The 144,179-nt window shown below is 43.9% G+C and overlaps 1 long non-coding RNA gene across 1 annotated transcript; it reads left to right on the forward strand.

The window, feature by feature from the left end:
- Positions 1 to 24,452: 24,452 nt before the first annotated feature.
- Positions 24,453 to 91,331, forward strand: LOC143976088 (uncharacterized). Its single transcript, XR_013272503.1, has 3 exons — positions 24,453 to 24,741; positions 49,317 to 49,428; positions 91,024 to 91,331. It is a non-coding gene; the product is annotated as an uncharacterized LOC143976088 (long non-coding RNA).
- The last annotated feature ends 52,848 nt before the right edge of the window (positions 91,332 to 144,179 follow it).

Below are 144,179 nucleotides of genomic sequence, written 5' to 3' on the forward strand. Positions count from 1 at the left end.
TAACCCTACCAATAAAGGTTTATCCCCGTGATCACCCACCGTCGCCAGTGTCACTAAGGCTGGGTTCACATTGCAGCGGTTTATGAGAACGAATGTGATTCGCACCGCACTGCAGTGCAAATCACATCCGATCTCTGTGCGATTCGAGTTCAGCCATACAGATAGTATGGCTGAATTCGTGTCGCACCCGCCGCACCCGCCGCAAATTCGCACGGGACCCTTTTTTTGGCCCGCAGCAGAATCGGATCGCATGGGTGTTCACACCATGCGATCCGAGTTTGCAGATCGCACTGCGATATGCGAACTGATCTGGGGGTGTCATTAACATTTCACTGACACTCCCAGCAGTTCGCATAGGGCAGTGTGAACTGCCGCCGGGAGGCATGCGATGCGGGAACCCGCTGCGGATTCATGGCGTTCACGCATCGCTCCAGTGTGAACCCAGCCTAATAAGCGATAGTTTTTCTGATCGCTGTATTAGTGTCACAGGTGACGCTAGTTAGGCAGGTAGGTATTTAGGTTCGCCGCAGCTTTTTATAGCGCCAGGGACCCCCATATACTACCGCATAAAGCCCCCTGATTGCCCCCTAGTTAACCCTTTCACCAGTGATCACCATATAACTGTTACAGGTGACGCTGGTTGGTTAGTTATTTTTTTATAGTTTCAGGGCACCCGCCATTTATTACCTAATAAAGGTTTAACCCCCTGATCACCCGGCGGGTGTCATTTGTGACTGTAATAACTGTTAGGGCAGTTAGGGTTAGCCCCCTTTAGTTCTAAGGTACCCCCCTAACCCCCCCAATAAAGGTTTAACCCCGTGATCACCCCCCATCGCCAGTGTCACTAAGGCTGGGTTCACATTGCAGCGGTTTATGAGAACGGATGTGATTCGCACCGCACTGCAGTGCAAATCACATCCGATCTCTGTGCGATTCGAGTTCAGCCATACAGATAGTATGGCTGAATTCGTGTCGCACCCGCCGCACCCGCCGCAAACTCGCACGGGACCCTTTTTTTGGTCCGCAGCAGAATCGGATCGCATGGGTGTTCACACCATGCAATCCGAGTTTGCAGATCGCACTGTGATATGCGAACTGATCTGGGGGTGTCATTAACATTTCACTGACACTCCCAGCAGTTCGCATAGGGCAGTGTGAACTGCCGCCGGGAGGCATGTGATGCGGGAACCCGCCGCGGATTCGTGGCGTTCCCGCATCGCTCCAGTGTGAACCCAGCCTAATAAGCGATCGTTTTTTTTTCAGGGCACCCGCCATTTATTACCTAGTCTCACTAGTGTACCCCTAAATTTAGGGGTGCCTACTTTCCAAAATGGGGTCATTTGGGGGGGGGGTTTGTGCCATCTTGGCATTTTATGGCCTTCAAAACTGTAACGCCCTTAGAAAGCCTGAAGGCGGTGCTTGGTTTTCGGGGCCCCGTACGCGGCTAGGCTCCCAAAAAGTCCCACATATGTGGTATCCCCGTACTCAGGAGAAGCAGCAGAATTTATTATGCCCATGGCATGCGTGAGCAATATATCATTTAGTGACAACTTTGTGAAAAAAATAAATAAAAAAAAGTTTGTAATTTTCCCGCAACTTGTGGCAAAATATAAAATATTCCATGGACTCAACATGCCTCTCAGCAAATAGCTTGGGGTGTCTACTTTCTAAAATGGGGTCATTTGTGGGGGTTTTGTGCCATCTTGGCATTTTATGGCCTTCAAAACTGTAATAGGTAGTGAGGAGTGAAGTCAAATATTTACGCCCTTAGAAAACCTGAAGGTGGTTCTTGGTTTTCTGGGCCCCGTACGCGGCTAGGCTCCCAAAAAGTCCCACATATGTGGTATACCCGTACTCAGGAGAAGCAGCAGAATTTATTTTGGGGTGTCATTTCACATATGCCCATAGCATGTGTGAGCAATATATCATTTAGTGACAACTTTGTGTAAAAAAAATAAAAATAATTTTTTTTGTCATTATTCAATCGCTTGAGGCAAAAAAATAAAATATTCAATGGGCTCAACATGCCACTTATCAATTTCCTTAGGGTGTCTACTTTCCAAAATGGGGTCATTTGGGGGGGTTTTGTACTGCCCTGCCATTTTAGCACCTCAAGAAATGAGATAGGCAGTCGTAAACTAAAAGCTGCGTAAATTCCAGAAAACGTACCTTAGTTTGTAGATGTGACAACTTTTGCGCAAACCAATAAATATACAATTATTGCCTTTTTTTTTACCAAAGACATGTGGCTGAATACATTTTGGCCTAAATGTATGACTAAAATTGAGTTTATTGGATTTTTCTAATAACAAAAAGTAGAAAATATCATTTTTTTTCAAAATTTGCGGTCTTTTTACGTTTATATCGCAAAAAATTAAAATCGCAGAGGCAATCAAATACCATCAAAAGAAAGCTCTATTTGTGGGAAGAAAAGGACGCAAATTTTGTTTGGGTACAACATTGCATGACCGCGCAATTACCAGTTAAAGCAGCGCAGTGCCAAATTGTAAAAAGACCTCTGGTCATTTACCAGCAAAATGGTCCGGTCTGAAGGTGGTTAAACAGACAGATCTTTGTTCTGTCAGGGGTGAGGAGACACATCTGTTGTTCATACTAATTATGGACAGCGATATGTCTCCTCCTTCAGGCAGTCCCATTCCCCCCATTAGAATTACTCCCTAGGACACACATTTAACCCCTTGATTGCCCCCAAGTGTTAACCCCTTCCCTGCCAGTGACATTTACACAGTAAATGTAAATCAGTGGCTATTTTTAGCTCTATAAATGTCAATGGTCCCAAAACAGTGTCAAAAGTGTCCGTTCTGTCCAACGCAATGTTGCAGTCCCAATAAAAATCGCAGATTGCCACCATTACTATTATAAAAAAAAAATAACAATAAAAATGCCATAAATCTATACTCTATTTTGTAGAGCTATAACTTTTGCACAAAAATCAATATACGCTTATTGCGATTTTTTTTACCAAAAATATGTAGAAGAATACATATTGGTCTAAAATGAGGAAGAATTTAGTTTTTTTATATTTTTGCGTGGATATTTATTATAGCAAAAAGTTAAAAATATTTTTTTTCAAAATTGTTGCTCTTTTTTTGTTTATAGCGCAAAAAATAAAAACCGCAGAGGCGATCAAATACCCCCAAAAGAAAGCTCTACTTGTGGGAAAACAAGGACATCACTTTTGCTTGGGTACAACTTTGCATGACCGGGCAATTGCCAGTTAAAATGACGCAGTGCCGCATTGCAGAAAATAGTCTGGTCATTAAGGGGGCAAATCCTGCCGGGGCTGAAGTGGTTAAAAAGAAACAAAACCCTAAAGTTAGCCCAATTTTTTCGTATAATGTGAAAAATGAGTAAATAGATACCTAACATGTCATGCTTTAAAATTGTGCACACTCGTGGAATGGCGCCAAACTTTGGTACTTAAAAATCTCCATAGACTATGCTTTAAATTTTTTTACACGTTACCAGTTTAGAGTTACAGAGGAGGTGCTAGAATTATTGCTTGCATTGTAATGTTCATGGCGATACCTCACATGTGTGGTTTGAATGGCGTTTACATATGTGGGCGCGGCCTATGTATGCATTTGTTTCTTCGTGCAAGCACAAGGGGACAGGGGTGCTTTAAAATGTATTTTTTTATTGTTCCCTCTACTTTTATTTTTGTGTTTTTACATGTAGCGGATGCCCCGCAATTCCTGCGACCTCGCCAAGCTGGCCCCCCCAATATACACAGGCTCTCCAGCCAGGAGAGGGCACCTGTCAGCCCCACGGGGAGATCCCCCCCTCCTTCCCCTCATCAACACTGACTGTTAATGCAAGCGGCGCTCGCGCAGGCATCTGCTCACTCTCTACTTCCGCCCCTGTGCTCTTATTGGCAGGAGGAGAGGAAATCAGAAGGAGTCAATTACAGCAGCCAATCAGAGGAACTGTACTGAGCTGCAGAAAGCAGCTGCAATGGATTCTGGGGTGTATAGTTCCCTCACCAAATGGCCCTATAGCCTTTTATATAGACAGCAACTACAAAAGACCAGCATGCTCTGAGGGCAGGAAAGGAGATTTTAATTTCCTGAGGAGAATTCACATAACAGGAGGCGGAGAAAGAGATCAGACCTAAGGAAGAGAAGTTGTCTCCCAGGTGATTTCACTGCACAATTTAGGCATCCGCCGCCAGTCGGGACCTCCGGCCTGAGAGAAGGGGATACCATGTGCACATCCAGGTGCACCTGCACCAATGGTGAAGTGTTCCAGTGTGAGGTGACCAGTCAGATCGCCAGGAGAGCCTGCTGTTCCAGGACATTTGTTTGGGCCTTGACTGCAGGATTGGATGAGGAGCCTTTTGCCCATTTGCAGGAAACAGGGACACTGCACCACAGAAGAATTTAAATGGACACTGTATATAGACATCATTGGTGTTAGTCACCTTGCTGACACTTGTAGTGCCACAGGGCTGAAGGATAAGGCCATCCGTTTCCAGGGACACTGTATACAGACACCACTGTCTTTTCACCTTGCTGAGAAAGATCCTGCCTTCTTCACTTGATAATCTGGGCATGTTGTGTTGTTTGGCCCTACTATTCAGGAGTTTAAGTGCACCAACGAAAGTGGCTAGCTGAAGACACAGAGTTTTCTCTGTTCTTAAAAAGGACTGAAGCTACTAGTGCCATAAAGACCCTCACACACATGTTCAGGGCTCTGCATATGCAGTGGGTGTGTGGGGGACAGTTTATATAGGAAGTTAGGAGATTACATGTTGATTTTAATAAAGTGTTTAAAGTTGGGCCTGTGGTATCAGGGGGCAGAAGAGAGAGGCCTGACATAAGAGGGTCATTCCTCTGCTCTACTTCTGCCTGGACTCATAGAGTCAACCTGAGTAAAGGTAACCAATCTGATACAGATTGCATAGTGTTATTTATTTGCCATGTAAATGTTGCTCTGCTTTTTGGGTTATTCTCAGGTTTTGAATGCCCTGAAAGCAGCCTGAATATAGTATTGAACTGTATTGCTCATAACCTCAGTTATTGCTCTCCCATTGCATTTATTGAACTGTTTGTTACTTTTCCACAGAAATATTGCAGTAAAGACAATTTCTGTGTTTTATCATAATGTGTCTGTTGCTCAATGGTTATTGCACTGTTATTGTTACTGGTGTTGAGAGGCAGAGTAACGGACTAATCCAGCTTTAGTGACTCCTCTGGGGGTAGCGCCACATACACTTTTTTTTGTTAAGTTTTATTCCTATTACAAGGATTGTAAACACCCTCTTTATGGAAAGATCTGGGGTCTATAAGTCCCCACATCTCTCCTGTATGCTGGAAAGCCTGAGATAAAAAAAAAACTATCTCAGGCTTCCCAGCAAAACAGCAGTGTTTAAATCTGCTGGTGCAGAAAGTGAAGTCATGACGTTGCTTCCAGCATCCGAGGGCCATGGAGATGGGTGGGGACCATCTGGTTTGCGGCCAGCTCTATGGTAAACCGCCACCGGTAGATTCTTTCTCCAGATCGCTGATCGCACGGGGGAGCTGGGAGAAGCTGTCACCTCCCTCCTCCTGTAAAAGCATCAAGCCGCTAAACAGCCGCTATAATGGATTTTACTTTACAGGGAATCGCCTGCTGAAACAAAGATATCTGAATGATGCCTGCAGCTGCAGGCATCATTCAAATACCTCCACTCAAAGTCCAGGATGTCATATGATGGCTTACGGGTGGGAAGTGGTTAACAGAATGTTTATCAGGAAATAGATGTTGACATTTATTAATCCTGTTGAAAGGAAAGCAATGATAAACAGTGAGAAGCATCATCAGAAAAATTCCTCCTTTGACTGCACTAATGTTGCAGCTGCAACTAAATGAAACCTGCTGGTGATCATTTCCTAATTTTGCATCTGCTTATAGTGGAACTCTGTCTCATCTTCCCTAATAAATCTGTCTTTGAAATTTACAACTAACCGAGTTGTTAATTTGCATGATATTTGCATGTTCCACTGTCCCTTAATTGGTTTTATATCAACTGCCTTATGCATCAACTGCATGTACCAAATGCTACATCATGCTCACTCACAGACTGTTTTTTCTCCATATCTACATACTGTGAAATTGGATGTTGGTGATGTAACTGCCTGTAAACATTTTTCTACTTAGCGTATTTATTTGTGAACGGTATGTGCTCATTTACTCCCTCCCCTTACCCCCATAATGTTGTATCAAGCTCTACCCCCAAAGGAGCTGCTAGGTTATTTGGGTTCTCTGCTCTGCACCTCAAATCCAAGAACAACCTCAGCCCCTCTGACAGCCTGGTTGAGTGAAATTTACTGCAAGCACTTTTAGGAAACCCAAGTGTACATGCCTTTAACTTAGTTGTGAATAAGTACCAGGAAATAGACATGGGGGTTATTTACTAAAGGGAAATCCACTTTGCACTGCACGGGCAGTTATAAGGGATCCAAGGGAGACATGCAAGGAAAATAAAAAACAGCATTTTAGCTTGCACATGATTGGATGAATAAATCAGCAAAGCTTCCACTCGTTTAAGATCTACCCCTTAGATTTAGAGCAACTGCACTTCCAAGTGCACTTGCAGTGCAAAGTGGGTTTGCCTTTTGTAAATAACCCCCATAGACTGGTAAATGAACTCAACGTATTTGCACAGGTTAGAATGAATGTTGACAGTTGGTTGAATTGGGTGCGGGGACACATCCAGCCTTAGCTGCCATTGTGCTGTGGGTGCCATGTTCTGTTGAAATATTTTTCTTGGTAAATTCTGCTACATTTCTTTGATGAAAATAACCCAAAATCAGTGTATATTATTTAGTCTGTAGAAAAGTTTTAGCCCTTGTACACACGGTCGGAAATTCTGACAGAAAATGTCAGATCGGACCGTGTTATCGGATAATCCGACTGTGTGTGGGCTCCATCGGACTGTTTCCGTCTGAATATCCGACCAACAAAGTTTGAGAGCTGGGCTATAAAACTTTCCGACAACATGATCCGATCGGACTTTGTCTGATTGTGTGAAGAGAATTCCGATCGGACAAAGTGCCACGCATGCTCAGATCAAATTCCTAGACCAAAGCTATCGGCTACTAGCCTGAACGTAGTCCCGTCGTAACGAAATAACGTCATCGTGTTACGTAAGATCAGATTTTCCCACAGCTTTGTCCGAAAGTGTGTATGTAACACGAGTTTCGGACAAAATCCGTTGGACAAAATCCGACGGATTTTGTTGTCGGAATACCCGACCATGTGTACAAGGGCATAGAGTCCACATACTATGGTGTATAATTCTACATATCTAAAAATTGATCAATCCTGATGTACAGACAGTCTATCTAATTTTTTTGAGCCCCAAAAATACCAGGACGATACAAATACCCTCCAAATAACCTTTTTTGAAAGTAGACAGTCTGAGGTATTTAGTAAGAGGCATTTTTTGAAAAATTACGAAAATATTTTTTACATACTGTCACCAGTGCAGTACAGCATCATCATATAATGGTGTGGTGATGACCAGGGCCACTTACCGGTGACAGCATGTAAAAAATTTACATTTATGAAAACACGTATGAATTTTTTTTTCATACAATACTTGAATATAGCAGTAAATTTCACTGCTATAAGCAAATAATTTTACTAAATTACAGTGTGTAGATACTGTCTATTGTTGTGATTAGCTGTGATTGGTCACAGCTAATCACGTTACAAACATGCTGTGATTTGCCCTGTCTAAACCATGTGATCACTGTGAGCAGTCACAGCTAGCAACACAATTGTATTCAATGAATGGCACGAAAGGAAGCCATTCATTGTTTACAACTGTCATGTGGTCAGTTGTGATTGGTCACAGCAATCACATCACAGTAGCAGCGGGTTGGTATAGTGATCAGTCATCTGCTGTAGCTGAGGCGCGTTCTTAGGAGGGCGTCATATGTTGTCCTTCCCAGAAAAACAGGGTCCACTACTATATGTACTCCTACTTAGGAGACTCTGAAAATTATAGAATTGGGACTGCAGTTTACAGTGGAGCCCTGGAGTGGACACTGGGGCTTACGCATATATTTGCAAATGTGTGCAAACAAAACCCTCTGTTTTTAATGGAAATTGTGTTAGACGAGGGCAATTTGGTTGTTCAACATCTTTTGTTTATTTGTGATAGAGTAAATGGTGGTTTGAGCATAAATGAAAAACAAAATGTTGGTTCAGCTACAGTCTGCTAGACAGTATTATAACTATGCCAAGGTAACTTAGAAGAGTTCTGTGTCACTAGACTGGGAGCTACCTCTTAGGATAAGTAATAGGTGAAGGTCTATGTGTAGCAGCTGTAAAGGGGCAATCTTTAGTCCTAACTCTTCAGACAGCTAATGTTGGGGTCCAGTAATACCATAGGTGCACACGAGAATAGTCCCAGTCAAGCCTGCAGGCAGTTCCTAAAGGGCTCAGTCTCTCTAGCAACAGATAGTAAATACTCACAGCAGCAGCTCATCAGTCCCAGCAATATAGCAGATTACCATCTGGTCAGACAAATTGATTAGTGCACTCTCTGCTCTACACCCTGGTGGCTCTGGCTGGGGACACATCTTGACTTAGCACTCCAGATCCTGCTAAGGCCGCTGTTGTGCAGCAGTGGTGGTGCACACTGGACAGCAGTGTGCACTCTCTAGCCACCCTCATGGCAAGAGAAAGCTGTGTCCTTTATAGCTTTAAAAAAATATTCTTTTTCCCCTCCTCTTGACAGTTTTCCTCTGGGAAATGCAGTTCAAAAGCTCTTGACTACAGTCTCACTCCTCTGGACTACAGTTCCCAGAGTGCAGTGCTGCCAGACGCAGTCTATTGAACTCTTCCTGCTCAACAACTCTCTCCTCTTGCTGATATAGCTGTTAACCAGTTCAGCACCGCAGGGCAGCAAAAAATAGAAAATAAAATGCCTTACGGCTTCACAATCGATTTCTCACTGCGCATGTGCGTGTCGCGCTGCGCTTTGTGAATGGTCCCATAGTCTTCTGGCATCTGTGACATGTCCTAGAAGACTGCGGGGAAAGGAGGGGGTGCCTAACTTCCGGCTCAGATCACCATGTTATCTGACCGAAAGTGGTCAAAACCCCCCAAAGAAGTGCCAAATGTGGCAGTGGAGCATGAGGGTGTGTGTGTGTGTGTGTACATGTTTGACAGGTCTCTTGTTTGCCGACCCTCCAAAAATATACAGCACCAGCCACCACTGCTCCTATCAGCATGTCCCTTTTCAAGACATTTGCATGCAACAAACTTGATTAGCTTCCAGTCCTGACCCTGAGTGCTACTGTGGGTCCCACTGGCAAAGTATTCTCCCCATGTTAAGGGCATCCAGCTTCTGTTTCATGTATTTTGGGGGGATGTCCCCATGCTGCTTTTCTTTCTTTTGCAAAAAAAAAACAAGTTGGAAATTTAAATGCCATTTTTTTCTTTGAAAATGTCAGTTTTGCTGTGATACATTTTATGTGTCATACAGGTGCACCACTTTACAGGCAGCTTTAATGCATCCTCCAGGCATGCTTGTTTTTTAAAGGAATTGTACATTTTTAATGTTTCACTTTAAACATTATTACATTTTTTCAGATTGCTAAATGTTCCCATTGGCAGTGCCCAGCCCCCATGACCCCATTGTTTGACAATCCCTTGATTATTAACCTTGAAAATACCCAGTATTTATCTTAAAGATTCTGCTCTTATTCACTTCAAAAGGGGTTCAGATTAACATATACAACTTATAGGCTGTTCGGCGAATGTTAGAACCCAAGTATGTTATGCTCATACCTATTTAAAAGGTTTATTATGTTTTTAATGGACTTTGGTGAATCAAAGCATTTATATAATTGTAGCACTAACCCCCGAAGGAACTGTTGGTTTAATTGGGCTTACCGTTACCTTCTTCTCCTCGATTTGCATCTAGGGGTTCCCGTGGTAGATGGCCCAGAAACTTTAGAGACTGACGACAGATCCACCCGCTTAAAGGGATTTTTATTTGCAAAAAACATAGTTAACGAACAGTCTCTTAATATAGGATCAGAGGGTTAGGAGGAAAAGTTCAGGTACTCTTAGTGTCAAAGTAAATAATAAAGAACTCTCTCTCACTTTGACTAAATCCAGAGAATAGCAATTCACAGCTGGATGTTCACTCAAGTTGGATAGTCCCTCTCTCACAAGGCCTAGCAACCAACAAGGTGATTAAATCAGGAACAAGTCTCTGCCACAGACGTTGTTGTAGAACATGTAGAAATAAGTCTCTGCCACAGACGTTGTAGAACATGTAGGAAACTAGAACTTGTAGAACGCTTGTGTGATACCTGGATCTTTCAGCCAGTCTGGCGATACCCACAAGATTGGATTGATTTATGTCCCTCAGCCTTACCAGGCTCTTGCTAAGAAGCCAGCCTGTACGTGGCCTTCTTCTGAAGAGTCCTCGCCTGGATAGCTACGAAGTTGCTGGGCCTCTCCACAACCGGAGATGGCACCGGACCACCTCGGAATCCTTTCTTTAGTTTCCTTGCCTCGGGCTAGCCAACCCCGAGACATAAAGTCGGATGGATCCGCACCCCAGGAAATAGCCTTCCTGGGGGCTGGTCAGGAGGACCAGGACCATTGAGTCAGAGCACCCTTCTGGACCGAAACCCTGAACCACGTGACGTCTGCACCTTAAGTACCTTCTCCCAGAAAGCACAGCAAGAGTGACACTCCCACTGGGTGGGCTCCGAGAGGAAGTAACCTTAAAGCACCCAACCAGACTGTGGTTCCATGCCTGCCAGAAGAGACAGTGTCCCCGGTGGCCAGGCTGAACACCCTATAGTCCAGTCAGACTGATGCTGAGGTCAAAATTTGGAGTAATTATACCCAAACCAAACTGCAGTTCAGGTGTAACCTTAAATTTCAAAAACAAAGCGCATGCTCTTCAGAAGCCGGCGTTACATAACGCAAGAATTTTAGCAGCTATTAGAGCATACATTTTTCTTTATTGTGTTCTGAAGATATACTGTAGATGTCATCCCTCTCAGCACTTTCCTCAAAAAACTAAAACTGGTAAGTTAAAGGATCTGTCCTCATTATAACCACCTGATCAATTTCACTGTTTTAATTACATAAGCTGCAACTCACAATCCCTTTAAGTAAGTAAAAACATTTTAAAATATTTCACCAAAGATAGAGCTCCTAGCAATGCCTGTAGTTTGATTTCAAGCTCATGGTATAAGTATAGTTATTCTAAAATGATGCTTGTGAGTCATAGTGCATTTTCAAGTAATTATGTTATTTGTATTAAAACATACAGAGCAGTTTCGAACAAATATAATAAGTAAAAAAAGTACACATTTTCATTTATTTTACAAGTCCTATGTCCTTAAATGAAATTTCCAAAATTTGAACTATAACTTTCCTTAAAAATATGCATTTCTCTGAATATTTCTTGGTTTAATATTTGAACAGGTGCAGTTCTCCAACCAGCAGCCCTGCACAAGTGGAATATATAAATATTAACATGTGCTACTGTGTCACTAATGCGTATACTGGGTGTGATGTTTCAAGCTGTTTAATAGGTTTTACTAGAATTAGTAAAATGACTGCCAGCTCAACCTGCAATGCTAAAGTAATTTACCCCTAGCTGACTAGTGAATCATTAACTGGGCTTTCCTACTTGTTTTTTATACTTCCTCACACTGTATATTTAGTAGCCTAGTTTTAACTTACTTCTACAATTGGAATGATTGATATCTCAAATGTAGACTAAAATCTATAAAGCAGACCTTGCATTATAATGCCAATAAAACCTTCAAATACATTGAAATATAACACTACATCTAAATATATATATAAATACATACCAATTTTGGAAGTACCTCACTTGTCTACAAATTCTTTACATTTACTGTGTAGGAGTATATTCTTGAGTGGACATCTTTAATGGCCTTAAACTGCATAGATGGAGATTGCTCCTTAAATCCTGTTTCATGGTTTCTTCTCTATGAAACTGCAGGCACGCTCAGGTCTGCTGAAGGTACTATTCTGGGGTATGCTCAGTGTATTGCAGGGTGACCTCTTCATACATGTGACATATTACATGCTGTCTTGTTCTGTACATATTACAAGCCAATCCACTTTGAGTGCTATGCCCTGCTTTACATTTTTTTTATAACACTGATCAACATAATTTAGATATGTTGAAGTGGTTGTACACCAAATCTTTTACATATCTGCTCTGTGTAATGTTTTTTTATAGAATGGCCCCAAACCTCCTCTTCTGGGGTCCCTTCCAAAGAAGGTAGAAAAGTTGCTGCAGACCAGACGGCAGTGGATCGAGAGAAGATTTGGGTAAGTGTTTAGGGGGGGGGGGGGCTGCTGGGGGGAGCTCCTATTGAACGCTTTTTAATGCAGAGAATGCATTAAGGTAAAAAAAAACTTTTGCTTTTAAGAACCCCTTTCAAAATTATTTGTACCACTGGGACTATTGAACAATAAACAGGAAACTTTTGTTAGTAAAAATAATCCCTCATAATTGCATTTTTTTCTTATGCTGCTTAACAATCCGATCATGTGTGGGCTAATCCAATAGTTTTTCACATAAAAAATCAGACGGACCTAGAAATAGAACATGTTTCAAACCTGTCCGATGGACTCAATTCCTATCGGGAAAACCGTTCGTCTGTATGCTGGTCCGACAGGCCAAATGCGACGCAAGGGAAGCTATTGGCTACTGGCAGGGGGTGGAAAGACCATTCTCCAACCCGAGGGCCTGGGCCACTAGGGGGCCCCATCAGGGTTGCCAGCCTCAGTAAAACCAGGGACAGTATGTAAAAAATGTTTTCTTTTTTACATCTGTCTATGAAATGTCCCTTACCAACATCCTTTTAGTCTAAAAATCCAGAGATTATAGCTGCCCCACCTCTCCAGTACCTTCTTAGCCAATAGAAACATGTCTGTGTATACTGTGTGATTATATACTGTGTGGCCCCATAATCTCTGATTGCCTGGGGGCCTCATAACCTCCTATTGCCCGGGGGCTCCATGAGTTGTCAGACTGCCCCTGGCTACTGCCATTTGAATGTCCTTTTTTAATCCCCGTCTTATGTCATCATGTCCAAAACGAATGGACTTTCGATCGGACTTAGTCCGTTCGTGTGTGGCCAAGTCCATTCTTTTGGAAGGTCCGTTGGAACTCTGCCGAAAGTCCGTCGGGAAGACCATCAGACCTAGTCTGCCGGAAAGCCCGGCTGTGTATACGCAGCATCAGGCTGCAGGGACACATATAAAATGTATAATGCTTGATGAAAGTATAGTTGTACTTTAACCCCCCTGGCTGTATTCCCTAGTCTGGCTCGGGGTGAAAATTCAGAACCATTAGCGGTAACCCCGAGCCAGACTCGGGATTGCATCACAGGATCCAGGATCCGCAGAGTGAGCGGCTCGTCCTTTCGCTCGATCTATCACGGAGCCAAGCTCCGTTGCCTGCGAGCGTTGCAACACATAGGGACGGAGAACGGCGCCAAATTCAAAAAGTAAAACACACACATTACATACAGTATAATGTAATCTTACAGATTACATTGCTGTATGTAATAATTTCACATCCCCTTTGTCCCTAGTGGTCTGCCCAGTGCCCTGCATGTAGTTTTATATTATAAAAACTGTTCTTTCTGCCCGGAAACTGGAGATTGTCCATAGCAACCAAAACTGTCCCTTTACATCAAAAGTGGTTTTAGACAGCTAGAAAACAGCGATAATAAATGTGGGGAGATCCGTCATCAAATACTGAAAAGTAATGACAGTGACAATTCTGCAACTGAGCAAATTTCAGTGTTTTTGATTTGATTACATTATTGAATAATTTTTATTACTATTATATTATTATTTGGTATAATTATTTATAGTTATTTATTATATTATAATTTATGATTCTGTTTTTCAAATTTTATCATACCCGGGATGTCTACTAGACTCTTTTAGTGAGTTATTCCTAAAGCCGCGTACACACGATCAAACAATCTGGTGGAAAAGTCAGGCAGACAATCCGCCTGCGTGTGGGCTCCGGCGGACTTTTTTTACCCAAAAGTCCAGCGGACTAAGAAAGTAGTTTTGCACATAAATATGTCCGCTGGACTCGCATTTCGGCGGACAATACGGGCGTGTGTGTGCTAGTCCGGCGGACAATACGGCTGTGTATGTGCTAGTCTGCCGTACTTTTGAAATGAACAGACTTTTCCCGCCAGGAGAAAGTCCGCTCATTTTGAGCGTGGGTCCAGGTAGCCGGGACCAGTGAAGGAGGTATCGCTGGCCCCATCACCTGGTATGGAGTTAAAGGGGAAGCCCTACGCCGAAAAAAAGGCGTGGGGGTCCCCTTCTAGGTCCATATCAGACCCTTATCCGAACACGCTACCCGGCCGGCCAGGAAAGGGGGTGGGGACGAGCGAGCATCCCCCCTCCTGAGCCGTACCAGGCCATGTGCCCTAAACATGGGGGGTACTTTGGGGAAGGGGGGCCGCGCGGCCCCCCACCCCAAAGCACCTTGTCCCCATGTTGATGAGGACAAGGGCCTCTTCCCGACAACCCTGCCCGTTGGTTGTCGGGGTCTGCGGGCAGGGGGCTTATCGGAATCCATGAGCCCCCTTTAATAAGGGGGCCCCCAGATCCCGGCCCCCATCCTATGTGAATGAGTATGGGGTACAACGTACCCCTACCCATTCACCTGTGAATAAAATGTAAAAAAAAAAACACAAAACACAAGGGTCTTCTTCCGTCTTCGGGGGGTCTTCTCGCCAGACTCCTCCGCTGTCTTCTGCTAGCTCTTTTACTAGCGGAGGAGCCCGGCTTTCTTCTTCACCGCTGCCCTCTTCTTCCGACTTCGGGGGTCTTGTCCCCCTCTTCGGTTCATCTTGCTGGGCCACCGGGTGGCCCGCTCCTCTGTCGCCACTGTCGCTGTCGCCGTCTTCTCTTCTTCTGTTCTCTTCTTGAGCTGTTGCCTCGTCACTGTCTCTGGCCACAATGACAGTCACGCGGCGTGCGGCGACTTATATAGGGACATCGCCGGATGATGTCCCCGCCCATTATGATTTCACAGTCCCAGAGAATGCTGCCCTGACATTTACAAAGGGGCATGACATCATTAACCTCATATGGCCACTGACTTACACTGTAAAACAACCCTTTCAGTTTTAGCATAGCAAGAGAACTGACCACGCTGTGCTCTCCTGCTTAGTGTGGTCAGTTTTTAATAGGAAAGCAGAGGAACTAGCAGGAGCACCAGGGATTTCATGAAAGGAAGCAATACAAAGAGAATAGGATACTTTTTTCATACAAGCACAGCATGGTACCGCAACCACATATCAAGAATATGAAAGATTGGGATAACAAATACTTCCCGACCGCCTCACACAGATATCCTGCGCCAGAAGGGCACGTACAGGCAGATTTGTGTACCTGTACGTTGCCCTTTAAGAGACAGCTTGCGCGCGTGCACACGTGCCGGGAGCTCCATGATTGGGGGTCCCGCAGACCCCAATGTCTGTGGTGATACCCGCGATCATCTCACGGTGAGGAAGAATGGGGAGATGCTAATGTAAACAAGCATCTCCCCGTTCTGCCTAATGACACTGTCACTGATCAGTGCTCCCTGTAATAGGGAGAGCTGATCAGTGATGTGTCACACACAGTCCTTCCCCCCCGCAGTTAGAATCACTCCCTAGGACACACTTAACCCCTGCAGCGCCACCTAGTGGTTAACCCTTTGACTGCCAGTGACATTTGCACAGTAATCAATGCAATTTTTTAGCATTGATTGCTGTATTAATGCCAACGGTCTCAAATGTGTGTAAAAATTGCCCGATGTGTCTGCCATAATGTCGCAGTCACGATAAAAAAATGCTGATCTCCGCCATTACTAGTAGAAAAAAAAAACACAAAAAAAGTACATAAAACTATCTCCTGTTTTGTAGACGCTATAACTTTTGGCAAATCAATCAATAGATGCTTATTGCAATTTCTTTTTACCAAAAATAGGTAGAAGAATACGTATCACCCTAAACTGAGGGAAAAAAATGTTATATATTTTTTGGGGATGTTTATTATAGCAAAAAGTAAAAAATAATGCGCTTTTTTCAAAATTGTCGCTTTTTTTGTTTATAGCGCAAAAAATAAAAAACACAGAAGTGATCAAGTACCACCAAAAGAAAGCTCTATTTGTGGGAAAAAAGGACATCAATTTTGTTTGGGAGCCACGTCGCATGAACGCGCAATTGTCAGTTAAAGCAACGCAGTGCCGAATCGCAAATAGTGCTCTGGTCAGAAAGGGGGTAAATTCTTCTGGGGCTGAAGCGGTTAATATCACCATGTAGCCAGATTAAGTCAGATTAAGACAAGCCTCCCCGTCCCTTTTTCTATGGCAGCTATGGGAAGGAATATCCCTTGCCTGCAGCTCATTGGCCCAGTAAGGAAAAAACCCAGATCCGGTTCAGAACAAACACAAGTTCATCTCTACTGGTAATCTTGTCATGAGGGCCCTTGCTCAGGTTTTTCCTATGGTGTGACAGCTGTCTCCCATGAATCCTCCTGCATTGTCACCCTGTAATATGTGCTACAAACAGCTGAGATGGCACACATTATGCAAGCATGATCTGCTGTTATCACTCGCTTTCAGTAAATTGGCTCAGAGTAAAAATTTGCAGCCAGTGCTGGAGCAAGTGAATGTAGACAGGAGGTGGTTGAAAAAAGTCTGAGAAAATCAGTAGCACTGAGCTGCAAACAAGAATGAAAAAATCAGCAGTGTTATGCTGCAAAAAAGAATACAAAAAAAAGATAAATACGGTTAAAAAAAATTATACTTTAGTACTTTAGCAAATGAAATGCTATACATTTTTAGGGTTTAGATGGAACATCTGATTTATTTATAAGATAGTTTTTGCTAACAAGGAAAAATCACTGACATAGCTTTTTGTCCACACGCAGGAGTTCATAATGAAGCAAGTAATAGTAAATAATACCAAGTGTGCTTCTATTATATACATATTTTTTTCACGAAAGGAATTGTTTACTTGAGATTTTATTAATAGCACTTGAGTGTTTTTTTATCTTATTTTCCCATGCCTGACTACGCCCAACATGCTGAATTTCGTTATTTTCAATTAGACCCCCATTCACACATTTTCAGTTCATTAGCCCTTGTACACACGGTCGGACATTCCGACCACAAAATCCAGTCCGAAACTGGTGTTGCATACACACGGTCGGACAAAGTTGTCGGAAAATCCGTTAGTTCGGAACGTGATGACATTTGTTCGTTACGATGGGACTACGTTCAGGCTAGTAGCCAATAGCTTTGGTTTCGTAATTTGATCCGAGCATGCGTGGCACTTTGTCCGATCGTAGTTCTCTACAAACGATTGGACAAAGTCTGATCGGATCATGTTGTGGGAAAATTTTTATCCAGCTCTCAAACTTTGTTAGTCGGACATTCCGACGGAAAAAGTCAGATGGAGCCCACACATGGTCGGATTATCCGACAACACCGTCCGATCAGACATTTTCCGTCGGAATGTCCGACCGTGTGCACAAAGGCTTACTATGCCTGACTGCGCCCAATATGCAGAATCTCATTCTTGCGAATTGTCCCTGTTCACACTCATACACTCAATCGCTCTATACCCTATGCTCAAGAAAGTACATGCGCTTTTTTTTTTTTGCCAACTCAGGTGTTTCTAGACTTTAATGGAAGCGTTGTTAAATGCACAATATGCACACTTTTGTGCTTGAACAATTTCTCTCCTCCTTTAGAACTGCTTTCTTCCCCTGGCCCATCCCAGGAAACAAATGCCTAAAGCTTGATACATGTGCAAAAACACTGTTGTAAAATGCTTGTACAATGCCTGTAAAATGTCTGATAAAAAATGCCTAAAGATCACCAGAAATACACTTTGCTTACGCTCTGTGCAGGTGTGAATGCAAGCTTACAGTATATGACTGATAAAACAATAAATCCTGTTATTGTTCCTTCTGTTTATATTAAACCACCATGCTATCTCCTGACTACCAACATTGTTCTCAAAAATGTGTATTACAAATCCTACAAATGTCTGCTGAAGTGGAATAAAACATTTAATTGAATTTCCCTCCATTCTAGGAATGTATATTATCTCATACATTGAAATTACAAGATAGAAATCCAGAGAAGACATAAATAGAGGCTGTTGTAAGTCAGAATGGATGTGGAAATAATGAAATGTGTCAGGCTTTCCCATTAGCATGATGACATTTGGCCACACGGGAGTGACAGGAAAATCTAGACAAGGATTATTTGAGCTAGGATTGTGATCACCCTTTCCAACTTAGTGTTAGGCGTGCCTGGTGTTCTGCTTCACTTTTCCTCCTACAATATATCCATTATAACCAACTTTGACATCCCAAAAAGAGGGTTTTAAATGCTTTGGAAGGTATTACTGTTTGATTGTGTTATGTTAACCCAATAAAAACGAATGACCTTTTTTTTTTTAATACTATTCCGCTAAAGTTAAATCTATTTTTATGGTTACCAGTCTACAGAATCCCAAAGGGATTGCTCATCGTGCATCTTTGCTTTGATCGGCAAAATAATAAGAGCAGGATTGGTATGGTTGCTGCCTAACCACATAATTTATTAAAATCAAATGTACTCACACATATAAAAACATCTGTACAACTGACATCTTCAGTCCTATCTTTTATCCCCTGAAGACATCCATTGTAAAGATGAAATGTATGTAGGGTGAAGCCAGTGGCTCGTGATGTTACACACCTGCTGATATCCTCTGATGGGATTTCTTTTTTTTTTTTTTGATTAGGACATGCTTTAATATTTGTGAATAAATTTGCTTTTAATAAATTATGTGGTTCTATGTAATACTAGTTTATGGTTATTTTCTTTTTCCTCCATGTATCCAAATTCGGAGGAGTGGTCTTTGGATAACCAGTGGAGGACTCTGAAGATCCTGGAGTCTGCAGTATTTTGTTTTGTGGCCCTTGATTGAACAATTTCTGTACTGTTGATCTCTTATCATTTGGAAATCATTAACATTTGGTAAGGGAACTTGCACACTTTACTTCAAGGTGGTTTGGGACTATTGCACATTGAATATACTGTATGTTTCGTGAAGCTTCCCCTTTTTTATGCTCAATTTTCAACTACTGTATATGTTTTATGATGGCCACTTCACCTTGTATTTTTGATATAGAGTATATTGTACATGAAGTTTTTAATTATGAGTTATGATCATACGTGATTTGTCATTGAATTATTGATATATTGGTTTTGTGCACTTTCTAAGTAGTTATTTTTAGATTTTCTTTGTGTCTGGAACACATAAGTGCAGCATCACCTTTTTGCACTAAGCACAACGGCTTCTTTTATGTTTAATATCACATAAAAGGAGAAAAAGGAATATCTCTTCAGGGACTGATTCAAAGTATTCTTAGCCCTTGTACACACGGTCAGAAATTCCGAAGGAAATTGTCCAATTGGACCGTGTTGTTGGATAATACAACCATGTGTGGGCTCCATCTGACTTTTTCCATCGGAATGTCTGACCAACAAAGTTTGAGAGCTGGATATAAAATTTTCCGACAACATGATCCAATCGGACTTTGTCCGATCGCTTGTAGAGAATTCCGATCGGACAAAGTGCCACGCATGCTCAGATCAAATTATGAGACCAAAGCTATTGGCTACTAGCCTGAACGTAGTTCCGTCGTAACAAACAAACGTCATCACGTTCTGAACAATCGGATTTTCCGACAACTTTGTGTGTATGCAACACCAGTTTCAGACAAAATCCGTTGGAAAAAATCAGATGGATTTTGTGGTCGGAATTTCCGACCGTGTGTACAAAGGCTTAGAGAAGACGTTGTGGAACACACATACAGTGTAGCAGCTGCTGTGGAGTCATTTGCTGCAGTCCCGGGGATGCTGAGGGGCTGAGTAGTGGACATCTCCTAGTTTGTGTGAACATCATTGTCGAGCCTGTGTCACTACCTGATTGTGGAGAGGACGTCACACCATCTGACATTGCTGAGCCCTGGATGTAGTTAAAATAAGATTAAGCAGAAAGGTCATTACCCATGGAGTTGGTAAAAGATGCTGACCATACCCTACCACACCTTACAAAATGCCCATGGTATGCAAATATGCGGCCTCCTGGCGGGTGGGCCTCGGTGCTGTGAGGCTGTATATTTGCATACCAATTAGCAAACACAGTTGTGCTGAGAGCACGCACCTGCACACTTCCGACACAGTTACCGGCGGCTAACAGAAATCTCCCAATTGCTTCTTGCGATCGGGAGCTTTCCGATCATGTGACTGCTGTGACAGCCAATCATGGAAGTCACATGATCATAAACCCTGCCCTGCCTCCCAGCATCTCAAATTCCTTAAAGGGTCGGGTGGCCCTGGCACGAAGTGGTTGAAGGAACAGTATTGCTTACTTTGGACACTGTTCAGACACCTACACCCAGGTTCGGACTTAATGTTGAGCGCTCCAATGCCAGATTTGAGCCCCAAAAGACTGGCCAGTAGTGGGGTTTGCGAAAGACTGCTGGACCATTATCCTAGGATTGTCCCTTAAAGAAGACCTCCCATATTATAGGAATAAGGGGTCAGTCACTGGTCTGCTAGTTTATTACCAAGTGTATATGTTATTTTACTGTTTTACATACTGTACTTTTTTGTGTTTGTTGCTGGTTTTTATTCCTTAATTGTTGAATGTTTCTGCATTGTTGCAATAAATATCCACTCTTTAGCCCCGGTGTGTCAGAGGGCATGGTGCTGCTTGGAAAGTGATGGGTCCTTGGAACAGGGGACCCTGGAAAATAGCAGCTCCATTGGGGGAAAGTGCTATATACTCTTCGGGATGTCATGTTTTGTAACGCTAAGTGACTGCAGGGCGATACAGATAGATAGTGGATAGTAGATAGTACATATTAATGGCAAAATGGTACAGCATACTTCTAAATATGCAGTCAGTGAAAAAATGCTGGAGTTTCTCTTTGAAGAAATGTCAATGTGACAAGGCCCTAAAATACCCCTGGTAGAATGTGTAAATGTTACTATAACCTTTCTGTAAAGACATTTATATTTTTGGGTTTAGTGGTCTAATAAACCATAAAATAAAACAATAAATAAAATTACACTGGGCACATTATTGCTTTAAACAAATTACTGCTTTGAAAATTAATCAAAATGATTCACAAGCAGAACAAAAACCTGAACTGGAATGGAGAAACATGTGTGAAAGTCATTGTTTTAATGAAATAACCTCTTGCTCTATATGACTGGCGCAGAAGAGGATAAATAAGTGCCATAAAGCGTAGGCCCCAGGCACTCAATGTCCTTCTAAGCTTGTAAAGTTCAAGCTCCATTAACTATTTCACATCTGGAATTAGCTACTGTCTAATCTGGAACAACGCAGCATTGATTACTGTGGTCAGTAAAGGGTTACCTAATCCATTGTAATGCATATTGGCTGGCCAACGCTAGAATAATACTGCATAAATAAAATAAATACCTTTGCTAGCATCCATGACAGCATATTAAAAAGTACTTGTTTTTATACTGGTAAATCATTTGCATTAAACCCACTTGTTGGAAATTATGCAGAAATGCTTTTATCAGCCACTTGTCTTCTATTTTTGACATGGTGGAAAATCATCCCACCTTAACCTACTGAAATATAGGTGAAGTTAGGGGTATGGTTATAGCACTAACTATTACTTAAAGTGGTTGTAAACCCTTACAACCAACTTTGACCTACAGATAAGCCTAGGTTAAGGCTTACCTGTAGGTCCAAGAAATATCTCCTAAACCTACACGGTTTAGGAGATATTTGCCAAAAGACATGCACCGTAGACAGCGGCGCGCAGGCGCACTGAGTGCGCCGCGGTCAACAGCGATATGCCGCGAGTGGCGGCTCCCGTGCGCATGCGAGATCCACCGAGAAGATGGATGCGCCAGACTACAGGGGACAACGGTGACTTCGCTGGCTCCTGTGTCAGGTAAGTGACACATAATGGACTACTATGCGATGCATAGTAGTCCGTTATGCTTTACCTTTGCAGGGAATGAAAAAGGAAGTAAACTCATCAGGGTTTACTTCCTCTTTAAAGTGGCCCTGTTACCACAAAGTAATTTATACAAAATGCCCAGGAGGTAAAAGAACAGGCTCTACATTTATATTTGCAAGTATTCAATCCTTTGTGTGTTTAATACCTGTTTCACCGCCACATGTTGTGGGTTCTCCACCTGGCTTGCACATTCTTTAGTGACCTATGAGCCAATGGGAGAAATCATAAAATGTGGCAAAGGAGTACCTATTTCACTTGTGTGGACCATATGCGGTTGCATATAAGTAACCCTGTAGTGACGGGGTCATGTTAAATCTGAACTCCAGGATAAACATTTGGGGTTATTTACGAAAGGCAAATCCACTTTGCACTGAAAATGCACTGAAAGTGCAGTCGCTCTAAATCTAAGGGTTAGATCTGAAATGAGGGGACGCTCTGCTGATTTTATCATCCAATCATGTGCAAGCTAAAATGCTGTTTTTTTATTTTCCTTGCATGTCCCCCTCAGATCTACAGCGACTTTACTTTCAAGTTCACTTGCAGTGCAAAGTGGTTTTTCCTTTAGTAAATAAGCCCCATTATTTAATTACAAGAGGTATGTATATTCTTACTTGAATTGTGGTGTGCTCTGTGTTACTCTTTTAGCTCTGTGTAGCAATCCTTTGTGCAGGAGTTTCCTGTATAAAGAACAGTTTGTGGTCATATGCAGTGTATTCTGGCTGACTATCCCAAGTTGTGGGAGGGGCCACTCACCCTGCATGTAGAGCAGTGTTTCTCAATTCCAGTCCTCATGGCCCACTAACAGGTCATGTTTTCAGGATTTCCCTCAGATGAAACAGCTGGGGTAATTACTAAGGCAGTGAAACTGATCAAATCGCCTGTGCAAAATAATGGAAAGCCTAAAAACATGACCTGTTAGTGGGCCATGAGGACTGGAATTGAGAAACACTGATGTAGAGGTACCTTTCACATGGAGTGCGCTCATCAATGCCTGGGTCCACACGGGGATTGTGGTCATGTGAAAATTAAACATTATGTCGGATCCCTGGCTTAGAGATGAGCATCACACAGTGTGCAGTAGGTAATTACACCTAGTCCTTCTGTAGAATGCTGTCCCACATCACTACACACCTTAGCTTGGTAGATTTTATATTAAGGAGGTACTCTGCTCAGCCTATGCCCTCTCCACTAGTCCAGCATACCTCTGCCACTTCACTCCCAGTGACAGAATGGGGTCCCGCCATTCTCTAAATGTGTACATGAGATGGGTGCACTAAATAACTGGGCACAGCAGTCCCCCTCAGCGCCCCATGGTGGTCACAGCATCTTCTTGCACAGGGAAAACAAGAGCCCCTGAACCTCTCCTTTTATATAAAAAGGCAGATAAGTAGGGTCCAAAAAGCCTGGGAACAAAGGTGAAGAATATTAACCCCCTTCCCCAGCCTGGGTCAGCCACTGTCTAACTCACAAACTGTAGGCAGCCTGTCTACAAGTTACTGCTGATCTTACTCCTTGGGCAAAGCAACTCATCTGGTACTATCCCTCCGCTGTATTTCTGCAAGCAGTTTTAGCAATTGGACCTTTTAGATCTCTCCATAGCTCTGCTTACATCACAGAGATGATGTCACCATTACTGTTACAAGGTAATACCTATGTTTGAAAATACAATTGGTACACACAAAGTTGCTTTATAGCATTTGTGACTATTGGAGAATGTATTTGAATGAAAGTTTTGTGTCCAAAGTTCAGCTTTAAAACCTAATGTCAGCCACGGTATTTTATTTTAGTTAGAGTAGAGAAGTTAGAAGAGTTAATATTTCTCTAAAATTTGTATTTCTGTTTGTAAAACCATTAAGAGGATTTTCCTCCTCTGCTTGCTCTTGTGACACCCATACAAAAAAATAGGGTATGCAGTTCTCATTGGAAGAAGACGGCATAGACAACAATAGAAACATTAACACAAGTTCTAACCCATTCTCAAGCAAAAAAATTTTTTTTATTTATTTGTGTCTCCTTTGCAGATATCTCCCCTCACTTCTTGTCCTCACATGCAAAACCACATAAAAATGTTGGCATCCTATTAGTATTTTAACAGAATCTTTAACAAAACTTCAACCAGAGAGAAAGAGACAATAAAACAGATCCCAATATGCATGATATGGGTTGGGACTTCCCTTGAGGGGAGGAGGAAAATAACCATTGTAGGAGATTGGTTACCTCTGAAGTGTGAAGCAAGAATAAAGCATAACTAAACTCCTATTTAGTTCTGCTTCTATGCTCCCCCTCTCTGCAAGCTGAATTGTGGATAATGTGTTTTTTATATATATATATATTTGTTTTAATTTTTAGCCTCCATTCCAGCCAAAGCCAGAATGACATATACCTGATTATGAAGCCTCCTGGTTACTTATATCACATCTGCCAGGAGGCTGCAGGATCAGCAGACAGAGCAGGCCAGGGGTTGGGTTTGACACATTAACAAAGCTATCTGCCTACACCCAGAAGAAGCAGCCAGCTGAAGAGGACCTAGATGGTAGCATGGGACCTGCTGCTCGACAACTAAATGAGAGAATAGTGGATTCATTGTGCAGATGCGTATGTGCATTGAAGAGCACAAAAGTACTACAGGTAAGTGAGAAAAAACATGGGTGGTAGTCGAGTACAGGTTTCGACAATAAGGAACTGTGTGAGCATAACTGTTTATCACATTGAGAATGGATGATCACTGTTGAAAAAGTTGTGTTCTATTGTTGGAAACTGTTGTACAGTAAAGAGTTTTTATTCACCCAGATGTAGCACTTCTCTCACTGGGGCTGACAATGGGTTAACAATACAGTTGTTTAAACTGCTGGAGAATTATGACATGCCTTTAGAGGGAATGGCCACGATTTGATTGGTTGGCCTTTGGTGCTTCCCAGTGCCAGATGTGTACAGTTTATGGGTGCTGGTTCCCAATTTCACTGAGGCTGTGTGTGACTTGGTCCTTGTGTCTGTGGTATTGACCTGGGAAGATGGTACCCTCCGTCTCTTTGAAACTTGGATTTGGGGAAAGAACTGCAATCCCTGTTTCTGCGAGAGAATGACAACTATGGTTGAGTTAGGAAGGCTTGGGTTCATGTCCTTGTATCTAGAAATGCTGCTGGGATGTCTTCAGCTGCATAGTACTAATAATTAAAGAAACATGCAAGCAGTGGATGGCCCCTTATGCCATATTTATGGGAAATGAGAGAAAAGTTGGAGCTGTTAGGAATGCTCTGTTGCATAGTTAAGCTAATAGTACTGTTTGGATGCGGGAAGTACTGAGCAGTAGTGAAGGCAGTACTTCTCAGATGGAGGCATGAGCAGATGATGTTGCTCATATTGAGGCTTAAACAGATAATATTGTATATATAGAGTGTTCAGGGGATGGAATTGCTCAGCTGATTGTACTACTGTCAGGAAAGGTTCCCTCCGCTGGTAATATCAATCATTTGGCATGCAGTACTGCGATCCACCAGCAGGTGTCTCCTGCTGGAATTATGTAATCTTTGGTCCGCAGTACTGGTGTCCACCAGCGGAGGGATCCTGGCAGTGTGGAGCAGGTATTACCTTCTACAGCCAGGCGTCACATGACTGACAGCAGCCATTATAAATACCTGACAGGTGCACACACACCTCGCCTTGGTATTGTTCCTTGTGCCCTGACCTGCTGCTGGTGATCCTGATTCTGAACCTATTCCTGTGCCCTGAACCTGTGACCCGTGGTTCTGATCCTGTTTCCCTGTCCTGGTCCCTACCCTGTCCCACCTGTTACCATTATCCCTGTCCTGCAGTCTGATCCGTCCATCCTCTCCCTGTCCTGTGTTCCTTACCCCATTTGCTGATCTCCCCGTGTATGACCTTGGCCTGGCTTGTGACTCTGATTCTGGACTGCCCTTGTTTATTTGCTGATCCTCTGTGTATGACCCTGGCCTGCCTACCGTTTACGGTCCTTGCATTTCCCATTTATTGTACATATCTGTCTGTTGTTGTTTGGGGGTCTTTGTTGGTTGGTTTATTGCACTGTGTGGTTGTATTTATATTATTCACTTTCTTTAATAAATCATATTTCACTTATACACATTTGGGTTTCCTCTGTTGCAGTCCACACAGTTCTGGTCTTATCTGATACGTGACAGAATACCAAGGCCATCCCTGACCAGAAGTGGCTACACAGAGGAACCATCTTGGTTCAGATTGCTTACTGAAATGAATTTAGAAGTGATTCGTTATTATGCTTTGTTGGCGTCTGAGAGTAGTGACTATCTCCGCCAGACACTGAAAGGGTGGACCAGTGATCAGCTGTTGGAAACCATTCGTTTAGCTCACTCCTGGGTTGATCAGGGCTGTATGTTGTTTGGGGATGTTCAGCCGTCAATTCAAATCTGCACAGAGCTGGCCCTGCCCTGCATCCCAGGGGGCCAGGATGATTTTTCTCCCCCTTTCAGTATTAATCAAGTCACATCACTGGTATGGCTTCTGGAAGATGATTCCCCTTACTTTTTTGAGCATTACACAGCCTGTTCCCAACAGATGATAATAGAATGTGTTGATTCCGTACAATCCCTTGTTAGACAGGCAGTATGTAACCCGCAGTTTGTACAACCATTACTTTTAGCATGGTCTGGTATTTTGCAATCAGCCACAGCCAGCCCACAGCAAACCATCTCTGCTACCAAACACCTGCCTGCCCAAGAGTCTCTTCCTCCATCACCTATGGCAACCTCAGATTCAGCCCAATATACTCTACTCCCCACCAAATATCAATACCCTGTTTCTTCCTGCTGCACATATCCTGCCTTTAATCCAACTGCCTCTTTCCCGTGGCCCACTATCCCTCAAGATCTTCCCCCAGCCACTGTTACCTCTTCCCTGCCATATTCCAACCCTTCTCTCCAGTCTGCTTCATCCCCTACCTATAGATCTGCAGCTACCTACAGGCCTTCAGTAGCTAAATCTAAAAAGAGACGGAAGTTCTTTCCTACCCATTTGATCCTGCCAGTAACGCAACCTGCCTCCACATCAACCAACCTGCTCCAGTCTGCCTGCATGCCAGCTGAACCTGATCACCCACCTGATTCTGCCAATCATCTGCCTGCTATCCAGCCTGACGCCTTGCAGCCTGATGTCCCGGCCTTCCAGCCTGACGCCTTGCAGCCTGATGTCCCGGCCTTCCAGCCTGACGCCTTGCAGCCTGATGTCCCGGCCTTCCAGCCTGACGCCTTGCAGCCTGATGTCCCGGCCTTCCAGCCTGACGCCTTGCAGCCTGATGTCCCGGCCTTCCAGCCTGACGCCTTGCAGCCTGATGTCCCGGCCTTCCAGCCTGACGCCTTGCAGCCTGATGTCCCGGCCTTCCAGCCTGACGCCTTGCAGCCTGATGTCCCGGCCTTCCAGCCTGACGCCTTGCAGCCTGATGTCCCGGCCTTCCAGCCTGACGCCTTGCAGCCTGATGTCCCGGCCTTCCAGCCTGACGCCTTGCAGCCTGATGTCCCGGCCTTCCAGCCTGACGCCTTGCAGCCTGATGTCCCGGCCTTCCAGCCTGACGCCTTGCAGCCTGATGTCCCGGCCTTCCAGCCTGACGCCTTGCAGCCTGATGTCCCGGCCTTCCATCCTGACGCCTTGCAGCCTGATGTCCCGGCCTTCCAGCCTGACGCCTTGCAGTCTGATGTCCCGGCCTTCCAGCCTGACGCCTTGCAGCCTGATGTCCCGGCCTTCCAGCCTGACGCCTTGCAGCCTGATGTCCCGGCCTTCCAGCCTGACGCCTTGCAGCCTGATGTCCCGGCCTTCGATCCTGACGCCATGCAGCCTGATGTCCCGGCCTTCCATCCTGACGCCTTGCAGCCTGATGTCCCGGCCTTCCAGCCTGACGCCTTGCAGCCTGATGTCCCGGCCTTCCAGCCTGACGCCTTGCAGCCTGATGTCCCGGCCTTCCAGCCTGACGCCTTGCAGCCTGATGTCCCGGCCTTCCAGCCTGACGCCTTGCAGCCTGATGTCCCGGCCTTCCAGCCTGACGCCTTGCAGCCTGATGTCCCGGCCTTCCAGCCTGACGCCTTGCAGCCTGATGTCCCGGCCTTCCAGCCTGACGCCTTGCAGCCTGATGTCCCGGCCTTCCAGCCTGACGCCTTGCAGCCTGATGTCCCGGCCTTCCAGCCAGACGCCTTGCAGCCTGATGTCCCGGCCTTCCAGCCAGACGCCTTGCAGCCTGATGTCCCGGCCTTCCAGCCAGACGCCTTGCAGCCTGATGTCCCGGCCTTCCAGCCAGACGCCTTGCAGCCTGATGTCCCGGCCTTCCAGCCAGACGCCTTGCAGCCTGATGTCCCGGCCTTCCAGCCAGACGCCTTGCAGCCTGATGTCCCGGCCTTCCAGCCAGACGCCTTGCAGCCTGATGTCCCGGCCTTCCAGCCAGACGCCTTGCAGCCTGATGTCCCGGCCTTCCAGCCAGACGCCTTGCAGCCTGATGTCCCGGCCTTCCAGCCAGACGCCTTGTAGCATGATGTCCCGGCCTTCCAGCCAGACGCCTTGCAGTCTGATGTCCCGGCCTCGCGGTCTGATGTCCCGGCCTCGCGGTCTGATGTCCCGGCCTCGCAGTCCGATTCCTTCCAGTCTGATGTTCCGTCCTTGCAGCCTGATTCCTTCCAGTCTGATGTCCCGGCCTTGCAGTCCGACGCCTTCCAGTCTGATGTCCCGGCCTTGCAGTCCGATGCCTTCCAGTCTGATGTGCCTGCTATCCAGCCTGATGTGCCTGACGTCCCAGTGCCTGCCTTCCAGCCTGACGTCCCAGTGCCTGCCTTCCAGCCTGACGTCCCAGTGCCTGCCTTCCAGCCTGACGTCCCAGTGCCTGCCTTCCAGCCTGACGTCCCAGTGCCTGCCTTCCAGCCTGACGTGCCGCTGCCCGCCTTCCAGCCTGACGTGCCGCTGCCTGCCTTCCAGCCCGTTGTGCCAGCTTCCCGGTCCGATATGCTTCTGTCTGCTGCCCTGCTTGAAGTGCCCGTTACCCAACCTGATGTGACTTTGCTCATAGCCCAGCTTGACGCAATGGACTTTCCCCAGCAACTGCTAGTTGGAGCGTCCGGAGGTCGCTCCTTTGAGGGGGGGTACTGTCAGGAAAGGTTCCCTCCGCTGGTAATATCAATCATTTTGCATGCAGTACTGCGATCCACCAGCAGGTGTCTCCTGCTGGAATTATGTAATCTTTGGTCCGCAGTACTGTGTCCACCAGCGGAGGGATCCTGGCAGTGTGGAGCAGGTATTGCCTTCTACAGTCAGGCGTCACATGACTGACAGCAGCCATTATAAATACCCGGCAGGTGCACACACCTCGCCTTGGTATTGTTGTGCTCTGACCTGCTGCTGGTGATCCTGATTCTGAACCTATTCCTGTGCCCTGAACCTGTGACCCGTGGTTCTGATCCTGTTTCCCTGTCCTGGTCCCTACCCTGTCCCACCTGTTACCATTATCCCTGTCCTGCAGTCTGATCCGTCCATCCTCTCCCTGTCCTGTGTTCCTTACCCCATTTGCTGATCTCCCCATGTATGACCTTGGCCTGGCTTGTGACTCTGATTCTGGACTGCCCTTGTTTATTTGCTGATCCTCTGTGTATGACCCTGGCCTGCCTACCGTTTACGGTCCTTGCATTTCCCATTTATTGTACATATCTGTCTGTTGTTGTTTGGGGGTCTTTGTTGGTTGGTTTATTGCACTGTGTGGTTGTATTTATATTATTCACTTTCTTTAATAAATCATATTTCACTTATACACGTTTGGGTTTCCTCTGTTGCAGTCCACACAGTTCTGGTCTTATCTGATACGTGACAACTACTCTGATTTCAGGACTTTTGGATGATTGATTTCCCATACTATAGTGTGTCCTTTATCATTCTAGAGCAGCAGAGCCTCTCTCAGATAAGAAACTATTGACTCCAATAATTTTAGCTGTGCTACCATTGACCACCAATGATATTCCAACACCTCCCCACTGAGCACAAGTGTAAGCCCTTGTACACACGGTCGGAGAATCCGTCGGAATGTGTCCTATCGGACCGTGTCTTCGGATAATCCGACTGTGTGTGTTATGCATCGGACTGATTCCGTCCGAATATCCGTCGGACCCAATTTTCCAACATGTTGGAAATATTTCCCGACCAACTGGTTCGATCGGACATACTCCGATCATGTGTAGCGAATTTTGATCGGACCAAGTGCCATGCATGCTCCGATCAAATTCCTACATCAAAGCTATTGGCTACTAGCCTGAATGTAGTCCCATCGTAACAAAATGACGTCATCACATTCTGAAAGATCAGATTTTTCGACAACTTAGTCCGACCGTGTGTATGCAACAGTTTCGGATACAATCCGTCGGACAAAATCCGACGGATTTGGTTGGCAGAATCTCAGACCGTGTGTACAGGGGCTAAGAGGGCACTACACCCTCAACCACCAATGTAGGGAGGCACTTCACCACTGACCATAAATATAGGAAGGTTCACCGCTGACTACCAAAGTACAAGGGCACTGTACCACTGACCACATATGTAAAAATACTCTACACTACTGACCACCAATGTAAGAGGGCCCTATAGCGATGATCACCAATGTCATTCCTCTCTCCTGAGGACAATAATGATAGCATTTGGGGATATATGGAAAAATAGAAAAGGCACTGGAACACAAACTGGTATTAGGGTAGCTATGGAGCTCAAAATTGTGTTATGGTATAAAGTAAAGTGAATAGGAGATGTAGTACACAGCATTGGAAAGAGATCAAGGTGGAGAATGGTGTGAACAGGTGCAGACATGATCGAGTTCTACGTTAATGCCTATATGGCAGATATACAAATAATTTCTGACTCAACCGAACACCGTAAAATGAAGAAAACCCAATTTGTTTGGCTTTTTTATGAATGTGAGACATACAGATGCCTTCTATTTTGAGAAGGCTCTACTGTGTCCTTTTTCCTACCTTTCTCCTTTTTCCTACCTTCCTACCTTGCTCCTTTTACCATGGTGTTAAATGGAAATGTACATTTTTTATTTAAATACATTTTTTATATATATTTTATTTACATTTTGAGTTTTGTATGTAATTCAAATTTAAAACAGGGCGATACAATGGCACTAGTATCAAAGAATATTTTTGGTTTTCAAAGGAGAAGGTGTAAAAAAACTGCTTCTATGTAATTTAAAAAAGTTATATTTTGAAATAGATAAATAAATAAATCTACATAAACACATGACCTTTACTACTAAATGCTTAGTGTATCTAAACCCAAGTTGAAAAATACAGCAGGAGTAACAGGTAAAAAAAAAAACTAACTTGCGGGGGGAATCAGAAAAGCAACTGCTTTGCTATTGCTAGTGAAAGACCACATTATTATTATTATTATTATTATTATTATTATTATTATTATACACGATTTATATAGTGCCAATGGTTTACGCATCGCTTTACAATGTATGGGGCAACACAACTACAGTACAGTTCAATACAAAAGGTACAGGAGGGCCCTGCTCGTAGAGCTTACATTCTAAAGGGAGGGGGTGACATATTTATGTCATCTTTGATTTTGCCTTTAGTACCACTTTCATCTCTAGGAAAGAAGGATCACCAGTAAGGATAACCATTATCACCTGTTTCCGCCCAGAATGGCTGGTCTTTAGAATTCTGTGTGTAGGGTTGATGCAGTACATGCCTTGTCATATGACTGTCATGACCTCTGTGTGTGCCCCCAAGTTATGTAGAGAATTACAACACAGTGGTTACAGCTTTACATTACATATTGTATACATTTCTTCTACAATACTATTGTTTTTTTTTTTTTTTTAACTGCGTTCTACTTCAGTAAAGATGTAAAAAATATATATATATATATATAAAAAAATATTCAGCTCAAGGGCTCATAAGCATTTCAAAGAACAAAAAAGGATTAACACGTTTTTTATTGCAGAACTTGATGGCTGTAAGTAGTCTTTATAAAGTAAAAATATCATTGCTAGACAATAATTTCAGACATAGGAGTGACTTGTCTGTCTGAATTTACAAAAGAATATTTTTCACGTTTGTTAAGCCAAAAGATACATTTTCCCTCTACATAATTAACATGTAATTTCACATGTGGTTTATAATAACAATGCTTACACATTATTATATTTTCTTTTTATATGTTACAGTGTCCTTTATCAGTTTTTTTTTAATGTGAATTATTTTTATTAAATTATAATTTATACTTACAGTGAGAGTGTATTTTTGCTTCTAATAGCTGAACAGTCTTACCGCCTATGCTTCGCTTCAAAGGACCTCTGAGGACTTCCACAGCATCCAAAATGCTAGCCCAGCACTTACAGCAATATGAAAGCACTTAGACAGTATGATAATACTTGTAGCAACATGACAGAAGTGCTAGCAACGTGGAAACATGGCATTGAGTGTCAGAACATTAAGAACTGATATTGAAAATATAGGGAAGAGCAAAGGTGCCTGAGGGAAGAGTTTGTTGTGATTTATTTTTACGTGTGAAAAGTCAGAAAATAACAAACTTCAATTTTAACCCCATTGATTAGGGAAGTGGAAATGAACCTTGATAATCAATTATGACCATTTTCAAAGATAATAGTAAAGTGATTTTCAAAAAAGGGCATAGGGATTTGGTCACTGCTACGGGGAACATGTAAAAAAAAAAAATGAAAAAGAAATAAATATACAACACAGGGAGGGTTTTCCTTTTAAATCTCTTTCACACAGGTGTTTTTCGTTTGTTTCATCCATTCAGTCACTTTTAGAAAATCAGATGAAAAACAGATTAGAACTTCAGTTTTTACATCCATTTGTGTACATCTGTTTTTACACCCATTTATACATCTGTCAACGGGGAATACCCCACGGGCATGAGAATGTAAACAACAGAGGAAGGCAGTGTTTACAGAGTGTTGGGAGTGTGTAGACAGAGGATCTGTCACTTGCCGGTGTCCTATCATATTGTGTCCCCCATCAGATAGTGTCTGCACACGCAGGTTCCGAAAATAGCCGAAGATGACCGGTGCCTGTTTAGTGAGTCCAGGTTCTAGCCCCACCATCCAAGTGGACATAGAGTTAGAATAAAAATAGCCAAGCGCAGCGAGGCCGTGCCCGAAGCGTGGCGAGCGAAGCGAGCCCGCGAGGGTCCCTCTAATATCGGCAGCCCTATGTCCACTTGGATGGTGGGGCTACCACGTCGACTCACGGCGCAGGCGCTATTCATCTTTGGAGATTTTCCAAAGCTCCTTCTGCTCCGTACTGTGCAAGCACTGCGCAGTACGGGGAGGACACTATCCGATGCCCGGACGGTATATGCCAGAACACCGGCAGCAAATTGCATTGTCAGTTTTCCTGCCATTAAAGGATAAGAGGTGGGGCCATCCCGTCACACCACCTTGAACTGTCATTTACCCGCTCCAAATCAGTGTCGGGAGAAGCAGATCTGTCATTCAGCCCTGCTGCTAAAGTAGACAAAGGGGCAGGGAGAACTGACAATTTAATATGCTGGCAGCAAGTGACAGATCCTCTGTCTACACATTACCCTCAGCCGTAAAGTGATAGATCCTCTGTCTACACTCTCCCCTTAGCTGGAAAGTGACAGATCCTCTGTCTACACTCTCCCCTTAGCTGGAAAGTGACAGATCCTCTGTCTACACTCTCCCCTTAGCTGGACAGTGACAGATCCTCTGTCTACACTCTTCCCTTAGCTGGAAAGTGACAGATCCTCTGTCTTCACTCTCCCCTTAGCTGGAAAGTGACAGATCCTCTGTCTACACTCTCCCCTTAGCTGGAAAGTGACAGATCCTCTGTCTACACTCTCCCCTTAGTTGGAAAGTAACAGATCCTCTGTCTACACTCTCCCCTTAGCTGGAAAGTGACAGATCCTCTGTCTACACTCTCCCCTTAGTTGGAAAGTGACAGATCCTCTGTCTACACTCTCCCCTTAGTTGGAAAGTGACAGATCCTCTGTCTACACTCTTCCCTTAGCTGAAAAGTGACAGATCCTCTGTCTTCACTCTCCCCTTAGCTGGAAAGTGACAGATCCTCTGTCTACACTCTCCCCTTTGCTGGAAAGTGACAGATCCTCTGTCTACACTCTCCCCTTAGCTGGAAAGTGACAGATCCTCAGTCTACACACTCCCCATGCTCTGTAAACACTGCCCCTCCCCTGCTGTACACACTGCCCGCCTCTGCTTGTTACACTCTGCTGTCAGCAGGGAATTCCCTGCTGACAGCAGAGATGAGTCACCGGCTCCTAACAAACAATTCAAAAACCGATGCAAAAACTGACTATTTGTCTGTTGACATTCATTTAGGTCCTCTTCTGTTTTTTTAACAGTAGAAAAATAGGGCTTTCTTTCGTTTTAAAGAAACTGATGTTAACGAAGGCGGATGTGAAGGGATGATCATCCGCTATCATCCGCTTGCCCATAGAAATACATTGGTGTCTATTTTTCCTTTGTCAATCGACGGAAGAAAATGGACATAAGGAACGCTCGTGTGAAAGGGGCCTTGTGGTGACTTCAAGGGCAACACAGGAAAAACATAAATTCTTTAAACTGCATGTGTATAAGATGCCTTTAAATTGCATAGGAACAGTATGATTTTCACAGAGAGAGTCAGTGACACCATTATCTGGCATCACACATTTTAGATGTGTCATTGATTTTTTAACTTTTACATTATTGCTTGGGTTAAATACAGCACCACTGCCTAAATCTGATTTATTATGACAAAAATATAAAGATTTTTTTAAGGTAGTTTTGGTCACAGCACCTGACTGTTTTACTTAGCGGTAAAAGTCCTGATTTAACCAATGAAAATAGCAGTCACAACAGTTCTAAAAGCTATGGAAAGATGTAATTTAATGTAAAAAAAGCCAAAGCCTTCAATTTAGAACAATTTGAAAAGTGGCAAAACAGTTTCAGTTATCTTAAAGTAAACACTAGAATGTATTATTTCAGAAGACAATAGCCACAAATATTGTACAGTGGCTGGACAATATGTAAGGAGCTTGGTTAGGCTGCAGTTTAAGAGGGAGATATGGCTTTAACTTGAAATAAACATTATAGATTATTATTTTAGAAATATTAGCCACACATATCATACAATGGCTGGACAGTATGTCTTGAATTATTATATAACTGTACTGTCTCTATTTATTTTGTGCTGAGTAAACTGTTGGTGCTACATAAATCAATAATAATAATAATAATAATAATAATAATAATAATTTACTCTGCACTGAGCACCAAAATAGTCCACAAAATTGTAGACACAAAGCAGGATTTACTCTGTAGCAAACATTAAAACATTGGCAGCTAAGATCCAGCTGAGCATTGTGTGGCACATTTACAGTGCTAAAGCACTGGAATGGGCTTTAAAACTTGGAGACAAAAATTTGTAATTTTTGCTGCAGTTTAAATCCTGCATTGTGCCTTAATGTTGGCAGCTTATTACGGCGCTCAAGAACCTTAAAGGTGTCACACAATGTTTTTGCAGCTCGACTGTAACATTTCTATATTTGCTGCACGGTAAATCATTTGGCCCCTCAGAGTTTTTGGCCCTTTCTGGTGCTCCAGCATTTTGAAGGTGCCACACAGAGTTGCTGCAGATGGACCACACTTGCCAACTTTCATTTGTTTGCTGCAGGGTAAATTGTGCTTTGTCTCTCAAAATGACACACAATGTTGCTGTGTCCTCACTTTATATAAGTGATGGGCCATCCATATGGGGTGCAGGGGTGCCGCACCACCCCCAAATCCATGCGCCCAGACCCTAACCTACATGCAGGGCACCGGACACATAATTTTTTTTTAAATCCGATCGTGTGTGGGCTCCATCTGACTTTTTCCATCTGAATTTATGACACACAAAGTTTGAGAGCAGGATCTAAAATTTTCCTACAACAAAATCAGAATAAATCATGAGACAAAAGCTATTGGCTACTGGCCCATTTATAGTTCCGTCGTACGTGTTCTACGTCACCGCATTCTGAATGATCGGATTTTCCGCAAACTTTGTGCGACTGTGTGTGTGCAAGACAAGTTTGGGCCAAAATCCGTAGGAAAAAATCAGACCGTGTGTACAGGGCATTATTCCGCGGGAATCTTTTGCTAAGTATTAGTATAACTAGCGGTAATCCCGTCTGGCTCGGGTTGGGATTTTACTAGCAGGAGCGGTAACCCCGAGCCAGACTCGGGATTGCTTCACTGGATGCAGGGGAGGACACAGTGAGAGTTACTTACCTTGTCCCCTGGATCCAGCGATGTCCTCCGCATTGTGTGATCGAGCTGTCCTCCGCTCGATTCACAGTGCCGAATGCCGCCGAGCTCCGTTCCCTGCGGCGTTACGGCGCACAGGAGCGGAGAACTGCAGCAAATTCAAAAAAGTAAAAAGACACAAAACACACACAGCACTGTAATCTTACAGATTACAGTACTGTATTAAAAAATTACACACCCCCTTTGTCCCTAGTGGTCTGTGCAGTGCCCTGCATGCAATTTTATATTATAAATACAGTTTTTTCTGCCTGGAATTTGGAGATTGTCCATAGCAACCAAAACGTGTCCCTTTTTCAGTGTTTTAGGATTTGATTACATTATTGAATAATTTTTATTATTCTTTATTATATTATAAACTTTATCATACCCGGGATGTCTGCTAGACTCTGATTTGAACAGATTTAAGAGAGTTATTCCTAAGAATTACAGGACTACAAAATAAAACGCCAGATTTCCATGCAAAATAATTGTACCGCTTTCAGCACCTAACTCCAGACTGAATCATACCGCCAGGGAGGTTAAAGAAAAAACTATAACGGCTTTGGGTTGATTTTATTTTTGTAACCTTTTGTTAAGTTTTTGTTTTGTTTACCATAAGTGCATAGCTACATAGGGAAAGATTTTATTTCAGTTTTTTCTAAGTTTATATGTTTTTGAACTGTTATTTTAAATCTTTTTACTACAGATACACAATCCTTGATTTACAAAAAAATATTTAGTACACTGCAAAGGATTTTCAGAGCCAAAGAGACAGATTAGGACCTGTTACCTGTCTTAAGGAACTTTTTTTAAATATGTGCTGCTAAAAGAATGTTGATAGCAGAATTATAAATATTATATTTCTTTGGCTTTTCATATATATATATATAGAGCCAAAGCATTTTTTCTATCTTGGATAAAGTATGGAAGGTTTAAAAACTCTTTTTTGTTGCCATCTGTGTTACATTGGGAAGAAACTTCGGAACTGAGACAACATTTTTGCAAAGAGAGGGAACAATTGTTACAAGTGTCCCCATCTAATGATTTCCCGTGTATTTCTTTTTAGGAAACAGTTCAAAATGATGGAACTCTTCTCACTAGAAAATTCAGAGAACATAAATCTACCAAGTGGAGACACATACAGTAAAAAAATCTGAAAGGGCTGTTAACCTTTACCCACTCTCTCCAAATTATTTATTTTTTTTAAACGACTTAAATACAATTTAATAAAGGTTTCCAAGGGCTCTCAGATGCTTCAGAAGTTTTCAAGGGGTGTAGACTTTTCAAAAGCTTTGAAGGGAATCACACATTGAGAAGCCAACCTTCTAAATACAGTGGTCAAGGGTTAAATTAAGCTCACCAGGATTGTTATTTCTAATACAATGTTGGCTCAGAACTTAGATTTAGGTACCGTATTTTCAGATGTATAAGACGACCTTTTACAGTAAAAAAAATTGGGCAAAAAGCAGGGTCGTCTTATACGGCGGGTATAAAGTTGGGGTTGTCATATGCCAGCCGCCCACTGGATGTTAAGCTGATCGCTGAGTGTGCGGTAATACTGTATACATACAGTATACATCGCTGAGCCAATCCTGGCAAGCAACGTATTCTATTAATGAATACAGAGCCTGCTCGGATTGGAGTGACAACCTCTGCCAATCCGAGAAGGCTACATACACTATTCAATAATAGAATGCATAGCTTGCCGTGATTGGCTCAGGGCAGTATACTGTATGTATACTGTAAGACAGCATGGCTCCCAGTACCAACGTAGTCATGCCGCATGTCAGTCCCGACTTCGAGGGCAATTTCAGAGACATCGGTGCAGGTTGCTGCACCAACGTCTATGGAAATTGAATCCAGAAGTCACCAAAGTAGTACAGAAGCTACTTTTGGGAATCGATGCAACATTACGATTCAGAAGGTGTCATTGCCGGCAATTGCCACCGAATTGACATGTCAAATTGCATGCCAAATCGCTCAAATGTGAACCTAGGCTAAAGCCTTGTATTAACCAGTGTTACAGTACACCATGTATATAATATTTTCCCTGCATGATTTCAGACAAATGTAAAACACACTTCCTTACTTCCAATAAAAAAAAGAAGAAATTACTATACTACTATCCTGTTACCGCAAGACATTAAATAGCACTATTTTGTTTACTGCTGTACTTTGGTAAGCATATTTCCGTGATAAATTTAAACCTAATCTTCAATGACAAGTATTTAGACTGCACAAAGTAAAGTTTTCTTCTTGCAGAGCTTTAGAAAATGTAAATCAAAAGCAAATTTCTCCATTACTAATTCACCCTGTCCACACACCATTTATTCCCTTGTCTATACTTCCAATAGTGCTGAGACTAACACTATCCTGGATGTGATGTCAGAAGTTCCAGAAGACTCAGAGTAGACACTCAAGTGATACTTTATAGAATTCCTCTTCGCTCCTTCCCCAGCAGCTGCATTAAAAGTTAAGGCGTGAAGGAGTTAAGTGAAGGGGTGGAGGTGGAGCTTGGTCAGCACAGACACTACAATAAGAGGAGGGAACTGTGACATGTAAGGAAGGAGGGGCTAAGCTAGGCAATTAACTCCTGGAGTAGTCAAACTTTCAAGAAAGTTCTAAGATATATTGCAAGCGAATAAAAAATTATTTATGGAAATAAAAAAACACATCTTATGAGCATTTAAAATACTTGATTTTTCTGTGCTTTTACCTGCAATGAGAAGTGTAATTTGTGTATTGTACTGATTTACAGCACAACAGTCCTGAGAGATAATAGGGTAGAACAGAGGTGTGTTCAAAATGGATACACAGTACTTTGGAGCTTAGGGCCTACCACTGCGCTGTTTGGGCTAACTTGACCACCAGATAATAGAACCAAAGGTTAGGGAGACCAAGGCTGCCCGAATGCTGTGGCATGTACAAAAGATGTTCCATGAAAGAAGTTTGAGATTATTCATTAGGTAAAGTTGTGTATAACATGAGGACAAGTATGGGACTCAGAAGGGGGAAGACCTGGGGGGGAGGAACCTGAATACAGAGAGCCACGGTCATCAAGTAACTATAGGTGAATTCCATGTACCATATTGGGCAAGTAAAACATCCCTCTGCACCGGCCTTGTCAGCAGGGTGCAGATGGAGATTTAAAAAAAAAAGGGAAAAAGGAAAAAAAAAACAGTCCAAAAAAGTAACAGTTCAAGAACCCAACACCCTGTTTGCTCCAGGCCAACTGAACCGAAAAACTGCTGGAGAAACTTTGATCTCAGAAACAGAAAAGCATTAGTGGATAGTTCCAAGAGTTCTTCCACTCAAGTGGGGATTTTAAAGATAGACGTGCAGTTCAGTGCATACAAGACAGAACCAGAGCTTCCGCATCTACCGCATTGTTGTACTGGGGTGGCATGGCGCATTCCCCACATCCGATAAGGCAGTCTCTGCAGGAGGGGAAGGTATTGACGGATCGTCTTGACATCAGGTAATATTACTTCCAGTAAAACATCCAGCAGTTATGTAAACAGACCAGTGATACTACATCTCGGGCATTAGTCACATTATATATCCAACACTCTCACCTTTCTATGCAATGGTGTTGAGCCAGTCCACAGGGGAGTCAAAGAATTTGCTGGCCCCTCGATGAATAACTTTCAGGCGACTGGAATATAGCATACTGTACACCAGATTTTTCTCCCTGAGACGCTTGCGGATATTTGTAAAAGATTGCCTCTTGTTTTGCAGCTCCGGAGAAAAGTCAGGATATAAATGTATGATAGCATTATCATGTTTCAGTTCAGGGTGTTTACAAGCCTCTGCCAGGATGAGATCCCTATACCTGAAGTTGAGCAGGCGAACCAGAAAGGCACGTGGCCATGCGCCAGCAGGCATCTGACCAGTGGGCACCCTGTGTGCGTGCTCCACAACATATACAGATGACAATTTCTGCAGGCCCAGGAGTTGTTTGAAAAAGGTTTCAGCAAACACAACAGGGTTCTGTCCCTCTGCACCCTCAGGGAGCCCATATAGTCGTATAGCCTTATAGTGGACCAGTACAGTATGGTTAGCCAGAAAACCAGCAACTGTCCTGCAAAGGCCATCCTCCAGTTACACTAATGTAAATCCTATTACAGAGGGCTATATTGTTACTCTGTTGTTCAGCAGTGTGCCATAATGTTCTTCCATTGTAATTACTATGACTCTGAACCGTTACTATAACATTTCTACAGTTACTATACCCCTGCACGTTTATTTTGCATGCATATGAGGGATTCTGTCATAAATGTCAATTGAGAGAGAGTACTTTCCTTCACATGGTGTAGGAATGTTCCAAAGTTAGACCCTTGTGATCTATGGTAACCGAGTTCATCGCTGATAAGTTTGGTTTCCCCAATGTATGCATCCCCTAGATATGCCTATTTGGAGTTATTAAGGATGAGGAGATGGATGCAGCTATGAAATTATTCCTTAGACTTATTTTTTTTTATGTCCGCAAGCTCATAGCAAGGAGGTAGATATATATATACGGAAAACTTGACTCAGGGGATGTGGTCGAAATTAGTTAATGCAGATATTGAACTTTATCGGATGATATACAAGGACTGGGGGGGGTTGCCAAAAAATTCAGGAAGGTTTGGTCCTGATGGGTGGACACTACTGACATGTTAGAGGTGGTGGTAGATATTATAAGGTTCATGAGTAGGGAGAAGATGGGATACTTATTCTTGTGATCTGGTTGTTATAGATATGGTATCGCACGCTTGAAGGACCTGAGGTGAATGAAATTGTTTCATTTTGTCTGATTTTGTTTCTTGTTCTATGTTTAAATGTTAAGGCTGGTCATGGCTTTTTTTGTAGGGAAGGGATAACAATTTAAAAATGCTACTTAACAGGCTCTGTGGTGCATTGTTGGTCTGTAAAAGGGATTAGGGAGTACAATTGGTGCTTATATATTTTATACAAACTGTGTGTTGGTAAATGTATGCATGGATCTTTTCATGTTCTTCGGGTTACTGTATGTAACCTTAATTGTCTGCTAATAAAAAAACGTAAAAAACAAACAAAACATTTTTACAGTGAAAAGACTCTGCGTGTGTGTGGTCCCTCCTGAGCAGGCACCTTGTTTGAGGCCCCACCTATGGTTGACAACTGGCTCTTAGTTGTACTCCTGAGTTGTAACTCTATCACATAATGTATACCAGAAGCGACCTTGTTTCCCCATTGGTACTATCAGGAAGTTGGTCTAGAATAGAATGTAGAGCTGAAAGAGGCTGGTGAAGATGCAAAAAGGCTGATAAAATGGTAAAAACAGAACTTCGTGGAAAATGGAAATTTTATAACACGTAATATTTTAGCAAAATAAATGTCATCCAGTTGGGGTTAACATTGACTTCAAGTTTCATGCCAAATATGAGATTGATTATGTAGGTGTCTTCTGCAGAGCTCTGTGAGAAGCTCCTTTTTTTCCTACAAAGTAGCTTGTATGTTAAATGTAAGGATTCTTTAAGAAGTTTATATCTGTCATGTATGTGTTTATTTTGCCTCTGTCTGTTTACACCTTGATCCCCACCAGATCTTTTAACAGCCGCAGAATGTGAATTGGAACTTTTCATCTGTAAGTGTGATGATGGATATACTGAAACTGCAATGCATGCACACACATATCATGTACACATGCTTTTGCTATCTCAGGAACCTGGTGGTCACGGCTAGTCCACACCACAGGTCTAGGTTGTACTTCTAAAGATAAATCCACCACTGTGTATTAATATTTTTAAAAAGGTGAAAAGTTAAGCCATTAGACTTTCTGTACATGCGGTTTCTTGGTTGCAAGGGAGCCAAGGTCAACACAAATACAGAAGAGTTCATGTTTCTGTCTCGTCTGTGGTGAACTGTTGAAATGGTACATGGGTGCAACTTTGCAAGCAAGTGAAGTGCAAAGATGTAAAAATCTTACCACAAGGATTAAAGATACATAAAAGATGTGTAGAGTTTCATAAAATTGAACTCTAGGCAGATATAAAAGACACACATCAATGCAGCTCTGTAGTCATGAATTAAACATAAAAATTGCTTTTTAAATGTAATTAGTGTCAGTAACTGAATTTGACTTGGTGTCAGTCACCTGACTTGCAACCCCTTTTTCAATAGCACTCAGACTCGGGGTGGAAGATTTAAGACTGAAAGCCAATCAAGTGTACTGCATGCAAAGGTACTGACAAGTAGTAATGAATCAAACTCCCCTTTATCCACTTCCAGTATGCTGAATTCACATGCAGTTAGCTGGTTATTTCTTGTCTTATCTAATACAATAAATGAGTTCAAGGTTTTGTTCGAACATAAGTTCCGACCAAATTTTGGCTATTTTGCTGTGTAGCCTGTTCGGCAGGAGCGGAACATCATATACAGTATCTCACAAAAGTGAGTACACCCCTACGTTTTTGTAAATATTTTATTCTATCTTTTCATGTGACAACACTGAAGAAATGCCACTTTGCTACAATGTAAAGTAGTGAGTGTACAGCTTGTATAACAGTGTCAATTTGCTGTCCCCTCAAAATAACCCAATACACAGCCATTAATGTCTAAACCGCTGGCAACAAAAGTGAGTACACCCCTAAATTAAAATGTCCAAATTGGACCCAAAGTGTCAATATTTACAGTATATCAGCCGTCTATCTGTCAATTGTTGCTAAGGAAGTCAGACAGGTGATGTCATTGTACACTAGTCAGCGATGGGATATGTAAATCAGTCATCAGGATTTGACCTTTTGCTGGGCATGGGATGTTGTTCATTGTGATTGATGTGGATTTTCATCACTGGACGACATGGTTTATGGATGTACATCTTTAGACATTTTTTAAAAAATAAAGGACTCATCAAAAACTGTGTAAGTTTCTTCATCTACTGTTCGTTTTGTGTAAATGAGAAGGTTTTTTTTTTTGCATGGGGGTTTCCTCTTATCAAACCCTTTAGGTCTGGTGTGGAATTTGGAGGCGGTACACTACATTTTGTGTTTTTTTTTTCTTTCATCTAATTACCCTGCCCCCATGTTTATCTGTGATTTGGCGTGTGACTGGACACTCACCTTAAAATCCATACCAGACCCCAAGGGCCTGGTATGGATTGAGGGAGGACCCCCACACAGTTTTAAAAAAAATAATAATAATTTAAACCGGCATTTTTTTTTTTTTTTGTCCTCCTGACAGCAGATGAGTCATGGTTGTTCAAGTGTTATTAAATCCACAACAGTAAAACAGTCTGTATATGCAGTAGAACATCCTCTGCATTGTGTAAAAAGGCTGCTTGATTCTGTCTTCTCTTAACCTCCCTTTTTTTCATGTTTCATGCTGAACAGAGCCTTAGGGACAAGCTGCACATGCTCAGTTTAGTGTGTACTGCTAGAGAGTTTTTTTTTTCCTTTGGAGAGTGCATGTGATCAGCACAGTGCCAATCAGCACAGACAAAGGGTCAGTGGTCCTGCAGCCTCATAGGACAATCAGGGGAAAATGTAAAGTCCTCCTACAAGCTAGAGATGGGCCGAACACCCCCCTGCTCGGTTCACAGCAGAACTTCCGAATGGGAAAAGTTGTGCCCTGACACCATTGAAGTCTATGGGAGCCGACCATGATATATCAAAAGTGCCCATTTTGAAGGCTTATATACAAGCAATTTTTTATTATTGTTTTTTTCAGAGCAGTGATTTTATTGATGCTTAAAGTGCAACAATAAATATGAAAAATTCCTTTAAATACAGGGCCTGGGAGGGGGGGAGTCTGCCTGTGGCAGATCTGTATCTGTTACTGGTGTAAATATGGTCCGGGGACACACTGGGTACCTTTGCTGCCACTGTGATTCTGCTAGTTGTCCAGTGTGCTCCTGTTCCTTTAAGAGGGATTGGGCTGCCTCCAGGCCCACCTGCCCCTCATCTATCCATTGAATACATGTGCTCCCACTGTGGAGACGCTCATAAATTCAGTAGTAGGGATGAGCCGAACACCCCCCAGTTCGGTAAAACAGGCAAAAAATCCATTTGAACACACAAACACTGTTAAAGTCTATGAGACACGAACATGAATAATCAAAAGTGCTAATTTTAAAGGTGTATATGCATGGTATTGTCATAAAAAGTGTTTGGAGACCTGGGTCCTGCCCCAGGGGACATGTATCAATCCAAAAAAAGTTTTAAAAATTGTTGTTTTTTCAGGAGCAGTGATTTTAATAATGCTTAAAGTGAAACAATAAAAGTGAAATATTCCTTTAAATTTTCATACCTGGGGGTGTCTATAGTATGCCTGTAAAGTGGAGCATGTTTCCCATGTTTAGAACAGTTCCAAAGCAAAATGACAAGGAAAAGGAAAAAAAGTAATTTAAAAGTACTCGTGGCTATAATAAATTGTCAGTCCGGGCAATACACATAAAAGTAATTGAAAAAAATGGCATGGGATTATGGGATTCCCTCACAGTCCATTACCAGGCCCGTTGGGTTTGGTATGCATATTAATGGGAACCCTACACCAAAATTTTTTTTAAAACAGCGTGGGGGTCCCCCTCAAAATCCACACCAGACCCTTCAGGTCTGGTATGGATTTTAAGGGAAACCCTGTGCCAAACTTAAAAAAAAAGGCGTGGGGGTCCCCCCAAAAATCCATACCAGACCCTTATCCAAGCATGCAACCTGGCAGGCCACAGGAAAAGAGGGGGATGGGAGAGCACCCCCCTCCATACCAGGTCACATGCCCTCAACATGGGGAGGATGCTTTGGGGTAGTGGCCCCCCAAAGCACCTTGCCCCCATGTTGATGGGGACAAGGGCCTCATCCCCACAACCCATGCCCGGTGGTTGTGGAGGTCTGTGGGTGGGGGGCTTATTGGAATCTGGAAGCCCCCTTTAACAAGAGGACCCCCAGATCCTGGCATCCCCCCTGTGTGAAATGGTAACGGGGTACAAATGTACCCCTACCATTTCACAAAAAAAGTGTCCTTTATTAAAAAATGTAAAAATAAAAGTGTCCCACAAAGTCCATTCATCTTCTTCTCTCACTCCGACGGACCGAAAAAAAAAGAAAAGCTGCATGCCACCACTGATCTGCCTCCATAGGAGGCACCCGCTGTAATGACCGGTCTCTCAGGTGACAGTTCTTTTATAACTAAGGGCAGGGCCACACGATGATGTCACCGTTGACGCCACCCCCTCTGACACATGGGGACATCTCTATGGCTTACCCATAGCGTCAGAGGAGGGCTGAGCCATCCGGTGATGTAACTGAGTGACCCCGCACCCCTCTGATGTGGCATGGGGTTCCCCTTAAAATCCATATCAGACCTCCCCACCCTCACACTCTTTTATTTTTTTACTACTTTTACCAAAAAAAAATTATTCTGCAGTCAGCGGGGAAGCCCGTTGACAGCTGATGACTCATCGGTTGTTAAGGACACCGTGGCCGACATCCCGGCCCCACTCCTTAACAACCAGATTTTACTGCGCAGTACATTGCAGGGCATTCTGCGGGATGAACACCCACCAAACGTCCTGCAAAATCGGGTGTTTCCCGGATTGGGCGAACAGCCAATGTTCAGCCCAAACTCATGCTCTGGCCCGAACCGTTTACCCAACACTACTACAAGCTTTAACCAGACACTGATATTAGTCACAAGACTGCTATATACTGCTGATGAGAAAAGGTATTTAGCAGTTTATATTTACTAAAATAATTATTTTTCCATGTTCTGTGTACTGTGGGAGACCAGATATAGTGAATGCAGGGTCCTGGGTTTAGTAACACTCTTTAACAGCTCTTCTTAATGAAACAAAATTAAATAATGCATTCCTTAAAGTGGTTGTAAAATCAGAAGGTTTTTTTTTATCTTACTGCATTCTATGCAGTAAGATAAAAAGCCTTCTGTGTGCAGCAGCCCCCCTCAGCTCCCCTAATACCTGAGCCCCATCTAGATTGACTGATGGCTGCACAGGACTCCTCTCCTCATTGGCAGCAGCATGGTTTCATTGGCTCCCGCTGCTGTCAATCAAAGTCAGTCAGCCAATGAGGAGAGAAGGTGGTGGGCTGGTCGCAGCTCCGTGTCTGAATGGAAACAGGGAGCTGCGGTTCAGCTCAGATGTCCCATAGCAAGCTACTGTGGGGGCACTCAACAGAAAGGATGGACCAAGAGAGACGAAAAAGGACCCGAGAAGAGGAGAATCTGGGTTGCTCTGTGCAAATCCATGGCATGTTTGTTTTTTTAAGTATTAGGCCGCGTACACACGGGCGGACTGTCTGCCGAAACTAAGTTCGTCAAACAGTCCGCTCAAACTTTTGGATGAACGAACACGCCCACACACGGCACTTTTTGAGCGGACAAATACGGCAAACTTTGTTCGTCATACTAAGTCCACGCAACTTTTGAAATGAACGGACTCGCCCACACACGAGGCAACAGTCTGCTCATTTCAAGTGCGTGTGCAGGTAGGCGGGGCCCGCGACGGAGACGTCGCGGGCTCCGCCGCCTGGAATGAACTTAAAGGGGAACCCCAACGCCGAAAAAAATCGGCGTGGGGGTCCCCCCAAAGTCCACAACAGACCCTTGTCCGAGCACGCTACCCGGCCGGCCAGGAAAGGGGGGCGAGCGAGCGCGCCCCCCCTCCCGAGCCGTACCAGGCCGCGTGCCCTCAACATGGGGGGTGCCTTGGGGAAGGGGGGGCCGCGCGGCCCCCCCACCCCAAAGCACCTTGTCCCCATGTTGATGAGGACAAGGGCCTCTTCCCGACAACCCTGGCCGTTGGTTGTCGGGGTCTGCGGGCGGGGGGCTTATCGGAATCCGGGAGCCCCCTTTAATAAGGGGGCCCCCGGATACCGGCCCCCCACCCTATGTGAATGAGTATGGGGTACAATGTACCCCTACCCATTCACCTGTAAAATAAAAGTACCCAAAAAAAAACACAACACACGAGATAAAATATTTTATTGCACAGCTCCGGGGGTCTTCCGTCTTCGGGGGTCTTCTCGCCGGACTCCTCCGCTGTCTTCGTGTAGCTCTTTTGCTAGCGGAGGAGTCCGGCTTTCTTCCTCCCCGCCGCCGGCCTCTTCTCCCGACTTCGGGGGTCTTGTCCCCCTCTTCGGTTCTTCTGCCGGGCCACCGCGCCTTCTTATAGCTCTTTTGCAGGCGGTGGCCCGGTCTTCTGTCGCCGCCGCCTTCCGTTCTTCTGCCGGGCCACCGCGCCTTCTTATAGCTCTTTTGCAGGCGGTGGCCCGGTCTTCTGTCGCCGCTGTCGCCTTCCGGTCGCCTTCCGGTCGCCTTCCGTTCTTCTTCTTGTTCTTCTTCTTCTTCTCCAGGAGATGTTGACACGTCGCTCTCTCCGGCCGGAATGCCAGAGCCGCGCTGTGCGGCCACTTATATAGTGACAATGGGGCGGTGTCACATGGTATATGTCACATGGGTTGGTCACATGGGTTGATGTCACATGGGGACTATGACATCGTAAGGGGGCGGGGTCACCATGTGACCAACCCATGTGACATATACCATGTGACACCGCCCCATTGTCACTATATAAGTGGCCGCACAGCGCGGCTCTGGCATTCCGGCCGGAGAGAGTGACGTGTCAACATCTCCTGGAGAAGAAGAAGAAGAACAAGAAGAAGAACGGAAGGCGACCGGAAGGCGACCGGAAGGCGACAGCGGCGACAGAAGACCGGGCCACCGCCTGCAAAAGAGCTATAAGAAGGCGCAGTGGCCCGGCAGAAGAACCGAAGAGGGGGGCAAGACCACCGAAGTCGGGAGAAGAGACAGGCGGCGGGGAGGAAGAAAGCCGGACTCCTCCGCTAGCAAAAGAGCTACATGAAGATAGCGGAGGAGTCCGGCGAGAAGACCCCCGAAGACGGAAGACCCCCGGAGCTGTGCAATAAAATATTTTATCTCGTGTGTTGTGTTTTTTTTTTGGGGTACTTTTATTTTACAGGTGAATGGGTAGGGGTACATTGTACCCCATACTCATTCACATAGGGTGGGGGGCCGGTATCCGGGGGCCCCCTTATTAAAGGGGGCTCCCGGATTCCGATAAGCCCCCCGCCCGCAGACCCCGACAACCAACGGCCAGGGTTGTCGGGAAGAGGCCCTTGTCCTCATCAACATGGGGACAAGGTGCTTTGGGGTGGGGGGGCCGCGCGGCCCCCCTTCCCCAAGGCACCCCCCATGTTGAGGGCACGCGGCCTGGTACGGCTCGGGAGGGGGGGCGCGCTCGCTCGCCTCCATTTCCTGGCCGGCCGGGTAGCGTGCTCGGACAAGGGTCTGTTGTGGACTTTGGGGGGACCCCCACGCCGATTTTTTTCGGCGTTGGGGTTCCCCTTTAAGTCCATACCAGGCGGTGGGGCCAGCGACGTCTCCTTCGCGGGCCCCGCCTACCTGGAGACGCGCTCGTAATGAGCAGACTTTCCTCCGAGCGGGAACAGTTTGCTCATTTCGAAAGTGGCCTACACACGGGCGGACTGTTCGCTCAAACAAAGTTTCAGCGGACAGTTTTTCGGAATTTCCGAAAAACTTTGTTCGTCAAACTGTCCGCTGAAACTGTCCGCTGAAGCCCCACACACGAGCGGACTGTCCGCTGAAACACTGTTCAGCGGACAAAGTTGAGCGAACAGTCCGCCCGTGTGTACGCGGCCTAACTTTAATTTATTTTCAACTTTTTTCAGATTAATTTCCATGCATTACTATGTCCATTTGGAAACATCCAAATCTCCAAAATTGAAATTTGTTGATGAAAACACAAACTCTGACCAAACCTGAAAAATGAATTGCAGTTCAGCTAACTACAGTAGAGCTATATACTAAATTTAGTTAGCCCAGGGCAGAGGCGCTACATTAGCTTTAGTATTTATATGTTGTAAAACCCCAAAATTCTCTATGTTTTTATTTCTAGGTTACAAAAGATGACATTGTGACAAAAGCTAAACACACATAATTTGAAGCACCCCAAAACAGATTCAATGGTTCCCACTTACAGAATGCAACTCTATTTTAGAAGATTTACTGTAAGTATGATCAAATCTGTCCTCTGACAATTACAAACTATTTACCATTATATACAGTAGTATTCATAGCAATGTCTTTCTGATTTTAACAGATATTAGTCATAGCTGCCTTTGATGTCAGCAGTAAATAGGGCTGAGCACAGCTGCTAACACTTCGTTGACATTGTTTTTTTATTAAGAGGAAAATTATTTAGTTAAGAATTAATCACAGCACTTCAAAACAATGACACATTTGTACAGGACGAATGAGTAATATTTGACAATATTTAGCATCGCCTGTGTCAGGAAACTCTGTTAATAAGATAACTTATTAAGATTTGTGATATTTTCACTCCACTTTATCTCTAAGGGCCGGTGCACACAGCGATGCGCGGCGAGGCGTCTCCGACTTGCCTCGCCGCGACTTGCACGGACCTCAGCGGCGACTTGCAGAGGACTTCTGTATAGAAGTCAATGCAAGTCGCCCCCGAAGTCGCCCCAAAGTAGTACAGGAACCTTTTTTCTGAGTCGGAGCGACTCGAGTCGCTCCTCTCAGAACGGTTCCATTGTACAGAATGGGGGCGACTTGCGGGAGCGAGGCGAGGCGAGCCATGTCGCCTCGCCTCGCGCCGCAGTGTGAACCGGCCCTTAATGTTTTACAAAAACCAAACTCATATCAAAAGATTTATCAACATGAGCACGCTTACACCCAAAGCATGCTCATAATTTTTTTTTTCAAATCCAATAAACTTCACCTCCGTAACATCTCTCAAATCTGCCCTTTTTTAACAAATGAAACCATCAAGCTTCTCATTCACTCCCTCGTTATCTCTCGCCTTGACTATTGCAACTGCCTTCTCACTGGCCTACCTCTCCATAGGCTATACCCTCTTCAGTCTATCATGAATGCTGCTGCCAGGCTTATCCATCTTACCAACCGTTCAGTGTCTGCCAACCCTCTCCTCCAATCTCTACACTGGCACTCCCAATCGCCCAGCGAATTAAATTCAAAATACTAACCACAACATACAAAGCCATTCACAACTCTGCCCTGAGCTACATCACCAATCTTAATACTTCATATTCCCATTGCACATGTTCCTGGATAAGCTCTCAAAATGTGAATGCTGCAGCAACAACCAGCTGGATACCGGTTCAAGTCACAAAGTAGATATTTGCCAGCATACTATGGATCGACACAAAGTAGCGTCCAAACAGATAGTTTATTGCATGATCACAACACGAGGAGAGTGTAACGTTTCAGAGTCACACAGGACCCCTTTGTCCTGTGATAAACGTGGGGTAACAGTGAAAAGAATTTAAATAACCATCAACGAATCAGTAAAGAAAGATAACCAAAACTCCTCCCACCCCCAGATAGGTATGAATCCCACCAAAAGACTCAAAAAAATGAGCATGATATCACAGATTTGAGAAAAAACATATGAGAAGAGGGGGCTACCAAATAACATACTGTAGCGCCGGCTCCTGAAGAGCATGCGCTATGTGTTGTAATTTAACCTTACCCTTAAACTGCAGTTTGGTTTTGGGTTCAATTATTCTAAATTTAGACCCCAGCACCAGTCTAGCTGGATTGCCTGGTGTTCTGCCTGACCATAGGTGGCGCTGTCATCATGGCAGGGTGCAGAACGCAGTCTAGTTGGGTGCATTAAGGTTACTCTCTCTCAGAACCAGCCCAGTGGGAGTGTAACTCTTGCTGTACCTTCTGGGAGAGAGTACTTAAGGTGCGGATGTCCCGTGTTTAGGGGTTCTGGTCCAGAAGTGTTTTCTGACTGTTTGGTCCTGGTCCTCCTGACCAGCCCCCAGGAATGCCATGGCCTGGGGTGCAGGTCCACCCGACTTCAAACCTCGGGGCTGGCTAGCCCGAGGTAAGGAAACTGAAGGAAGGATTTGGAGGTGGTCCGGTGCCGTCTCGGTTTGTGGAGAGGCCCAGCAACTGTGAAGGTTTCCAGGGGAGGACTCTTTGGGAGAAGGCCATGCAAGGGTTGGCTTCTCAACAAGAGCCTGGACCAGTTGGAAGACCCCAAGTGAATCCAATCTCGTGCGGTATCGCCGGACCGGCTGCCAGACAATGGTATCATATGAGGGTTCCACAAGTTGTCTACAATCTTTCAGTTTTACCAATGTGTTCTACACCAAGTCTTTGGCAGAAACTTGTATCTGATTTAAAGTGGAGGGCCACCCTGAAATAAAAAATTCCATTAAAAATTAGAAATAAATCAGAACAAAAAAAATGAAAGAAATTTATTTTTTTTTACTTACCAGAAATGCCTGTTGCTAGGCACATCATCCTAATCTGCCTCTTCCTCCTCCGCGGAGATCTTCTTTCTTCTCTACTCCATGCGGCGTCTTCTGGGTAATGGGTCGCGCTGTGTTCTGGGAACTGTGTGTCCCAGAACACAGCGCACCCCATTCACAAAGCGCTGCGCGACTCGTGCATGAGCAGTAGGAAATGGACAGTGAAGCCGCAAGGCTCCACTACCTGTTTCCCTTAGCCAAAATGGCGGCGCCGGGACCCGAGACCGAGGGACGGGTCAGCCTCGGGCGGCCGACATCGCGGGCACCCTGGACAGGTAAGTGTGCTTATTAAAAGTCAGCAGCTACAGTGTTTGCAGCTGCTGACTTTTAATTTTTTTTTTTTTAAACCGCCCCTCCTCTTTAAACACCTTGTTGGCTGCTAGACCTGGTGAGACAGGACTATCCAATAAGGGTGAGGATCCGGCTGTGAGTGGCTATTCTCTGGATTTCCTGATATGAGAGAAGTGCTTTTTTCATACTGACTTAGCACTAAGAGTACCTGGATTTTTCCTACGTAAACCCTCTAACCCTACATTGAGAGATTGTGTTCGTTAATTATTTCTTTTGCAAATAAAAATCCCTTCGAGTGGATCTGGTATCAGTCTCTGCAGCTCTTGGTGGGCCATCTACCTTGGGAAACCCCTAGACAGACACGAGGTGAAGAAGGTAACGGTAAGCCCAATTAAATCAGCCGCTTCTTCGGGAGTCATTGCTACAATACTATCACTACCTGACCATGTCCTGACTAGGGGGGCTATTATCAAACGAACTAATACCTATTTTTTTTCTCTTAGGCCGCGTACACACGGGCGGACTGTTCGCCCAACTTTGTCCGCTGAACAGTGTTTCAGCAGACAGTCCGCTCGTGTGTGGGCTTCAGCGGACAGTTTCAGCGGACAGTCTGACGAACAAAGTTTTTCGGAATTCCCGTAAGACAGTCCGCTGAAACTTGGTTTGAGCGGACAGTCCGCTCGTGTGTAGGCTTGTTCGACAAACTAAGTTTCGCGCATGCTCAGAAAGGATTTACACGGCGAAGGTTGCATTGCAGTGTATTGGACGTCGAATTTCTCGTCCCGTCGTACGTGCCGTTCACGTCATCGCGCACGCTTTTAGCGGACTGTTCGTTCATCGTGTGTGGTCAAGTCCGCTCATGCAAATTTTGAGCGGACTGTTTGTCGGATTGTTTGACAAACTAAGTTGGGCGAACAGTCCGCCCGTGTGTACGCGGCCTTAGTCATATTTTATTTGGGCTCCCTCAAACAAACTGCATTTGGAAGCCCCTCACACACATGTTATTCACCATTCTGCCCCCCAAAAAAAGAAAAAAACAAAAAAACAAAAAAATCCAGCAACCTCTAAGTCCAAAAAAATACAGTATCTCTCCTGCTGATAATAATAATACTAATATCTCTCCTCCTCCCCCTACCCCCTCCCTCCATTCCCTGGGGACCACCCACAGTTACATGCATCACTTCCCATCCCGAGAATTCGACAGCCGCACAGTGCATTTTCCTCCACCCTCTGGGTCCTCAACAATGAGAGTCTCTCTCTCTCCTCTGAATTTATAAAAAGGTTCCAGAGAGACCATATCTCCCTATATTTTTCTCCTTTCTGCCTTCCTGTCCACACCAGGTTCTGTAATCTGTTCAGCTCTTCCACCATCCTCACCCACATACCCACCGAAGGTGGCTGAGTCTTTTTCTATCTAAGCGGGATACATGATCTTGTTGCGTTAAAAAGATGACACAGAATAGAGTTATTATATATCTTGACTGGTATTTTAAGGTCATGTAACAGAAAAAAGGTTGGGTCCTTCAGAACCTCATAGTCACAAACCTTTTGGGTGATTCTTTCGGACTTCTCTCCAGTAGCTCCTAATTTTGCCACATGACCAAAAAAATGTCCAGCTTTCTTTCCGGCATGGCCAGCATCTATCAGAAGTGTCTGGGAAATATCTATGAAGCAGGGCCAGGGTTCGATACCACTGGGACAGAATCTTAAAATTAGTTTCTTGTATTTTTGTACATATTGACAATTAAAAAATAGATTATATTATCCCATTATGCTGCTCCTCGGTGAAGGCTCTATCCAGATCCAGCTCTCATTTTCGAAAAAATGGTTACTGGAAATCCACCCGAGGTGCTGTCAGCAAAGTATACATCCTCGAGATTGTGTGTGGGAGAAATCCTCTCTCCACACAGTAATCTTCGAAAGGGAGTAAATTCAGATTATAGCTATCTGGGATATTTAAAGAGTATAGAAAATGTCTAAGCTGGGCTGCTCGCCAAAAGTCCAATTGGAAACGACCGTTTCCAGCTGTCAATGCCTAATATATAGGCCATTCTCCTGATGTCCTTAGAGTTTCAAAAATTCTCTGGCATAGGTCCGGGAGGAATTGTGGGTTTCCCAAAATGGGGAATAATGGGGATTCTAGTGATGAAAGTATACACCTAGAATAGCCCAGAACATTGGCGTAGTGTGGGTCCAATCAGTGGATGTATTTTAATATAGGGTGGGAGCTCCCTATAACACCAGGGTGCTCTATGTAGCAATACCTTGCTCTGTTCCTTCTCCAGGTTCGGCCAAATTTTTGGGTCTCTGTGTCGGCACGAGTCAATCAAAGGTCCTGAATGTACTGCCTGGTAATACTTATACACATCTGATACCGCCAGTCCACCATATTGTTTGGGGAAGATCAACAGGTATCTATTAATCCTCGGTTTTTTATATGCCCAGATAAATTCAGTGAATAATGTATTTATCTGTTTAAATACTTTGTAGGTATATTGATAATTAATGCCTGGAGCAGGTACAAGAGCTTTGGTAGGATGTTCATTTTTATAACGCGACACCTCCCGAACTAAGAATGGAACCCCCTATGCCATTTCTCCAAACGTATCCACACTTTGCATAAAAGTGGTGGAAAATTGAGCTTAAATGTGCGTGTAAGGTGTACTGGGATCATAGTCCCAAGATATGTCAATGCTTTATCCGTCCACTTAAATTTATAGCTAGATTTTAATGTTTTATCAAAGTATTAGGGATGGCTATTCCCATTGCCTCTGACTTAGAAAAGTTAATCTTAAAATATGATAAAAAAAAACATATTTTTCTATTTCCTGAAAGAGGTTGGGGAGGGATATCAATGGGTTTGTTAGTGAAAAAAGCATGTCGTCTGCATTTGCTGAGATCATATGTTGGACACTGCCTAGTTTCCCTCCCTGTATATCTGAATTTGCCCGAATTGTACATAAAAAAGGTTCTAATGAAAGCGCAAAAAGAATAGGTGACAAGGGGCACCCCTGTCTGGTCCCATTAGTAACCATCAATGGGTGGGATAGAATTCCTAATCCATCTTAACATGTTGCCTCCTAGCCCCACATGTCGTAGCAATGAAAATATAAACTTCCAATTTACTCAAAGGCTTTCTCTGCATCTGTTCCTAAAAACACGCATGGGGTCTTAGCTGTATTAGCTAAATGGATTAAGTTCAAGGCCTTAATGGCATTATCCTTCCTCCCCGGGACAAACCCTACCTGATCCAAATGTACCCGGGAGGGCAGGTGTTCTTGCATGCGTGTCGCAATCTTTTTAGTGAAAATTTTTTAATCTGTGTTTAGGAGAGAGATTGGCCTATAGCTCCCGCATTGCAAGGGGTCCTTACCTTCTTTGGGTATTACGGTAACGTCGGCTCTCAAAGTTTCAGTATGAAAAATAAAGGTCAAATTGCTCAGTCCATTAAACATTTTTATGAGGTAGGACCCCAGAGTAGTCCTTAATTGTTTATAATTAGTGATGGACGAACTTCCGACGGGACGTTTCGCGAACGGGCCCCATTGACTTTAATGGGAGGCGAACTTTGCAAACCTACAGGTCAAATTTGCAGCCACAAAATAATTACTAGTTGTGCAAACATAGTCCCACCACATGGCCAATGACATAACACATGTATGAGGTGAATCTGGCATCGACAACTACAAGCATTCTTTTTTTATATGGGAAATTGTTGTGACAATTCAGGACTGTGGAGCGCATAAAGGCAATAGAGGAGAGGGAAGGTCAGGGTAGGCAAAGAGGGTGCAGGAGATGATCACCAGCAGTGTGACATACAGCAATGACACCTGCACCGTGATAGAGTCATCTGACAACAGCACCATGATAGAGAGCACTGACATCAGCAGCGTGACACAAAGCACTAACACCAGCACCGTGATATACAGCACTGACAGCAGCATCGTGATAGAGAGCACTGACATCAGCAGCGTGACATACAGCAATGACACCTGCACCGTGATAGAGTCATCTGACAACAGCACCGTGATAGAGAGCACTGACATCAGCAGCATGACATAAAGCACTCACACCAGCACCGTGATATACAGCACTGACAGCAGCACCGTGACAGAGAGCACTGACATCAGCAGCGTGACATACAGCAATGACACCTGCACCGTGATAGAGAGCACTGACAACAGCACCGTGATAGAGAGCACTGACATCAGCAGCGTGACATAAAGCACTCACACCAACAGCGTGACATACAGCAATGACACCTGCACCATGATAGAGTGATCTGACACCAGCACCGTGATAGAGGGCACTGACATCAGCAGCGTGACATAAAGCACTGACACCAGCACCGTGATATACAGCACTGACAGCAGCACCGTGATAGAGAGCACTGACATCAGCAGCGTGACATACAGCAATGACACCTGCACCGTGATAGAGTGATCTGACACCAGCACCTTGATAGAGAGCACTGACATCAGCAGCGTGACATAAAGCACTGACACCAGCACCGTGATATACAGCACTGACACCAGCACTGTGATAGAGAGCACTGACATCAGCAGCGTGACATACAGCATTGACACCTGCACCATAATAGAGTGATCTGACACCAGCACCGTGATAGAGAGCACTGACATCAGCAGCGTGACATAAAGCACTGACACCAGCACCGTGATATACCAGTCCTTAAGGATTAGCAGACTGTACCTCACTCAACCCTATATAGTGTAGTACCCTAGACCTTACCAGTTCTTATAAGGACCTTTGTGGAACAAGTAGGTTGTGATTGATTAGCAGACTGTACCTCAGTCCCTATACCGATAAAGGACTACTGCAGCAGTAGGGCAGCAGTCAGCAGTAGTGCACCTCAACCCTATGTATTGTGGACCTATACCAGTCCTTAAGGAATAGCAGACTGTACCTCACTCAACCCTATGTACTGTAGTACCCTAGACCTTACCAGTCCTTATAAGGACCTTTGTGTAACAAGTAGGTTGTGAATGATTAGCAGACTGTACCTCAGTCCCTATACTGATAAAGGACTACTGCAGCAGTAGGGCAGCAGTCAGCAGTAGTGCACCTCAACCCTATATAAATTGTGGACCTATACCAGTCCTTAAGGAATAGCAGACTGTACCTCACCCAACCCTATGTACTGTAGTACCCTAGACCTTACCAGTCCTTATAAGGACCTTTGTGGAACAAGTAGGTTGTGAATGATTAGCAGACTGTACCTCAGTCCCTATACTGATAAAGAACTACTGCAGCAGAAGGGCAGCAGTCAGCAGTAGTGCACCTCAACCCTATGTATTGTGGACCTATACCAGTCCTTAAGGAATAGCAGACTGTACCTCACTCAACCCTATGTACTGTAGTACCCTAGACCTTACCAGTCCTTATAAGGACCTTCGTGGAACAAGTAGGTTGTGAATGATTAGCAGACTGTACCTCAGTCCCTATACTGATAAAGGACTACTGCAGCAGTGGGGCAGCAGTCAGCAGTAGTGCACCTCAACCCTATATAAATTGTGGACCTATACCAGTCCTTAAGGAATAGCAGACTGTACCTCACTCAACCCTATGTACTGTAGTACCCTAGACCTTACCAGTCATTATAAGGACCTTTGTGGAACTAGTAGGTTGTGAATGATTAGCAGACTGTACCTCAGTCCCTATACTGATAAAGGACTACTGCAGCAGAAGGGCAGCAGTCAGCAGTAGTGCACCTCAACCCTATGTATTGTGGACCTATACCAGTCCTTAAGGAATAGCAGACTGTACCTCACTCAACCCTATGTACTGTAGTACCCTAGACCTTACCAGTCCTTATAAGGACCTTTGTGGAACAAGTAGGTTGTGAATGATTAGCAGACTGTACCTCAGTCCCTATACTGATAAAGGACTACTGCAGCAGTAGGGCAGCAGTCAGCAGTAGTGCACCTCAACCCTATATAAATTGTGGACCTATACCAGTCCTTAAGGAATAGCAGACTGTACCTCACCCAACCCTATGTACTGTAGTACCCTAGACCTTACCAGTCCTTATAAGGACCTTTGTGGAACTAGTAGGTTGTGAATGATTAGCAGACTGTACCTCAGTCCCTATACTGATAAAGGACTACTGCAGCAGAAGGGCAGCAGTCAGCAGTAGTGCACCTCAACCCTATGTATTGTGGACCTATACCAGTCCTTATGGAATAGCAGACTGTACCTCACTCAACCCTATGTACTGTAGTACCCTAGACCTTACCAGTCCTTACAAGGACCTTTGTGGAACAAGTAGGTTGTGAATGATTAGCAGACTGTACCTCAGTCCCTATACTGATAAAGGACTACTGCAGCAGTGGGGCAGCAGTCAGCAGTAGTGCACCTCAACCCTATGTATTGTGGACCTATACCAGTCCTTAAGGAATAGCAGACTGTACCTCACCCAACCCTATGTACTGTAGTACCATAGACCTTACCAGTCCTTATAAGGACCTTTGTGGAACTAGTAGGTTGTGAATGATTAGCAGACTGTACCTCAGTCCCTATACTGATAAAGGACTACTGCAGCAGAAGGGCAGCAGTCAGCAGTAGTGCACTTCAACCCTATATAAATTGTGGACCTATACCAGTCCTTAAGGAATAGCAGACTGTACCTCACCCAACCCTATGTACTGTAGTACCCTAGACCTTACCAGTCCTTATAAGGACCTTTGTGGAACTAGTAGGTTGTGAATGATTAGCTGACTGTCCCTGCAGTACACACCGTCCTGTCCCTCTCTCTACACTGACAAAAGACAGGCTGCTGCAAAAATCAGTAGCACAGCAGTGCCTCAAACCTATATCCTGAACTACACCTAACACCTATACCAGTCCTGAAAATAACTTTTGTGGACCAAATAGCTAGCGATTTGGGTCACTGCAGTCTCTCCCTGCTCCACACAGAAACCTCTCCCTATAGTGACAGTAGAAAGAATGTAAAATGGCCGCCGGATCGGGTCTATTTATAAGTTAGGGGGAATGTCCAAGTGTCCATGTGCTGTAATGTCTCAATTGGCTGTCCTGTACCCCATGATGGATGTGTCATCATAGGTCAAAGTTCTTTTACACAGTAAAAACATGGAAGTCCGCCGGGCGAACGACAGCAATAGTCCGCCGATTGGGCGGACCGCGAACAGCCGAAATACGCCCCGAAACGCCCGCTGGGCGAACCGTTCGGCCATCCCTATTTATAATAATACACAGTGAAGCCATCTGGGCCTGGTGCTTTACTAGGCTTTGATGAGTTCACTGCTTTCTGTAATTCCTCTAAAGTAATTGGTAAATCCAGTTCTTTCTCTGTCATGTTTGTTAAACCAGGCATAACAGATGATATTAGATATTCATCTATTGTTAACTGATCAGGCGTGTACTGTTGCAGATTATAAAGTGAGGAATAAAATTCTGCAAATTTCTGAGTTATTTATTTAGGTAGGGTGGATTTTCTTCCCTCCACTCACATAATTACTGGGACATAGGTCATTGATTGTTGCTCCCGTAGTGTTCGAACCAGTAGTCTAACACATTTGTTACTAGATTTATAAAATCGTTTTCACCCTCTCTGTATAGACTTTTGAGCTTTATAGAGCAACACATCCGTGACCTGTCTACGTGCCTCCATAAGATCTCTTTCTATCTCTGAGGATAGAATTGTTTCTAATCTTTGTATTTCTGCTAAATAGATGTTAGTTTTGCTTCCCTTTCCCATTTAATCCTAGCCCCATGTTTAATCAGGATGCCCCGAATCACTGCTTTATGAGCCTCCCATATCATTCCAGAGTGTCGTTGGTCTGAAAAAAACATGTCACCTCCCTTCTGACGTACTCTATAACCTCCTGGTCCTGTAAAAGGCTTTCATTAAGTTTCCACGTTACAGTTACTGGTTACGGTGACTAGAGTCACAGATATTATATTTCATGAATATTGGCGCCTGGTCAGACCAAGTAATTGACCAGATCGTGGCATCGGTTACTGAGTGCAGTTTACTGTGGGGGATGAAAAAAAGTAAATGCGAGAGTGTGACTTATGTACTGGAGAGAAGAATTAATAATCGCTCTCTCCAGGATGAAAAAAGGCACCATACTTCTACTAATCTTGTTCCATGGAGTCATTGAAGGATTTGTTTTGGTAGGCTCAAAGTCACTGATGATGATCCTATTGATGTATGCTCTCCAGGAACTAGAGAAACATTAAGATCTCCCCCCACAATCAACTGACTTTCTGAGAATTCAACAAGTTTACTTATAGTATTCCCAAAGAATACGTCTTGTTGTATGTTTGGTGCATAGAAGGAGGCCAAGGTCACTTTAATCCCTCCTATTCTGCCTTTAAAAAATAAGTATTGACCCCCTACATCTATAGGGGACTCTATACATGTCCATGGAATTTTACTCTAAATCAAAATACACACCTCTCGAGACTTGGAAGCAGGATTAGTGGCATGGTAAGCTACCAGAAAAAAACTATTTCCAAGCATAGTGAGACTATCCTCTCTGAAATGGATTTCTTGGAGAAATGTAATATCGACCCACTGTTGTTTCAGTCCCTGAAGGAGTATTTGTCTCTTTTTGGGAGTATTTAGTCCCTTAGTGTTAAGGGACATTATGGAGAGATTATCCATTTCCTATACTCCACCCCTGAGACCTCCATGCCCAGCATAAGCTCAGAAACAGAGGGTAGGGGCATGGGCCATGGGTGAGGGGGTAGAGAGAGAGAGATGAAGAGGGAGAAAGAGAGAGAGAACCCCCCCCCCACAAACTAACTGTGGCCCTCTGGGGTGAGCTCTGACCTATAGCCCCCCCAAGGGTCACGTAAGCAATTTGCTTTTAAACACACCTCACCTTCTAAATCTAGGCTGTATAGGTGCTAACCTAGTGAGGGGAAGTAGCTCAAGAATGGATGGGCCGAGGAGTACTCCCGGTGATCCCTGCCAGCTCCGGGTTAAATCAAAGTAACAAAACACAAGCTTAATTCAAGCCCTTTTCAAATTATTATTGTTTACTTGGGTCTACCATAGCTTCCTTGCCCCACATATTCAAGATAATCAAAACATACTGTATTTTTTATCGGGGGGGGGGGGGGGGGGGCGAGAAAGACAGAGAGAAGGGCGGGAAGGGGAGGACTGTCAATTAACGGGGTGGGCTTGCTCCTTCCTACTTTGATTTTCCATTTACAAGTGTGTTATTATATTATTATTATAAATGCTTAATGCCAAATACTAGGGCTTTCCCGATCTGGGTATATATTTTTACCAGGTAGGGAGGGCAACAAGAAGAAAGAGAAAGAAAAAATAAATGATGATCTATGCTCTTATAAATGGTGGGCTATGATCTTATAGGCATTATGCCTTGTGAATATATTCTTCTTCCCATCATCCCCCTTATTCAACCCTCCCTTTTACCTAATTATTGTGAGATGCAGAGATCTTATTATTTATTGCTTGTGTATCGTAGTTGTTCCGTTTCTGTGAAGTGCCCTTCCCAGTGAGGGATAAGTGTTATAGTGTCATATTCCCTCTAATTCCATTTGTGTTTGATTATATTGATTATATCATATATATATCTTCCTTTCCTTCTCTTCCTGCTCCTTCTCCTATTTACTACCCTAAAATCTTTTTTAAAGACACATGTTCCCTATTGGTGAGTTGTGTATCTTCCCATGGTGTCAAAAAAAATAAAAAATGAAAGGAGAAGATATTTAATAGTTCTCTCTATTTTATATATTCTTCCCCATCTTACTCTCTATCTAAAATCCTATATCTCCTACCCCCCGTCCTCCCTTCCCCCCTCAGTTCAATCCATTCCTACCACTCCCCCCCACCCCCATCTCCTCCCTCCACTCCATCTCCTGTTCATCCTCTGTTGGGTATATAAATTGATATTGTTCACTTCCTGTCTATTCCTCTTTGGTAGTGCCTGTATCAATGTCCTCAGCTCCTCCTCCCCCCTACGGAGTGGTACTGCATATTCCTGCTATATAGAGAGCCGCCTCTCCAATACAGGGGCCCGTTGTACCTCTGAATTGAATTCTATTCCGGATTGGATTCTATTCCTGTCACCATGGTGGATGTAACGGGTGTAATAGATGTAGTGTAATAGATGTAGTCTGTGTAGCCTGCAAGGTAAGTATCCCAGCTTCTTGACACTGTGAATTTATCGTCTTACTACCAGATCTCCATCTGTCTGTTGGATCTACTGGATCTCGTTTTGTGACTCTTTGTGGGATGTTTTAGTTTCACGCTGCTTAAGCGACTCACGCTAGAGTGGGGAGTGATGTGATAACTCAAACAGCGAGCATATTACTAGCTTCACCACTACTGAGGTCACGTTGTTACTAGGGCACTACAGGGGTACTACTGGGGTATTACTGGGATGTTCAGGGAAAGGCAAATAGCAACAGGACAAAGTGAATTCCACTCATTCAATTGCCATTAAATTATACTCTTCACTGTTGCTTTAAGAAATCACACAGTCTCTATGTCCTCGGTGGTGAATCAAGGTAAGAACAAAACAGTCTGTTTACCTTGTATCTTGCTGTCCTCTCCTTTCGTGTCCACTGTAGCTGGAGAGAATCCAAAAGTATTGTCTGCAACTAGGGAAGATACGAGCATTTAGCTGCTTTCTGTGTCAGTATGCATGCTTGTGCAGATGGTAGTGTCCACCCTTGATTTTCCTACTTTACTGGTGGGGTAGGGTATCTGGGAATTAGATGGGCCCCCCCGTGTGACTACTGCATTCACCCCCTCCTCTGCCAGCGTTCTGCGGCTATCGGAGTCAGGGAGTCCAGGCTCACCCACTGCCCTGTACTACTCCTCACCGCCTCTGCTACTGCTGCAGAACTCCCGACTCAATGCCAGTGTGCTCTAGTGAGTCTAATGCCACGTACACACGATCAAACAATCGGGTGGAAAAGTCCGGCAAACTCAAGTCCGCCGGACAATCCCCCCGTGTGTAGCCTCCGGCGGACTTTTTTTACCTGAAAGTACGGCGGACTTAGAAAGTATTTTTGCACTCCAATCTTCCCGCCGGACTTGCATTTCGGCGGACAATCCGGCCGTGCGTATGCCAGTCCGCTGTACTTTTGAAAGGAATGGACTTTTCCCGCCAGGAGAAAATTCCGCTCATTTTGAGCACGTCTCCAGGTAGGCGGGGCCCGCGAAGGATGCGTCGCTAGGCCCCACCACCTGGTATGAACTTAAAGGGGAACCCCAACGCCGAAAAAATCGGCGTGGGGGTCCCCCCCAGGTCCACATAAGACCCTTGTCCGAGCACGCTACCCAGCCGGACAGGAAAGGGGGGACGAGCGAGCGCCCCCCCTCCTGAGCCGTACCAGGCCGCGTGCCCTCAATGTGGGGGGTGCCTTGGGGAAGGGGGGCCATTGGTTGTCGGGGTCTGCGGGCGGGGGGCTTATCGGAATCCGGGAGCCCCCTTTAATAAGGGGGCCCCGGATACCGGCCCCCCACCCTATGTGAATGAGTATGGGGTATAATGTACCCCTACCCATTCACCTGTAAAAAAAAGTAAAAAAAACACAACACACAAGGGTTAAATAGTTTATTTTTTTTATATATTCTTTATTTTTCTTTTTGACACTTTATACATATACGTTAATACAATTAATGAAGGGAGCCAATTATACAATTTATTACATAGTCTCCTTGCACCCCTCCTCTTGTAAAGTACAATATAGACCTTAACCCCCCCCCCCCCCGGGGCAAAAAAAAAAAAAAGGGGGAGGAGATGTGCCCCCCTATCTCCCCCCGTATCCCTCGTCCTCCTCTCTGTCCCCCTCGCCTGCTAATCAAACACGACAGTCCCCATTCTCTAAGAATGTCAGCCATTTTTGCCATTTCCCTTGAATTTCTCCTTCTGTCTCCTGAATTTTGTCGATCGCCTCTTCCATCAGCCTGATCTGCTCCACCCTCCTCACCCACTCAAGAATTGTCGGCCCCTGTGGATCTCTCCAATGGTTTGGGATTAAGGCTTTGGCTCCATTTAAAAGGTAGGGGACAAGAGTAGCTTTATATTGCCTTACTCCCATGTCTGTGTCGTGAAACAGGCAAGCCCATGGGCATTTCCTAATCCTCCTTCCAGTTATCAAAAGTATATTTTCAATTATTTTGTCCCAGAAAGGTATTATTTTCGGGCAATCCCACCATATATGTTTGAAAGAGCCTTGTTCCTTGCATTCCCTCCAACAAGTTGGTTCCTCTCCCCCTCTTAACCTCTGCATTCTTATGGGCATCATATACCACCTCACTATTAATTTGTATGCCATTTCATGTGTTCGTGAGTCTTTTGGAAGTGAAAATGTCATATTTAATAGTTTCATTCTGTGCTCATCATTTCTTAGTGTACCCAGTTCCCCTTCCCATTTCCCTAAGTATGCGGGTAACTCCCCCTCGCCTCTTAATATTTTATATAATTTAGAGACCCTTTTCCCTAAACACTGTGCGTCCTTAAGTAGTTTCTCTAATGGCCTTAACGAATTCATTCCTCGTAAGGTCTGTGGGAGCCCTTGTGTGAAGTGTGCTAATTGATTGTGTCTCCATCTATCTAATGGTCTGTGACCCCACCCTTGAGTGATTTCCCTATACGTAAGTATCCTATCCCCTTTAATCACCTCTCCTAGTGTTACTTCTGCTCTCTGTGCCCATCTACTATAGTACAACCGCTCCTCCATTCCTGGCAAAAAATGTTTTGTGTCTAATAGTGACATTAATGGAGAGTTACATGTCCAATTGTGTAACTTATTTATTTTGTCCCATATTCTAAATGTGTGTCTTGTTATTGTGCTGGTGCATGTTCCTAGGTTCCGCGCCTGAGTAGGTATCCATATAATTTTTGCTAATTCCGTCCCACTTAATCTGGTTTCCAGCTCCGCCCAACTCTTCTCCTTTAACCACCTGACCACTGGGCACTTAAACACCCTTAATAACCAGACCAATTTTCAGCTTTCGGTGCTCTCGCATTTTGAATGACAATTACTCAGTCATGCAACACTGGACCTATATGAAATTTTTGTCCTTTTTTTCACACAAATAGAGCTTTCTTTTGGTGGTATTTAATCACCGCTGGGTTTTTTATTTTTTGTGCTATAAAAGAAAAAATACTGAAAATTCTGTAAAAAAATGAATTTTTCTTTGTTTCTGTTAGAAAATTTAGCAGATTAGTAATTTTTTCTTCATAAATTTTGGCCAAAATTTATACCACTACATATCTTTGGTAAAAATAAGTACAAATTGGTGGATATTATTTGGTCTTTGTGAAAGTTATAGAGTCCACAAGCTATGGTGCCAATATCTGAAAATTGATCACACCTGAAGTACTGACGGCCTATTTCAATTCTTGAGACCCTAACATGCCAGAAAAGTACAAATATCCCCCAAATGACCCCTTTTTGGAAAGAAGACATTCCAAGGTATTTAGTAAGAGGCATGATGAGTTTTTTGAAGTTGTCATTTTTTCCCACAATTCTTTCCAAAATCAAGATTCTTTTTACTTTTTTTTTTTTTTTCACAAAATTGTCATATTATCAGGTTATTTCTCACACACAGCATATGCATACCACAAATTACACCCCAAAACACATTCTGCTATTACTCCCGAGTATGGCGATACCACATGTGTGAGACTTTTACACAGTGTGGCCACATACAGAGGCCCAACATGCATGGAGCGCCATCAGGTGTTCTGGAGCACCCAGGACAATTCTGACATTTCTCTCCTACATGTAAAAATCATCATTTATTTGCTAGAAAATTACATAGAACTCCAAAACATTATATATGTTTTTTTAGCAAACACCCTGGAGAATACAATGGTGGTCTTTGCAACTTTTTATCTCGCACGGTATTTGCGCAGTAATTTTTCGAATGCTTTTTTTTGGAAAAAAAACAGTTTTGTGCTTAAAAAAAAAAAAACACAGTAAAGTTAGCCCAATTTTTGCATATTGTGAAAGATGAAGTTACGCTGAGTAAATAGATACCTAATATGTCACTCTTCAAAATTGCACATGCTCGTGGAATGGCGCCAAACGTCGCTACTTAAAAATCCCCATAGGCGACGATTTAATTTTTTGTTTACTGGTTATATGTTTTGAGTTACAGAGGAGGTCTAGGGCTAGAATTATTGCTCTCGCTCTAACGTTCGCAGCGATACCTCACATGTGTGGTTTGAACACCGTTTTCATATGTGGGCGGGACTTACGTATGCGTTCGCTTCTGCATGCGAGCACATGGGGACAGGGGCGCTTTAAAAAAAACATTTTTTTTTATTGTTCATTTTACTTTATTTATTTTAGTTTGACATTTTTTTCCCCAAAAATAATTTTTTTGATCACTTTTATTCCTATTACAAGGAATGTAAACATCCCTTGTAATAGGAATATGGCATGACAGGTCCTCTTTACAGTGAGATGTGGGGTCAATAAGACCCCACATCTCACCTCTAAGCTGGGAAGCCTGAAAAAAAAAAAAGATTCTGGCTTTGATCGTATTAGCGTTTCGGTAGAAGCACCGGAGGGCGGAGGGCGGCGGGAGGGGGGGGGGGTGTCTATGGCTGGGTATTGCAGGGTATCACCGACTATGGCTGGGTATCACCGACTATGGCTGGGTATCTCAGAGTATGGCTGGGTATCTCAGAGTATGGCGTTGCAGAGTACTGCGTTGCAGAGCATTGCAGGGTATTGGCGGGTGTTGCAGAGCATTGCAGAGTGTTGCAGGGTATTGGCGGGTGTTGCAGAGCATTGCAGAGTGTTGCAGGGTATTGGCGGGTGTTGCAGAGCATTGCAGAGTGTTGCAGGGTATTGGCGGGTGTTGCAGAGTGTTGCAGGGTATTGCAGAGTGTTGCAGAGTGTTGCAGAGTGTTGCAGGGTATTGCGGAGTGTTGCAAGGTGTTGCGGAGTGTTGCAGGGTATTGCAGAGTGTTGCAGGGTGTTGCAGAGTGTTCCAGAGTGTTGCAGAGTGTTGCAGGGTATTGCGGAGTGTTGCAAGGTGTTGCGGAGTGTTGCAAGGTGTTGCGGAGTGTTGCAGGGCATTGCGGAGTGTTGCAGGGCATTGCGGAGTGTTGCAGGGCATTGCAGAGTGTTGCAGGGCACGGATGCTCTCGTGTGCGCGCCCCAGGGGGCGCGCGAGAGCAGAATTCTGGGAGGCCGTTAATTAACGGCCTCTCAGAGTTAAACAACCGCCCTGAAGCCGTTAATCGGCAATGGGCGGTTGTTAAGTGGTTAAATTATGTGTCCAGTCTGCTATCCTAGATAACACTATGGCTTCGTAATATTTTTTGAAGTCTGGGAGTGTGACTCCTCCTCTTTCCTTTTCCTTTAAAAGAACCTTATACACAATGCGCGTTTTTTTTGGGGACCATATAAATGAGAGGACCATAGATTTTAATTTTCTAAAAAAGCTTCCCGGAAGTGAGATGGGGATCATTTGGAATGTGTAGAGTACCGTGGGTAATATAAACATTTTATTACGTTTATTCTACCCATCCAAGATATTGCTTTGTACTTCATACTTTTCATTTGTAATTTAATTTTATTTATTTTTTTATTATTTTTATTATTTTTTTATTTAGCAGGGGCATATAATTAGCTTCGTATAAGTTAACCCTTTGTGCCGTAAGTTTTATCCACAGATACCTCAGTTCCCCTCTACTCCACCTAAAAGGTAGACTAGCGGACAGATCTCTCTGCTCTGATTCGCACGAGTTCAAATTTAATATTTCTGTCTTAGATAAGTTGATTTTGTAATTTGAGAGTCGACCGTACTGTTCCATTTCTTTAAGTGCCGACGGGATCGATATTCTGGGGTTTGTAATATATAACAGCAGATCATCGGCGAATGCAGAAACCTTATACTCTCTGCCTCCCCCCCCGATTCCCCGCAAATCCCGGTTGCCTCGAATCGCTGCGAGCAGCGGCTCCAAGGCGATCACAAAGAGAATCGGGGATAAGGGGCATCCCTGTCTCGTCCCGTTGAACAGTTCAAGGGGGCGAGACAGGGAACCATTCACCTTGATCCTGGCTGTCGGCTTGTTGTACAGCGCTTTTACCCATCTCATCATTCTCTCGCCCAGGTCCATGTGTTATAAGGTCTCATTTATAAACTCCCAGTCTGCTCTATCAAAGGCCTTCTCGGTGTCCACAGACAAGAGCAGAGTGGGAGTCTTTCTTCTAATTGGTTCCTGGATCAGTATGATTGACTTCAAGGAATTATCCCTCCCCTCCTGTCCTCGAACGAATCCCACCTGATCGGTGTGAACCCAATCGGGGAGGAGTGTTTTCAGTCGCTCGGCCAAGATTTTCGCGTAGATCTTGACGTCCGTATTCAATAATGATATCGGCCTATAACTCTCCAGTGCTGCAGAGTCCTTACCCTCCTTTAAAATCAGTGCGATGTGTGCGAGCAGGGCCTCTTCATGAAGGGCCCCCCCGTCACCCACCTCATTGAAATATTCGCAGAGTTTTGGTGCCAAAAAGCTTCGGAATTTTTTATAATATAAGATGGAGTAGCCATCTGGGCCGGGACTTCCCCCAAGAGCTGTATCTTTAATTACTTTTTCTACTTCCATTACTGAGATAGGGGTCTCTAATTCCTTCATCTCGTCGCGCGTTCCTTTTGGAAAGTCGAGCTTCTCTAGGTATTCCCGAATGGCTCCCTTCCTTTTCCCCCCATCCTCCCTTCTTGTACCTATATTGTATAAGGCGCTATAATATGCATGGAAGTTCTCTGCAATATCAGGGGTTGCAAACTTCATCTCCCCCTCTTTGTCCCTGATCTTCGGTATGTAGGTCCTGTTTTTCTGTTCCTTTACTCTTCTTGCCAACCACTTACTTGACTTATTGCCCCACTGATGTCTCTCCCTATTTATTTTGTAAAAAGCTGTTCTCCTCTCTTGCTCTAGGAGTTCTTCCAACTCCCTTTTTTTTTAGTAGTTCCTGGGTCTCCTGGAGCCTTCTGGGTCTGGTCATTTGTTCTAATTCTCCGTATAAAGATGTACCTTCGCCTTCTCCCTTTCTTTGTTTTTCCCTGCTCCGATTCCAATCAGGATCCCTCTAATAACAACCTTGTGTGTCTCCCAGATAGTAGCCTTTGAACATTCTCCTATATCATTCACCTCGTAAAAGTTGCTCAATTCCTGTAAGATTTTTGTGCTTACGTCCTGTTCTTGAATGAGTGAATCATTCAATTTCCAGGCTCTTCCTGTCCCCGTGTAACCCTGTATTTCTAGTTGGATTTTTATAGGGGCGTGATCGGACAGGGTAATGGGTTTAATTTCTGATTTTTTAAGTTGGCCACTAATCTTGTCTAATCTTGTAAAGGTTTTGTGGGCTGGGGAGAAGTGAGTGAAGTCCCGTTCTCTCTCGTGGCTGATCCTCCATGAATCATGTAACTGGGCACTAGTCAATGCTTTGTTTATTTTTCTATATCTCTGTTCCGCCACTCGTGTACCGCCCCCTGAGGAGTCCATCTTTGGGTCTAAACACCAATTTAAATCTCCTGCTAGAATTACCATGCCTGTTCTGAACTCTTCCAGTTTACTTAATACTCTCATTAAAAATTGATCTGGATTTCTGTTTGGTGCGTACACATTAACAATAGTACATTGCATATCTCCCAATTTACCCTTTAAAAATAAATATCTCCCCTCTGGGCCAGCCAATCGTTCCTCGATTTCAAACCTTAGGCCGCGTACACACGGGCGGACTGTCTGACGGACTTGGTCCGCTGAAACGTGTTTCAGCGGACAATCCGCTCGTGTGTGGGCTTCAGCGGACTTTTTCAGCGGACAGTCTGGCGGACTAAGTCTTTTTCGGAATTTCCGTAATATTGTCCGTCCAAACTTGGTTTCAGCGGACAGTCCGCTCGTGAGTAGGCAAGTTGGACGGACTAAGTATGGCGCATGCTCAGAAAGGATTTACACGGCCGAAGGTTGCATTGCAGTGTATTGGACGTCGTATTTCTAGTCCCGTCGTACGTGCTGTACACGTCATCGCGCAAGCTTTCAGCGGACTGTCTGTTCGTCGTGTGTGGTCAAGTCCGTTCATTCAAAAGTAGGACGGACTGTCTGTCGGATTGTCTGACGGACTTAGTTGGACGGACAGTCCGCCCGTGTGTACGCGGCCTTACTGATTTATCAAAACCGATAGCTACTCCTCTAGAATGGGCGGAGGGTGAATCTCCATAGAACCAAACTGGAAATTGGGATGATGTCAGTTTAATCCCTGAGTTATTGGTGATGTATGTTTCTTGAAGGCATATGACGTTTCCCCCCATAAATGGGAGTTCTTTGTTAATTTTATATCTTTTTTCTTTTGTGTTTAAACCTCTCACATTATATGTTATCACGTTAATAAGTACAATTTACTGCTGTTATATTGGTCTGTCGATCAACGAATGCTGACCCAGAGGGGGTTTTCCTTTTCCGGGGACAAGGAGGACGCGAAGGACCATAACAATAGAAAAAAAATAATTAAACCCCACAGATTGCTCCCTAGCCCCCTCCTCCCCCCACCCTCCCTTCTTCCGAACTCTGCATCTGCAACCGTTGGTCGGGGTCTCTCCCCCGTTTCTTTTTTTTCCCTCCCTTTCTCTTTTGTGGGTATATGAACCCGACTTTTATCTCTCTGATAACGTTTGTTCTTCATATTTACCCTGGGGTTCACACCTGGTGGCGCCTACCCAACGGCGACTCCCTCATCCCTGCCCCTTCCCCCCTCTTTCTTCCCCGGACCCATCTAAACCTCAACATTACTACACCCTGTTTCTATTTTCTCTTTCCCTATCATTTATCTCTACACTTCTCCCTCTCTGCCATCTTAACTTCCTTTGGGGGGGACTCGTATCGTTTTCTTCCTGCCAACCTGGTAACGGAGGGGGGGTAATCTCTAAACTCTCACAAAACCCTCTCAAATCTTCAGGAAAGCGAAGCACCGCGGAGCGGCCGTCTCTTCTCCCCCTCAAACACGCTGGGAAGCCCCACTGATAGGGGACTCCCGAGGCGTTCATAACTTCCGTTAAGGGTTTTAATAGTCTCCTTTCCTCAATGTTTCTGAGGCTAAGTCTGAGAACACCCGCAGCTCTGCGCCCTCAAAGGAAATTCTACAATGCCCTTAGTTTCTCCATTATTTGCCCTTTCTCTTCTGCGTAGTGGAACCTGACTATCACGTGACGAATGGCTTCCCGACTTACTGCCCCCCGAGCTGCAATCATATGAACTCTGTCTAACTTTAGGCTTTAAGTGGGCTCCCTTTGTAGTAAAGGATTGAAAACCTGCTGCACTACTTTACCCAGCTCTGCGGCACCATACTTTTCGGGGAGACCTTTAATGCATACGTTCTTCCTCCTGCTCCTATTCTCCTGATCTTCTAATTTGTAAAGGAGGGACCTATTTGCTCTCTGGAGACTCTGTACTTGTTCTGCTATCTCATCTATCCTAAGCTCCTGGTTGTCCATTCTGTCCTCAATCTCCTCTACCCTCTCCAGCACCCGACCAATATCTGCACGTACTCCGGCTATTTCTATCTTTAGGGCCGCCTCCATTTTTGCAAACATTTCCCCCAGCATTTCCTTTATCGGAGAAGATTCCTCCTGGGGAATTGGTCGCAAAGTCTCTTCCTCGGACACTGGTTCTCCTATTACTCTCCCCTCCTCCTTATCCTTTTGACCTTTGGCTGAGCTTTGGGTTGTGGGGCTTATCTCTTTAGTCCCTCCCATTTTTGACCCATTTGCTTTCGCTCCTTTACCTTCCTCTCCTATCTTCTGTCTACTCGGACTTGACCTCCTTCCTACTCCTTGTTTAGGACTTTCCTGCCCCTCCTCTAGCGCACTGGTGTTAGTGATGTTGCTTGCCATATATCTCTGAATCCCTCCTGGACTGGATACAGGTGGGGCATTTTTACCTGATTTTGCCTTTCCCCTCATTCTTTCTCCCTACTATTCCTTCGCAAAATTTCTAAATCTGGCCCACCTATCTGTGTACAAACTGTCGCCACAAAGGCAGACGAATGAACCTCTAGGGCGTAAACACTTCCTGCGATCAGCCAATAAACCCCTTATGAATAAATAATAAGTGATATAAACATAAACATTCAGGATAAAAGATAAAAGATATCTGTAGAAAAAAGGAGAGGGGCGGGAGTGATTAGTTAGTTCTGGGATATGTAAAGACAGCGGGGTCTTCAGGAGCTCTTCTTTTTCCAGCTGTGCACTCTCCTGTCCCCTTCACATTTCCCTCCTCCTTAGGTTGGAAACTGTTTTTTGCCCCTACCCCTTTCACCTCTGCCTTTGGCTAAATGGGCGGTGTAGAGTCCTTCTATAGTATGGGCGAGACTCCTGCCCAGGTCTCCGCTTTATTTCTGCTTCTTCTTGGGAGAGGCACAGCTACTCTTCTGAAGCATATACGGGAGAAAAAACACAAACAAAAACAGAGAATGCGAGGAAGAGAGACCCTGTGTTCCACTAGTCCGGGGAAGGCCAGAGAGAAAGCGGGTATCCAGATTCCTCCACTTTGATGGTCCCGGGGGATTGCTTCCTCAAAGCTGCAACAGTCACTCTTTCCCTCTCCTTTTAAACGTGTACTGTACCCTTACTTTTGGGACCGTGACAAGTCGGGGCAGGATAATAAGACCTCCTAGGTGCATAAACAGAAGCCGGCCCGCGTCAGGGACGGCATATGTGTTAACAAAACTGACCACACTCCCTGGGTTTTCTGCTTTCTGTTTGCTGTGCCTGAACCGCATAGGCTTGAGGAGAATATCAGAGCTAATGCTGCCCTTCCAATGACCTGTGGGGGTGGGTGGCAGCCTTTTCCCTTCTTACTTGCTTACTTAATTCAACAGTTCACAATTATCAATCAGGGTTCCCGCGGCTTAGTCTCTGTGCTAGTCATACATTTATTATAGCAGTATTAAGACAGTTTGTTTGATTGATTTTTCACCAGCCACTCACCCCTCCCCCTTCAGGTACCTTTCCTCCAGCGTCTCGTCCTTTGCAGCCTGGGTCGTCTGATTCCTCTCTCAGCTCCGCCGCTCCTCCACCCACTCAGCGGAGCTCCCTCCAACACCCCGGTCCCGGGAGGTACGTACTGCAGTCCAGGAATGGCGCTCGCACTGTTCTCAAGGCGGCTGGCTCCTAAGTCCTTCGCCCCTCCACCGCTCCTTCCTCCGCCCGCCGGGCCGTTCCGATCGCTCCAACCCCTCCAGCCCCCCTTCACCGGGCAGCGGATCAGGATGTGCTGTTGTCAGCTTCCGCTCGAGCGGGCTTTCCGTCACAGGGTGCGCTGCTGATGGATCCTTCCGAGCGTCTCAGCCTCGGCCTGGGCTTCGGGCACGCTCCCCGCGTTCGCCACCGCTCATCATGAGGCTATGCTGTTGCGAGGGGATTCCTGGAGGCTAGGATGACGGGAGCCGTCCATTGCGCACGCCTACCTCATGGTGCTCCACCCCGTCAGATGGGTTAAATAGTTTATTGCACAGCTCCGGGGGTCTTCCGTCTTCCGGGGTCTTCTCGCCGGACTCCTCTGCTATCTTCTGCTAGCTCTTTTACTAGCAGAGGAGCCCAGCTTTCTTCCTCGCCACCACCCTCTTCTTCCGACTTCGGGGGTCTTGTCCCCCTCTTCGGTTCTTCTCCCGGTCTTCTGTCGCCGATGACATCGCCGCATTCTGTTCTTCTGTTGCATCCTCCACTCACAATGGCACGGACGCGACGGGCGGCGACTTATATAGGGACATCACCGGATGATGTCCCCGCCTATTATGATGTCACAGTCCCAGCATCCTCTGGGACTGTGACACAATAAGGGGCGGGGACATCATCCGTGGAGGATGCGACGAGGCAACATCTGAAGAGAAGAAGAGAAGAAGAGAAGAACAGAAGGCGGCGGCGACAGCGGTGACAGAAGACCGGGCCACCGCCTGTAAAAGAGCTAGAAGAAGGCGCTGTGACCCAGCAAGAAGAACCGAAGAGGGGGACAAGGCCCCCGAAGTCGGAAGAAGAGGGCGGCGGCAAGGAAGAAAGCCGGGCTCCTCCGCTAGTAAAAGAGCTAGCAGAAGATAGCGGAGGAGTCAGGCGAGAAGACCCCCGAAGACGGAAGACCCCCGGAGCTGTGCAATAAACTATTTAACCCTTGTGTGTTGTGTTTTTTTTTTACTTTTTTTTACAGGTGAATGTGTAGGGGTACATTGTACCCCATACTCATTCACATAGGGTCGGGGGCCGGTATCCGGGGGCCCCCTTATTAAAGGGGGCTCCTGGATTCCGATAAGCCCCCCGCCTGCAGACCCCGGCAACCAACGGCCAGGGTTGTCGGGAAGAGGCCCTTGTCCTCATCAACATGGGGACAAGGGGCTTTGGGGTGGGGGGGCAGTGCGACCCCCCTTCCCCAAGGCACCCCCCCATGTTGAGGGCATGCAGCCTGGTACGGCTCAGGAGGGGGGGCGCTCGCTCGTCCCCCCTTTCCTGGCTGGCCGGGTAGCGTGCTCAGACAAGGGTCTGATGTGGACCTGGGGGAACCCCCACGCCGATTTTTTCGGCGTTGGGGTTCCCCTTTAAGTCCATATCAGGTGGGCCCCGGGCCCCGCCTACCTGGAGACATGCTCAAAATGAGCGGACATTCCTCTGCGTGGGTGGGCGAGTCCGTTCATTTCAAAAGTACGGCGGATAGTCCGGCGGACTTAGTACGCTGTATTAGTCTGCTGAAAAAGTGCCGTGTGTGGGCAGGTAGCCCGTTCGGAAAGTCCGGCGGACAGTCCGGCGGGAAGTCCGCCAGACTAAGTCCGCCGGATAGTCCGCTACGTGTGTAGGTGGCATTAGCTGGGGTCCGACTGCCATGTAGCAAATTGAAAGTGGACCAATTGCCTTCTTCCATGCTGGTAAGCCAGGAAACCCCTTGCTATGATTGTATATGAATTCGGGCCTCTCAGAGAGCCTCTCCAACCAAGAGGTATCAGCTGCTGCCGTGGGCTGTTTGGACTGTTTGGGCGTCAGACGTTCATTGAGCCAGCATGGATCAGGAGCTCAACCGCCGTGTGTCCTCATTCGTCCATTGCTAGGCCACTCTCCTCCCCATCAAATAATTGGCAGTGTTAGTTTAATCATAAAAAGTGTTACTGCACATAAGAAGTGTGCATTTTATTCTGTAATTTGTACTGTGTAAAACTACAATAAAATTATGACTTTGGTACAAAACATTGCAAAGTTATTTTACAAATGAAATAAAGTAGATTTTTTTAAATTTTGCGCTATTTTCAGTGTGATACGTTTAAATAGATGTAAAAGGTGGAAAAAAATTAATAAACACAGCAAACAAAAACAGAAAAAAGTTTAACTATTAGTTAATAAAATAGAAAAAAAAAATCACCAGCAATATTACAAGGCTGATTAGAGTAAACTAAGCGGTTAATAATGGGTTAAACAGGAACATTTAAAGAAGTCCAGCCAAAGCTCAAATTCATTTGCACTCCTGTGACCTGTTTTCAACAGAGAGCGGGCTGTAGTCCGCTCTCTGCTGATGTCACACCCGTCTCAGACTCTCAGTGAGCCGCTGAGAGCCTGAGACAGCCCACTCCACCCCCTCCACAGCTCAGCACTCCAGTGAGCGCAGAGAAAGATGAGCAAAGAGATGAGCAAAACAAAAACACAAACCAAGACTTATAAACTCTAAATGTCCATCTGTAATCGACAACGGTCGACCTTCCCATCCCCCTTCCCCGCAGGTCCCTCAAGTGAGGTTCTGCCTGGTTCCCCATAACCTGCCTGGAAGGCTACTTTGAACGTGGGAGATGTGTAGTAAGCGTGAAGTAACAGTTAAACCATAATAACAATTCTTGGACTGTTGTCCTGGAAAACGAAAAAATTCAGCTTATTCATGGCATATAGTTCCCATCAGGAGGTGCTGGAAGCAGGATAACAAAGTATCTGAGTTAAAAAATTCACCTGGTACAAACCAGGGGCATAAAACTTGGCTCCCCACCATTAAGGATGAGCCGAGCACCAGAACCTGCGAACAGACCTAAACTTCGTGTGAACTTTAGAACCCTATTAAAGTCTATGGGACTCGAATGTTCAAAATCTAAAGTGCTAATTTTAAAGGCTAATATGCAAGTTATTGTCCTAAAAAGTGTTTGGGAACCCCAGGGGACATGTATCAATGTAAAAAAAGTTTTAAAAGCGGACGTTTTTTCGGGAGCAGTGATTTTAATAATGCTTAAAGTGAAACAATAAAAGTGTAATATTCCTTTAAATTTCGTACCTGGGGGGTGTCTATAGTATGCCTGTGAAGGGGCGCATGTTTTCTGTGCTTAGAACTGTCCCTGCACAAAGTGTCATTTCTGCAGGAAAAAAAGTAATTTAAAATCACTCGCGGCTATAATGAATTGTCGGCTCCCCATAATACAGAGAACAGTCATTGAAAGTCATTGATAAAAAAAAAAAAAAAGAGGGGTTCCCCCAAATTCAATTACCAGGTCCTTCAGGTCTGGTATGGATATTAAGGGGAACCCCGCGTCAAATAAAAAAAATGATGTGGGGTTCCCCCTAAATATCTATACCAGACCCTTAAGGTCTGGTATGGATTTTAAGGGGAACTCCACACCAAATTAAAAAAAAAATGGCGTGGAGTTCCCCCTAGCAATCCATACCAGACCCTTTATCCGAGCACGCAACCTGGCAGGCCGCAGGAAAAGAGGGGGGACAAGAGAGTGCCCCCCTCCTGAACCGTACCAGGGCACATGCCCTCAACATTGGGAAGATGCTTTGGGGGTCTGTGACCCCTCAAAGCACCTTGTCCCCATGTTGATGAGGGCAAGGGCCTCATCCCCACAACCCTGGCCGGTGGTTGTGGGGGTCTGCGGGCCGGGGGCTTATCAGAATCTGGAAGCCCCCTTTAAAAAGGCACACACACTATTGAAAAAGTCCTTTATTCAAAATAATTTTTTTTTTAAAAAGATTCCAGTGGTGGTAATCCACTCTTGCTATCCAGCGACAGATGATCATCTCTCCGGGGTCCAGCAATGGCTGATCTGATCCAGCGACAGGTAATCTCTCCCTCCAGCACAGCACAGTCCATCCATCCTCTGTCTCCACTGGCGGAGACACTGCAAGGATCCCGGCAGCCTGATATTTCTTATATGAGTAGGGCAGGGCCACCCCTCACCTGACCCCGCCCCCCTCTGACGCAAGTGGGAAAGCCTGGCTTCCCCAATGATGTGTGGGTGACCCTGCCCCCCTCTGATCTAATGGAAACCTGCGGCCAAGGTTGTGGGGATGAGGCCCTTGTCCTCATCAACATGGGGACAAGGTGCTTTGAGGGGTCACAGACCCCCAAAGCATCTTCCCAATGTTGAGGGCATGTGCCCTGGTACGGTTCAGGAGGGGGTGGGCTCTCTTGTCCCCCCTCTTTTCCTGCGGCCTGCCAGGTTGCGTGCTCGGATAAAGGGTCTGGTATGGATTGTTAGGGGGAACTCCACGCCATTTTTTTTTATTTGGTGTGGAGTTCCCCTTAAAATCCATACCAGACCTGAAGGGTCCTTGCGCTTTTTTTTTTATATCAATGACTTTCAATGACTGTTCTCTGTATTATGGGGAGCTGACAATTTATTACAGCCGCAAGTGATTTTAAATTCTTTTTTTTCCTGCAGAAATGACACTTTGTGCAGGGACAGTTCTAAGCACGGGAAACATCCGCCACTTCACAGGCATACTAGAGACACCCCCCAGGTACAAAATTTTAAGGAATATTACACTTTTATTGTTTCACTTTAAGCATTATTAAAATCACTGCTCCCGAAAAAACTGCCATTTTTAAAACTTTTTTTTGCATTGATACATGTCCCCTGGGGCAGGACCCAGGTCCCCAAACACTTTATAGGACAATAACTTGCATATTTGCCTTTCAAATTAGCACTTTATATTTCTCCCATAGACTTATACAGGGTGTTCCGCGGCTTTTCGAATTTGCTGAGAACACCCCAAATTGTTCACTGTTCGCCGAACAGGCGAACAGGCAATGTTCGAGTCGAACATGAGTTTGACTCGAACTCGAAGCTCATCCCTACCCACCATCAATAGTTTGTGGAACTAAATCCTTCTTGAGTAATCATGAGGCACTGCCCCTATGTGTAGGCACAGGTTAGGTGCACGGTCAGGCTCCATAAAGGCAGGGATGTTTTCCCATAACTAACCCCTGCACCCCGTTGGGGGCGCACGGGAAACAAAGGCCCTCTGGCCCAACTTAAACAGTCACACAAAAGGAGCCTGAAATAGAATGTACTCACAGTCTGGGTAGATCATCCATGTGGTGTCAAAGATTCCAGCCAGTGTGTTGCCTCTCAAGGGATGTAAAAAAATCTCACAGTCTCACCATCCATGGCTCTTAGCTTGGCTGGGAAAAGCAGGTTGTATTTAATTCTCCTTTCTCTGAGAGCAGTTTTGACTGCATCAAACGACCTGTGAAGCTTTTACGTCTCCATGGAGTAATCTGGAAACAACGTGAGCCGGTTGTTCTTGTACGGTATGTCCCCTGCCATTCTGGAGGCTCTGAGCAGTTCGTCCTGGTCTCTGAAATTCAGCAGCCGCAGGATAAATGTGTGGGTTGGGACACCTAGAGGTCCAGGCTGTGGCGGTATGCGGTGAGCACTCTTCACCGTAAAGTAGGGGGATAGCTGGGCTGTAGGCGCTAGAGAGCGCAGCAGCTCCTCAGTAAAGACCATGGGGTTCTTCCCCTCAGCCCCCTCCGCTAGGCCTATGATGCGGACGTTGTTGCAGCGGCAGCGATTTTCAGCATCCTCTGCTCTATATTCCAATGTTTTCAGCTTAGACTGCAATGTGCGGAGGGCTCCATCGTGCTCAGCAACCATTTCCTCCACATGGCTCACTCAAAATTAGGAGATTTCCCCAGCAGAGTTCCGGGATATGCATCTGGTCACTCCGCCATCTTGGATACGCCCCCCCCGGCTGTATGTTTAGGGTTGTTGTCCTGCTGGAAGGTGAACCTCCACCCCAGTCTCAAGTCTATTGGAGACTCTAACAGGTTTTCTTCTAAGATTGCCCTGTATTTGGCTCCATCCATCTTCACATCATCTTCCCTGCCCCTACTGAAGAAATGGTGTGTTCAGGGTGATGTGCAGTGTTAGTTTTCTGCCACACATAGGGTTTTGCTTTCAGGCCAAAAAGTTCAATTTTGGTCTCACCTGACCAGAGCACCTTCTTCCACATGTTTGCTGTGTCCCCCACATGGCTTCTCGCAAACTGCAAATGGGACTTCTTATGTCTTTCTTTCAACAATGGCTTTCTTCTTTTCACTGTTCCACAAAGGCCAGATTTGTGCAATGCATGATTAATAGTTATCCATGTGGACAGATTCTCCCACCTAAACTGTGGATATCTGCAGTTCCTCCTGAATTATCATGGGCTTCTTGGCTGCTTCTCTGATCTTCAATCTCTCTACTCATCTTCTAACTAGTGACGAGATTTCATTACTTAGTTGGGGCCTTAATTTTGCACCTTCTGTTCAGCTCAATCCCTTTCTCCTATTCAAGAATTTGAATACGTTTATTTGCTGCCTTATGCTAAAAAGATTTTAAAATATTCAGTCCACCAAACATAATAACAACCGTTAACCTAAGGCTAATTCCCTGCTGATCCCCCATGTGGTGATACAGTGACCCATAATGACTCTGTCTGCCTGGCTCTTCTGGAAGAACTATCTTCCAGTAATCCAGTGATCATTATCCAATGATTACTGGATTACTGTACTGTATCCAGAATCCAGTAATCATTATCCAACCTTTCTTCCCCTCCCTGAGATTTCCGAGGCTGACCAAATATTGTACACTTAGCATCTTTGACCTCTCCACCTATTCAAAATACCAAATTTAGACCTACATCTGTGTTTTATCCCACTCACTCCAAGGGCTCCTGCATTGATGCCTTCTATAGTATCGTATATGCAGAGATACAGCATATGTGTAAATCAGCCAAAAGTAAAAATAAGATAACTCACAATCTCATACTTTGAAAAGAAAGCTCTTGATGCCCTAACCAATAATTTTGAACTCGCCATTAAATCTGCGGATAAAGGATGGGGCATAGTTGTACAAAACTGAGCTGATTATGTCGCAGAGGCTACTACACTCTTGTCTCAGATAGTAACACATATATCAGATTAAAGACTGACCTGCTGCCTCGGTTTACCCTGGAGGCTACCGCCCTTATTAAGGATGCACTTAGCGATCATATTATTACTCAGCAGGAAGCCTCCTTCTTGGTTAAGGCTGTTCATTATACCTCATATTTTTATCACTTGCCTAAGGTGCACAAAAATTTGGTTAACCCCCATGGACAACCAATCGTTGCAGCCATGGGAAGCATAACTAGTGGCTTCTCACAGTATGTTGATCAGTTTCTCCAGCCACTTGCCCAATCCCTTCAGTCATATATTAGAGATGGCACCCACTTGCTGGAACTTCTCTCCCCTTAATCTTGGGAACCCACTTACCTTTGCGTCTCCCTAGATGTTCAATCACTCTATACCTCCATACCGCACGATGTGTGACTATGTGCTATACAATCCTTTTTGTGCAAGGACCCAATGCTTAATCCCAGACAAGCCTCCTTTATCATAGAGGCTACTTCTTTTTGCCTTACACATAATTATTTCAAATTCGATAATGATTTTTTCTTACAGGTTAATGGGACAGCTATGGGGGCAAATTTTGCACCCTCATATGCCAACCTTACTATGAGGCAATGGAAATCCTTGCACATTTGGCACAATAATCCTTTTTCTTCATTTTCTATGGAAGATATATAGATGATGTGATCATCATTTGGGATGGTAATGCATCCATAGTTCCGGATTTTGTTGCACATCGCAACAATAATAATATGGGTTTACATTTCACCTCTGTCATGGATAAAGAAAAATTGGCCTTCCTTGGGACTGTTCTTAGTTGGCAAAGAAATCCACGCTAAAAAAAATTTAGTAAGCTGACAGCAGGAAATTCTTTTCTTCATTATAAAAGCTGCCATCATACCCAATGGCTCAATAACATACCTAAAAGCCAGTTTTGTAGACTTAAAAACAACTGTGCTAAAAGTAGTGATTATGACATTCAGAGTAAAATTTGGAAAGATACATTTCTTGATAAAGAATTTCCAGCCGACATTGTGGAAATAGCTTATTCCCATTACAAAGATACACCCCCTTCATCACATCCTCCTACTCATGGTGATACTAATAAGAATGATCTGCAATTTATTACCCAATTTCACTCCCGCCATAGACAGATGGAGAGCATTGTGCGGAAGCATTGGCCTTTGTTGCTTCAGGACGAGTACCTTCTCCCTGTCCTATCCAACAAGCCTAAGTTTGCTTACAGAAAAGTCCCTAATAATAAAAGTAAGGTAGCACCAAGTAAACTTAAAGAGAAACCACTACCCCCAGGCCATTCTCTCCCCACCTTTCTAGCCATTTCTGGCATGTACCAATGCTGTAAACCTTTATGTAAGACCTGTCGTTTTGTGAAACATCAGAAGGATTTCTGTGTGAAAGGTAAAACATACCCTATCAAGAGATTTCACACATGCTCCTCTGACCATGTGGTCTACTGTATGACATGCCCTTGTGGCCTCTTCTACGTTGGGCAAACTATTAGGCCATTAGCGATTTGGCAAACATCGATGTTTCATTACTGATGGACTGGACACCCATAGTGTCCCTAGACACTACCTCGAATACCATAATAAATCAACTGATGATCTAATGATTTAGGTTATCGAGGCGATGCCTAGAGACCTCCCTCCAGCTGAGTGCTTTCTAAAGCTTTGTCATAGAGAAATGTACTGGATTTTTTCCTTGAATGTTTTGGTTCCTGGAGGGTTATATGAGGAGTTTGAAATAAGGGCTATACTTTAGAAGTTTATCTTATTTAATATATGAATCCCCATTTCATATTTATGCTGATTATATTATATAGCGTCCATGTTCTCTTAGGTGTGTCCTTCATTGGATAATTACATTTTCACCCCCCCATGGGATGCATGTGTGTGTGTGTATATATATATATATATATATATATATATATATATATAAAACGTGTGTGTGGGTGGTGTGCATAATTCCCTATTCCCCAAACATATGTACACGCATTGTTGCATTACGGATGCCGTGCACGTATATATTACCTACATGTGACCTTTTTTGCATATGCTGCACCTATGCATACATGGGTACACACGTATGCATGTGTATACCCACACGTCTTAATTATATTGACATTTGATAATTTTTTTACCCAATATGATGCACTCCTTTTATTTTTTATTATCCACTTTAGTGCTTTTGAAGAAATAGTTTTTCCCCTTCTTCTTCCCCCTCTTAATGATATTGTTATTAGGGAGTGATGTGTAACCTCGCTGCAGTGTTCCATGTGTTGGCTCCACTGGCAGTCTGGTTTAATTTATTTCTGAAGTTTTATTTTTTGTCCTGTCATATTTGTTTTTACCCTCCCTATGTAAAGGATACACCTTGTATCTTATGTTATCCTATGTTGTCTTTGTGCTCTATTTTGTGTTTATGTATGTCCATAAATCCTGTGAGAACGTTTGCATTATTCCACTACTTCTTATTTTCACTCCCGCCCATAGCCCCACCCACAGCCGCTCACAGATTATAAGAAGTTATGCTCGGGCAAACGTGTAGTCATTGGCATGATGAAGTAACCAATCAGTAGTTCTGAAATGCGTCCCATTTTGATGACGATTTCCTGTTTCCTGCTTGCGGTGCATGCTGGTTGTTGTCCCCCTCTGCTGACGTCATTTCCAGGATCCTCTGTTCTTTGCTGATCCTGACAGCGCGATCGTTCTACCAGTGTCTCTACAGCCATAGGCGTCCATCTGCTGGCCCTCCTACACTGACATCCTTGGGAATTCATAACATACTGGGCACCCCTCTGATGCCAGACCATCTGCTCTATGAACATATGACATGCTTCCCTTTACTTAAGATCCTGTAAGTGTTTTTAACCCTTTTTGGGATATTTTTAATTCTGCACTTAGAGGCGCCTTTTTGCTTTTGTTTCTCTGATTAATGCTCTCCTTGCCTGGTCTGTCAGTTTAGGCGGACAGCGATGTCTTGGTAGGTTTGCAGTTGTGCCATACTCTTTCCATTTTCGGATGACGGATTGAACAGTACTCCGTGAGATTTTCAAAGCTTGGGATATTTTTGTATAACCTAACCCTGCTTTAAATGTCTCCACAACTTTATTCCTCATCTTTCTGGTGTGTTCCTTGGCCTTCATGATGCTGTTTGTTCACTATGGTTTTCCAGCAAACCTCTGAGGGCTTCACAGAGCAGCTGTATTTATATTGAGATTAAATACCACACGTGGACTCTATTTACTTCTGACTTCTGAAAGCAATTGGTTCCACTAAAGTTTAGTTAGGGGTATCAGAGTAAAGAGGCTGAATACAAATGCACGCCACACTTTTCAGATATTTGTAAGACATTATGAAAACCATTTATCATTTTCCTTATACTTCACAATTATGTGCCACTTTATCTTGGTCTATTACATTAAATCCCAATAAAATACATTTACATTTTTTGCTGTAACATGATAAAATGTGGAAAATTTCAAGAGGTATGAATACTTTTTCAAGGCACAGTAAGATTGCTGTCTGTGTCCCCATTGGGTTGATTCACCTCTCTTGGTGACCAAGTGAGGGGAAATTAAATTTAGAGTTGTCCTCGGAAAAAGAGGTGAGGGGAAATCTTCCAACGGGGCACTTGTTTTGGGGCATTTTTTAAAAGCAGCTCTGTTGCTTAAAAAGAAAAACCTGCAAAAGAAGACATTCATGGAATCTTCACTTTCTTGTAGAGCAAAGCCACCAGCAGAGTCTTTACAACCAACACACTTTTGTGTGTGTCTGATACCCGTGTCCCACACCCACACTATGTGCTTCCAGTTCTTTCTACCAGCCCATGCATCACTAATGTATTTTGTAATTACCTAGAGGCTGAGGATGGACCCACAGCAAGCAGTGGGGGTGCAGGCATTCATTTTATGCTTTCTCATACAATTTGCGTTTCTCATGCAATTTGTGTTTCTCATGCGTTTTGCGTTTTTGCATGCAGTTGACGGTTTTTAAACGATTTACAGTTCTTACGCAATTATGGTTCTCATGAAATTTATGGTTCTCAGGCATTTTACGTTTCTCATGCGATTTACGTGTTGGATGTAATGTACGTATCTGATGCAATTTACATGTCTCATGCAACTTCTTACATTTCCCATGTTTCTTATGTTTCCCATGTTTCTGACGTTTCCCCATGTTTTCTTGCGTTTTCTGGTGTTTTTTTTTACGTGTTTCCCGTGTTTCTTACGTGTTTCCTGTGTTTCTTAAGTGTTCCCATGTGCCGCACGTTTCATGTCTTATGCCTTTCATGTCGTTGCCCTTCGTTCGCTGCTTTTCTGTTAGCTGGTGCTTACATCCAGGATCTGTCACGTCTACAGGTCCATACGGGCTGAGGTTTCGTTGTAAATTGATTGTCGTTCCACAATCTTCTTGCCTGTAGTCCACAATGGCTCAAAAGTGATATGGTCCAGAAATATTTGGACAGAATAAAGGTGGATAAAGCACCTGAACCTGATGGCATCCACCCACGGATCATAAAAGAATTGAGCTCTGTAATTTCAAAGCCATTGTATCTAATTTTTAGGGACTCATTAATGACAGGAATAGTACCAGGGCCAATGTGGTGCCTATATTTAAAAAGGGAACAAAGTCTTTACCAAGTAATTATAGACCCGTTAGTTTAACTTCTATAGTTGGGAAGATACTGGAGGGATTAATAAAAGACCACATAGACGAGTTCTTGCAGGAAAAAAATATTTTGAGCAACAGACAGCATGGATTCATGAAAGACAGAAGTTGTCAGACAAACCTGATTTCTTTTTATGAGGTGGTAAGTAAAACCTTGGACAGAGGGGTGGCGGTGGAAGTGATATATTTGGATTTTGCAAAAGCGTTCGATACAGTTCTGCACACACGGCTCATGTGTAAGGTAAAGTCTACAGGTTTGGAAATATCAGTTTGTAAATGGATAGAAAACTGGCTAAAAGACAGAATTCAGAGAGTAGTGGTTAATGATTCTTACTCTGAATGGTCTAAGGTTATCAGTGGTGTACCCCAAGGTTCAGTGTTGGGACCCTTACTTTTTAATATCTTTATAAATTATATTGGATCTGGGATCAAAAGTAACATTTCCGTGTTTGCAGATGACACCAAGCTATGCAGTGGAATAACGTCCTTACAGGATGTCTCCAATTTACAAGCCGACCTCAATGCTCTGTCTAATTGGGCGACTATGTGGCAGATGAGGTTTAATGTTGAGATATGTAAAGTTATGCACTTGGGGGCTAAGAATATGCATGCATCATACATGCTAGGGGAGTACAACTGGGGGAATCCATAGTGGAGAAGGATCTGGGGGTTTTGGTAGATAATAAGCTCAATAATAGCATGCAATGCCAAGCTGCGGTTTCCAAAGCAAGCAAAGTCCTTTCCTGTATTAAGAGAGGTATGTACTCCAGAGAGAGAGATATCATTTGATTCTGTTCAAATCATTAGTAAGACCTCATCTGGAATATGCAGTTCAGTTTTGGGCACCAGTTCTCAAAAAGGATATCGGTGAACAGGAGAAAGTGCAGGGAAGGGCAACCAAACTGATAAGAGGCATGGAGGAACTCAGCTATGAGGAAAGATTAGAGGAACTGAATTTATTCACTCTTCATAAGAGGAGATTAAGGGGGGATATGATCAACATGTACAAATATATAAGGGGTCCATATAGGGAACTTGGTGTCGAGTTATTCACTATACAGTCAACAAAGAGGACAAGGGGGCACTCTTTACGTCTAGAGGAAAAGAGATTTAATCTCCAAATACGGAAAGGTTTCTTCACAGTAAGAGCTGTGAAAATGTGGAATAGACTCCCTGCAGAGGTGGTTATGGCCAGCTCAGTGGATTGCTTTAAGAAAGGCCTGGATTATTTTCTAAGTGTACATAATATAACTGGGTACTAACATTTATAGGTAAAGTTGATCCGGGGAAAATCCGATTGCCTCTCGGGGGATCAGGAAGGAATTTTTTCCCCTGCTTTAGCAAATTGGATCATGCTCTGCTGGGGTTTTTTGCCTTCCTCTGGATGAACTGTGGGTATTGAATTGGGTATATGGGCTGGTATGATATTTATTATATATATATATATATATATATATATATATATATATATATATATATTTTTTTTTTTTTTGTGGTTGAACTGGATGGACTTGTGTCTTTTTTCAACCTGACTAACTATGTAACTATGTAGTCCATATGTCATACGTTACTTTCACCTTTACACCTATACTACTACCCACCACGGTTTGTGGGTACCTTAGCCCTGAGTGTTCGTTTTAATTTTCTGGCTTAGAGCTGCACGTTGCTCGGGCTCACGATGGTGTTGTCATTAGGTTCACATTCATGCGCTGTTGGTCCTGTCATTTCGGCACCCACGTCCTTATATTTAGCAGATACCAGGGGGATTATTATGTCATGGGCAAGTTGTCTATCATGTTCTCTGGTTGTTTCACACAGCTGGGTTGTCCATGTTCTTCCACCGCGGGTTACCCATCACACCTATGGGTTTAACAGATTAAGGTGATCGTTTTTAACTAGCTTGTTCGGTGGCAAGTCTCCTCATCTGTTCTTACACTGCTCACATTTCATTCTAACTCACGTTTCTCATGCAGTTTGTTCTAATGCAGGTAAGTTTGTTCATGCAATGTTACGTTTCTCATGCAATGTTATGTTTCTCATGCAATTTACGTTTCTCTCTTTTTCCAGGTTTCTCTAGTTTTCCCAGGTTTGCTCTCATGTCCCCAGGTTTCTCTCGTGTCCCTAGGTTTTCTCTCGTGTCCCCATGTTTTCTCTCGTGTCCCCAGGTATTCTCTCATATGCAGATGGTGTTTTCTTGCAGCCTCCGTTCTTATGCTGCTCTCGTTTGAATCAGCTCGTGCTACTCATGTTTCCTGTTCAGCCACGTTTCCTTCATGCAGGTTACATTCTTGTCACAGGTTTCTTTGTCTGCTCACGTTGTTCTCGCAAGTTGTGTTCCTGACCAGTTGTGTGTCGTTCCACACTACCTTTAAAATTCCTAGCTGCATCTGCCAGAAGTTGCGCAATAGTATGGAACGATTGATAAGGCAGCCTTTTGCAGCTCCAGCAGTTTCTACTGGCTCAGGGGCTTTAGTGGATCCCGGAACCCTCTGGGGGCATAGGCCGGTATCAGTAGGCTGGGTCTTCGGTAGCAGGTGCCGGTGTCGCACTTTCTCTTCAGTTCCAGTTTCGTGATGGATTGGTTTTCCATTTGGCTGATGCAGCAGCCTTGATCATTAGGTTCTGTTTGGAATACCAGGAAGGCTCATGTCACTGCTTGCCATGTTTTCCAGGCTTTCCGGTCTAGGTTTCCAGTCCTGATGGTTAACATCCAGTTCCTATTTGCTTTTCTGTTTTTTGGCCTCTTCCAGCTCGTATCGACCCACAGCACCTTCAGGGCGTATTGAGTTGAGTCTCAGCATTTCATGTTGGATGACCTGTCAGGTTGTTTTATTTTCTGCGCTTTCCGATTGAAGCCATCCTCAGTGATCCAGCAGAGTAGAACCCCTGCTGTGCTCAGCTGACTTCCCATTGTGGGTCTTATTTTCCTGACGTATCTGACATAGTCTCAGGTCTCCTTGTGCATTGGTTACCAGCCTGGTGCTCAGGGCAGGGCTATAGCTGGCTTTTTTGCGGTTCCTAGGGCCAGGGGAGTGGTGCTTCTGGCCCAGGGTCTCGCTTACTTTAGCCAATCAACTGATTAGCACCCCGGCTTTTCTGTTACATCTGTATGTTCACGAGATGCAGCTTTCGGGGGTGGCACTGTTATCAGGTTCTTGGAGCTTAGCAAGGTGTGGTGCTCGGTGTTGGTTTATACCAGCTACATTTGTCAAACCCTGGGATGGTCCTCTGCTGCCTTTCCTAGTGCTCCCCCTTCTGCAGCTAAGTACATACTTCATTGCCGCCACCCCAGGTTAGACGTTAATTCACTGTGTAATCTGGTTGTTAAGCTTTCATCCTACTGTGTTATTTTTGCCCCCTTTTAGGCATACTGACCAAGTGACCTCGGCATACTTCAGGTCTATGTTCTTTGTTGCTCTTTGTTCCTGTCCATACTATCCACAGATGGACTCCGAGTACAAGTGTAAGCTGACCACAGGTCAGCCTGTGTTTGTAGGAGGAGTCAGGCTGCATAAAGCCTGCCCTCCTCTGCCTCCTCCTCTTGTGGACGCTGGCTCTTGTGTCCCACCCACCCATTCCCTTTTTCTTTTCATTTCATTCATTACATTTCATACTTGGGTATGCCCCTTTTTAGGCATACTGACCACGTGATCCCGGCACACTTCAGGTCTATGTTCTTTGTTGCTCTTTGTTCCTTTCCATACTATCCACAGATTGACTCCGAGTACAACTGTCATCAAAAGCTGATTTCTATCTGTTGGTTTCACATATAGATCAGACTCAATTTGGCCATGATCAATGTAGATCCGAGTGTCCAAAAAGGAATGGAATCCCCACCAATATTGACGAATACATCGTCTATATACCGCCACCAGGTGGCGCAATGTTGTAAGAATAATTCATTTTCAAAAATATATTTATATTCAAGTTCATTCATAAAAGCACAGGCATATGGCGGGGCAACATTAGAGCCCATCGCAACCCCGGTTTGTTGAACAAAAAATTGATCTTTAAAGAGAAAGTAGTTGTAAAATGTTTATTCTTATCACCAAATCCAAATCGGTTGCCCCCACATCATATGCTCCTGTTGAGACATTTATTAATGAGGTTACCCGTGAAATTAAAGATCTTGTTACCGGGACTGACTATAGAGATCATGTACCGAATAATCTAACAACACATGAGAGACTTGCTTTGAAAAGTCTTAGTAAACGGGCGGACATTGTTTGTTTGTAAACCTGCTGATAAAGGGGGTTCCCTGGTGATTATGGACTCTACAATGTATGAATTAGAAGTGACCCGCCAGTTAGGTGATCAGTCTTATATAAGAAAGTTGCCACGGACCCCACATGGAAAATCAGGAAAACTACCTGAGAATGTCTTACAGCCTGCTTTGAAAAATGGGTTGATATCTCGCAATCTTTATGATTTTTTATTTCTATCTCATACTCGGATTACGTTGTTGTATATGTTACCGAAAATTCATAAAGATTGTCGGTCCCCTCCAGGATGTCCGATTGTGTCAGGAAGGGACTCTATTTTTGTCCCGGTGGCACAATTACTAGATAAAATTCTGTCCCCTTTAGTGAAAAAAACAAAATCATATATTAGAGACACACAACACTTTCTATCAAAGATCAAACAAGTTTCTACATGTCAGGGAGGAGAGATTCTTGTAACATGGGATGTAACTAGCCTATATACATCTATACCTCACCAAGCGGGGATCAATGCAGCGATAGGGCTCATTAGAAGTAGTGGTTTGTATTCGGATGCGCAGATTGCCCTGTTCGAGAGCCTATTGCACATTTTGTTATATAATAACTACTTTCTCTTTAAAGATCAATTTTTTGTTCAACAAACCGGGGTTGCGATGGGCTCTAATGTTGCCCCGCCATATGCCTGTGCTTTTATGAACGAACTTGAATGTAAATATATTTTCAAAAATGAATTATTCTTACAACATTGCGCCACCTGGTGGCGGTATCTAGATGATGTATTTGTCATATGGCGGGGCAACATCGAATCCTTGATGCTTTTCGATGAGATGATCATGGGTGTTTTCCTGGTATTCAGTTTAAGATCAATATTGGTGGGGATTCCATTCCCTTTTTGGACACTCGGATCTATATTGATCATAGCCAAATTGAGTCTGATCTATATGTGAAACCAACAGATAGAAATCAGCTTTTGATGTTTAACAGTTGTCACCCACCACATGTTTTCAAATCCATTGTGAGAAGCAGACTATTCAGGGTTAAAGTATTGTCAGTAATGAAACAGTGAGGAGGCAAAGAGTACAGGAGATGTGTCGGAAATTTTCGGAATGGGGTTATCCCGATGAGCTGATCAGGCGAGAATTAGATTTTGTGATAAATGAGAATGGAAACACATATAAACAACACTGTAGGAACTCACAACCTAGGTTACCTTTCAGTTTTCAATTTAACAGCTATAGTGAGAAAATCTTTCTGATTATTAAGAAACACTGGCCGTTGTTAAAAAGATCTTATCCCCAGGTGGATATATTTCAACAACTTCCTTTGAAGGCTTACCAACGCAATAGAACTTTGCGGGATTGGTTAGTTAAATCGGAATATAGGGGTATGAAGGATTCACCTAAGATGACATTTCTAGGTAGTAAAAGAAAGGGTTGTTACCCTTGTTTAAATTGTATACAATGTCATTTAATGTGTAAAGGTGATTGCTTCATACACCCTGGACGTGGAAACAAAATGACTATTAATGGTTTCTATACATGCCAATCATCCTACGTTATTTATGTTCTTTTGTGTCCATGCGGTTTAATTTATGTTGGGGAGACAACCCAAAAAAATTAGGATAGAATAGTACAACATTGCAGTTCGATCAGACATAAACAACCTGGTCTACCAGTGTCCAAACATTTCACTGAGAAAGGACATAGCGATTGTGAATTATGGTTTATAGTTTTGGAAGAAATCACTAGAGATACACAAGGAGGTGATCGAATTATGAAACTTAAAAGGAGGGAAGTTTGATGGATCAATAGATTAGACTCATTAAGCCCAAATGGTATGAACAAGGATTATGATTTATACTTGTTTCTCTGATGTACCGGTATATGTTAGGATTAATGTACAATTGATTATTTTTACACTGCAATTTCTTCCTAGATTTTGGACAGATATAATACAAAACTGGAGGAATTCGTAAACATGACATACTGGGTTTTCTGATGAAGAATATCGATGTTTATCGTTCGCTCTTTATATGGAAGACAAAATGTGACTTTCAGATGTGGGTTGAATATGAAGGGGTTAAGATTTGTAGCGATTAGGTGATTTGGGTTACACACCTGTGCAGTACACCTGTTGAGGGTTAGTAGTTATAAGGTAGTGTGAGTAGTAGGAGATTACACATGCCAGAGATAGCCTGACGAAGAGCGAGTGTGTGCTCGGAACTGTACAGTGGCTACTGCGAATACTGCTATGTAATCAATCCTAAAAAATTGGATTAAAAGAAGATTTTTTGCATCGTAAGCACGTGTCCCATTGTTGTTTTTCCTGTATATATATATATATATATATATATATATATATATATATATACACTGCATACTTTATATCTCTCTTGCCCTGGGTTGGCTACATTTAGTATATGGCTTTGTTGTATTCAACTGATCTGCAATTCATTTTTAGGTCTCTTCAGGTTTTCCCTAAACCTGGTGGCTGATTGCTTCTGTCTGCTGCTGGAAGAATATTGCAGCAATAGAACGGGAGCATTAATCACTAGGTTATGATTAGTTATATGACCCTAGCCAAACTCTAGGAGGCTGATCCAGAAGGTATGGCTGGGGAAAAGATAAAGATTTGGAAGGATCTGATCAGTCTCTCACTCCCTTGGGGCTTCTCCCCTGGGAGGGGACATATGTGTGTGATCCAGAGAAGCTACTACTACTGGGCCTGGGAATTGCTATGAGCTGAAGGCCTGAAGAAAACTTGCCTGTGAAAGCTCAACTGAAGAGGTGGGACCTTTTAGCTGTGGCTCCAGCTCCAGGTATTAAAGTACTTACTGAGGGTTAAGCCTAGTACACACTAATAGGTTTTTTTTTTCATTCAACCTGCTGACAGCTCTGGTCAGCTCTACTAACAGTCCACTATTAGTACAGCAATCTCCCCCGCTGAACTGTTGTGTTCTGAAAGGGGGGTGGTCCCCCCGCCAGAACACTCTGGTCAGCGCAGTCCATTGGAGACTGACATGCACACGGTCCGAATGTTGGCTGGTTTTTATTGAACAGCCCAAAGTCTCCTGACATTTGACACATGTGTGTTAGGCGTTAGCCACCAGAAATTGCTGATCAGTGTCTGTGACTGCTTGCATAGGGGTACAGATGTACTGACTGTCCCCTGTTTCATCTGAACTTTGAGGCTGCTACTACATGGTCTAATACTGCTGGAAAAAAAGATAATTAGGAAGCTGTCCTCCAGGATTTGTGAGTGCCTTGGATATCCTGCAACCTCAACCCTCCTAACTGCATTTTGGTAACATGCAATACATCCTCTAAACTGGAGCCTGTCTTTGTCAGTATGCTTGAAGGACTGAAAACAGGGTGGGTGGCCTCTGGGCGAGTAAGGAGGAGTCAGTTTATTTCCAGCAGCCCCTTCAGGGATGATCACTACTGTACATACATAAATTAGTCATCTTTGAGCCAATAGTCCAGAAAGTAGATGCTGACTCTGGATGATGAAAAAGCAAATAAAGTCATTGTCAGAGGGAATATTGGGAACTCTTTGAGAGTTCATAAATACTGTACCTGTACGTGTTACTTTTCCAAGTATTCTCTTATGTCTTATAGATAAAAGCTATTTATCCAACTATTTTAACTACAAGTTTATCCAGCTTTTCAGTTTTTTTTTAGATAGTTTTGTAATCAGTTTGATTACTATTATTAATGACTGGTCAATTATTATGATCATAGCCCATTCTGACGTTAAAGAAGGGTAATTTTAATTAAATACAGATATTTTGCAACATAGTTTTCCATAAATCATGACAGAAGTCTGTATGCTCTTTTTCAAACATAAGACAGCGTCACACGTTAGACAGATTTAAATGATAACATCTATGTGGTCAGGTACATACTTTGTGAACAGTCTATCTGTAAATAATTGGGTATTCAAAGTCAACAAGAATTAGCTTTTTACATGATTGAATCATAAAGTAAATCTTCACTTAATTGATCCTGAAAATTCTAAACTGCTTTACTAAATCAGTCTTACTGTATTAGGCTAATAGTCACCATACATGTCACAAACTGTGCATTTAATCCCTGTACAATCAATTTTAGATTTACCAAAACTATGTAAATTGAGCACCTACCTAATCTAATCCAATCAATTTGATTCCAGTCAGGCAGGCTCCTGCACTTCATAATACAGAGATTGCACAGACTGTAAAGTGTGTCTATAATTGTTTAATTACTAAAAAGGTATAAGACAAAAATATTTTTTTTAAATATTGGTTAAGTAAGGATGCACAGCTATGAAAATTTTGAAAAGTAGTCCATAAGATTACCGTCATCAACATAAAAATAATTATATTTTTTTCCCTTTAAGAATGTATTAGAACATAAATAAAACCATTTCCACACTTGTGTCATTTTTGGGGGAGGAATTATGATCCAATAACATCTGCCTATTTAGGTTACTTTTTATGGGAAAAAAAAGAAGCAATTTTTATTTTCATACAGTTTCGTAATTTCGTACACTTGAGTTGCTGTAAGCCATTTCATGAAATAACGGGCAAAAATCTAGATCCATTTGTTGATAATAACTAATATTTTGACTCAAGCCCAAAAAAAAAGTATTTTAAGTTCTTAATCGGATGATACAGGCAATTAAAAACATGGGACAAATACGTCCCTTGGTCCTCAATGGGTTAGAGTGGTTTTAAATCCTTACAGACCACTTTTTGCTACAAGTAAGCCTATAAGGCTTACCTGTAGCTACCCAGGATATCTCCCAAAACCTTCATGGTTTAGGAGATATCCCTTGTATTTGCATGTGCCGACCTCATTGGCACATGCACACTGAATAAACTGAAGCAACGGCACGTACAGCGGCTCCCACTTACCTGGAAGTAACCCCCAGGAGTGATGTCACCGTCCGGTGGGGTGTATGGGCACCGCAGCGAGGGCTTCAATCTCAGGTGAGTATTACATAATGAGCTAGTATTCTATGCATACTAGCTCATTATGCCTTTGTCTTGTGGGTGTTAATTTTTTTTTTGTTTTTAAATTGGGTTTACAACCACTTTAAAAATAAGGAAATCTGCTTGTCGGCACAAAAAGTAGATGTCTAAGCTCCAACAACAACGATGGGATCAAACCCTTTGTATCCTTTAGTAGAGGGAATGACCTTTGGTTATAAACCATGAAGACAAATTTCCAGTCATGAGGAAGGACAGTGACAATGATACCTATTAGCTAAGATTTAAAAAAAAAAGTGTCATCAGTACCACTTGCCACACGCGCAGTAGGTCAGATATCTGACACCAGGTTCAGAAGCAAAGCCATGGACGTGTATTGGGAATTGCCATCCAAGAAGGTTGACAAATATGAGGCCATAAATGACACTATAATCACAAAGTATCAAATGGCCACAGAAGAATACCACAAAAAACTCAGGTTGGTGCAAAAGGCACCTGCAGCATCCAAAGATTTACACAAACTGAATGAATTTTGGCCGGTTCCTGATGAGCCAACTAATATTTTCTTTGTGGTAGCCCTGTCAAAACTCTCCTGCCTCAAAATCTTCCAAATAATGTAAGAAGTCAGGCAGAAAATGTTAGTTGAACAACTGCTGTATCAGATTGGCTATTTGGGTATTCTGACATCCGACATTGTTGGCTGTCAGATATGATAGCTGCAGAAGAAATTTAGCCATTTGCACTGTATAGATCTGTAATCTGTTAGATTATTTTTTTTCGGTCTGCAGGCTGAATGAAAAAAAAAAACTGTGTTTGTATGCCTAGCCTTACACAGATGTGGTGAACTGCCTATGTCGCACTTTAAGGCAGTGGATTGAAGAACTGAAAAAAAGATTCTTATGACTCCTTGAAAGACCTGATGATCCATCATCAACTTCAACATATCTGTCCTGTAGAAATTCATCAATTGGTAATATAGTGCAAGCCTAAATCTGCCAAAGTGGGAGCAGAAGCCCTGAAGAAGGATTGTTTTATCCCCTGAAATGAGTTAGGTGTTTTTTTTTTTGGACATTTGTGGAATTAAGTAAATACTTTTGGACTTTCTGGTTTGGTTTAATTGCAGGTCACTTAATTTGGGTGACCCTTGCCTTTGGGAAGGGTCTCTGTTTTGTGGAGAGTGGTCGATACTAAATCACCAGGCTGAGATAAGAACTTTTTATTTGTGTCAGTTGGAGATTCTTATCCAGGGCCTCACACCTACCTCTCCTTTGGATTTCTGTAAAAGCTACAGAATCAAAGCAGAGATGCCATTAAATGTTCCCTTCAGTTAAAAGACCGCTAATGGGTCTTGTCATAAATTTCTATGTCACAAGCAACTCAGGAATACATATCTGTCATGCTGAGGGTAGTGACCTATACTGACATGTATGTCACATACAGATGAACTACACAAAAATATGGAAGAAGTCTCACCAGAAGTTAATAATGCTTGTTAAATTCCCCAAGGGAACCTTATGTACATAGGAACTTGCCCCTTTTAAAATCAGTGCTGTGATTTCTAATTATCATTGATGGATAGCCAGCTTCTCCCTCTGCCCACCTCCACCATCCAAGAATGCTAGACAAAAGGAGACAGGCTTTAAGTTAGGCGGCTGACACAGGCACAAAGCTCACAGAGCCCACACAGTCCCTGCCACCTCTGAATGCTGTAGACAGAACATTTGCAGCCCTTTTTGTCATGCATCCCTGAGCCTTCTCTGCTCACAAAATCCCACAGCCCCCTCTGCATTTTGCAGTTTTGCCTCGTCTGCTACTGGTAAAAGACTGATCCTGTAATCTCCCACAGTAGCCAGCTAGTTCAGAGTAAGTTACTAGAGGAGTAGTGGGCTGCTTGTGTTGTGTGGATGACAGCAGCTGGAGAGCAGTGCTTGTCACTAACAAAAACACAAGCCAACAACAGAAAATGCCAGCAGCTACTACAATTTTCTATCGTGGACATGTAGTAGCTGCCTGCATATGTTGTTGACAGCTTGGGTTTTAGTAAGTGACCAGTGCTGCTCCCAGAGAGGGGGCTGTGACTTCAGTGCTGCCTTTCCCTCCCTCAGAGGAACTCACATCATTTGGGCTTCTCCCTGGGGTGGAGCTACAGTCAACACTGACAGTATAAAGACAACCTTTTTTTTCCAAACCAATGCACAGATTTTAACAAACACAAGTGCTATGCGTACAGGGTCCCCTTACTTCAGGTGAGAGTTCTTATTTTAAGGAATATGTTAACCCAACATTTCATCGACCAGATATGTGTCTGTGTTATCATGTACCTGTATTAAAAAGTATCCTGGCCTCTTTGCATTGTTTACTTTTTTTAACAGAAAAGTGTTTATTTATCAGATACAAATACAAAAGAAAATAGCAAGGCACACATTTTACCATATTACATAAAACAAATTGCAATATACATAAGGGTAAAAACAAAAAGTACTAATGCGCTCCACCCAACTAATGGTCCTACTAAATACCTAATAATAGGAAGCTGCCAACATAAACAGTGATCTCTACACCAATAGAAAATATTATATATTTTCTATTTTCTAATATATTATATTATATAAAACATATTTTCTTATTTAATATACATAAGGGCTCTTTAACAGTGTATACCATACATCCGTAAAGGGATCAGACCGTTATTGCATTGCTTCATTTGTGTGAAATTGGCAGATTTTTTGTATAATGTATGGCCAGCATTAAGAGAGTTGTGTTTTTTCCCTCCACTCAGGTCTCAGATTACACCACGCTGTCCTCTCTGTGCTGTGCAGTGAGTGATATCATATCCCCACCCCCTGCCTCCTGAAGCTGAGCAATGTTATATAAACGTTGTACTTTGAGCAGCTGTAGAGGAGAAAGGGCAGCAGATAAACAGGTAAAATGTATGCAGGAAGATTTGTTTAACCTCTGTCTATCACAAAGAGTTTCATTGACACATAGAGCGTGGCTCAGCCCCACCCCTAACTCCCTCCTCAGTGACTGTGATGCAATGGCTCCCACTGCTGTCTCTGAGCCAATGAGGGGGGAGAGAGCCAAGAGAGCCGCTGCTCTTGTGCATATTGCTAGATTGAGATCTGGCTCAGGTAAGTATAAAGGGGGGGGGGGGTGGCGGATACATACAGAAGTTTTTTTTACCTTAATGCAAACAATGCCTTTAGAATCACTTTAAGCAATGCTTTACATTAAAGCTGAACTCCAGTAAGTAATAAAGGAATATTTTTCTCACTTCTTTGGCATCTTCGGTCCCCGCTGCTCCAGAAATGTGGAGAGGCCCTTGATGTACTTGATGCAAAAAGCAGAATTGCTGGGTGAAGAGGCTGCAATTAGACAACCAGCAAAGAGGTTTTGGGGAACCAGTAGTAAAATGAGGAGGCAACCTGCAAGCAGTAATGCAAGTATTCCCCTACTTTACACACTCCCTAGACTAAACAAGATATTCAATTTTTCTGTCTGGATGAAGGGGTCCATGATACTAACATTTTACTGCAGACTGGAGTTCAGATTTTATTAATTATAAGGGCGCAAATTACGGACTTCAGTCAAAAGTGATTACAGAGTTAATGCACAGGAAGAAAACATAAAAGTTTGTAAATCTCACCAGTGGGGAAAAATTAGACACAATAAATGAGGGATGTAATTTTGTGTTCCATATAGTAAGATAAACATTCTTTATTGGATTCAGTTAAGGGAATTCATAAAGCGTGTCTAGGACACTCTTTAGAATTCTGAAGTTCCTCCACATAACAAATGTCAGTGCAGTTTACAGATTCACGTACCTCAGTGCAACTGAGTGTCCTCCTGCTGCTGAAGCTGTTACACATGCAGTTGGGTGGGAGGAGCCTGATGGGGATTTGCACACAATAGTTTCACATCAGGTTTGTTTCCATTGTGACTGACAGCAGGCAGACCTTTAACCAATACACAACCTGCTATTGGCTATAGGATCCTCCCACTGCCTGTTATGAGATGAAAATAGCGCCTGCATAGCTCCTGAAAAAAGCCTCAGCTGCAAACCCATGTTGAAAGCCCGAGTGCTTTCACACCGGGGCTCTGCGGTGACAGGGCGACACAAAAAGTCCTGCCAGCAGCTTCTTTGCAGCGGTGTAGGAGCGGTGAATACACTGCTCCTACACCGCTCCTACCCATTGAAAACGATGGGACAACGCTGCTATACCGCCGACAAAGTGCCGCTGCAGAGGCATTTTGCGGGTGGATTTAACCCCTTTTTGGCCGCTAGCAGGGGGTTAAAACTGTCCCACTAGTGGCCACATAGCTCCGCTAAAACGACGGTAAAGCAGCTCTAAAAATAGCGATGCTTTACCACTGACGCCAGGGGTGGCTCAGCGTGAAAGGGGTCTTATGGGGAACTAATGTCTTAACTTTCCCATTGGGCTTTGCCCACTGTCAGCTGTGAGGCCAACAACATCCTTAAAGTGATTGTAAAGTCTCTTTTTTTTTCAAAACACAAACATGTTATACTTACCTGCTCTGTTGCAGTGAATTTGCATAGGGAAGCTTGGATCCTCCTCATCTTGGTCCCTCTTTGCTGCTCCTAGCCCCTCCCTCTTGTTGAGTGCCTCCACCTCTAGCAGCTTGCTATGGGGGCACCTGAGCTGAGCTGCAGCTCCATGTGTCCATTCAGACAGGGAGCTGCAGTTCGGGTCCACCCCCCTCTCTCTCCTGATTGGTAATCAGAAGGGAGATTCCAGATGGCCGAGGGACTTGTGGATTAAGATGGGGCTCAGGTAAGTACTAGGGGGCTGAGGGGGGCTGCAACACACAGAAGGCTTTCTATTTTAATCCATAAAATGCATTAAGATAAAAAAAAAACTTCTGCCTTTACAACTCCTTTTTTTTTTAACTTAGAACTTTTTTTATTGAAGAATTTCAAAGTATACACACAGTATAGTTGTAGAGCTGAATCATTGTGGTGTTACTTAAGAAAGTGAACACTGATGCCATGAAGTCCAATATGCCTTATTAAATAAAAGTTCTATAGATCTATGTGTAGCCAAATGTAAGCCCATTCCAGAAGGGGAGGAGGTAATGGTACTAGGAGATGAATGTGGGTCGCGTTGGTACAGGTGAGGATGGTATATAAGACGAGCGTAGCAATGTAGAGTAATCCTTGTTAATAAGATGATATGAAGTTAGTAGAGTAAGGAGGTAATATCCAGTTGATTGTACTTGAGCCAGAGAGCCCAGTCCTTTTGGAATTTAGGTAGGTTCAGTATTGCTTTGGCAAACATGAGCTCCAATTGTAGGTGTTGATGGAGGGTCTGAAGAATGAGTTGAGGAGAGGGTAAAGAGTCGCTGTTCCAGTTTCTTGATATTGAAAGTCTAGCTGCGATTAGGATGTGGGTGAGGGTGACATGGTATTGAATGTACCAAGCTCCCAACCCCAGGCCTAGGAGAGCCAGTTGGGGTGTGATATTTGTGAAGTTGCTAGTAAGATTGGTGACGAGGGTTTGAACAAAGTGCCATAGAGGGGAGAGTTTGAGACAGGGCCACCCGACATAGATATACGATACGACATTGCCGCATTTCCTCCAGCAAGCAGATGATTGGGAGGGTGAAAAACTGAATAGTTTAGCCGGTGTTTGGTACCATTGGTGGAGCAGTTTTTGTGCCATTACCCATTGTGATAGGCGCTTAGAAACTTTCAAGGGAGCCGTGATGCTTGGTACCACGTTGATAAGTTTGCAGAGAAGGTTAGGGTCTGTTCCCACTTTTACTTAACTGGCAATTTCTTGTGGTTCTGTGTGTTGCTAATCACTTTGTAGAAGATGGAGGATTCCTGAATAGGAGAGCCAGGGCGTTCATAGGCTCTGATGATGTCAGTCATGGGAGGCTGGTATGACCAAACAATAGAAGCCATAGTGTGACGTATTCTTAGGTATTTATAGAAGTCGTTGTTAGGGATGTTCAATTTTTCATGTAGGCCTTGGAAGGTATGCAAGGATCTGTTGTTTAGGATATTCCCAATTGTGATGGCACCAGCAGTTATCCATGAAAGTGACATATCAGTACATATAGTTTCAAGTGCTGATAGGAGGAAGAACCCCATAATGTCTGTTGTTTAGGGTTTAGAGGGGGTTATTGTTTAGGATGGAGTGGTGGGAGGGGGGTATTTTTAGGGTGGAGAGGTGGGGAGTTATTGTTTAGGGTGGAGAGGGGGTTATTGTTTAGGGTGGAGAGGGGGGACGGGTGTTATTGTTTAGGGTGGGGAGGGCCATTATTGTTTTGGACGAAGAGGGAGGAATGGGGTTATCGTTTAGGGTGGAGGGGCAGGCAGGGCGGTTATTGTTTTGGGCAGAGAGGGGGGAGGGAATGGGGTGTATTTTGTAACCCACGCACTGCCAATTACTGCACTACAGAACCCAGGCATGGAAGAAGCAGAGAGAGGAGCAGAGGTCTTGCAACTTCTTGAGAAGAGCTTCATAGTTCCTACGGAGGATATTACTTGCGGAAACAGTTAGTTGTGTCCCTAAGTAGGTAAGCATTGGGGATGGGGCCCATGCAAATGGGGACGAACGAATGAGAGTGGCTTTTGTGATGTGGTCAAAGCAGATGCCAAACAGGTTAGATTTGGAGCAATTGACTTTGTACTAAGATAATCGTCCGAATTGTGTGATGAAGTCATGAAGTGTTAGTAGGTATTGGTCATGAATATGATGACTTCGTCCACGTACAAGCCTATTTTGTGGGTAACTTTTCCGATTTGCAAGCCTGAGATCAACGGGTGTTGTCTGATAGCTGTTGTGAGGGGTTCCATTACAAGAGCAAATATTAGTGGGGAGAGGGGGCAGCCTTGTCTCGTGCTAATCCTAATTGCAAATGGGACGGAGGTCATTCCAGAAGTCCAAACTCTAGCCGAGGGATGGGAGTATAGAGCAAGCACTGCTGTGTAGATATGGTCTGTGAATTCAAATTTTTGTAGGACTGCTTTAAGGTAAGACCAATGGACTCTGTAAAACACCTTCTCTGCATCCAAAGAAAGAACCAGAGAAGGAATTCAGCCCATTGCATGAGGTCTATAATCTTATTGGTGTCATTGGATGCCTGTCGTCTTGGTACAAAGCCAACTTGGTCGGCATGTATTAGTGTTCTGAGATACGTGAAGCGAGTATTTTAGTGTATATTTTAAGGTCCGAGTTAAGGAGTGATATGGGTCGGTAGTTGACAGGCTGGTCATAGGGCTTATCCGGCTTTGGGATGGTGACAATGAGGGCCTTTAAAGACTTTTTTTGGATGTTGCATAATGTGATTGAATGATTTGCATAAGTATGGCGTTAGAATGTCTACGAATGTCTTAAAGTATTTGTGACAGTAGCCATCTGGTCCCGATGCTTTGTGTAGTGGAAGTGATCAGATTGCTTTCAGGATCTACATTTTAGAAAGCGGAGTGTTAAGCTCCTCTAGTTGGTCTGTTGTGAGGGCAGGTAGTTGTAACGAGTCAAGGAATCGTGAGATTTGAGTAGGGTCAGGACTGGAGGATTCTGTAGAGGCATTTAAATTGTACAGGAATTGATTAAATTCTTTAAAGCAATTGTCGATGTCTGTGGGGTTACTGACCCTCAGTTCTTGAGCTGAATGCATGTAAGGAATTTTGGATGCAGCCAATCTGCATTTTACCTTTGGCTAACAGGGCACCCGGTCTATTCCCATGAGCGTATATATATCAATTTAGCCGAAGACGAATGAAGCATGTAAGAAAGTGCGGAGTTCCTCTCTAAGTTTACGTAACCGGGAAGTGTCTGAGTTGTTAGGGGAGAGTTTGTTTGATTTTTCAAGAGTTTGGATCAAGAAAACTGTTGTATTTCTCACTTCAAGTACATTTCTTATGGGCTCCAAGTCATATGAAGGCTCCTCTCATGATGTTTTTTGGGCATTCCAAAGCAATACAGCATTTGATATAGAATTTGCGTTAAAAGTAAAGTACGTCTCTAGCTCCTTTTTGATCTCTTCCTGACACATAGGAAGGGATAGAAGAGATTTGTTCATGCGCAGGTGGAGAATTGCTTATTATCTCAGTTAGCCATTAGGGTTATAGTAACTGGTGCATGATCTGACCATGTTATTAAGCCTATTTCGGCTTGAGCGATGGATTGCAAAGTGATTTTGTGTAACAGGAAAAGATCAATTCTGGAATAGGATTTTTGTGCAGCTGAATAGAAGGTCTAGTCCTTCTCTGACCCATGTAAGCATGGTCAGGGATCATACATATCTTCCAAGTGCAAAAGCGTGGAAAGTGCAGTAGGTCGGTTTTGGTTGGAGGAGTCAAGTGATTTGTCTATAATGTCATTGAAGGCTCCACACAGAATTATTTGGTGCTTAGGATAATGAGAAATTTTGTTAATTGTTTTGAAAAATCATTTCTGTCAGGAATTAGGGGCGCCGACATTAGTACGTTATCAAAGAGTGTGTTTAGTATCAGATATCCGCCGCAGGGGTCTACATCAATATGGTTGATTTGGAAGGCTAAGGACTTGCATACAGATACCATGACTCCTTGTGCCTCTGTGAGGGCATTAGCGAAAAAGGTGTGGGGGTACAGATGGTGCTGACATTCTTGTAGAGGAAGGAAGGAAGATAATAGAGCATAGCTATAAAAGCAGTGAGTGCATCAGGCGGGATGTAGTCCGTGCGTTAGTTCTAGAGTTGCTGGGAGATGATGGGGGTAGCAGGCCCCAGTTATGAAGCTTTTTATAGCCATCTTTCGGGGGAAGAGATGGTAATTTGCTGGTTTTGGTGCATTACCAACAATTTGGTGGGGAAGCCCCAGTGACAAACAACATTGCGGTCCCACAGAATCTTAGGGATGGGGGAGAATTCTTTCCTCAGTTTAGATGTTGTGACAGAGAGGTCCTGGTAGAGAGCTACAGCGGCATATGGAGAAAGGAGCTAGTGAGAAGTTCTTGCTGCTCTTAGTAGGCGCTCCTTAATGTGGTAGAAGTGGACAAGTTAGGACATCCCTAGGGATGGTGTCAGGTAAGTGCGCTGGTTTGGGTATCCTATGTGCTCTGTCCATCAATAAGTCTCTAGGTGAGAGATCAAGGATGAGCTTCAAGAATAATTGTTGTAAGTAGGGTATGAGTCCTTGTGGTTTTACAGCTTCAGGAACCCATCTTATTTTATTATTATTGCGATGGGAGTGGTCCTCTAAATCCACAATCTTTAATTGTAGTTGACGAATCGTGTCTGCTTATTCTTCATGTGCATTCACCATTTCATCATGAACTTTAATGACCGTTCCTAGCTGGGATTATATATGGTCTGTGCGTTCTTCAATACCATCAATCCTATTGGTGAGATGGGACACAGAGGAGCGCAGCTCATTCTGTAATCCTATTTGAGGGGAGAGTAACATAGCTTTAATCATGTTTTCAGAAGCAGGTGCATCTGAGGCTAGGAAAGCAGCTAGGGGGGCTGTGTGAGTTGCTGACAAGTCTGCCTGTGAATCCTGTCTGTCTGCCCAGTGATTTTTTTTTTGCAAAGGGCTGCTTTTGAGGAGAGAACACAGGAGAGTCTACTGCTCTCTTACCTCAATCAGTTGCTGGAGAGCTGTCAGGCCGCTGGGAGGATTCTTCCATGTCCGACAGGTCTTCCGATTCTGGGTCATGCTGTGTCTGTGTGTTAGGAGGAGGAGGAGAGCGGCCATTTTCCTGAGCGCAATTTTGGCTGTGCAAGCCTGCCGATGAGGCAAAGTAATCTGCCAGATGGGGCAGTCTCGATACAAGATTGTTTTTCCTGGACATAGCCTGTGGAATGCCCAGTATTTGTGCTCGCTTGTGGAGCATTGATTGGATGTCTGTGTGGCTTTGAGCCACTGCTGAGACCTGGAGAAGTGATGGAAACTCAGAGCCGACCGGCCATCTTTGTCAGCGGCTAGGACACGCCTCCCTTTACAACTCCTTTAATGACCAGTGACAAGTGGGGAGGGGGGAAGTAGCAGCAGTTAACAGCAACCTGCTACATAGTGTATGCCAACTTAGGGCTTGTTTTAATTACCTTCCGTTTCATTATCTACAAATTGGTGGTAATTAACAAACTGAATCTGCCGCATGAGTCATTAAAGCTACCAAAACAGGTGGCAGGGATTTTTTAATCTGGCACAGGATCTTTCAGAGGACCATAGCGCTAAAAAAAGCGTAGGATTCCCCTGAGTGTGTTCACCAAGGATCTATATACTAATTAAATTAAATCTTGATAGTGTCTTGGAAATAATTTGTCCAATAAAGGTGTTAAAATAGCTGTTCAGGATAGTTGGGGCACATGTTTTATAAAATGTTTCAGGGAAATTATTGTGCTTTGCTGGTGGTTCCCAAGTGATTGCTTATACTATTGATTACAATTACAACTATACTATATGTTTAAATATGCATATTGTATTGTTCTAAGGTCAATTTCTTACATTTAAACATTTTCCTTCTCTAAATCCAACCTGTAAAAATACAACGAATATAAGAAGATCAAAGATTAAATTCTAAAATTTAGAAACATTTACTATGTACTCGGTCAATATTAGAAAAACAAAAAATATTTTTTCTGGAACAAGTCAACCAACTTTTGGACTGTCTGTGATAATTAGGGATGATAACATCTAAGAAGTCAAGGCTACAGCTGTGTGGCAACAACAGGATCCCACTTCAGCAGCACGGGAAAGGTCCACACTTATGGCCTAGTTCGAGGGGTCTCTTCATTCAAGTTGCCACCAATCAGTTGTTGGATTTGAGCTCTAAAATGCTTTATATTCAAAAAATTCTTTAATTTCTTCAGGGGGAGCTCTTTTGTTTCTAAGAGTGCAAACTCGCTATATATTAGAATGACCTCAGGTGACATGGAGGTTTTAATTGTAAAGAATACATCTGGGCACCATTAGACCCTTGGGACCTATTATTTTAACTCTGAAATACTTTTCCATACATGTGTTATCCTATAAGTTACTGATTGCCGTTTCCTCTTTAAATATTATATATCTCTAAAGAACTTTGTTCTTGAACAAAAACAGCCAATATGTTTTTGTTTTTTTTTAATTAAAGTTTTTCTTTAAAAACACTGTATATATTATAGCTTTGAATTAGAGCTATTAAATTTGTGATTGAACATCAGACACTTCTGAATGTCAATAGTTATTTTTTCCATTAAAAACATATTCACTCTTACTACAAATACAAATCTCATGCTATAAACTATACATGCTCTGTTCCAGGTTGAATCCATGGAAGAAAACAGCCAGTCTAGATACTGACAAGCAGTAGATTCATAGGTGCCCTGTAAAAGCCTGTCATTGATGCTGTCTAATGTCAACCCTCTTAGACTGTTTACTTTCCTCATACACCATGTGGTCTAGATTAGGGAAAGTATTTGGAAACAGTATTTAAACATGGATAACTGTTAAAGATTTATGACACATACACGGAAAATATATCCCATGCTTCCTAATGAGTATTTGTACTGCTCTGAGCAGTAAATGAAGAATTAACGATAGGACCAGTCTAAGAAGGCACTAGATGGCGTTAGAAACGTTATTACCATCTGTATATACACGGTACATGCAAAAAGTACTGTACTTTGTACAGTTTGTGCAAATGCAAAGGTGACATTAAAACTGACTAGTACAATACAGATTTATAAACGGCATGATGTCTTGCAAGAGCTCTTATGCAAACACAATATAGAGTATATGAATAGGGACAGGGTTTGGGTCCACAGCTATCATGGTATTCAATTTTCTTTCTTCTTACAGTAACGCACTGCATGGCCTTTGAACCATGGCCAGCAAACTCAGAAGGGCCAATAAGGTAACTAAAATGGTGGGAGGAGGTATAAAATGGGGCACAGAGCAGTCTCCTCATTTCAAAAAGGGAGAGGGGGGCAGCTTACAGAGCAACCATAATATCAGTATATTGAAAATTGTAGTATGAGAAAGATAGGGAAAGCTAGCAAACTGCATACCGACAAATTAGGCTTAGGCCGCGTACACACGGGCAGACTGTATGGCCTACTTAGTCCGTCGAAACACATTTCAGCGGACAGTCCGCTCGTGTGTGGGCTTCAGCGGACTTTTTCAGCGTGCAGTCTGGTGTACTAAGTATTTCGGATTTTTCGAAATACTGTCCGTCATACTTTGGTTTCAGCGGACAATCCGCTCGTCAGTAGGCTAGTTCGACGGACTAAGAATGGCGCATGCTCAGAAAGGATTTACACGGTGAAAGGTTGCATTGCTGTGTATTGGACTTCCTATTTCTAGTCCCGTCGTACGTGCTGTACACGTCATCACGCAAGCTTTCGACGGACTGTTTGTGCATCCGTGTGTGGTCAAGTCCATTCATTCGAAAGTAGGACGGACTGTCCATCGGATTGTATGACGGACTAAGTAGGCCATACAGTCCGCCCGTGTGTACGCGGCTTTAGTTAGGAAACTGCTATTAAATTCTGATTTTGACTCTTTTGGCAATCAACACATTTGCTATTTGTTCTTTTTATTAATGGCTTTTTGTCTTGTATTGTATTTGTCTTGTATTGAATTTTGTGGCTGATTTGAGGTCAGTGGTTCTTTTTAGTAGCTGTCCCAAACCCAACAAGCTTTTTCTTATTGGGTCTAATTTTTTCCCTAAAAAAAAGCTTTTATTTTAGAAGTGGTATTTCAAGGTTTTTAATTTATTTTGGGAAAAAATGTTTATTATTTTATGTTGGTAGAGCCTTTTTTGGGTTAAATTAACTTGCTATATATAAAATGGAAGGTAATTGGGGCTTTAAATGAGATACATATATTTATACATCTCCATCTCTACATCTATAGGGGGGGTTGGGGTTGGGACTTTGAATGAGCCAGAAGACTAAAACTTGGTATAAAACATATCCTGACACGTTTATTAACATAAACAATGTACAGTATCTCATAAAAGTGAGTATACCCCTCATATTTTTGTAAATATTTTATTCTATCTTTTCATGTGAGAACACTGAAGAAATTTGACGTTGCTACAATGTAAAGTAGTGAGTGTACAGCTTGTATAACAGTGTAAATTTTCCGCCCCCTCAAAATAACTCAACGCACAGCCATTAATGTCTAAACTGCTGGCAACAAAAGTGAGCACACCTGTAAGTGAAAATGTTCAAATTGGGCACTAAGTGTCAATATTTTTTGTGCCCATCATTATTTTACAGCACTGCCTTAACCCTCTTGGGCATGGAGTTCACCAAAGCTTCACAACTGTCCTCTTCCACTCCTCCATGATGACATCACAGAGCTGGTGGATGTTAGAGACCTTGCGCTCGTCCACCTTCTGTTTGAGGATGCCCCCACAGATGCTCAATAGGAATTAGGTCAGGAGACATCCCTGGCCTGTCCATCACCTTTCCCATCAACTTCTTTAGCAAGGCAGTGGTCGTCTTGGAGTTGTGCTGGGGGTCGTTATCATGTTGGAATATTTGCCCTGCGGCCCAGTCTCCAAAGTGAGGGGATCATGCTCTGCTTCAGTATGTCACAGTACATGTTGGCATTCATGGTTCCCCCAATGAACTGTAGCTCCCCAGCCCCAGACCATGACACCCCCCCCCATGCTTAACTGTACTCCTCACCTGGTTGCCACCACACACGCTTAACACCATCTGAATCAAATAAGACCACAGGACATGGTTCCAGTAACCCATGTCCTTAGTCTGCTTGTCTTCAGCAAACTGTTTGTGGGCTTTCTTGTGTATCATCTTTAAAAGAGGCTTCCTTCTGGGACAACAGCCATGCAGACCAATCAGTGTGCGGCGTATGGTCAGAGCACTGACAGGCTGACCTCCCCCCCCCCCTCTTCAACCTCTGCAGCAATGCTGGCAGCACTCATACGTCTATTTGCCAAAGACAACCTCTGGATATGACACTGAACATGTGCAGCTTCTTTGGTCGACCATGGCGAGGCCTGTTCTGAGTGGAACCTGTCCTGTTACACCACTTTATGGTCTTGACCACTGTGCTGCAGCTCAGTTTCAGGGTCTTGGCTATCTTATACATATATCTTATGTATAGCAACAATTCTTTTTTTTCAGATCCTCAGAGTTCTTTGCCATGAGGTGCCATGTTAAACTTCCAGTGACCAGTATGAGAGAGTGAGAGACCTTGTAATACTAATGAGTCACATGACACCAGGGAGGGAAAATGGCTAATTGGGCCCAATTTGAACATTTTCACTTAGGGGTGTCTACATTACATTGTAGCAAAGTATGATTTCTTCTGTGTTGTCACATGAAAAGATATTGAATTCATATATCTACATGTCATCAAACATCATAATTCACACATATATATATATATATATATATATATATATATATATATATATATATATATATACAGTATATTCAAGGAACAATAGGCAGAATATTGTAGGTACCAAATTGATTTAATTAAACTGTACATGCCATCTAATGTTTAATTCATATCTGTACAAACATACACAGGTAGCACATTGCAATTGCCTAGATATAAGATGATAATACCCCATGAAGTAAAATGATAACAAGAAGGAACATTGTATGATATCCATCAAAAACATCCTTCGTCAGGAGAAGATGCATCCAAATGTCTACAAAAAGCATAAATATCAGTCAAATTTTATATCTGACTTAAACATCAGGAGATTGTTTTAGGTAAGGAAAGGAAAAAACTCCAGTACTATCTACTTATATGGTGCGGGGGTATTGGGGCCTGCAGTACTGGACCGCTATAATATGTCTGCATTGGGAGCTGAGGTAATGTGGACCCACACACAAATTGGGCACATGTACCCAAGATAATGTCTCCATGTTGTGTTGGATGTTGGTTGGGAAGCATACTTTCCACGGTTGGCACTGCAGTGGATGAACACAAAACATTTATTATGAGTGATGGCGTTGGTGTTGTGGATCTGTGTGCAACAATAACTGTGGTGAAGTAGGGAAGAGGTAGAAGTGGGGTGAGTGACCAAAGGTTGCCTAGGGAAATATAGCTATGGACCATAATCGGGTGTGAAAAATAAATGAAATACAGGTAGTGCATAAGATGATATATAAACCATCATGATAACCCCAAGAGAATTATAAAGAGGTAAGGAACAGGTGATCTGAATGATATTTTCATAAGATTCCAAGGATAGTTACCAGGTAGATCTGATTTAAAACCGTGATCTGTGTGTAAAATGCAGCGTGCCCAAATGACAGCATCCAGGAGATATACAGGGGGAAGATGTCTTTATATGTCTGACGTGTCAGTAGGGATGAGCTTCGTGTTTGAGTCGAACATACGTTCGACTCGAACATCGGCTGTTCGCCCGCTCGGCGAATTCCGAACATTATGGGCCGTTCGCGCCGAATTCGTGTGGCGCTCACGGCCCACAATGCACTGCGTCATCGCAGTGCATTGCTGGCTCATGATTGGCCAAGCATGCACTGTGACCCCGCATGCTTGGCCAATCACAGCGCCAGCAGCGAGGAGAGCCATGATTGGCCACAGGCAGGATACCTGTGGCCAATCATAGCTCAGGCTGTGTAGTACACGCCCCACACTATATAAGGCCGCCAGCGTGGCGGCCTTGTGTAGTGTGTTGGCGTCTGAAGCAGTTAGTGGGTGTTCTGTGTACCTTCAACACAGTATACACCGATCATTATCGGCCAATTTTCGATCTTGCTCTTCTGTAGTGGTTGTTGTCTGCGTGCCCTGACCGCAGTATACACCGCTATATTCACCTCACCTATATAGCTAGTGATCTATCTTTTATAATAGAGCTTGCAGTCAGTAGTGTTAGGAGCTTGTGCGTGCTGTCTGCGTGCTCTGTACCCAGTACACACCGCTATATCCACCTACATAGCTCTTCTCTATTTGAGCCATCTGCCATCTGCAGGAGTTATTGGAAGTTGTGTGTGCCTCCAGCACAGCACAGTATACATCTGTATATACCCCTTTATCTCTGGTGTTCTATAATAAAGGCATCTGCAGGAGTTAGTGGGTGTTTTGTGCCTCAAGCACAATATACACCTGTATCTACCCTTTATTGCTGTTCTCTAATAGAGCCATCTGCAGGGCTTAGTGGGTGTTGTGTGCCTCCATTACAGTATACCCCTTTATCTCTGGTGTTCTATAATAAAGGCATCTGCAGGAGTTAGTGGGTGTTGTGTGCCTCCAGCACAATATACACCTGTATCTACCCTTTATTGCTGTTCTCTAATAGAGCCATCTGCAGGGCTTAGTGGGTGTTGTGTGCCTCCAGTACAGTATACCCCTTTATCTCTGGTGTTCTATAATAAAGGCATCTGGAGGAGTTAGTGGGTGTTGTGTGCCTCCAGCACAATTTACACTACCCAACTGCTGTTTTACCCAACTCCCTTCAGACCATTACCATGTCTGGAAGGCCAGCAAGGAGAGGCAGACAGGCGCGAGCCGATAAAAGAGGGCAAGCAGGCTCTGTGTCTAGAGACAACAGTGCTGGTCGTGGACGCGGTGCATTGTCATCAGCACGTGGCCATGGGACACGCTTGTCCTTCTTTTCGGCAGCTGGACATGTTGAACCGCAACATGCCAACGACTTCGTAGAGTGGATGACCAAGCCCTCTTCATCCTCTTCATCCTCTCTCACCCAGTCTCAGGGTATTAGCAAAGCAGCTGCCAACGCATCGTCTTCCATCGTCTCAATGTCATCATCAGTGACTCCTTCCCTAGACCCACCACGTCCTCCTGAGGAGTCTCCTGAACTCTTTGAGCACAGTGTTGGGTACATGCTCCAGGAGGATGCCCAGTGTTTTGTAGGCTCTGATGATGACACTCAGCTAGAGGAAGGCAGTAGCGTGAATGCAGAGAGAGGGGATGCTCAAGAAGGACAGCAATCTGGCAGTCATGTTCCACAAGCTGCAGCATATTGCCAGGTTTGCTACAGCGATGAAGAGGGAGGGGATGATGAGGGCACTGACTCCACGTGGGTGCCTGGTAGGAGAGAGGAGGAGGAGGCACATGTCCAACGAGGCAGGATGCCCTCCGGGGGCCAGCTTAGGGGCAGCACACCGACTGAATCACACCGCAGAGCTCCGCCTGTGCAGGGCGCTGCCTCTGCGCGTTATTCTAAAAGTTCTTTGGTGTGGGCCTTTTTTGAGATGAGTGCATCAGATCGCACTGCTGCTATTTGCAACATATGTCTCAAGCGTATCTCACGTGGCCAAAACATCAGCCGTTTGGGCACCACATGCTTGACCAGACATATGTTGACCTGCCATGCAGCTCGTTGGCAAGCGTACCTCAAAGACCCACACCAAAGAACAAAGCGAACCTCTACTTGCTCCTCATCAGCTGGCATCTCCAACCCCACTAGACATTCAGTCCTCTCTGAAACCTGCTCTGAGAGGAATGAAGGTGTAGAATTAGGTGTGTCACAGCCAAGTGCTTCCGGGCACTCTGCTAGCAGTACACCCACGTCCGATTATAGCAGGCAAATGTCCCTGCCCCAGCTGCTGGACCGGCGAAAGAAGTTCACTCCCAGCCATCCACATGCCCAGCGGTTGAATTCTAGCTTGGCTAAATTGCTAGCACTTCAACTGCTGCCTTTTCAGTTGGTAGACTCGGCCCCCTTCCGTGAGTTTGTACAATGTGCGGTTCCTCAGTGGCAGGTCCCCAAACGCCACTTTTTCTCACGGAAGGCGATTCCAGCTCTCTACCGGCATGTGGAAGGCAATGTCCTTGCCTCGCTGGACAGGGCGGTCAGCGGTAAGGTGCATATTACCGCTGACTCATGGTCCAGCAGGCATGGACAGGGACGTTACCTGTCTTTCACGGCCCATTGGGTCACTCTTCTGGCAGCTGGGAAGGATGCAGGACAAGGTGCAGTAGTGTTGGAGGTTGTTCCGCCACCACGCCACCAAAATGCTACTATTGGTTGTGACACACCTCTCTCCTCCACCCCCTCCTCTTCTTCTTCCTCCATGGCCTCTTCCAGTGCTCTGTCCTCAGAACCAGCGGTGCTCGGTAGGCGTTCCAGGGGCTACACAAATACGCAGGCAAAACGATGCCATGCCGTGCTTGCGCTGGTTTGTTTGGGGGACAGGAGCCACACTGGGGCGGATGTTTTGTCAGCTCTGCAGGGGCAGGCCGAGAGGTGGTTGACGCCACGCCAGCTTAAGCCAGGAATGGTGGTTTGCAACAATGGCACCAACCTCCTCTCCGACCTCCGACAGGGACAACTGACCCATGTGCCCTGTGTAGCTCACATCCTTAACCTGGTGGTGTAGCGGTTCTTGGGCAGGTACCCGGGCTTACAGGATGTCTTGAAGCAGGCCAGGAAAGTCTGTGTGCATTTCCGCCGATCATTTAATGCCTGTGCTCGGCTGGCTGAGCTCCAAAAGGAGTTGAACCTGCCCAAGAACTGCCTTATATGCGACACTCCCACCAGGTGGAACTCAACGTTGGCCATGCTGCAGCGGCTGCACACGCAGCAGGGGGCCATCAATGAGTACTTGTGCGACTACGGCACCAGGACAGGGTCAGGGGAGCTCGGTTTTTTCTCACCACGCCAGTGGGGCATGATCAGGGATGCATGCACTGTCCTGTCACCGTTTGAGGAAGCCACAAGGATGGTGAGCAGTGACAGTGCATGCATCAGTGACACTGTACCTCTTGTCCACCTCTTGGAGCATACGGTGCGTGGAATAATGGACAGGGCACTTGAGGCAGAACAGAGGCAGGAAGAGGAGGACTTCCTTGCCTGTCAAGGCCCCCTTTATCCAGACAGTGTTCCTGCTGTGCCACCCATCACACAGGAAGAGGATGAGGAGGAGGAAGAGGAGGAGGAGGATGATTGTGTCAGCATGGAGGTGGAGGCTGGCACTCAGCATCAGCAGCAGCAGTCTTGTAGGGATGATTTACAGTCCCAAGAAACACGTGGACTTGTACGTGGCTGGGAGGAGGTAGCTGCGGATCATGTTGTCCTTAGTGACCCAGAGGACTCCGGACCGAATGCCTCAGCTAACCTACGCTGCATGGCCTCCCTGATCCTGCAAAGCCTGCGGAAGGATCCTCATATTCTTTGGATCAAGGAGAGGGACCATTACTGGCTGGCCACTCTCCTTGATCCACGGTACAAGGGTAAGGTTGCCGACCTTATCTTGCCATCGCAGAGGGAGCAGAGGATGAGACATCTCCGGGAGGCCTTGCAGAAAGGTCTGTGCAACGCGTTCCCAGAGACTGGGAGGTTACAAACTCCTGGTCCTGGACAACGTGTTGCTGAGGCATCGGTCAGAAGGAGCGGTGGAGAAGGTGGCCGTCTGACTGATGCTTTCAGACAATTTTTTAGTCCGCAGCCCCAAGGTATGATCGGTTCCAGCAACCATCGCCAGCGTCTGATTTACATGGTGCAGGAACACCTAGGGGCAAGGTCAGACTTGGACACCTTTCCCACCGAAAATCCTCTGGCTTACTGGGTCTTGAGGATGGATCACTGGCCAGAGCTTGCACAGTATGCAATTGAGCTACTGGCCTGTCCTGCATCCAGCGTTCTTTCGGAACGCACCTTCAGTGCTGCTGGTGGCTTTGTTACCGATCACAGGGTGCGCCTGTCCACCGAATCAGTTGATCGACTGACCTTCATCAAGATGAATCAGTCTTGGATCACCCACAGCTACCAAGCACCTGAAGCTGATGTAACCAAATAATTTTTTTTGAAATATCACATCCCTTCAAGACTGCCTATGCTGATGCTGAGTGACTGTCCTGTTATGTTGATTGTCTATCCTCTTCCTCCTCCGCTGATATGTTGGAAGAACATTTCTGGTTCTGCGTGATGCCATCAGCCCAATTTTTCTGCCCCTGTTTAACAGGGGCGTTTAATTACAATTTTTGATGCAATGCTTTGCAGCAGGGCTAATTCCTGCAATAAAACTAGAGTATATGGGAGAGGTTGCAGTGTGGTGGCACCAGCACCAGTGCCTAAGGCCCAATTTTTCTGCCCCTGTTTAACAGGGGCGTTTAATTACAATTTTTGATGCAATGCTTTGCAGCAGGGCTAATTCCTGCAATAAAACAAGAGTATATGGGAGAGGTTGCAGTGTGGTGGCACCAGCACCAGTGCCTAAGGCCCAATTTTTCTTCCCCTGTTTAACAGGGGCGTTTAATTACAATTTTTGATGCAATGCTTTGCAGCAGGGCTAATTCCTGCAATAAAACAAGAGTATATGGGAGAGGTTGCAGTGTGGTGGCACCAGCACCAGTGCCTAAGGCCCAATTTTTCTGCCCCTGTTTAACAGGGGCGTTTAAGTACAATTTTTGATGCAATGCTTTGCAGCAGGGCTAATTCCTGCAATAAAACTAGAGTATATGGGAGAGGTTGCAGTGTGGTGGCAACAGCACCAGTGCCTAAGGCCCAATTTTTCTGCCCCTGTTTAACAGGGGAGTTTAATTACAATTTTTGATGCAATGCTTTGCAGCAGGGCTAATTCCTGCAATAAAACTAGAGTATATGGGAGAGGTTGCAGTGTCGTGGCACCAGCACCAGTGCCTAAGGCCCAATTTTTCTGCCCCTGTTTAAGAGGGACATGTAATTACAATTCTTGATATAATATTTCACAGGAGGGCCCGTTCCTGTGCCCACCCAGAGTAACTGTGAGGACTTATAGTGTTGTGGCACCAGCACCACAACCACCAAAGGTCAATTTTTCTACCACTGTTCAACAATGGCATGTAATTACAATTCTTGATATAATCGTTCACAGCAGGGCGCTCCAGCGCCCACCAAGAGTCACTTTGAGGGCTTACAATGTTGTGGCAATACCAACACCTTGTTCCGCCATTTCTGCAGAGCATATAGGGCAGGCCCCTACTTTCAAACATCCAACTTACAAACATCTCCTACTTGCAAATGGAAGGAGACAATAGCAAGTGAGATGAAAAAAGATGTACGACAAAACAAATTATACAGGGGTGATAACCCTTCCCTATGTTTTCCAAAAAGCTTAAAAATAGTTTTTTTGACTGGAGCTACACTTTAAAAATGTACCAGTTGAAAATTACAAACAGATTCAACTTAACACAACAAACCTACACAGTCCCTGTCTTGTTTGCACCTCCTGTATACTGCTGTTCTGAGTATATAGGGCCTGGGGGCCACACGCATTTCCTTTTTTTAATATGGGTACTGGGTTCCCCTTAATATGCGTACAAGACCCAAAGGGGCTGGTAATGGGCAGGGAGGGCTACCCATGCCATTTTTCTCAATGATTTTCAACCATATTGCAGGAACCAGATATAACATTAAACCGCAAGCAGTTTTAAATGATGTTATTTCCGTTTAATGTCATTTTGTGCAGGGACTGTTCTAAACACGGGAAACACGTGGCACTTCACAAGCATACTACAGACACCCCCCAGGCACCATATTTAAAGGAATATTTCACTTTTTTTTCACTTTAATCGTCATTAAAATCAGTGCTCCCGCCAAAACGGCCATTTTTAAAAACATTTTAGGCATTGACCCATGTCCCCTGGGGCAGGAGCCAGGTCCCCAAACCCTTTTTAGGACAGTATCTTGCATATTAGCCGTTAAAATTAACACTTTTAATTTCGAACGTTCGAGTCCCATAGACTTCAATGGGGTTCTAAAGTTCGTACGAATTTGGGGTCCGTTCGAAAGTTCTGGTGCGAACCGAACCGGGGGGTGTTCGGCTCATCCCTACGTGTCAGTAGGCCACTGCCAACGTAATGCTGGCATGAAAAACAGGGGAGGGCACAGCCAGCCGTGTGACTAGCTGCCGCCCATGACTGACGTCATGCCGCTCCCCATAAATCAGCCATAGAATGGACTAACACGTGCTCCCGCTGCAACATCTAATTGGGTGTCACACATCAGACAGGGAGCATGGTGCAGATGCGCAGCAATCACCTGCCACCTCCCCCGCCCCCAGAGGACATGGAGGAGGGGAAGGGGAGGGCATTGGGTGCGCATCACAGCTCCCGAATGTCAGACAATCAGACGGCCCACTAGAACAGACAACACGGAGGAGTACAGAGGGTGCTGGAGAACAGTCTCATGAAGAAGGCTTGTCCATTTTCTTCCTATAGTTATCTGGGGTAGGGGCACCCTAAAAATGTTGGTATTTGCATATGCCGCTATGCTTCTAACTTATTTTCATATTTAAGGACTCATTCCCACAGTGCAGAGGAGCAGCTCTTGCTGCTCCTCTGAAAAGTGATTTACAGAGGGCAATTGACAGGTGGAAGTATGTTTTAAACCTGAAAAGTGTGTGCCGATGTGCCACAACAGCGTGTGTTACACATGGTTATAGGACAGTTGCAGCATGGCCCTATTCACTTGAATGGGTTGCTTTTGGTGGTGATACTGCCTATGAACATGACATAAGGTTTAATTTTTTCTGTGGTATGTGTAGCCCCAAGCGACTGCAGATTCTTCTTTAAATGAGCAGTCTAGAGACAGTAAAACCATGGTTAAACCACCTGTTTTTACTGCCTTGGCTGCCCGTGAGATTGGAACCTTAATTTTTTTTCTATTTAGTGAGGTTATTGTTGTTCTTCCTGTTTGTTGCAGAAGTCAGAACTCATAAAAAATCTTGATACTGGCTTACTTGCACATCAGCTGCTGACTTTTGAAGGCTGGCTGATTAGTAATCATTAGCACAACCTAGGTTCCTCGGAGCTCCAAAGCTGTGTTTCCTGATATGTATATCTTTAACACCTGTTTTTTTGTTTTGTTTTTTGCTGAGGAAAGCAGTAATATGGAAGGAAGGACTGGTGCAGCACCTTATATAAAGCATATGTACCTGATCCATAATATGGACCTGAGTGGCACCAAAGGATACATGCTGTTGAGTGAAGGTCAGTGATAGCTCCCCAGTTGGCTGAGTGACACAAAGAAGGACATTCAAGGAACTACCGGAGAGAATAAAAGGCTTTTACATGCTGTAACAACAGGGAGTTGTGAGGTATTAGAACAAGGGAATGGAGGTCCTAAAGAGGGCTGATGCATATGTGTGAGTCAGAGCAAGGTAAAATAAGGGAGTTTTAAGAAAAGTCTGAATAATAGAGGTAAAAGCAGAACTGTAAAAATTAGAGCTGAAAAGAGAAAGCTGTACTAAGCCACAAAAAACAAGAAAAATGCTCTTTTAAAATTGGATATTGTCAATATTTTACATGAAATGTTTATTTGCTGATTCTCCGGTTTGCTTGCCCCTGATGAAATGCTGGTAGTGACCATCTTAGGTGAGGGCATCTGAAGCTGGCGCCAGTGAGTTCTGGGATGTAGTGCAGCTGGTTTACCCAGCATGCACCTCCCGATCTCGCGCATGCTCACGAGTACCGCAAAATTACACCCGAAGATTGCCCCACGACTCCTGGGATAGATGATGTCGATATCCTAAGAATCCCAGGGACGTAATCATCTAGGCAGCCCACACAGAAAATGCTGGCAAGATACCTTTAAAAAAAATGGTATTGATTTGACAATATCCATTTTGTATTGCACTGCTGATGGCCATTATCATAAGGGGGAATTCAAAAAATGGGTGTAGCTCCACTTTAAGTTTTGAAAATGAAAGATAGAAGAATCTAAATAGTTGCCAAGATCAAATGCTCCAGATTCTGTCTGCTCCAGTTTTGATAAATCCCTCTCCCCACTATATTTTCAAGACTCTGGAAATCCTTAACCCCCCTAACGGTAATCCCGAGTCTGGCTCGGGGTAGGAATATACTGATAGGAGCGGTAACCCCGTGCCAGACTCGGGATGGCTTCGCTCGATGCAGGGGAGGACACAGGGAGAGTTACTTACCTTGTCCCCTGGATCCAGCGATGTCCGCTGCGCTGTGCGATCGAGCTGTCCTCCGCTCGATTCACAGTGCCGAATGCCGCCGAGCTCAGTTCCCTGCGGCGTTACGGCGCACGGGGGCGGAGAATGGCGGCAAATTAAAAAATGTAAAAAGACACAAAACACACACAGTACTGTAATATTACAGATTACAGTGCTGTATTAAAAAATACACACCGCCTTTGTCCCTAGTGGTCTGTGCAGTGCCCTGCATGCACTTTTATATTATAAATACTGTTTTTTACTGCCTGGAATTTGGAGATTGTCCATAGCAACCAAAAAGTGTCAATTTTTCAGTGTTTTTGGATTTGATTACATTATTGAATAATTTTTATTATTCTTTATTATATTATAAATTTTATCATACCCGGGATGTCTGCTAGACTCTGGTTTGAACAGATTTAAGAGCATTATTCCTAAGAATTACAGGACTACAAAATAAAAGCCAGATTTCCATGCAAAATAATTGTACCGCTTTCAGCACCTAATTCCAGACTGAATCATACCGCCAGGGAGGTTAAGATAGGGGTACTAAGTACCAAGAGCTGCTCCAGGCAAAATGTTTTTGGGGGCGCTGTGCAGGTTTTGGAAGCATGAGTGAGGGAGCTGATGTGGAGTGCATTGCCAAAAGTTAGTATTTCTTCCCAGTCTATAGCTTGTAGTGTGCCATCTTTACCCCTTTCTATAGACTAAATAGGGACTGGAGGTACACTGAAGATGAGTTTGATGGGCTGCTATAGGAGTGCTTTGGGAATTTTTTGTGCGTTAAAGCATATCCAAGCACCCCCTGGCACCACCTTTGCTAAGTACCCTTTAATAGTTCACGTTGGGGGAGCTGGATATATTATCCTAAAGGGGCTTCCAGAGTTCCAGCGCTTCTACTGCACCTCTACAACCACCAGGGTTTTGGTAAAGAGGCCCTTGTCCTCATCAACATGTCCCCTCTCCTCCCATGCTGAGGGCATGTCTCTACAGCTGCTAGAGGCTGTGATATCTTTCTGGAAGACTTTGCAGACCTTTTATTTTAAAACACCTGGAATCAGGAGTGTCACTAGTGCTCTACACCCAGGACATATGCCTTGCAGCTCTGCAGGGTGCCCCTGGTTCTGGTCCCCGCTATCCCCAGCCACTGCACAAAACGGCATCTCTCTCCTCTAGCTGCCTGTCACAGCAATTTGGTACTGTGCGCTTTAACTAACAATTTGCGCTGTTGTACCCAAACAAATTGATGTCCTTTTTTCCCACAGATAGAGCTTTCTTTTGGTGGTATTTGATCACCTCTGCAATTTCTATTTTCTATAAAAAAAGACCGACAAATTAAAAAAAAAAAACAATATTTTTTACTTTTTTCTATAATAAATATCCCCCCAAAAAATAAGTCCACAACAGGAACACACTGACTGAGAATAATAATCCTCAAGGGAAAGAGTTAATGAAAAGTCTGCACACGCCATCAGGTAGCTCTGTGATCAGTGGGGAACTGATAGCTGTGAAGACACAAGGGAAAACTGAAAAATAAAAATGCAAGAAATGCGGCGCTACCTAGAATAAAATACAATACTCAAACACATGTAGTGCAACAGTGAATTCATCTCACTAAAAGTGATAAATGTGCAATATTCAACCGTGAATATTATAGTATCCTGATAAAATAAAGTGTATAAATCTTCAAAACATCATGCATGAAATATTAACAAAATATTAAATGTGAAAATAGCTGAATAAATACTCTTATGAAAACAGTCCGAGAAATGACGAATAATAATCAAATGACAAATAATAAATATAAAGTGCTTCTCTAATGAAGTCCATGCAATTAAATAGTGAGCATGTATCTCAGTTCATGCAAAATAAATAAAGTGTTCTCCAAATCCGCGACTGTCCACCGATCAACTTCAGTGCCCAATTTCAGTGCCACAACTCTGTGCACCCACTGTTTCCCCCAGCCTCTCACCTCAGAAATCAAGTATATAAGCACTGCAACAAAACCGATAATCACTCGTCCTTAGCAGTCCAGCTTCAGCAGCATACCACTATATATATATAGGGATAGTGTTTCTCCAATGTCTTCAAACAGGTGAAATTATCGTTCGTGGTACATAGGAAAGATAAGGGGAGGCTCTCATGGGTAGTAATCAATAGCAGCGTTTTAATAGATAAAATAAATCACTTACATTAAAGCAAATGACAGCAAACTTCGCAAGTACGAACGGAGCAGATGACAACAAACTACGCAAATACGAACGGAACTTCCGGTCTCGGCCGCGAACGGAAGTGATGAATGCAACACCAAAAGCTCCCTCCCTGACGCGTTGCGTCACGACCTCGTGACTTTTTCAAAGGGTAAAGGGGGAATGGTGTTGACGGAGCTTATATACGATCAGCGCCGTCGTCATGGTAACCACGGCGGCGCCGTCGTATATGTAAACATAAAACCAAATCTTCAACAGCATATATTAAAATACTAGCTGCCATGTTTACAATGCCAAACATATTAATATTTCAAAACATAAGTGCAATGTTAAAAAATATGTATAAAAATTAAACAATAAACAAACATAAATCCTAGTATATATAAAAAACAGCGACATCTAGTGGTTAAACTTCAGATCTGTTCTTCTACTGATCCAAACATATTATACATATATAAAATATGTAAATATATATATAAAATTCTATAAAGAATACCTTTTTAATCTATATCACATAAAAATAAAAATACAAATACCAAAAAATATGTATATCTGTATAGAAATATATATGTAAAAAATATTAAAAAATAAATAATAAAAATTAGTAAAAATGTAGTCTCCCCAAATTATTACTACCATTAATTATAAAATGAGTACCGTCCCAATCTATCAGTGGGTGTAGAGAATAATGAAGTATAATATTATGCTTCCTTAAATATAAACAATCCTAAAAGAATATACAAAATATTGTTTTATAAAAAATGTATATATATATAAGGTGCAAGCTATATCTCATCGAGTGTTAAAAGAAGGGCTTATTAAAAATTGGAGATAAAACAATTGAGGTCAAATTCTACATTGTGACCTAAAGGTGTCAAAGTGCGGAGTTCATGTATCCACCGAGATTCGGCCTGACTAATTTTGATCACCTTGTTGTCGCCCCTCCAATGTGGTTTGTACTTCTGAATACCACAGATGATTAACGATGATGGATCTTTTTTATGGAATTTTGCGTAATGTCTCGACAAACTATGTTTGTCGAAACCTTTTTTAATATTCTGAACATGTTCTCTGAGTCTTTTCCATAACTGTCTTTTTGTCCTACCCACATACTGAATATGACATGGGCATTCCAAAAGGTAAACAACCCCTTCACTGTGGCAAGTAATGAGATCATCTATCATATATTCTTTCTGAGTTACTGTGGATATAAACGACTTCTTTTTAGTTTTTACATTTACATGTCTGCACGCATAGCACCTTTTACACGGGAAAAAGCCTTTTCCTTCAAAAAAAGAAAAAGGCCTTTTGGGAGGATCCAAGACATTTTTGGCCAGATTATCTCTCAAAGTGGGAGCTCTCCTGTACACAAACTTTGGTATTTCTGGTAAAATGTTTCCAAGGTGTCGATCCATTTTGATGATTTCCCAATGTTTTTTTATGATTTTCTCTATCTGTTTGTGCTGAATATTATAATCCATAATAATGGATACCATCTCTTGTTTTTCTGGATTCGTGATCTTATCCTGTATTAATTTCTCTCTATCTATTAGTGCCACACTTCTTATTTGATCCTCAATAAAGTTCGTATGGTACCCCTTTTGAATAAATCTATCACCAATCAATTTTGCTTGCTCAAGAAACTTAGATTCATTGGAACAGTTACGTCTTAATCTAATTAATTGCCCTCTAGGTATATTATCGAGCCATCTATGATGATGGCAACTGTCCAGGGAAAGGTAACTGTTTCTGTCTACTGTTTTAAAATGGGTAAAAGTATTCAGTGAGTTTTCTTTCTTCTCGATCACTAAATCTAAAAAGGTTATTTTATCTTCATTAACCACTTCAGTTCCGGACCAATAAACACCTTAAGGACCAGAGGTCTTTTTGCAATTTCGCACTGCGCTGCTTTAACTGGTAATTGCGCGGTCATGCAATATTGCACCCAAACGAAATTTGCGTCCTTTTCTTCCCACAAATAGAGCTTTCTTTTGATGGTATTTGATTGCCTCTGCGATTTTTTTTTTTTGCGATATAAATGAAAAAAGAGCGAAAATTTTGAAAAAAAAAGATATTTTCTTCTTTTTGTTATAAGAAAAATCGAATAAACTAAATTTTAGTCATACATTGAGGGCAAAATTTATTCAGCCACATGTCTTTAGTAAAAAAAATGTCAATAAGCGTATATTTTTTGGTTTGCGCAAAAGTTATAGCGTCTACAAACTAGAGTACATTTTCTGGAATTTACACAGCTTTTAATTTATGACTGCCGATCTCATTTCTTGAGGTGCTAAAATGGCAGGGCAGTACAAATCCCCCCCAAATGACCCCATTTTGGAAAGTAGACACCCCAAGGAAATTGCTGATGGGTATGTTGAGCCCATTGAATATTTATTTTTTTTGTCCTAAGGGATTGAATAATGACAAAAAAAAAAAAAAAATTTTTTTTTACAAAAAGTTGTCACTAAATGATATATTGCTCACACATGCCATGGTTATATGTGAAATGACACCCCAAAATACATTCTGCTGCTTCTCCCGAGTACGGGGATACCACATGTGTGGGACTTTTTGGGAGTCTAGTCGCGCACGGCACCCCGAAAACCAATCACCACCTTCAGGATTTCTAAGGGTGCAAATTTTTGATTTAACTCCTCACTACCTATCACAGTTTCGAAGGCCATAAAATGCCAAAATAGCACAAAACCCCCCCAAATGACCCCATTTTGGAAAGTAGACACCCCAAGCTATTTACTGAGAGGCATGTTGAGTCCATGGAATATTTTATATTTTGCCAAAAGTTGCGGGAATATTACAAACTTTTTTTTTTTTGCACAAAGTTGTCACTAAATGATATATTGCTCACACATGCTATGGGCAGAAGTCAAATTACACCCCAAAATAAATTCTGCTGCTTCTCCCGAGTACGGGGATACCACATGTGGGGGACTTTTTGGGAGCCTAGTTAACTAGCTACCTAGCGACACTAGCGACACTGATGCAGCGTTCAGAAAAATTATCGCTTAGTGACACTGGCAAAAGGGGGTGAAAGGGTTAACTAGCGGAAATCAGGGGGTTAAAACCATTATTGGGTAGTATATCGGGGTACCTAGCGCTATAAAAACCTGGCGGTGAACCTAAAAAAATAACTAGCTACCTAGCGACTGTAGCGACACTAATGCAGCGATCAGAAAAACGATCGCTTAGTGACACTGGCAAAAGGGGGTGAAAGGGTTAACTAGCGGCAATCAGGGGGTTAAAAACATTATTGGGTAGTATATCGGGGTACCTAGCGATATAAAAACCTGGCGGTGAACCTAAAAAAATAACTAGCTACCTAGCGACACATGCAGCGATCAGAAAAATGATCGCTTAGTGACACTGGCAAAAGGGGGTGAAAGGGTTAACTAGCGGCAATCAGGGGGTTAAAAACATTATTGGGTAGTATATCGGGGTACCTAGCGCTATAAAAACCTGGCGGTGAACCTAAAAAAATAACTAGCTACCTAGCGACTGTAGCGACACTAATGCAGCGATCAGAAAAACGATCGCTTAGTGACACTGGCAAAAGGGGGTGAAAGGGTTAACTAGCGGCAATCAGGGGGTTAAAAACATTATTGGGTAGTATATCGGGGTACCTAGCGATATAAAAACCTGGCGGTGAACCTAAAAAAATAACTAGCTACCTAGCGACACTAGCGACACATGCAGCGATCAGAAAAATGATCGCTTAGTGACACTGGCAAAAGGGGGTGAAAGGGTTAACTCTAGGGGCAATCAGGGGGTTAAATCTTTATTGGGGGGTGATAGGGGGCTACCCTGGACCTAACACTAACTGTCCTGACAGTTTTTACTGTCACAACTGACACTGAATGCATTGATCAGTAAAGAAATGATCAATGCAATCAGTGACACTGTGACTGGGGGGGGAGGGGGGCGGGGGGGGGGATCGGGGGGCGATCGGGGGGGGGATCGGGGGGGGTTTGTGTGCCTGTGTGTACCTACATGTCAGTGTAGTGTTCGTGCAGACTTACTTTTACTCTTCTCCTCGTAGTCCGGTCAAAAAGACCGCCCCGAGGAGAATGACATCACTTCCTCCTTCCTGTGTAAACAATACACAGGGGAGGAAGCTTCTCATTGGCCAGGAGCGATCCAGAGGGGGTGGCCGAAAACGAACGGCCATCCCCTCATCACGGAGCGCTCCTGGACCGAATCGGACCGCCGTAACCAGCGGGAGGGGGTCCGATGGGACCCCCCACCCGCTGGAAGGCAATCACGTAGATGTACGTGATTCTGCCTGCCTGTGCCATTGTGCTGACGTACAATGGCAATACGGCGGTCCTGAAGTGGTTAATATCCCATACCAATTTGATATTTTTATCGTTCGTATTAAGATTGAAACAGAAGTCATTGAGACTTTCTTTGTCTCCTGACCAGATCAAAATAAGGTCATCAATATATCTTTTATACAATGTAACTTGTTTGGGCATATTTTTATATAGTATTTCTTCCTCCCACTGTGCCATATACAAATTTGCTACGCTGGGGGCGTATTTGGCTCCCATTGCAATACCGCATATTTGTTTATAATAGCAGTTATTGAACCAAAAGTAATTCGAATCTAACCCAAAACGTAAGCAATCAATAATAAACCTTCGTTGTTTGCACTTGAGACTACTTAGATTTCTTAAATAGTGATGGACGAACTTCCGACGGGACGTTTCGCGAACGCGAAACGCGAACGGACACAAACGTTCGCGAAAACGACCGTTCGCCGCGGGCTCCATTGACTTCAATGGGAGGCGAATTTCGCAAACCTTTAGGTCGAATTTGCGGCCACGGGGTAATTATTAGGGGGTAGCACGTAGTCCCACCACCTGGACAATAGCATAATACATGTATGAGGTGAATTTGGGATCGATAACTACAAGCATTTTTTTTTTATTTGGGAAATTGTTCTGACAATTCAGGACTATGGAGCTAATGAAGGCAATGGAGGAGAGGGAAGGTCAGGGACCAGGGTAGGCAAACAAGAGGGTGCAGGAGATACAGAGCACTGACAGCAGCACCGTAATACAGAGCACTGACATCAGCACCGTGACATACAGCGCTGACAGCAGCTCCGTGACATACAGCGCTGACAGCAGCTCCGTGACATACAGCGCTGACAGCAGCTCCGTGACATACAGCGCTGACAGCAGCTCCGTGACATACAGCGCTGACAGCAGCTCCGTGACATACAGCGCTGACAGCAGCACCGTGACATACAGCGCTGACAGCAGCTCCGTGACATACAGCGCTGACAGCAGCTCCGTGACATACAGCGCTGACAGCAGCTCCGTGACATACAGCGCTGACAGCAGCTCCGTGACATACAGCGCTGACAGCAGCTCCGTGACATACAGCGCTGACAGCAGCTCCGTGACATACAGCGCTGACAGCAGCTCCGTGACATACAGCGCTGACAGCAGCTCCGTGACATACAGCGCTGACAGCAGCTCCGTGACATACAGCGCTGACAGCAGCTCCGTGACATACAGCGCTGACAGCAGCACCGTAAGCAGCCCCAGGAGGAAGTCAGCACAGCACAGGGATGGTGTGATCCCCTCATAATAAGAACCCCCAGGAGGAAGTCAGCACAGCACAGGGATGGTGGGAGCCCCTCATAATAAGAACACCCAGGAGGAAGTCAGCACAGCACAGGGATGGTGGGAACCCCTCATAATAAGCAGCCCCAGTAGAAATATGACACCGCTCAACCTCTTCAAAGAGGAGGGTAGGGGCATATAGTACGGTGTGCTTTTTTGGGTCAGGGAAGTGAGCCAAATGAATTAAGAAGGTCTGTGTGCTTGATTCCAAAAATTGTTTATAGACATATACATGGTCTACTGATCACATGTGTTGAATTCCTCCGAGATCCATGCCTCATTCATTTTTAGAAATGTGAGGTAGTTAACACTGTGGTGAGCTAGGCGAGTACGCTTATCGGTCACAATCCCCCCTGCTGCGCTGAACGTCCTTTCGGACAGGACACTGGATGAGGGGCAAGCCAACAGTTCGATTGCAAATTGGGCAAGCTCTGGCCAGAGGTCAAGCCTGCCCACCCAGTAGTCTAGGGGTTCATCACTCCTCAGAGCGTCCACATCGGCCGTTAACCCAATGTAGTCGGACACCTGACGGTCTAGGCGTTCCCTGATGCTGGATCCGGATGACACCTGTCGATGGGTCGGCTGAAAGAATGACCTCATATCCGAAGTCACCAACACATCTTCAAACCGGCCTCTTCTTGCAGGCGCTGTTGGATTGGTACCCGCAAATCCTTCTCTGGGAGTGGGAATTGCTCCTCTGCCAGCGCACGCAAAAGCAGAATGCAGCATTTCTCGAAGCAAGGCCTGGAAGTGCTGCATTCTGACAGCCCTCTGCGACGGCGGTAACATTTCCGCCATTTTGTGTTTGTACCGGGGGTCTAAGTACGTTGCCACCCAGTACTGGTCCTTGACCCTCATGCTTTTTATACGGGGGTCCCTATTAAAACACTGGAGCATGAAGGCCCCCATTTGCACTAAAGTGGAAGCGGTGTGGTGGCCTGGCTCCTGCTCATCATCCAGGATAATGTCGTCCTCTTCATTCTCCTCTCCCCATCCTCGCACAACAGGGATCCCAGAAAGGTTTAAAGCATGCTCTTCTTGCTCCTGCTCATCCGCCCCGGCACCATCCTCCTCTGACTCCTCATCAGACTCCTGTTGTTGACTTGTCTCAGATAGAGTAGCCCCCCCTGGGAATTCATCCAGCATTGCGACTTCCTCATCTTCCCGCTCCTGCTCCTCCACAGCCTGATCAATGACACGACGCAATGCACGCTCCAGAAAGAAGGCATAAGGTACCATGTCACTGATGGCGCCATGGCTGCGACTGACCAGTTTGGTGATCTCCTCAAATGGCCGCAGAAGTCTGCATGTGTCGCGCATGAGCAGCCACTGGCGCGGTGAAAAAAAACCCAGCTCCCCAGAACCGTTTCTTTCGCAGAGTTCATACAGGTAGACGTTAACTGCACGTTTCTGCTGGAGCAGCCTATCAAGCATATAGAAGGTTGAGTTCCATCGCGTCGGGCAATCGCAAATAAGACGTCTGACCGGCAGATGGTGTCGCCGCTGAATGTCAGCAAGGCGAGCCATGGCCGTGTAAGATCTTCTGAAATGGGCCGAGATTTTCCTTGCCTGCCGCAAGATGTCCTGGACCCCAGGGTATTTGACAAGGAATCGCTGCACGACCAAGTTTAAGACGTGTGCCATGCACGGCACGTGCGTGATTTTGCCCTGTTTCAATGCGCTAAGCAGATTGGCACCGTTGTCACACACCACTTTACCAACTGTCAAATTGAGCGGTGTTAGCCACTCATCTGCCTGTGAACGCAAAGCTGAAAGGAGTGCCGGGCCAGTGTGGCTCTTTGCTTCCAGGCACAACAGACGCAGCACGGCATGGCAACGTCTCACCTGGCATGTGGAATAGGTTCTGGGGAGCTTGGGCGGTGCAGTGGAAGAGACGCTAGCAGCGGAAAAGGAGGAGGCAGCTGAGGAGGAGAGGGAGGAGGATGGAGTAGGAGGAGGAGAAGAAGAGTCAGGCCTGCATGCAATCCGTGGCGGTAAAACCAAATCTACACGGGTGCCACGGGTTACATGCTTGACGGCCGTCAGAAGGTTCACCCAGTGGGCAGTAAAACTGATATACCTTCCCTGCCCGTGTTTGCTAGACCACGTGTCTGTGGTCAGATGTATCTTGGCACCGACACTGTGTGCCAGAGATACATTCACTTGCCGCTGAACATGGCCATATAGCTCTGGGATGCCCTTCTCTGAGAAATACTTCCTTCCTGGGACCTTCCATTGTGGTGTTCCAATGGCCACAAATTTGCGAAAGGCCTCCGAGTCCACCAGTTTATATGGCAGTAGTTGGCGGGCTATGAGTTCTGACAAGCCAGCCGCCAACCGTTGGGCAAGAGGGTTATCCGGCGTCATCATTTTTTTACGCTCAAACATTAGGCCCACGGAAGCCTGCCTTTTTGCAGAAAAATGTGAGCTTGGCGTGATGGAAGGTGGAGTGGAGGACAATTGTGAGGAGAGAGGAGAAGGAGAAGTAGAAGACGAGGCTGGACGGTGAGAGCCTGCAGTGTGGCTTTGTGTGTTCCGTTGCTCCCACTGGGCTCGGTGATGGCTGCTCATGTGCCTTCTTAAGGCGGTCGTCCCTAGGTGAGTATTGGGCTTACCGCGACTAACGCGTTGACTGCAAAGATTGCAGATGGCAACGCTATTGTCAGCAGCGGACACGTTAAAAAAAGCCCACACTGCGGAGCCATGTGCCGGTGTCCTGGGAGCGCCAGATGTGACCGTACATGGTCGATGACTCGCTCCTGATACATTTGCAGTCTGCTTTGTCCCTGCTGTGCAATGTAAGTCATTGCTGCTTCTCCTCCCTATCTGCTGGTCCATATCTCCCTCTGAACTCCCCTCCTCTTCCTCTCTTGTGGGCACCCACGTGACATCACTAGACACGTCATCATCAACGTCACCTTCCCCACCGCTATAAGTAGAGTAGGCAGCAACACCGGGGACCAACCTCCTCCTTGGGCTGATCTGGGTACTGGCGTCAGACTGCTGAGTAGCGCTTGTTGCTACCTCCTCTTCCTGATCCAATACCAAGAGTGGCTGCGCATCAGAAATGTCCTCTTGATATGGATCGGAAAATAATTCCAGTGACTCAAGCGGAAGGTATGTGGTGGTGGTGGTGGTGGTCGTGTTGTTGGTGGTAGTGTCTTTGGGGGTGCACATAGCAGAGAGTGAAGAAGAGGGTGCAGATCGAGAGGATGAGGAGGGTGCAGAAGAGTAAGGCTGAGCGAGCCACTCAACCAAGTCTGGTGCATCCTTTAAAGTAATTGAACGCACCTTCTGCAACTTCCCACTTTGGCTCAAGCCTGTTGCTCCTGCCCTACCCCTACCACCCCTGCGGAAGGGCCTGCCTCTTCCTCTGCATGTCATTTTTTAAATGACCCTGTGACAAAACTCTTAGTCCCTATACCGCTGAAGGACTGCTGCAGTATAGGTGAGCGGTCAGCAGTGGTGCACGTCAACCCTATCTATTGTGGACCTATAGCGGTCCTTACAGAACAGCAGACTGTACCGCACTCAAGCCTATGTACCGTAGCACCCTATACCAAGTTACCAGTCCTTATAAGAACTTTTGTGGACCAAGCAGGTTGTGTATTAGTGTTTAGCAGACTGTACGTCAGTCCCTATACCGCTGAAGGACTGCTGCAGTATAGGGCAGCGGTCAGCAGTGGTGCACGTCAACCCTATCTATTGTGGACCGATAGCGGTCCTTACAGAACAGCAGACTGTACCGCACTCAAGCCTATGTACCGTAGCACCCTATACCAAGTTACCAGTCCTTATAAGAACTTTTGTGGACCAAGCAGGTTGTGTATTAGTGTTTAGCAGACTGTACGTCAGTCCCTATACCGCTGAAGGACTGCTGCAGTATAGGGCAGCGGTCAGCAGTGGTGCACGTCAACCCTATCTATTGTGGACCGATAGCGGTCCTTACAGAACAGCAGACTGTACCGCACTCAAGCCTATGTACCGTAGCACCCTATACCAAGTTACCAGTCCTTATAAGAACTTTTGTGGAACAAGCAGGTTGTGTGTTAGTGATTAGCAGACTGTACGTCAGTCCCTATACCAATGAAGGACTGCTGCAGTATAGGGCAGCGGTCAGCAGTAGTGCACGGCAACCCTATGTATTGTGGACCGATAGCGGTCCTTACAGAACAGCAGACTGTACTGCACTCAGGCCTATGTACCGTAGCACCCTATACCAAGTTACCAGTCCTTATAAGAACTTTTGTGGACCAAGCAGGTTGTGTGTTAGTGTTTAGCAGACTGTGCGTCAGTCCCTATACCGCTGAAGGACTGCTGCAGTATAGGGCAGCGGTCAGCAGTAGTGCACGGCAACCCTATGTATTGTGGACCGATAGCGGTCCTTACAGAACAGCAGACTGTAACGCACTCAGGCCTATGTACCGTAGCACCCTATACCAAGTTACCAGTCCTTATAAGAACTTTTGTGGACCAAGCAGGTTGTGTGTTAGTGATTAGCAGACTGTACGTCAGTCCCTATACCAATGAAGGACTGCTGCAGTATAGGGCAGCGGTCAGCAGTAGTGCACGGCAACCCTATGTATTGTGGACCGATAGCGGTCCTTACAGAACAGCAGACTGTAACGCACTCAGGCCTATGTACCGTAGCACCCTATACCAAGTTACCAGTCCTTATAAAAACTTTTGTGGACCAAGCAGGTTGTGTGTTAGTGTTTAGCAGACTGTGCGTCAGTCCCTATACCGCTGAAGGACTGCTGCAGTATAGGGCAGCGGTCAGCAGTGGTGCACGTCAACCCTATCTATTGTGGACCGATAGCGGTCCTTACAGAACAGCAGACTGTACCGCACTCAAGCCTATGTACCGTAGCACCCTATACCAAGTTACCAGTCCTTATAAGAACTTTTGTGGACCAAGCAGGTTGTGTATTAGTGTTTAGCAGACTGTACGTCAGTCCCTATACCGCTGAAGGACTGCTGCAGTATAGGGCAGCGGTCAGCAGTGGTGCACGTCAACCCTATCTATTGTGGACCGATAGCGGTCCTTACAGAACAGCAGACTGTACCGCACTCAAGCCTATGTACCGTAGCACCCTATACCAAGTTACCAGTCCTTATAAGAACTTTTGTGGAACAAGCAGGTTGTGTGTTAGTGATTAGCAGACTGTACGTCAGTCCCTATACCAATGAAGGACTGCTGCAGTATAGGGCAGCGGTCAGCAGTAGTGCACGGCAACCCTATGTATTGTGGACCGATAGCGGTCCTTACAGAACAGCAGACTGTAACGCACTCAGGCCTATGTACCGTAGCACCCTATACCAAGTTACCAGTCCTTATAAGAACTTTTGTGGACCAAGCAGGTTGTGTGTTAGTGATTAGCAGACTGTACGTCAGTCCCTATACCAATGAAGGACTGCTGCAGTATAGGGCAGCGGTCAGCAGTAGTGCACGGCAACCCTATGTATTGTGGACCGATAGCGGTCCTTACAGAACAGCAGACTGTACTGCACTCAGGCCTATGTACCGTAGCACCCTATACCAAGTTACCAGTCCTTATAAAAACTTTTGTGGACCAAGCAGGTTGTGTGTTAGTGTTTAGCAGACTGTGCGTCAGTCCCTATACCGCTGAAGGACTGCTGCAGTATAGGGCAGCGGTCAGCAGTAGTGCACGGCAACCCTATGTATTGTGGACCGATAGCGGTCCTTACAGAACAGCAGACTGTAACGCACTCAGGCCTATGTACCGTAGCACCCTATACCAAGTTACCAGTCCTTATAAGAACTTTTGTGGACCAAGCAGGTTGTGTGTTAGTGATTAGCAGACTGTACGTCAGTCCCTATACCAATGAAGGACTGCTGCAGTATAGGGCAGCGGTCAGCAGTAGTGCACGGCAACCCTATGTATTGTGGACCGATAGCGGTCCTTACAGAACAGCAGACTGTACCGCACCCAAGCCTATGTACCGTAGCACCCTAGACAGACCAAGTTACCAGTCCTGATAAAGAGCTTTGTGGAACAAGTGAGTTGTGAATGATTAGCAGACTGCAGCAGAAGGGCAGCAGTCAAGTATAATATTCTTTCTATATTTGGAAGAAAGAATATTATACGTGTACAAGCCTATTACCGTACCACTGATACCAGTCCTGAAAAGAACCTTTGTGGAACTAATAGTAACAGCAAGTCTTTAAAATTATCCTCACTGCCTGACACACTGCTTCCTGCCTGTCCCTATACAAATTGGCAAAAAAGAGTAGGCTGGAACGATTAGCTGGAACAGCTCTTTTGTGGACCTGATAGTAACAGCTAATGATGATGATGATGATGATGATGAAGAAAGACTAATCTGGCTGAGCTGTCCCTAAAATAGCAGCATACAGCGCTCTGTCCCTTTATCTAAACTGACAAAAGAAACTCAGGCTGCTGACCTAACACCTATACCAGTCCTGAAAAGAACTTTTGTGTACCAAATAGCTAGCGTTTTCTCTGTCCCTACTCCACACAGGATCCTTTCCCTACAGTGACAGAAGAAAGAATGTAAAATGGCCACCGGATCGGGTGTATTTATAGGTTAGGGGGAATGTCCAAGTGTCCATGAGCTGTCATGTCTCAATTGGTTGTCCTGTAACACATGATAAACGTGTCACGAAAGGTTAAAGTTCTTGTATACATTAAACACGTAAGTCCGCCGGGGCGAACGACGGAAAAAGGCGTTCGAACCCGCGGACGGCGAAAGTCGGAAATTCGCCGCGAAACGACCGCCGGGCGAACCGTTCGGCCATCACTATTCTTAAACCCCATTTAGTAGCTTCTACTGCCTCTTCATGGTTGATGATAGTATATAAAGAGGTCACATCAGCGGTAACTAGGTAGGTGGGACCATTGTGTAGTATAATATCATTTAATAATTGGATCAAGTGCTTAGTATCCCTTAAAAATGATTTAGTCTCCTTTACTATAGGCTGTAGGAAGAAGTCAATATATTCTCCTAATCTTGAGCAAACAGAATTAATTCCATTCACTATAGGCCTACCAGGCGGTTTTGTCTCATTCTTGTGTATTTTGGGAATGGTGTAAATCACAGGTACCCTGCAAGTGTTGGGTACCAGATATTTAGCTTCTTTTTTATTTAACAAACCTTTATCTAATCCTTTATGTATAATTTTACTGAGTTCTTTTTTATATCGCAGGGTGGGATTATTATGTAACTTCAAATATGTATTTTCATCTCCTAACTGCCTATTTAATTCCTCATTATAGTCATCTTTGGACTGTATAACAATGGCTCCCCCCTTATCGGCTTGCCTTATGACAATGTCCTTCCTGGACTCAAGTTGTTTCAGACCTTTTCTGATGTCAACCGGATCATATATCTTCTTGGTCTTCAATTCTTGAATATCATTTACCACCATTCTTTTAAACACTTCAATATGACCTTCATTTCCCCCTGGTGGGTTGAAAAGAGATTTATTGCGTAGATTTGTATATTGTATACCATTCTGTTCAGGAAGCTTCGTTCCTCTTCCTATTCCAGAATCTGTTAGCATGTATTTCTTTATGTTCATGCTTCTTATAAATTTATTGATATCTACGTAAGTGTTAAATTTATTCCAATTTCTTTTTGGAGCAAATTTTAACCCTTTGTCTAATACTTTGATCTCATCTTTTGTCAAAATTGCTCCACTTAAATTAATAATGCCCTCTCCTATCTTTCTCTTTTTCTTTTGTTTTTTAACTCCGGCTCTGCACCCTCTTCTCGTTTTTCGTTTCTTCCATTTCGTCTGTCTTGTTTTTCTGGAGATCTTCTGGGTGACTTGTTCCTTTGTGGGTCTTCTTTGTCCTTGTTTTTCTGATACTCTTGTTTTCTGGGGCTTCTGTTTTCCTTGGATATCGGAGAGCGCCTGTCTATTTTCCAAGGGGTCGCATTTTGATCGCAGACTGATGGTACTGACGTGTGGGGGTCCTATTATCATCATAATGTCTTTGATCATCATAATTCCTAAGTTGTTCGAACCTATTATAAGTAGGTACTACATAATAATAATTTTTTAGATCAACGTCGGCGAGATCCTCCTCGGTGGGATCCTCCTCGGTATCGCGATCAAAATGCGACCCCTTGGAAAATAGACAGGCGCTCTCCGATATCCAAGGAAAACAGAAGCCCCAGAAAACAAGAGTATCAGAAAAACAAGGACAAAGAAGACCCACAAAGGAACAAGTCACCCAGAAGATCTCCAGAAAAACAAGACAGACGAAATGGAAGAAACGAAAAACGAGAAGAGGGTGCAGAGCCGGAGTTAAAAAACAAAAGAAAAAGAGAAAGATAGGAGAGGGCATTATTAATTTAAGTGGAGCAATTTTGACAAAAGAAGAGATCAAAGTATTAGACAAAGGGTTAAAATTTGCTCCAAAAAGAAATTGGAATAAATGTAACACTTACGTAGATATCAATAAATTTATAAGAAGCATGAACATAAAGAAATACATGCTAACAGATTCTGGAATAGGAAGAGGAACGAAGCTTCCTGAACAGAATGGTATACAATATACAAATCTACGCAATAAATCTCTTTTCAACCCACCAGGGGGAAATTAAGGTCATATTGAAGTGTTTAAAAGAATGGTGGTAAATGATATTCAAGAATTGAAGACCAAGAAGATATATGATCCGGTTGACATCAGAAAAGGTCTGAAACAACTTGAGTCCAGGGAGGACATTGTCATAAGGCAAGCCGATAAGGGGGGAGCCATTGTTATACAGTCCAAAGATGACTATAATGAGGAATTAAATAGGCAGTTAGGAGATGAAAATACATATTTGAAGTTACATAATAATCCCACCCTGCGATATAAAAAAGAACTCAGTAAAATTATACATAAAGGATTAGATAAAGGTTTGTTAAATAAAAAAGAAGCTAAATATCTGGTACCCAACACTTGCAGGGTACCTGTGATTTACACCATTCCCAAAATACACAAGAATGAGACAAAACCGCCTGGTAGGCCTATAGTGAATGGAATTAATTCTGTTTGCTCAAGATTAGGAGAATATATTGACTTCTTCCTACAGCCTATAGTAAAGGAGACTAAATCATTTTTAAGGGATACTAAGCACTTGATCCAATTATTAAATGATATTAGACTACACAATGGTCCCACCTACCTAGTTACCGCTGATGTGACCTCTTTATATACTATCATCAACCATGAAGAGGCAGTAGAAGCTACTAAATGGGGTTTAAGAAATCTAAGTAGTCTCAAGTGCAAACAACGAAGGTTTATTATTGATTGCTTACGTTTTGGGTTAGATTCGAATTACTTTTGGTTCAATAACTGCTATTATAAACAAATATGCGGTATTGCAATGGGAGCCAAATACGCCCCCAGCGTAGCAAATTTGTATATGGCACAGTGGGAGGAAGAAATACTATATAAAAATATGCCCAAACAAGTTACATTGTATAAAAGATATATTGATGACCTTATTTTGATCTGGTCAGGAGACAAAGAAAGTCTCAATGACTTCTGTTTCAATCTTAATACGAACGATAAAAATATCAAATTGGTATGGGATATTAATGAAGATAAAATAACCTTTTTAGATTTAGTGATCGAGAAGAAAGAAAACTCACTGAATACTTTTACCCATTTTAAAACAGTAGACAGAAACAGTTACCTTTCCCTGGACAGTTGCCATCATCATAGATGGCTCGATAATATACCTAGAGGGCAATTAATTAGATTAAGACGTAACTGTTCCAATGAATCTAAGTTTCTTGAGCAAGCAAAATTGATTGGTGATAGATTTATTCAAAAGGGGTACCATACGAACTTTATTGAGGATCAAATAAGAAGTGTGGCACTAATAGATAGAGAGAAATTAATACAGGATAAGATCACGAATCCAGAAAAACAAGAGATGGTATCCATTATTATGGATTATAATATTCAGCACAAACAGATAGAGAAAATCATAAAAAAACATTGGGAAATCATCAAAATGGATCGACACCTTGGAAACATTTTACCAGAAATACCAAAGTTTGTGTACAGGAGAGCTCCCACTTTGAGAGATAATCTGGCCAAAAATGTCTTGGATCCTCCCAAAAGGCCTTTTTCTTTTTTTGAAGGAAAAGGCTTTTTCCCGTGTAAAAGGTGCTATGCGTGCAGACATGTAAATGTAAAAACTAAAAAGAAGTCGTTTATATCCACAGTAACTCAGAAAGAATATATGATAGATGATCTCATTACTTGCCACAGTGAAGGGGTTGTTTACCTTTTGGAATGCCCATGTCATATTCAGTATGTGGGTAGGACAAAAAGACAGTTATGGAAAAGACTCAGAGAACATGTACAGAATATTAAAAAAGGTTTCGACAAACATAGTTTGTCGAGACATTACGCAAAATTCCATAAAAAAGATCCATCATCGTTAATCATCTGTGGTATTCAGAAGTACAAACCACATTGGAGGGGCGACAACAAGGCGATCAAAATTAGTCAGGCCGAATCTCGGTGGATACATGAACTCCGCACTTTGACACCTTTAGGTCACAATGTAGAATTTGACCTCAATTGTTTTATCTCCAATTTTTAATAAGCCCTTCTTTTAACACTCGATGAGATATAGCTTGCACCTTATATATATATACATTTTTTATAAAACAATATTTTGTATATTCTTTTAGGATTGTTTATATTTAAGGAAGCATAATATTATACTTCATTATTCTCTACACCCACTGATAGATTGGGACGGTACTCATTTTATAATTAATGGTAGTAATAATTTGGGGAGACTACATTTTTACTAATTTTTATTATTTATTTTTTAATATCTTTTACATATATATTTCTATACAGATATACATATTTTTTGGTATTTGTATTTTTATTTTTATGTGATATAGATTAAAAAGGTATTCTTTATAGAATTTTATATATATATTTACATATTTTATATATGTATAATATGTTTGGATCAGTAGAAGAACAGATCTGAAGTTTAACCACTAGATGTCGCTGTTTTTTATATATACTAGGATTTATGTTTGTTTATTGTTTAATTTTTATACATATTTTTTAACATTGCACTTATGTTTTGAAATATTAATATGTTTGGCATTGTAAACATGGCAGCTAGTATTTTAATATATGCTGTTGAAGATTTGGTTTTATGTTTACATATACGACGGTGCCGCCGTGGTTACCATGACGACGGCGCTGATCGTATATAAGCTCCGTCAACACCATTCCCCCTTTACCCTTTGAAAAAGTCACGAGGTCGTGACGCAACGCGTCAAGGAGGGAGCTTTTGGTGTTGCATTCATCACTTCCGTTCGCGGCCGAGACCGGAAGTTCCGTTCGTATTTGCGTAGTTTGTTGTCATCTGCTCCGTTCGTACTTGCGAAGTTTGCTGTCATTTGCTTTAATGTAAGTGATTTATTTTATCTATTAAAACGCTGCTATTGATTACTACCCATGAGAGCCTCCCCTTATCTTTCCTATGTACCACGAACGATAATTTCACCTGTTTGAAGACATTGGATAAACACTATCCCTATATATATAGTGGTATGCTGCTGAAGCTGGGCTGCTAAGGACGAGTGATTATCGGTTTTGTTGCAGTGCTTATATACTTGATTTCTGAGGTGAGAGGCTGGGGGAAACAGTGGGTGCACGGAGTTGTGGCACTGAAATTGGGCACTGAAGTTGATCGGTGGACAGTCACGGATTTGGAGAACACTTTATTTATTTTGCATGAACTGAGATACATGCTCACTATTTAATTGCATGGACTTCATTAGAGAAGCACTTTATATTTATTATTTGTCATTTGATTATTATTCATCATTTCTCGGACTGTTTTCATAAGAGTATTTATTCAGCTATTTTCACATTTTATATTTTGTTAATATTTCATGCATGATGTTTTGAAGATTTATACACTTTATTTTATCAGGATACTATAATATTCACGGTTGAATATTGCACATTTATCACTTTTAGTGAGGTGAATTCACTGTTGCACTACATGTGTTTGAGTATTGTATTTTATTCTAGGTAGCGCCGCATTTCTTGCATTTTTATATTTCTTTTGGTGTTGAGATCACTATTTTTTGCTGGCAGCTTCCTACATATGTACACGTATTTAGATATATATTTTTTAGGTTCACATATATATATTTTGTAGGTATTTTCTACACATTTAATATTAGCCAGGTGGAGCGCATTAGTTTCATGCATTCACAAGGGAAAACTGAGCGCACAGGCCCATGGTGCAATACTGTTTGTTTAATTGAATTAAAGTAAAAATCAATGCACTTACAAACATAAAATGAACACATGCATCAAAATCCTGCAGTGGGGAACCCTGCATAGGGACCCATCCGAGTGTGGTGGTGACTGGATAGTCCAAAGGATGGATGGATGGATCGAACGCGACACGCGGAGGCGAAGGGAGGGGCCAGGCGATGTCGGCCGTACGAGCATGCGAGTAGAGCAAAGCGGAGAGGAGACTCTCCGGAAAGTCAGCGATGGAGGCTGGGCGGCGTTAGAGGCCGCAATAGCTCCGCTGGATGAGAGCTTAGTCCGCTACGTATGAGCCCCCAGACACGCAGACTGGATGAAACTGGCACACGGCGATCGGAAAATGAATGGCATGGCAGAATTGGGGTGCGGAGAAGCTGAGTGTCAGGCTGCTTTGGACATTGTGCACAGGAATCACCGGGAGACACGGGGAGCCGCCGGAGTAGCCGAAGACCACCCAACTCGTTCAACCTTCTCGGGTAAGAAGCCCCCTAAGTCTGCCGGTAGTAATTCATTTAACAACTATCACCTATGAGTACATAATATACCCTCACCTGAATACCAAATTCGTTATTCTTAAAGGACAATTAAAGTTAGAGATTGGGGCTGGATGTCGTTTCAAAGGTATAATCCTAAAGAGCACAACAGTTAAACAGAGACTTGCTTGGAAATCCTGGGAAGGTTAATTTGTGCTTGAATTGCTGAATGAACTGTAAGCAAAAGATCAAGTTAAACATAAATGCATACAGTATGTGAACTTACCCCCATAGGGGAGAAACATTGATAACTTTACATTTCCAAGTTTAAGGTATCGAGCCTGCATTATTAAGTAACTTTTAGACCACTGTAGCAGTGATTGTTAACTTGGCTGAACTATAAGAACCAGCAGCGGTTATGTGTTCTATCCCCCTTCAGTGCAGGATGAAGGGACTATGAGATTCTCCTTTTTTCCTTTTTTTTTCTATGCTTATACTTTTCTTCTTTCCTCCTGAGGATTAATTATATGCGCTAACAGTCCAAGGACACCGGGCAATGGTATAAGAGATATTTCTCTCCCACGGGGGGGGGCAAGGAAGAATGAATTGGAGAAGCAAAGGGTAGAACAGGAAGACAAGTCCAGGAAGGAAATAGGCTTAGAGGGTGCATATGCACTAAACAAGCTAGTTGAACAAGGGGATATGGCACAAATCCCCACAAAAACAGAAATGATGGAAATGTTTAGCAACTTCGAAATCTCAATTAAATCAGAAATTAACAATGTATGGATATGGCTCATTTGCTAAGGAGGATAGAGGAAGTGGAGGACATTTCTGGAAAGCAAGCGCAAGAAATAAAGGGACTTAAATCTCAAGTGGAGGCTCTGCAAATTAACCACAGAGATATCCTATATAAGCTCGTATGAGATCGTTTCCGGAACAGCAAGGGGAGGATTTGATAGAAAAAATGAAAAAGATATTTACCCCAATCTTAGGTAGAGGAGGAGAAGAGGTCCTAAAAATAGACAGAGTTCACAGGATCAGGAAACCCTTGGGATTGAGAGAAGGGATGTTATTGTTAAGTTCCATGCTTATGAGGATAAAAATAATATTTGGAGCAAACTTAGAGGAATACCCCCACTGTAATTTGAAGGAACTGAGATTCAAGTTTTTCTATGATTTGTCAGCAGTGACACTCGCTCGGAGACAAAAATTGAAACCCCTCTTAGACTCATTGAGGGCGGCAAATCTAAAATATAGTTGGGGTTTCCCGTCTTTGCTATTAGTTCATAAAGGAGGGAGGACAGCCCGATTGAGGTTTCTTGATGATCTCCAAGAGTTTTGTAAAAATTTGGACATTCCAGTCCCCAGCATTCCAAGCTAGTGGAAGGGAATCGGGGGGAGGAGCGTGGGATGGGGTGCACCTTATATGAGTAATTTACAAGAGGTTAAGGCAGTACAATTGCTCCTGATAAACTTTATACAAAAAACAGGTAGAAGATTGAATTACATTTTTTGACATATAATGTCAAGGGACTTAATTCCCTGATCAAGAGACATAAGATTCTTAGAGAAATTAAACAACGTCAGCCAGATGTGGTGTTCTTACAAGAGACACATTTAACGCAGGAAACCAACATTAAAATATATTGAAAAGACTTCCCCACTTGGTATTATAGTGTTTCCCCTATAAGGGGGGCAAAGGGGGTGGCAGTCGGGTTCTCGAAGAAAATAAAATTTACGGTATTAGATAGAGTGTCCGACCCGGAAGGCCACTTTTTACTCATTAAGGGTTAATTGGGAGTGAAGACATACACTCTGGCTAACCTCTACTGCCCAAACAAAAGCCCGATAAGATTTCTGAAACAGGTGTTGAACCTCTTGGAGGGTTTCAAGGCAGGAGAGGTTATCCTGGCGGGGGATTTTAATTTTGACCTAGACCCCTTGGTGGATAGTACGTCCCGTGCACAGGGGACGAGTAAGGTTCAGTTAAAAGCGATAAAACTTAAACGGTATCAATGTCAACTGATAGATATATGGAGGGTAAAACATGCTAAGGTTAAAGACTATACCTTCTTCTCCCTTGTGCACAGGACTTACTCAAGGTTAGATTATATTTTAGTAGATCATAGACTGTTGGATCAAGTGAGGGAAGTAAAGATTGAAACAATGTCATTATCAGATCATGCCCCGGTTTTTATGAAGATGAGGATCCCGGGGATTCAAAGAGTGCCATATACGTGGCGGTTAAATTGAAGTTTGCTACAGGAGGAGGGGGCGGCTGGGGAAGTACGGAAAGAAATTGAGTTTTATTTTTTGCATAATGATACTGGGGAAATTTAGGCAGCCTCCCTATGGGAGGCGCACAAGGTCTATATTAGAGGGATCCTCATCGCCATAGGGGCAAGGAAAAAAAAGAGAAAAGGAAAAAAATATTAGGAATCTCACAGAAGACATTTTTAGACTAGAACAAGATCATAAAGATCATAGGGGTCAACAGCAGGAGATCTTTCATGCATTGGTAAATAAAAGAGAAGAGCTTAACGATATTTTGGAGCAAGAATCTAGAAAGGAGATGAATAGAATTATGCGAGATAAGTACCAGTGGGGAGATAAATCAAGTAAACATTTGTCTAGGTTGGTGAAAAAGAAAAGGGAGGATAACTTCATCGAAAAAATCCAAAATAAAGCAGGAGAGATAGTGTACACTACAAAAGAGATTGCGCTGGAGTTTAGGAATTATTATAAGTCACTTTATGCAGTTAAGAAGGACCAATACGAGCAAGAGGAGGAATAAAAAATAAAAAATAAGAGAGTTCTTGGAACATAGTGCACTACCTTTATTATCAGAGAGTGACAGGAATATTATGGAGGGCCAAATAACTGAGGAGGAAATATATAAAAAAGTCTTCCTCGGGCAAAAGCCCGGGGCCAGATGGTTTTAAGACATTCTATCTAAAAAAGTATAAAGAAATATTGGTCCCAAAACTCTGCCACTACTGGAATAAACTAGGCACGGATTGTGATATGGGAAGAGACGCTTTGTCTGCATCCATTACAGTGATATTAAAAGAAGGCAAGGACAGCAAGCTGTGTTCTAGCTATAGACCCATTGCTCTATTGAACACGACACCAAATTATACGCAAGTATACTGTCACGTACCTTAAGGCAGAGCCCGGAATGCAGGGAGCGGCTTCTCGTAGACCTCTGACTCGGGAGACCCTGGTAGTGATGACAGGGGCTCGGGAGCACAGAGGGGCACAAGTGCCTGACTGGACAGTTGAAGTAAGAGCAGCAGACGGATGATGGTGGAGGTGTCCTGTAGTCCAGCAGCGGAATGTAGGCAATGGAAGGTTCAGCAGACAGCAGAAGGATTCCTGTAGTCCGGCAACGGGATACAAGTGGTCGCAGGGTACAACGAACAACGGGAGGAGTTCTGTAGTCCGGCAGTGAATGCTGGTGCAAACTGAATACAGCGGGAAGTGGGAAGAGTCCAGTAGTCCGCAGCAAGAGGTAGAAGGCAACAAAGCGCAGAGGGAGTAACAGCCGGATACAGTGGTAGACTGGGAGGTGTCCTGTAGTACAGCAGCGGTAAACAGGCAACAGACAGATAACGGATGGTGTAACAGTCCAGGTCAGGCACAGGCAAGCAGATCAGGTACAAAAATGGAATCCAGAAGAGTAGTCGGGTACAAGCCAAAGTCGGGGGCAGGCAACAAACAGCAGAGTCGGGAACAAGCCGGGTTCAATACGGATCAGGATACGGATGCAGGTTCAGATACAGGATACCAGGATACATAGGAACGCTGTTGATCAGGCAGCAAGGCAAGGATCCCCTTTAAATAGCGCTATTGGCGCCAATTGCGTCAAACGGGCGTGCGCACGTGCGCGCGCGCACCGCCGATCGCGGTAACGCTCTTGAAACTGCACAGAAGATCTTCTGCGACTTACGCCGCTCGGATGCCTGTGAGAAGGATCTTCCTGACATTGCCCCCCTCCAATGGGCAGCCTCCGGATGCCCAACTGGGACATCTTACCTGGATGAGATCTTTTGAATGCCAGAACCAACCTCTTGGCATGGATACCAGTCTCTGGTTCCCAGGAGTTTTCTTCTGGCCCATACCCCTTCCACTTCACCAGATATTGGACCTGGTTGCGTCTCTTTCTGCAATCTAAAATCGCTTCAACTTCAAATTCCTCCTCACCATTAATAAGCACAGGTTCAGGAGGACCAACGTTCCGATCAGTGAAGGGATCCTGGATTGAAGGTTTTAGAAGGGACACATGAAACACTGGGTGGATACGCAGCGATTCCGGTAATTTCAGTTCATAAGCCACATTATTAATTTTCCTGGTTACTGGGAAGGGACCCACAAATCTTGGGCCCAGTTTTCTAGATGGACATGCCAATTTCAAATTCAGGGTAGATAGCCAAACCAAATCCCCGGGTTTTAAATTGAGCTCCCCTCTCCTCTTTTTGTCAAAAACCGCCTTGTTGCGCTCTTGGGTCCTTGCCATCGTTTCTTGAAGCAGTTTGTTATTGGTGCAGAAAAAGTCGCTGGAACCGTACATTCAGGAATGTTGGTTGATAAGAACAGAGGGTGAAAACCGTAGTTCGCAAAAAAGGGAGATTGATTTGTTGCAGAATGAACAGAGTTATTGTAGGCGAACTCGGCAAGTGGTAAAAGGGATACCCAATCGTCTTGCGAAAAAGAAGAATAACATCGCAAATATTGTTTGAGGGTCTGGTTTGTTCGTTCGGTCTGACCATTGGTCTGGGGATGGTAGGCAGAAGAGAACGAAAGGTCAATCTTCAGGGACTCACACAAAGCTCTCCAAAACTTCGATGTAAATTGCACCCCACGATCGGAAACAATGTTTGCGGGTATTCCGTGGAGCTTTATTATTTCCTTAATGAAGATCCTTGCGGTCTCAGGAGCAGAAGGTGTACCCTTCATGGGCAGAAAGTGAGCCATCTTGGAGAATCTGTCAACCACCACAAAGATAGTGGTATGGCCTTCTGACGGTGGTAATTCCACAATAAAGTCTATGGAAATCATTCTCCAAGGTCTTTCCGGAATAGGGAGTGGTTTCAGCAAGCCCCAGGTTTTGGTCTTGCTACCCTTGTTCTGGGCACAGGTGATGCATGATTCTATGTAAAGCTTGCAATCTCTTAGCAACTGAGGCCACCAGAGGGTGCGTTGGAGGAGGTCGGCGGTCTTGTGTACCCCAAAGTGGCTGGCCAACTTGTGGTCGTGGCAAGATTTGAGAATAGCAACCCGTAGTTGTTGGGGCACGTAGATTTTATTTTCATGCCATAACAAATCATTGCTGGAGTGTAGGGTGGTGTTTGATGGGAGCGGAGCCGATGATGAAGCCTGCTTGAGTTGGGACAAAAGATCCTCCTGGAGCATAAGGAAGTTTCCGGGTGCAAGGATGGTATCTGTTGACTGAAGGACTTCAGGTTCGCTGAACATCCGGGACAGCGCGTCGGGTTTGGTGTTTTTTGATCCGGGCCTATACGTGATATGAAAGGAAAATCTTGTAAAGAAAAGTGCCCATCTGGCCTGACGCGGTTTCAGCCTCTTAGCAGTCTTCAAGTACTCTAAGTTCTTGTGATCAGTGT

This window comes from Lithobates pipiens, unplaced genomic scaffold (genome assembly GCF_037356315.1).
Source record: "Lithobates pipiens isolate NorthernLeopardFrog02 unplaced genomic scaffold, aLitPip1_a1.2 Scaffold_13, whole genome shotgun sequence".
NCBI classification, from domain to species: domain Eukaryota; kingdom Metazoa; phylum Chordata; class Amphibia; order Anura; family Ranidae; genus Lithobates; species Lithobates pipiens.